Here is a 144,179-nt window from a genome sequence, read left to right as displayed (position 1 = left end):
ACCGACCCCATTTCTTCAGGGCCTGTTGTGCCCCACCGTGCCAGCTTCTTCAGGGCCCGTTGTGCCCCACCGACCCCATTTCTTTAGGGCCCGTTGCGCCCCACCGCCCAGTTTCTTCAGGGCCTGTTGTGCCCCATCGTTCCGGTTTCTTCAGGGCCTGTTGTGCCCCATCGTTCCGGTTACTACAGGGCCCGTTGCGCCCCACCGTCCAGTTTCTTAAGGGCCTGCTGCGCCCCATCGTTCTGGTCTCTTCGGGGCTGGACAAGCACAAGTCCTTCCGGGAAGTCGTGGATTACAAGGCAGCCACATCTGCAACCCCTGAGTGGTCGTGAACTCGAGCGACGCCCGGAAGGCTAAGTGTATTATAGAGAAAATAAGGACCCTTTTTGTTTTTTTTTATGTTGTTTTACGAGTCCCTGCGAGGACAAATAAGTGTTTCCCCTTTTGTCTGATTTAAGCAGTTTTAGCCCTTGCGGCTTTAAAACTTATAAAAGTTTATTTCACCTCACATTCAGTCTCGTGTCTCGTCACTGCATCCTGTGAGCCTGCTCGAACCCTACACACACATCAGGGTCTCCTGTGACAGTTTCCACACTTACCGGAGACACTTACACATGTACACTGTCATGATCCAGGCCGGGGTTTATGCCTTGTTATTCTCTCCCCAGTCTGGTCATGCGGGGTTAACTTTCTTTGCCTCGTTTTGGGATTTGTTTGGCTATTTCAGTCTGCTGCGGCATACAGGCAGCGTCCGTTATAGTTCTGCCCCAGGCTTGAGCGGCTGACACCGTTATACCCTGATTTGTCCTCTGCCTGTTTACTCAGTTCCCGTGCCTTCCCACTCCTGTTTCACCGCTTGTCTCTGTGTTTGGCTCCCCGTGCTGTGACCTTTTGGTATTTGACGCGGCTTGTCCTCTGACCTGTGTTTTTCTCTCATCTCTGGTATCTCTGCTCCTGACTGGCTCTGACTTGTATCTGACCATGTGTTTTGCTGTTTCCTTTGGTACTGTGTTTCCTGACCGTTACTGACTCGGCTCGTCTGACCACTCTCTCGCCACCTAGTGGCACCTTTGCTGCCGCACTGTGGTGCTACACTGTAGTGCAATCTTTCTTTCCTCACCAGCACCCCCTGGTGGAAGTTGGACTATACTGCACATCAGCACCACTACATAGACCTATTCAAAAGAATGAGTCTAACCACATGCCAGTGTTTCCATGGACCGTGGGCAAAACACGCTGACATATCCGTTTTTTTATCAGCAGTACAGGCCGCAAAATGTCTAGCACATGTGCACACTGGTGACATCCTCTAGCTAGCAACTAGGATCTCTTTTAGATTTAAGGGTGTCTGACTTGTGATTTATTTCCTACTCTCTGCTCTAATCTAATATCTATATGATCTGATAGTAGAGATGAGCGGATCGATCAGCGGAAGATCGAGTTTGAGTTGAATTTCCTGAAATTTACGGTTTCAAACATTTTGAAATTTGATTAGTGGTTCACGAAAAAAAAAAAAAAAAAACTTGCCCGGCACCATTTCTAAAACTGATGATGCATTGGAGAGTCAGCTTTATCATTTTGAATTTGTACATGAGCCGCCACATGCTCTGCAGCTATGACAGCTATCATTATATCATACCTTGTGCCGTAATGATCAGTACATGGGCCATCAGAAATCAGCGGTTCCCAGTAGAGCATAGTTTGTAAGTCATTGGGTAAGGTTGGTTTCAGACTAGCGCATTTTACATGCAGCGCATGGCGCCGCTAATCCCCGCCCTGTCCGGTCATTTCCTCCTACTATCGCACACGGCTGCATGCGCTCTGCGCACCCTATCTTTAGCACTGCGCACTTTTGATGGTGCGCCGGTGTGCGCCGAACGCACCATGTTGCATTTTGGTGCGCTCGGCGCACCTTCAAAAGTGCGCAGCGCATGCAAAAATCCTACTAGCGCACGGTCTGTGCACCCTATGCTAAAGATAGGGTGCACAGATTGCATGCAGTCGTGTGCGATAGTAGGAGGAAATGACCAGACGGGGCGGGCAGGAGGTGGGGCTTAGCGGCGTCGTGCGCTGCCTGTAAAATGCGCTAGTCTGAAACCAGCCTAAGTCTCTTGTCGCCTGTAGAGTGTAACAGAATTCTCTCTCTCCTCTCCACCACATGTATTTTCTGAATAATAAGGGTATGTGCACATGTTGCAGGTTCTGCTGCAGATTTTTCCACGCGGATTTTCCTAAATCCGCAAGTAAAATGACCTGCGTTTTACCTGCGGAATTAGTGCAGATTTACTGCAGTTTTTTGTGGATTTCACCTGCATTTTTACACCTGCGGATTCCTATAATGGAATAGGTGTAAAAACGCTGCGGCTCCGCACAAAGAATTGACATGCTCTGGATTCAAACCCGCAGCAAATCTGCACCGAAATATCCACAGCATGTGCACAGCGTTTTTTATTTTACATTGAATATAATGGTATTGTACACCGCAGGAGAATCTGCAGCGGATCCATAGGGCCAAATCCAGAATCTGCAACGTGTGCACAGACCCTTTACAAGCTTTCCAGTATGTAGATTCATGCAAATCACTTTGACACATATTGAATTTTTAGGTAAAATTCGGCAAAGTCGGTGAATTCGAATTTCACAAGATCCGCTCATCTCTATCTGAAGCATTTGGAGGATTTTGATGATTCCCAATTGTTAATCTGCCATGTTGATTTTATTTTACTTGTATCAAACATATGTCACAATGGGTCAATTAAAGTACAATTTAAATATTTTGAATGGGTAGGCTTCTTATTCCATGTTTGTGCTTTGTATGGTTAGGAATGTTTGTATCTAACCAAGTGTGGCCTGGGTTATGTCTTCTGTCTGTAGCAGGTTTACTGTATTCCTGATAGAATATATTTGCAGGGTAGATATGCAGATAACCTTCATGCATATTACAAAGAGAACATAATAGTTTATCAGAATGACATTAAAATATTCTACAATGTTGGGCTGGATTGCATCCTGTCTTCCTGCCATTGATTGTTAGAGTATTCACTAATGCTAATTTTATCATTAATATTTAAAAGCAATGCTGTCCTGGGAGAAAAGTGAAAAAGCGCATGTATAGTGTTTTGGCATAGAGCCCTTTATAATGTCTCATTTTCTTCTGGATCCCAGTGGTCTTGAAAAAAAGTCTGACCTTAGTAAAGTTTAAGCCAACTTAAATATGTAAATATGCTAGAACTAACATCCATGTCTAGAGACAGGCGAACCCAAACAGTAAAGTTTGGCGTCCGCACTGAACACATACTGTTTGGGCATGGACACCGAACAGAGACTTCACCAGGAAGTCCGTGTTAGTGTTCAGGTTCGGCTGTATCACGGGGCAGTAGGGGGAAAACAGGTGACGTGGAACCTGGGCCCCTGAACTGCCCCTCAGGCTAAGGGGGTGATAGTGAGGCCCAAGTCCCCGACCTGTCCCTGTCTCCTGTTTAGCCCTGAACTAAACCCCCAACCCCCTCCCCAGGAGGTGAGACAGGGAATAAAGTGAACTGCACCAATAGCACAAAAGGAAAAGATAAAACAGACACCACAGGGTTAAAGCAACTAAAACCCAAAACTTAGCTTTATGTGCTGCCAAAGCTCCAAGCAGCAGAGTAAGGCACCCGATCAGCTTCCAACAGCAACACCACTGCTCCAGATAAGCTGAACCCCCTCTGCACCAGGTAGGTCCAGTCTTCACCAAGGTTGGTTAGCAAATGACAAGTATTACCAACAGTGAATTGCAGCACCAGGTGACCTTATAACAGGAAGAGGGAGTAGTCACCACCTACTGACTAACTAATTATGTAGTAACACCAGCGGCCACCAGGAGGGGGGGGAAACCCAGCAGCCGACCAACTACAGTTATAGTAACACCAGCGGACACCGTCGGAAAAAACCCATATTAACCCCCGAGGGCCAGAAAGGAAAAAGGTTTATACAAGAGAGTCCAGACTTTGACACAGGTCCAAAAATGGATCATGACAGGCTGCCCAAACACCGGGTGTTTGTCGCGCTATCATGAGCATGGCAGCGCGGCAAACACCGCTTCTGATGGGCGGTGAAATCATCACCGCTGGTCAGAGAGCCTCGGTTCCCACGCTGTCAAAAGACAGAATGGGCCCTCAGCTGTGATTGGAGGTATAAGGTTTATCTTCGGTAACTGGTGTCAGCTGATGGGACTACAGCTCCCATCATCCGACACCTGCTGCCGCTAATTACAGTGAGAGCAGGAGCGGCGGATTGGAGTATTCATTAGCCGCTCCTGTGCTGTAAATTAATAATTTAAAAAAATAAGTATGGTTTAATTAAGATTATTAAAGGAGTCTGTGTCGTTCTTTCAATTAAAGGACTTTTTTCTTGACGTCTGTGTATTCTTACAATGTGACTATAGGATTAATAATGGATAGGGGACTTATAGACGCCTCTCCATTACTAAGCCTTGGGCTTGATGTCACCTGACAATACAAAGGTGACATCAACGCCCCCAACTGTCACCCCACTTGCCACCGCTACAGGGCAAGTGGGAAGAGCCAGGCAAAGCACCAGAATTGGCGCATCTAATAGATGTGCCTATTCTGGGCAGCTGTGGGCTGCTATTTTTAGGCTGGGGGGGCAATATCCATTGCCCCTTATCAGCCTGAGAATACCAGTCCCCAGCTGTCTGCTTTAGCAAGGCTGGTTGTCAAAAATGGGGGGGAACCCACGCCGTTTTTTAAATTCTTTATTTAAATAATTAAAAAAAGCATGGGGACCCCACTATTCTTGATAACTAGCCTTGCTGAAGCTGACAGCTGAGGGTTGCCCCCAGCTGTGAGTTTTGTCTGGCTGGTTAGAAAAAATACATGGGAACCCAGGCCATTTTTTTTTAAATTATTTATTTGCATCGCAAGAGCGGCTAATGAATACTCCCTTCCGCAGCTCCTGCTCTCACTGTAATTAGCGGTGGCAGGTGTCGGATGATGGGATCAGTAGTCCCATCAGTTGACACCAGTGACCGTAGGTAAGCTTTATATCTCCGATCACAGCTGAGTGCTCATGCTGTCTTCTGACAGTGTGGGAACCGCAGCTCTCTGACCAGCGGGGATGATTTCACCACCGATCAGAAGCAGTGTTTGCCGCGCTGTCATGCACATGACAGCGTGGCAAACACTGGATCTTCGGGCCCCCCATTCAAGTGAATGGGGTCCGGGTACTGTTCTGGTACCCAAACTTTTTGTAACTGTTCAGCCGAATCCGCCGGACCCGAACATCCAGGTGTCTGCCCTTCTCTATCCATGTCCCATCTGCTGCACGATGTGAAGGCAATAAGGTGCGGATCCCAAGATAAATGGAATTATTGCGTACAAATATTTCTAAATCCTGTGGCACACAGATGTGATTTGGTAATCCTTTTTTCCAACTTACTAAGTTCCAGAGCTGTACTCAAAACTATGCTGATTTCTGAGCTGAAATCAAATTTCCTGCTGCTATGTCATATACGGTATGATAAATCATATATTTATCAATAGGGCAATCCATTAATTATATACATCAAATACATACCTAATATTTATCAAACATGCCTCTCTCAGGCCGATGGCCTACAAATTTAAAGAGCATTTAGGATTCAGTACTAGTTAAGGCTTAATTCAGGCATCCGTTTTTTGTTACATACGAGAAAAATCGACTGATTATTTTGATCAGACTTTGATTAGAGTGTGCCCCAAGTGTCATCAGTTTTTCTCAAACGTGGTGAAAAGAAAACGTTTTTCCACCTCCTCCTTTCTGACAGGCCGTGAAAATCGGACATCACTCGGGTTTTAGCCAAATGCAGTCCGATTTATTTAACAACCCCATAGAGAGTCAGATCAAAATCTTACATATCTCTGCGTCCTTTCAGTCCATGAAAAATCACGGACATGTGAGTGGCCTCATAGACTATCACATTTACGAAGGGTACATGTGAAAAACATGCATATCCAGTCACATGTGAAAAATTTATGTAATAATAATAATCTTTATATAGTGCTAACATATTCCACAGCACTTTGCACACATTATCATCACTGTCCCCGATGGGGGTCACAATCTAAATTCCCTATCGGTATATGTCTTTTGGAATGTGGGAGGAAACCCACACAAACACAGGGAGAACATAACAAACTCCTTTCAGATGTTGTCATAGGTGGGATTCGAACCCAGGACTCCAGCACTGCAAGGCTGCACTGCTAACCACTGAGCCACTGTGCTACCTGAATGTTCTGTCTGAATGATACCTTAGAGTGTGTGCAGACAAACATATTAAACGTCCGGTGTGCAAACCTCACAGCATACGGATGGTACACTGACCAATGGACATGAACTCCAGCTTGTTTTCTCAAAAAAACAGAACTTAGGTAATTCATCTACGTTAAATTAAAATTAAAACATTTGGATGTCAAAATGTAAAAAAAAAAAAAAAAATCTGATATTTTAAGTAAAGTACCTATCATGGAGAACATCTTGCATGTGGACATGCTGAATGATTTGGATTTGGTGTAGCACCCAGTGTGCAAAAGACAGTATCAGCAATATAGTATTTATGGATATATTTTGTTTCATTCAGGTCCACTTGCATAAATCGCACATCACTGTGTCCCATCTATATCTACAATAAAGTTAGCGCATTACAGGAGGCTAATTGTAAAGTCATGAAGCAATCCTCAACTAAAAAAGTAGTATTGTAATGATCATAATACTGAGCTTATGATGTGATTTTTGGAAATCTTGTAATAAGCATAGAAATGCCTTGACAACAATGCCTTACCCGATTATCACTCTAAGTGGGACCTATGGAACCAAAAATTTTCCTAGTCTAAAGTTACTTACTATTTGAGCTATGGTATTTACTGCTTCTCTGATTGTCTGTTTGCCTTAAAAGTATTGCAGAAAGGTAACAAAGTGTTCACCATTTGTCCTAACTCACTATTCGTCTTATCTAATTTTAATTTATTTTATGTGTGATGTAACACTATAGAGTAGAGTTCTCTACTTTTTATTTTTTTCCTATGTTTACCCTTCCTTCCTTCCCTGTAATATTATTATGAAAATTTAATAAAAATTATATGAACACGAAATGCCTTGACTGCTGGGTCACCCCTGCACCATATTCACACCCTTTGTCTTTATCAGAGCCTGAACCCATTCATTGAACATTTTCTCACATTGATTACCAAAGGGAAAAACGCAGTATGAATAGGACAGGAGCAGATGCCTTCCATCCCCCACTCCTGCCGCACTCCACAGTGTTACAACCTCCCAAAATCTGCTCCTACTAGAGGAAATATCCTTATAAAAACAGTGCAGTGTACATAATTAAGACTGGAGCAAACATAGAGGGAATAGACTAATGAGGTTACAAAGAATAGAACAAATAACAGCACTACAACACACCCATATAAGTAAACAGTAGTGTGTCAAGTAGTGCTGAAGTGGATTCATGCTGCAGTGCTGTGTTTCAGATCATTCTATACAATGATATATAACCAGAGCAGATACAGTGCCGATGTCAGTCCTCGTCAGTCTAGAAGGTGTTCACATGCCATCATCATTTCTCCCCAAGCAGCCTTCAGAATAACCAGCCTTATACATTTTATATGGCAGAATTCCACCATCTTTTATTAAAAACACCAGTAGAAATATAAAGAGAGGCGCTTGACTCGATCATTCCCTGAGCAGGGGTCCGCCTGTCCCCAGCTCCATTACACCAAATTATTGCCGAACCTCCATCCAACCTTTGTGACTGCCCTGGCCAACATCCTGGGGAGTGGCTGTAAATTTTCATCTCCCAAAATGCCAGTCCTCTGCTGTAAGCTATTGCTGATTCGGTCTCACATCAGATAACATAAAATAAGTGAAAAGTGTTCCCTATTTTCCCTCCCAGACCTACCTATAAACTCCTACAGCTCCACCTGCTGCCCCCCTAATTCTCTGGGCCCTATTTCCCACCCCCATTCATGCCAAATCCCATGTGGACCATAGATCTTGCCCACCCACTGTTCACTTGTAGCGTTTGAGGTTTTTTTTTCCAGTCAAAAATTCTGTTTTTGGCATTCTCTTTTTTTGCGTTTGTTGGTACTAAACCATCTGAAGCTCCGTGGGGGGAAACTACTTTAAAAACGCTGAAAGAATTGACATGCTGCATATTTAAAAAAATGTAACCACATGTCAAAAAAATCGCCAAACGAAGAGTGTGAATGAGATTTTAGAAATCTCCTTCATTTTGCTGTCAATGTAAAAATGCTGTGTTTTCCTTGTGTGATTAAGCCCTAAGACCACAAGCATGATCATTAAAAGACCTATGTTGCCATTTATGTATGAGGCTTATTAGAAAATAGGGAGACATATTTTGTGGTAAATTTCATGGAAATATCATTTCATAAAACCTTATATTTCTCCCATAATAATAAAGACATACAGTAATAGGAATTGGGAGTTAATTGAGTATGACATTGACATAGTACAGAGGCTGCTCAGTACTGTGCAGACATTGATTGCTCTGTGGTGCAGACAGTCGGTAGAAAATGCATGTTGTCCTTGAAAAGGTGGAACACAGCAATAGAGGCTTCTCGTCTAAAGTTGTCAGTGACCTTGATACGGCTGCAGGATTCGGTCTTCTCATCTACAGCACTATATATTGTATACACTGTAAGGCAGCGCTTACTGAATGTATTGGGGGACACTCACTTGGCTGCGGTTTTTAAGGCACACAGCAACATTTTTCCACTTAAACAGTCTATGCAGTTTATTATGCCACTCATAAATCACTGTAGGCCATGTTTACACATTACAGACCTCACATAGTCCATAGCACTTCATAGTATACGGCTTTGACTCGCAGTCCCTAAACACACCAGACTTCTTTGTCCAGTTACCGTGTGTGACTGCACGCCGAACAGTTCATTAATGTTCATGGAACACAACATTAGGTTGCAGTCTCTAAACATGCTGGACCTTATTCCTTCCAGTTACTGTGGGTGACCGCACAGTTCATTAACATCCATGGAATATAATAGGTACTAACAGTCTGTTCCAATGGCAGATACTTGTCTGCTCATAACCCCCTTGTCTGGAGTTACCTTACAGGAGCTCCTGCTCCACACGCTGACTCCTTGTCAGTCCTAGCTTCTGGGGAAACTGCCTTACTGGGATCACAGTCCTTGCGACCAGGGCACTCCCAACAATTTCAGACCCTCAGAAGGTCTGTAGCTTCCCCAACGCAGTGCCATCACAGACTCTGCACACACATGGTCTCACCATGTGCTCTTTAGGAATCCAGTCCCCGCGTGGGACCTTCCAACACAGGGAAAATCTGGGTACATGGCCTCTCCATGTGCTATTCAGGAAGTCCGTCCACTCATAGGACCTTCCAACACACAGGCCTTCAGGTCCATAGCCTCACCATGTGCTATTCAGGAAGTCTGTCCACTCATAGGACCTTCCAACACACAGGCCATCCAGGACCTTACACACCGACCACGCGACCCAAACCATGGTCCCATTATGTAGCTGTAACCACCCCCATAGGTGGGAGGTGTGTGTGGTTAGCCAGTCGTGCCCAGCTCTTCGGCTAACCCTGTAAGCCTCCCTTTATAAACAAAAGCAAAGCTCATAGAACTACAAGTCTCAGAGCAACATTACTGGCTTACAGCGCAGAGGACCTCTCTCCTCTGCGACACATACCGACCATTTACAACAATGCCGGTCACAGTCTCAAAACACTGATCACTAGGAGCCTATGAAAAATTCAACTTGCGTAACATTACATCTATGTATCACAAGTATGTTTAGAAAGGAGAGTGCTTGGGTCAGGCTATGTTACCACAATGAGTATTTGGTGAGTTTTTGATGTTGCAGATTTTCTGCACCTATTAAGTTATTTGCATTTTTTTCATTGTGCTTTCACGCTGTGTTTTTTGTCTCATTTTGTCATGTTATAAATAGTTAGTTTGTTTTTTAAACTTCCTGGTATTTGCTTTAACAAAACTTTGACACAGTCATGTGAGGACTGCAGGCATTTTTAGTGCATTTGCCATTTCCACAACAGATTTTCCATATCTAATGTAACAACTCTGCCGACATCATTGCATGGCGTCCCATCTCCCATCTTACTCACCACTCCCGGCAATGTTGTGAGTTCTGTCCTCTACCGACTCCTTGCACTGGGCCTCATGTCCTTGCTGCATACTTCCTGGCTGTTTACTTAGGGGGGCAGCGCCGGCTCTTCCTGACTCTTATAGAGGTAGCGTGCACCTTTCTAAGGTTTCTCCAGCCAATTGTCAAGAGGCCTCAGGTACTTAAGGCATCCCTGCCCAATTGAGGATGCCTGAGCAACTATTTCCCTCAGTCAGTGTCTTGCTACTGAGGTGCCAGGTCCTGTCCTGTCTCCGCCTTCTCTGGGGGCTGCATACCCAGATCTGTCTCTGTGCTTTGAGTGTCTTGTTTCCTGATTTCCTGAGGGCTTCATACTCAGGTTTGTATCCTTGATCCTGTCCATGTTCCTGTACCTGACCTTGTCTGAACTCAGTCCTAACCTGTACCTGTTTGTATCCTTGTCTGTGGCTTCCTTTCCCTTCTGGGTATATCCTGGTGTTTACTCCGTCTGCCCTGTTCTCGCCCCTCGCTCTGCGGTTCTGCTCGTTGCTCCACAATCCTGCGGTTCTGCTCGTTGCTCCACAATCCTGCAGTTCTGCTCTTTGCTCCACAATCCTGCGGTTCTGCTCTTTACTCCGCAATCCTGCGGTTCTGTTCTTTGCTCCGCAATCCTGCGGTTCTGCTGTTTGCTCCGCAATCCTGCAGTTCTGCTCTTTGCTCTGCAATCTTGCAGTCCTGCTCTGCTTCCGTTCTGCATCCTGCGGGTCTTTATCCCTCCTGTTTGAACTGTTTCTTAACAGTTCCTGTCCCTCCTGTCTGAACTGGCTCATAGCTCTTCCCATACACTATTCATACCTGTCTGTGTACCTGTCCTTCCCGAATCAGTTCCAGCTCCTCCGGTCTGAACAGGTCCCTACCTGTTCCCATATACCCTCCAATCTGAACAGGTCCCTACTCATACCTGCTCGTGTTCCTGTCCCTACTGAGTCAGTACTTGTCCCGCCTGTCCTGCCAGAGTGCCAGCTGTGCCTGCCTGTCCTGCCAGAGTGCCAGCCGTGCCCACCTGTCCTGCCAGAGTGCCAGCCGTGCCCGCCAGAGTACCAGTCGTGCCTGTCTGTACTTGCCCGCACCTGCTATCAGTGTTCAGTCCCTCAGTGGAATTAGCTGCTACAGCCAGACACCGTCCTGGAGTGGCACCTGGCAGCTACCTGCCGCACAAGCCTCACCTCACCATCAGAGGCTCCAGTGAACACCAAGGTAGCTGCTTAGTCACGCCCCTTCCAAGGTAGTCTGGTTTGTGGCACAGTGGGACCACAATCCCACGCTCGTGCCAACCAGTCAGGGTGTGAGCATTACATCTAATACAATTTTATGGGGAAAATTTTACCCATTAAACTCGATGCCCTTGAAGTAGGAGAAACTGACAAGTTACGGATTCGAAACACGAACGCGGGTCAATTTATTCTGTGCAAAAAAATCACAATGGGCCTGAAATGTCTATAAATCCCAGCTACTTTGCTGGAACTGTAAAATGCTGTTTTTTGTGCAGTGAAAATACACAGCCTCAAAGAAATTGCTGAAAACTTATCATGGAAAACTAACCTCAAGCAGTTTTTTAAAGTGTTGGTAATGCTTGATTACAATCTGATATGTAGCCCTCGCCAAAGGGTATATGTACATGAGTCTTTTTTTTTTTTATACTTCACACCCTTGTAGAAAAACTTTTCTTGCTGTGATTGGGAAAACTACGAAAAAAAAATACAGATGTATTCAGAGATATTATATACTACTATAATTGACAACTCACTATAAGCAGCAGGAAGTCACATAACAGAGCAGAGAGTATTACACTTAGATCTCTATTCTTTTCTGCAGGCGTTATCTGCATTATATAAGCAACTAGCCGAAGAGCCCGGCGCTACCCGGGCATAGTAACTAACTGTGGTTAGTTATAATTATCCTCCATCCCATAGTCCAGTGCCCATATACCTGTCATACATATCCACGATCCCATAGGCCCGTGCCCATATACCCATCATACATATCCTCCATCCCATAGTCGAGTGCCCATATACCCATCACACATCCTCCATCCCATAGTCCCGTGCCCATATACCCATCATACATATCCTCCATCCCATAGTCGAGTGCCCATATACCCATCACACATCCTCCATCCCATAGTCCCATGCCCATATACCCATCATACATATTCTCCGTCCCATAGTCGCATGCCCATATACCCATCATACATATTCTCCATCCCATAGTCCCATGCCCATATACCCATCATACATATCCTCCATCCCATAGTCCAGTGCCCATATACCCATCATACATATCCGCCATCCCATAATCCCGTGCCCATATACCCATCATACATATTCGCCATCCCATAGTCGAGTGCCCATATACCCATTACACATCCTTCATCTCATAGTCCCATGCCCATATACCCATCATACATATCCTCCATCCCATTGTCCTGTGGCCATATAGCCATCATACATATCCGCCATCCCATAATCCCGTGCCCATATACCCATCATACATATCCTCCATCCCATAGTCCAGTGCCCATATACCCATCACACATCCTCCATCCCATAGTCAACCATTATGACATCATAATGAGCGGCGGGGCTTGCAACCTATGATGACATCAGCGTCGCCATGGCAACCATTATGACATCATAATGAGGGGCGGGGCTTGATGCACAAACACTTTTTCCCCATTATGTAGATAGGGGCAAAATTGTTTGGTGAATTGGAACGCGCGGGGTTAAAATTTTGCCTCACACCATAGCTTAGGATGCTCTCGGGGTCCAGACGTGTGACTGTGCCAAATTTTGTGGCTGTAGCTGTGACGGTGCGAATGCCAATCCCGGACATATACACACATACACACACACACACACACACACACACACACACACACATACATACATACATACATACACACACACATACACACACACACTTGAGCTTTATAATATTAGATTTATAGCAGCCTGTATTTTGTGAATTCGCATTCGCTAATACAATTCCCACCAGGCTTATGCCCAAAATTGCTATTCTCAAAGTAGTGCACGTGGAACCCACACAGGACATCTTGATCTCCCACTCACACAAGCCGAGATACAGACAGAGCAATAATCTGTGGACTCATTTGTGGGCTCTATGTCAAGTACAACATATGAGCATGGCAAGAATAAGAACTGGCAATTATGCAATTGTTGGTCTCCACCATAATTATCTTTATTTATCACAGTTTAGGTTTTACTTTGGATGTACAGTAGACTACGTAAATAGATGGGTTGTTAAATATCAGTGCTATGGGGCATTTACACTAAAAAACAATTGTGAATGAGCATTGTTAAAAGTGCTCTTTCCACAATTATCTTCCTGTGCAAACAGGCTGCCGATCAGCTGATGAACGAGCAAAATGTGCGTTCATCCGGTGAAATGATCTTTTATGCAGCATAAAAGATCATCTTTCTCGGCGATGCATCGTCCACTATATACAGGACTCGCGCTGCCAAGAACAATGGCAGACTAGGCGAACTGTGATCTAGTACAGATGGCTCAGTGTGCATAGTTTGCTTTGGTCTGTCTGTGTAAATAGGTTTTCAAATGACAGCCGATCAGTAAGGGTATGTTCACACGGTGCGGATTTTGCTGCGGATCCGCAGGCATTGTAGAGTACAATGCAAATCAATGGGATTTAAAAACCGCAGTGCACATGCTGTAGATTTGTCCCTGCGGATTTGCTGCGGTTTTAAATCCGCAGCATGTCAATTCTTTCTGCGGATTCTACAGCGGTTTGACACCTGTTCCATTGTCCAGGTGTCAAACCGCAGGCAAATCTGCAGGTAAATCACAGGTCACTGCGGTTTTACCTGCAAATCCGCAGATGATTCCGCACTTTGTGCACTCGCCCTAAAAGGTTACCCATTGGCGGTTGTATCGTGTCGCTGATCTGTCTTTGTAAACAGGCCCTGAGGACACCTGCTCACGTTGAGTGTTAGGGCTCATGCACACATTGAGTATTTGGTGAGTTTTTTTCCCCAGTATTTGTAAGCCAAAACCAGGAGTGGGTGATGAATGCAGAAGTGGTGCAAATGTTTCTATTGTGCTTTTCCTCTGACGTTCCACTCCTGGTTTTGGCTTACAAATACTGGGGTAAAAAACTCACCAAATACTCAATGTGTGCATGAGCCCTTAGGGTATGTGCCCACGTATGCAGAAAATTCCTGACGGAAAACCGGACTCCTTCCCAGAAAACGTGTGTTGTTTTCCGTGCGTAAAAAACGCACGGTTTTTATGCGTTTTTTTCCGGAGCATCCCCAGTCTCATAGAAAATAGCTAGAAATGTGGATTTTTCCGCGAAATTAATGAGCATGCTGCGTTTTTTACCGCGATGCGGTTTTTTTCGCGGAAAAAAACGCATCAATATGCACAAAAAGTGCAGAATTCATTGAAATGAATGGGAAACTTCTTTTGAGCGTTTTTTTAAGCGTTTTATTTGGTAAAAACGTGAAAGAAACGCTTACGTGTGTACATACCCTAAGAGGGTATGTTACCTCAGTATTCATGAGCCAAAACCAGGAGTGGGTAAAAAACTCAGGCTATGTGCACATGCTGCGCATTCACCTGCGGGTTTTTCCGCGTGGATCCGCAGGTAAAACCGCAGGTAAAGTGACCTGCGATTTTCCTGCGGATTAGCCTGCGGTTTTGCCCTGCGGTTTCACACCTATACTATGTTAAAGGTGTGAAACCGCTGCGGAATCTGCACAAACAATTGACATGCTGCGGTTTGTAAAGCACAGCGGATTTGAAATGCCATAGGCTAACACGGTACTGTACCATGTCTGCGGAACTGCTGCGTTTCCGCAGGGCCAAAAACGCTGCTGGAGCGCAGCAGAATCCCCAACATGTGCACATAGCCTCAGAAGTGGTGACGTGTGTCTATTAGGCTACGTTCCCACAATGGGTTTTTGGTACATTTTTAATGTTGCAGAATTTCTACACCTGTTATTCGCGTTTTTTCATTGCAATTTTTTAACATGCGTTTTTATCGTGTTTTTTTGCCGCTGTGGTTTTTTGTCTCCCTTTGGTGTGTTATTCTTTAAATAATGCTGGCTTGTTTTTGACACTTTCTGGCATTTTGATTTCACGGAACTTTTATTGACGTACGTTTACATGTGGAAATGCATGAAAAGTGCATGTATGGTAAGTTTTTTTTTTACCTGCGGATTATACGCATCTAATACAAGTCTATGGGGAAAACTCAAAAGTACCCACATGAGAGATTGACATTCTGGGGACGTAAAACAAGCACCGCACGTTAGTTTACGCTGAATAAAAAAGCACATTGGGCATGGGGTTTTTATAATTCCCATCCAGTTTGGTGGAACTGTAAGACGATGCACAAAAATACAGAACGTTAAAAACTCCCCAAAATCTCAATGTGGGAAAGTGGCCTCAGCTATGTAAATTAGGTTACTAGGTTTTTTTTTACATTTTTGACACTGTGGTTTTTGTGTTGTTGGTATATCCTGCTTTAAAAAGTTGCTTTGTTTTGGATACTTCCTTGTATTTGGCTTTGACGAAAGTTTATTTATGGATTAAATGCGTTTTTGATGCATTTCCTCCATGGAAACGCACTAAAACACATGCACTTTTTCAACGGCTAATGCGAGTTGATGGGAATCCTCTTTCCTGGAACTGTAAGATACTGCGTTTTTGATGCAGTGAAAAAAATGCAGTGTCAAAAACTCACCAAAAACTCATTGTGGGTACACAGCCTTAGGTTGGGGTCACACAGAATGTGTGTAGGATGCATCTGAGGTTTATGTGTCACAGCGCTGAATCTACAGTACTGTGCCCACGATGAGGTTTTGGTGAGTTTTTTTACACCGAAAAGTAACTTATGGTATTTTACTCAATAGGTGCCAAAATGGTGCAGAAAATCTGCTACATCAAAAACTCACCATAAGCTCATCATGAGAATGTAGCCCAAGGCTCGCTCACATAAGCGCATACATCAGATGAGTGCTATCTGATGTTTTATAGGATAGCATTTGGACCAATGTTATTCTATGGAGCAGTGCAGATCAGCATTTTTTCTCTCATGCCGATTCGGTATGAGAAAAATGATTGCAGCATGCGAGGAGTTGCTGTGCAAAAATTGGATCGCAGTCACCCATTCAAGTGTATTGGTTTGTGAAAAGCATCAGACTGCACTCAGATGACATCCAAGTGCAGTCTCATTTCAGTGCACTCACCCAAAAGAAATATAAACACACAGAAAAGTCATTTAATTATAAAAAGAACTCCCTGACAATTACTCTTTTATGCATTTATTAACAAACAAAAAAGTAATCCACACCTGTCCGTTGTAATCCATAATATTAAGGTCCCACGACGATCCCTGTCTTCTTCGTCCATTCTATTGAGCCCTGTTCAGAGAATGAAGCTCCATAAACTAGAGCAGTAGTCACTACCGTTCTTCCGCTGCGCAGGGCTACGGCTACGGTGACAAGCAGTGATGTCAATAACATTACCACAGTTCAGCGGCTGTGAACTGCGACAACCTTACTGACGTAACAACTCGTCACAGCAGCCGGGTTTTCACGCTACACAGAGGGAGTGTAGGTGTGGTAACCGACCGGGGGGTGACCCGCTTCTTGCCACAGACAAACCCGAGACTGAGACAGAATTTGTATTCAACAGGTCCGTTTTTATTGGCCGTCCTCCTGACGACTACAACAATTCACCACAGCAGCTTCACACTTCTCCGTACACAGGCCCGGGTACCTTCACTTTTTTTACTGTTGTCGTGGCGTCCCTCGTGGCTCTTTTCACTGTGGCTGCCCTAGGCCCATCCACCACAGCGCTTCACCAGTCTGAGTACGCCGTGCGTTTGTTACCCCCAGGCTGTCTTCGTCTGCGGCTACTGTCCTTTGGGCCACCCCCAGTGACCGCCTCAACTGTCAGTCCCCTCCGGAGCCTTTCTACTGTCTCTTTCTCCTCAGCAGAACTTCCTCTCTACTGTGCTCCTCTCACTGACTGAACTCTCCAGAACCTTCTCTCAACCTTTTATACTTCCAGTTCTGGTAACTCCGCCCACCATCACCTGACAGTTTCTCGGACCAATGGCAGTTGTTCAGTCCCACTCTTACACTCTCCACTGCCCTCTAATGGTCAAACTACAACACTACACCCTTTCTCTTTATCTCAGCGGTTTCCCACCTACACTGCGCTACACCTCCGCTTTCCCACTACAGACAGGTCTGTCCGTCAGTCCATTGTCGTCCTCGACAATCTTGTACTATTCTACAGGAGTGTACTTCCCACCTTTCTCCTTTTCTGTGGCCCTTTTCCATTCGGCCCACGATGACCGAGGCCCTAACCTATCAGGTCATTGTCAGCGTCCTTCTATTCTTCTGGGGGGTGCGTGGTACTGGGGGCCTGACTTAACAGTGCACTGCAGTCCCGGCAGTCCATTTTAATGGGTACTCCGGGCCACCTCCTGGCGGCCGATGTCTCGCCACAACAGGGGACTCCACAGCCGTGAAGTCTCTGGGATGCTTACAGTATCTCTGGGCCTTGAGTGTCCCTGATGCTCGAGACCCAGGAGTTCTCGTCTCTTTATGGGGGCTCGTACCCCTCAGGGTAGTTGATGACAGCCACCGCATAGCAGCCGCGGGGGCAATACTCTTTATAATAGGATACCAGATCTCCCTCCCATGGAGCCCGTCCATGCTTGATTGACGCTACATTCAGATAAATTTAGTATCTGGTGGCGAGGTCCCGAATAAAGCCGTAGCCCTTGGCGGTATCCATATACACCAGCCGCCCGTACGACCGAGGGGTAGACATGGCGGCCTCCCCTTTCTCTTGAAGCAATGCCTACACCTCCCGCTCTTTGGACTTCTTCGTCTCGATAATCTCCGCAACCCAAGCAGAAGGTCCGGTATAGACCACAGAGTCCGGTGGGCGGGCCGCAACCGAGAGTGGAGCAGAGGTGGCCGCAGACATTGGGGAGCAGGCTGCAACCAGAGTAGTAGACAGGACAGAGGCGGCCACAGGCATCATCGGGTAGGCTGTGGAGTCGGCCACAGCTGGGATCAAGGCGGCTGTAAGCTCCAGTGAGTAGGTCGCAGCCGAGGCCGCGGATGGAACAGCGGCGGCCGCGGATGCTGATAAGTAGGCCGCGGTGGTCTGAAGCGTGCCCAAAGTGACGGTAGGCCCGATGAATAAACCGTGACCAGAAGACGGAGTGCGGCAGGGGCGGCCACAGGTTGATTCCGCACCGGCGCCGCCGGGCGGGGCAGCTCGGGGTAGTTGTCAGGAGCCGTGAAGTCATCCGGGGCAGTGGTCGCTGGAGAGTGGGAGGTCGGCCAAGGGGGCCGAGGGCCAGTGTCAGGGCCCGGGGACCTGTCTGGTGCACTGGGCGTGGGGGCGGGATCTGTCTGCGGTGCCGCCGGCTGAACCGGGGGAACGCTCACCTCCCCCAGCGCCGCAGCTCCCGGCAGGCTTTCCTGCAGCTCCTTTAGTAGCCGTTGATCTTCACCCCGCCGTCCGGCAGGGCCGGCCTCCAGGCACGATGGTTCCACGGGGAGACCTCGTACAGATTCCTCCTGCGGCTGTTCCAGCAAGGTCCGGGGTACCAAAAATGGCTCCCAGGGGCAGGTCTCCTGACGGGATTCAACCTCCTGACGCCATTTCCATTCCAGGCGTCCGAGGCCACGGCAGCTGCAGCGTCGCATCTCGCCTGAGTTCCCGAAGCTCAATGGTGCCAAGCAGCCGCACCCAGTCTCTTCTCCTGGGCCACTTCTGCTCCTGGGTGGGGCGTTGATCGGCCTCTCCACCCATCTTCCAAGGTCCAGCATGGGAGGGTGGCTGTCTCCTGATGTAGGCCGCTCCCCCCAGGGGCGGATGCGACATAGTCCCAGATTGTCCAATATAGCTGCAAACCCCTGTGTTTCTTTTTGATGCTGAAATGCCACAGCCATTCTGATAAAACACTTTTCCGCTCCAGATCCACCAGCAATCCTAAGCACAGTCCCAATTTGTAATCCACAGGGAAAAATAAAAATCTTCACCCCGTACAGCTTGGGGTCCTTTGGTACTTTGAGCCAGGCTTGCCGCTGAAGGTGTTGTATTTGCGGCAATAATCCTGCCAACTACTCCAAATGTAGGTAGGGTAACCGACCGGGGAGTGACCCGCTTCTTGCCGAGACTGAGACAGAATTTGTATTCAACAGGTCCGTTTTTATTGGCCGTCCTCCTGATGACCACAACAATTCACCACAGCAGCTTCACACTTCTCCGTACACAGGCCCGGGTACCTTCACTTTATTACTGTAGTCGTGGTGTCCCTCGTGGATCTTTTCACTGTGGCTGTCCTAGGCCCATCCACCACAGCACTTCACCAGTCTGAGTACGCCATCCGTTTGGTACCCCCAGGCTGTCTTCGTCTGTGGCTACTGTCCTTTGGGCCACCCCCGTGACCGCCTCAACTGTGAGTCCCCTCCGGAGCCTTTCTACTGTCTCTTTCTCCTCAGTAGAACTTCCTCTCTACTGTGCTCCTCTCGCTGACTGAACTCTCCAGAACCTTCTCTCAACCTTTTATACTTCCAGTTCTGGTAACTCCGCCCACCATCACCTGACAGTTTCTCGGACCAATGGCAGTTGTTCAGTCCCACTCTTACACTCTCCACTGCCCTCTAATGGTCAAACTACAATACTACACCCTTTCTCTTTATCTCAGCGGTTTCCCACCTACACTGCTCTACACCTCCCCCTTCCCACTACAGATAGGTCTGTCCGTCAGTCCACCTTCCCTACAGGAGAACCAGCAGTGGCTGCTGTTTCTCCATTCTATGGAGCTGCATTCTCTGAACGGGGCTACATAAACTGGATGGAGACAGGAATCGTTGTGGGACCTCCATATGGACATCGGCCGACCCTATGGATTATTTTTTTATGGTAATAAATGGGTAAGGCTACTTTCACACTTGCTTTTTTTTGCAGCGAGTTTTTCCCGCAAAAAAACGCATGGAAAAAAAGCATACAAGCGCATACAAATCCTGCGTTTTTTTCAAGCATTTTTATGAGCATGCATGAAAAAAACGCAGCGTTTTTATGCGTTTGTATGCGTTTTTAGTGCGTTTTTACCGCTTTTGTGTTTTATCCAAAATTAGTTGGCCCCTCACACTAATCCAAACCATGACTTTACTAACCCTAACCCTAACCCTAACCCTTAACCAAACCATACCCTAACCCTAACCCTGACCCTAACCCTTAACCAAACCATACTAACCCTAACCTTAACCCTAACCCTTAACCAAACCCTACCCAAACCCTAACCCTAACCCTAAACCCTAACTAACCCTAAACCCTAACCCTTAACCAAATCATACTAACCCTAACCCAAACCCTAACCCTAACCCTAAACCCCCTTAACTAACCCTAACTATAACCCAAACCCCTAAATTCCATTGTCTAATTAATGGTCAACAAAAAAACGCATACATGAGCATGGCAATGCGCACATATGCGCACCCATAGACTTATAATGGGTGTCTTGCTGTAAAAAAATGCATTGCGCGCACATGCGTTTTTTTGAGGCAAGTCAGACGCCCAAAAAATGCAACAGGATGCATTTTGTGCGTCCGAGCGCACACCCCAAAAAAACGCATGCGCGGAAAAACGCATACAAACGCATGTGTATGCGCACATAAGCGCATCCCATGCAAAATATAGGGGAAAAAACGCATGCGTTTTTTAGCGCCAAAATCCAGCGCAAAAAAACGCAAGTGTGAAACCAAGAGGGTATTTGTCAGGGAGTGTTTTTTTTTTTTTAAACAAGGGACTTTTGTGTGTGTGTGCTTTCTGTTGACTATGGGGTTAATAATAAGGGTGTCTCCATTACTAACCCCTGGGCTTGATGTTAGCGGACATTACACAGCTAACATCAATCACAAAACCATAACCCCGATTGCCAATGCACCAGGGCAATCGACAAGAGCCAAGGCTAAGCACCAGAATTGGCACATCTAATGGATGTGCCATTTCTGGGGCGGTTGAGGGATGCTCTTAATAGGCTGAGCAGGGACAATTATCCAATGTCTATTATATCAGCATGCAGCTGTCTCCTTGGCCTTTACTATTTATTAAAAATAGGGGGTACCACACATAATTTTTTAGGGTCCCCTCTTTTTAATAACAAGTAAATGCTAAGTAGACAGCTGTGAACAATAGGCTGGGAAGCTCCATGGATATTGACCTCCTTCCCAGACTATTAAGTTCAGGTCACAGCTGTCTGCTTTCCCTTAGCTGGTTATTTTATTTATTAGCTAAATACAAGTACAAAAAACTACACACGCACTATACTAATTATACATCTCACTGACATATTTCTATTTATTTATAGTCAGATGTTCAGTTTTTACTACTCTTCTCTCCTATATATACTTGCCTCTGGCAATCTTGTACTGCTTTTTGTAGAGGCATTTAGAGTGTTGACCTGCATTTGTTGCTTGGCGTTTCTGCTGTGTGCGATTCCTCATCCTCTCCTATTTGTTTACCTCCCTTTTCTCCCCAGTGTTCCTCTCTGTTGTATGTGAGTGCATATTTTTATGTTTGTTATTTTCATTTATCCCTGTATGTCCTTAGTTTGATTTGTGTATATACATACACCATTATTCCCCAATTCCTTAGGTGGGAGAAAGGGACAGATATAGTGCTGATTCAGGAGGTCAGCAAGGAACGTGGCCCTGGCGTCTTCACTATTAGAGGTAATCTGGGGAGAAAGGATAGCTAGGGTACCCCTACCGTTAAGCGCAGGGAAGGAGCCCTTGACCCTGGGTATTCCGACTACAGGGTTGTGATATCTATTCTATCTAATGTATTCTGATGGTTCGGGCTGTGAATTTACTGTACTTGGTGAAATGTCGGGCTTCCTTTGAGTTATGGACGTAAAAATCGGATGGCACATGCATGGTCCATGCGCCATGCAATTTTTTTTTTTCTCGCCCCATTGACTATACGCGTACACTCGCAGCATGCTGATATTTTTTTCTTGTCCAGCTTCAAGATGAGAAAAATATGACAGAATAGCACAGAATCATTGAATAAAATTAGTCAGAGTGCAATCAGATTTTTTACAAGATTGCACTCCCCTGATTTGTATGCAGATGAGAACGAGCCCTTACAGAAATCCTACAGTTTCAACAGAGTGTACATTTACCAGTAATACTATGGAACAAGGCTAGACTGAGGCAAACTAAATATAGGGGATTGATTGTATGTATTAGGCCACGTTCAGACTTTCAATATTTGGTCAATTTTGCTTCAGTATTTGTAAGCCAAAACCAGGAGAAGATCATTTAGAGAAATAGTATAATATAAACATGTGCATCACTTCTGCAATTTTGACCCGCTCATGGTTTTATCTTCCAAATGCTGATGTTGAATACTGACCAAAATACTGCTGTGTGAAAGTGGCTTTAACCTGAGAGGCAAACATGTTTTCATAATCAAATTTGCAATGGCAAGCTTTCCGTATGGATGTCTGGGGGCTGGGCTTCTGTTTTTGGATGGCAGACAGAACAGTTGGAACAGTGGGAGAGGCTCATTCTGAAGCCACTTACAACTAAAGACAAAGGAGAGAATTTTTTTTCTGTGCCCTATAGGCATTCAGAGGAGTGTTATTGCACATGACCATTGCTTCATTCAAACTCCTCAGAAATGCGAACTTGGAACTCTTTAAGACCTGGGTCAGATAAGCTAGGACAATTTTATCTGCATGAGCACAAAGGGATTTTTTTTTATCCAGCCTCAGTTCTCCATGCACAGCAAGTCAGCTGAGAAAATTTATTTATTCTCATGTCAAAGCCCTTCTTCTGAGCTCACAGAGGTTTGTGTGTTTACGATACAATTCCTATGTCAGTAGAGACATAGGCCTTGAGAGTTGTATTCCTTCAGTATGTAGCCTGTCCTGATATATGATTAGAACTGGCTACCAAAAACTGCACTAGAATGGCACATGGGGAAGCATTCATGGAAATTTCAATGATTAACTTTGACTTAGGATCGCAGAATGTTTTACCATATAACAGGTAATCGTAGAGCTAGCAGATATAACTGTGTAATAATTTGGACCGATTCATCAAGACTGGCATAGCACATGCTCTAGCTTCACCAGTCTTGAAGAATTAGAAGTGGCGCCAAATTTATTATTAGGCACATGCCACTTAATGAATTTGGCGCTCCATTTAAATGGCATATGATGCACCTTGCCAGAAATGCTATTTCAGTCAGACAACAGTAGCATTTCGGGTGTAAAAAAGCGCTACCACTTTTCATGAATCAGATGGGTGAGTATGGTCATGTCTCATCCCGTTTCCTCTCCAGCTCTGCCCGTTTTTGGAACAGCTGATCCAAAGTGACTTGAAAGTTGCAGATGTTTTGCACAACTCTGTATTACATAAAAAAATTGCAATTTTAAAAAATGCTTTTATGGCACTTTTGTGGTGAAGAAGCTTTGAAGAATCAGCCCCATTTGCACTGGAAATAACCAGCCAAGTCAACCAACATGTACCATTATAAGTATCTGTAGTTTTCGGAATACCTACCTGATGAAGGCTCTGGTACAGAGCTGAAAACCGGATTTTGTCTATTACCTATACAATAAAAGAATTGCCTTTAAGGGTATGCGTGTCACAACTCTGTTGTCGGGTGTCCCGGGACCAGGTGCTACTTCCCTGTCCCCAACGCTAGGGGCACCTTAGCTCACCCTGTTCCCCAGGTTACTTCTGATTGTGACGATGCCAGGACCACGTACCTTGCCTTAGCTCCTGAATCCACCCTCAGTCTGTACCCTTCCCCCACCCAGAGAAGAGGGAAGTAGTAGTGTACCGTAATACACCAACCAGAATAACAAGGTAATATGAACACGGGTAACGGAAAGTACAAAACATACATACATATAACAGAGGTATGCACTGGGGAGTGGAGGATGGGGTTAAAACCAAAGTAGGAGAAGAAAGGAAATTATAACACACTGAAAACCTAGCAACAGTCACAGATAAATCCACCAACTGCCTACTCAAATAACCACCAACCACCTCCAGCCAGGCAGCAAAAACTACTCTGACAATGAGAGCTAGTCAGGGTCCAAATTATATAGGAGATGGGAGTGACTAACAGTGCCCAACTGAGAGCTTTAATGCAGGAAAACTTCCAGGAGCTTTCAACTGAGCAGATTAACCCCTGCACTGCTAAAAGAAATTTACAGCGTTTAATACGAAGGTGAAATGCTTCTAATCAGTGCAGGAGTAGGAGAAGTCAGACGCTGCGGTCTTCTGGATCCTCTCTGTCATGGTAAACCCGTAACAATGTGCACATGATCAGTAACCGCTGCAGGTTGGACTCTGAGTACTTGTGTGTAGCGTTCAACCCACAGCGGTCAGTTGTTACAGCATAGTGGATGAGATTTCAAGACATACTATGCCCACTATGCCTCCACAGACACCCGCGACTCACCCACAGAGACGGACAATAAGGCACATCTCTCCAGACCTTAGCATGTCAATAGTCTTCGCAAGAGAAATTTCACCAATTCGCATGTTTCAGTGAACACATGCGTATTCACCTGCGTTGAATAGATGACAGCGTTTTGGACACAGCAATCATGTGCTGTGTCCAAACCGCTGCTACTTCTGGATCGTGTGTGGGTCACCCTCCCAGGGCTATGGGGTACTCGGTACCGGGCCGGTGTCAGCGGGATGTGTCACAGCAGCGGTGACCCGGTCCGTGGCCCTGGGTGCACAAGTAATGGGGGGAATTGGTGGAATGTAGTTGATTAAATGAATAGTTCGTGACGCCACCTATGGTGTTCGGCAAGTGAGATGTTAAGTCGACACTGCATGCAGATCCTCTGGGACTGGTGGTGTGTTGCAGCCAAGATGGTGAAGCTCCCCACAGGCGGAGCTGTAGTCTCAGGGCAGTGTAGATGTAGGGGTAGAGGAGAGGCGCAGGCGGTGTAGAAACTGGGAGTCCCAAGATAGTGGTACAGGGTGTGTTAGTGCAGGAATAATTGGAGGACACCAGAGCATGTAGTTCCAAAGCTTTACTCACAGTCCGTAGTGCACACAGGTGCCTGCCTCCGTGCCGTGTCCTCCGGGTCAGGGACTCAGTCAACCTCCAGGTCAGATGGAAGGCTCCCTTCCAACACTCCGCCAACATGTGCCTTTCTGAACGTCTCCTCTTATAGCGCCTTTTGTGTGAAGTACTCCTAGTACTGAGTTACACTGGAGTTCTTCCTGACAGATGTTCCCAAGAACCATACTTGTACGGCAGACAGCTGTAGCCTGCTTCGGGGATTCCTTACTCCTGAGTCCTGGCTCACTATCCAAGTTGCTGTTGTGCCCCCAAGTCTTAGATGGGAGTAGTGCATTTACAGCCCACTACTCCACCGATGTCTGCTGTAGGACCATTAGTATCCATACAACCTCAGGGACCGGGCCCTGGCCTTGCGCTTAGAACTTTTAGGCAGGGTTCTCTTCTAACCCACGTCCTCTGTTCCCTTTTACTCCTACGTTCCGTACTCGTCTTTCCTTCTTATGGAAGATCAGGTTTCAGTTCAATGTCTTCTGCAGCACCTCCTTCCTCCATCCCTCTCCCAGGGGTCTTTTCTCCTCACTCCTTGACCTGAACTGACTGACTGACCCAAATCCTAAACCTTCCCGATCTTTTATGTATTCTAACTCCACCCGCCTCCCAGCACGTTTTGTGTTCCAAGCAGGGAGCCACCAAAGGTGCTCTGCTACACTCCAAGCAGGGAGCCGCAATGTGGCATTGCTGAACTACTGTGTTGTGTGGGATGCAGGAGTTGGAGCGTGGTCAGGAGCCTCCAACTTACCTGGATGGTGGGGTACTGTACCTCTGTGGCAACTGAACCCTCAGGGGCGCCACACTCCCCCCCATTAAACACAGCACATCCGCGGGCTGCAAGATAAACACAGTTAACAGTACAGGAACATACAAAATTTTGTAATGCTGACTAAACATTTCTTATCTAATCTTCTCAATATGAGAGGCACTCATTCTTGAACGTTGCAAACGGTTCTTAGTTAACTATCTAAAGTCTTAATTCAAAAGGGCAAGTTTCATCATCAACCTATTTCTTCATCATCTTTCCTTTTTCACATTTTCTACCTTTCTGTCATTAGCTTAAAGTGATAACTGCTGATACCTGGTTCATCACCTACATTTTCCAAATCTTCATTCTTTATTCAAATCTCTCATCTCTTTATTAAAACATTCCTACATCTTATATGAAAGCTATCAAAAAACACATTATCAAACACTTCACATTAAAACTTTCAATAATTCTTGTAAGTGCTGGACACCGCTCCCAGCCGGGATCTCTTGCAGTGTCCTTTGATTGGAGTCATGCTCCAGATGAGGTAGACGCTATCTTCGCAAAGTGTCCATGTAAAACCAAGAGAGGGCACCTAAAGAGGTGCAAACTATGTACAATAACAGTTCTGGACCATTTAGCGTTCATGATCTCTGCAGTTCAAGTGTGAAAGCTGCCAATACAACTGGGCAACAACTGGAAAAACAAAACTAAACCATGATAACCAAAATGGGAAAAAAAAAGGCTCAACGGTGCAAATACCCTCCTGGGTAACGAGAGTTATTTATTTTTGCTGGAGATTGCTAGTGGTGGTCTCCTCCTGGGATTTCTGGAAACAGGTTACTGGACCTGCTTCCAGGGGAGATACATTGGGTGTCTTCATCCTGTCGCTGGTTGCTTGCCAACTGCATGTACTCTGCCTCCCAAAGGGAGAGATAGGGACTGGTTGGGGTAATTGAAAAGGCCATGGAAATATCAACTGCCTGCGGGGACAGCATGTTTGCTACCACCGATGGCACTTCGGCTACTGTCGGCGACTCAGCCGGCGTTGACGCTGGTACCTCGGGGTCCGATTCCTCTGTGTCCATCGGGACCTCAGCTAACGGCACCGCAGTCTGGAGTTGCCGGCGGAGGTCAATTGGGCCATTCCTATTCGTTGGCTCCGCTCCTAAGGCTAGGGTTATGTCGGGGGCGGTAATTATACCTTGCACTCCCAGGGCAGGCTCCAGTCCCGGTACCTGGTAGTGGACGGCGGCAGCCGCAACTCACGGAGTTGCCGACGGGGCAGATCGCAGCTGGATTCGGGCGGGGGCAAGGCCGGTTGCTGCCGGAGCCGTTGGTGGAGGCCTGTGCAACCGCGCCCGGTCCAGACAGGGTCGTGGCCCCGGCCCTCCATTCTGCTCCGGAACCCTCATATACCTCCTCCGTACGGGGCTCATCCAATGGCAATATCTGCCTTGAGGTAGTGGCGGGCGTTGCAGAGGGTGTCTCAGCGGTCGTATCCTCCGCAGGGGCGGTCTGGGGGCGAGTGGCTTCTCCTCCCCCTGTTCCTTGGACTTCTTTTCTCTTTCCATCATGGCGTTCTGGCATTCTTCTTCCTGTCTGAGCTCTTTTCCCACCACTGGCTTCCGCTCCTCCTTCTTGGGGCGGCGTCTTCTTCCAGCTCCTCCATACCAAGCCAGTATACAAACCCCTCGGGGAGTGGGCCATGTCGCTATCGCATAGTAATTCAGGCAGGGGAGACCCAGAACAGTTCGCGGTCTTTTCTTAGGACCTCCCATGTTGTCACGCCCTTCTTCACCGCGCCAGTGGCCATTTTTAACATTCATTTCACAGTCTATCAAATTGGGTCTTCTGCACATTTTCAAAAACTTTAAGTCTGCAGCAGCAGAGAAGGTGCGTGCTTCAGACCAGCAGGACCTAAAGCATGTGACTGCTGGGGGCGTGGCCTAAACCTTAGAGAGCTAAGAGCTGCAGGAAAACTCCTAGCAGGGTAACTACGAGACAAAGTTACCAAGGGGCATAGACAGGCTGGGGTCAAAGCACAAGATAGCACGACAAAACCAGAGGATAAACAGAACTGGGAGTCAGGACGTAGCCAATGAGTCATACACGGAGATAGCTGTAAAGTAGAAGAGAGGCGAGCAAAGAATAGTCAGGTCACAGGCAAGGAGTCATACATAGAGAGGGTAGCGCAGTACAGAATCAACAGGCAAACTCACAACGGGGGACAGAACCAGGTCAGAACCATATAAGCAAGCTAGAAGACAACGAACAGACACAGGCACACAGGCGTCAACACACTCGGCCAAAGGCAAAAGTATAACTGCCGGGGATTGGAGTTTCTCAGGGCTATCAGAAGCTCTCCCTGAACCAAAGAGAGGCCACAATAATTAACCCCTGACATGCAGGTCAATACCTGCACTGGGATCATGACACCCAGTGTCTGGAGGAAGAGTGGAGAGGCACACAATCCAAGCTGCTTGAGGTTTAGTGTGAAGTTTCCACAATCAGTGATGGTTTGGGGAGCCTTGTCATCTGCTGGTGTAGATCCACTGTGTTTTATCAAGACCAAATTAAGCGTAGCCATCTACCAGGAAATTTCAGAGCACTTCATGCTTCCCTCTGCCGACAAGCTTTTTGGAGATGGAAACTTCATTCTCCAGCAGGACTTGACACCTGTCCACACTGACAAAAGTACCAACACCTGGTTTAAAAACAACAGTATCACTGTGCTTGATTGGCCAGCAAACTCACCTGACCTTAACCCCATAGAGAATCTATGGGATATTCTCAAGAGGAAGATGAGAGACACCAGACCCAACAATGCAGTCGAGCTGAAGGCTGCTATCAATGCAACCTGGGCTTCCATAACACCTCAGCAGTGCCACAGGCTGATCGCCTCGATGTCAGGCGCATTGATGCAGTAATTGATGCCAAAGGAGCCCAGACAAAGTATTGAGTGCATTTACTGAACATGCATTTCAGTAGGCCAACATTGTGGATTTTAAAATCATTTTTCAAGCTGATGTTATAAAGTATTATAATTTGCTGAGATAATGACGTTTGAGTTTTCATTGGCTTTAAGTCATAATCATCAACATTAACAGAAATAAACACTTGAAATCGATCCCTCTGTAATGACTCTATATAATATAGGAGTTTCACTTTTTGTATTGAAGAACTGAAATAAATTAACTTTTTGATGATATTTCAATTTTGTGAGATGTACCTGTACGTTGTAAACAGAAACCTCTTTAACAATGTGAGAATTGCCGTTTCATCGCACTTTGTATTTTATTCCTGTTTTCCAGTACATTATGTGGTAAAATGAATGATGTCATTCAAAAGTACAACTCGTCATGCAAGAAGAAGCCCCAATGTGGGCAGAAAAATAAAACAGATATTGTTTTGAAAGAAGGGGAGGTAAAACCAAAAATGCTGAAACAGAAATTGGCCATGCCAGGAAGGGGTTAAATATTAATATCGCAAAGGCCAGGTTCACAAGGCATTTTATAGAGAAATCATTGTAATTAATGAAATGATACCAGGGAGGGGATCAGCCCACTCTGTCCTTTACTCTTCCATGTGGTTAGGTCAGTGTCCTTGGCCTGGGACACCATCATGATGCGAAGATCCCTTTAATTGTTGGGAATGAGCTCATATTTACAAGGTGCCTGTGAATGTGTTTCTAGCAAGTTTGCCTGCAAATATTCTGAGTGATTCATCATGTCATTTGTTCCATTCCTCTATGTAAAGAGACTTTCACTTCCCCTTTAGAAATACGCAATATGGAAAGTAAAACGTCCTTAGAAACTGCCCAGACTTACTGCCCATGATCTTCCCGAATGAGACAATCTCTTTTTGTGTTACTTCTGTTATGTTGCTACAGAAATAGTCGGGAAAACACAAGAAGCTCAGCTTCGCTTAAACCAAGTGCAGTGATAGGAAACTTGATTTTAACCTTGTCCCTACTATGTCTGCACCGCTAAAGCCCCCGTTACACACTGCGATATCGCTAGCAATATCGCTGTAAAGTCACCGATTTTGTGACGTTGCAGCGATATTGCTAGCGATATCGCTGCATGTGATACTTACCTCCGACCGGCTCCCCCGCTGGTTATCGCTGATCGCGCGAGAAGCTCCTGGACCATTCCTCGTCGGTCACTTCCTGCGGCGCTTCCTGTGGCGCCGACGAGCGACGCGTGGAGCCGGGCGGGAGGACGCAGGATCGCCGCGTCTGACAGGTAAGTAGCGACCCCCGTCCCCAGTGATGTCGCTGGTGAGATCTGCCTGTGTGGCAGCTCACTAGCGACCACTTAGCGATGCACCAGCGATCCTGACCGCGTCATATCACTGGTCGGGATCGCTGGTGCATCGCTAGGTGTAACGGTACCCTTAGGCTGTGTGCACACGCTGCGGATTAGGTGCGGATTCTGTAAAATCCGCAGGTGAAACCGCAGGTCAAAAGACCTGCGGTTTTACCTGCGGATTGCTCTGCGGTTTTGCCCTGCGGTTTTTCACCTCCTCAATGGAGGAGATGGCAAACCGCAGCAGAATCCGCAGAAAGAATTGACATGTCAATTCTTTCTGCGGATTGAAAACCGCAGATAATCCGCGCGGAAAATTCCGCACCATCTGCATTGCGGATTTTGATTCCCATAGGGAATCATGGTACTGTACACCGCAGCAAAAACTGCTGCGAGTCCGCTGCAGCCAAAACCGCTGCGGAACCGCAGCAAAATCCGCAGCGTGTGCACACAGCCTTAGTGTAGGTGTGAATGTACAGATATGGTATACCAAGCTAGGCATGGAGAGGATCTTCTATATGTTACTGATTACTCTGCAAACGTAAAAGGGACATGTAGTGGGTCTATAGAGGGCTTGTACTTACACAGCTGTCAATCTAAAAAACATGAGCTGCAGTATAAAGCATGGCACCCTCTGAGTCTCTTAAAGAAGACCTATTGCTCAAAAAATGCCAAGAGTCAAATGCCCTGTGAAAATCATTGAACTCCACTGATTAGGACACCGTTTTCCTTTTCGCGATTACTGTAACTCTCCATTGTGGAGCTATTCGCATTTGTTGGTTTGGCAGACGTCATGTAGGATTTCTGTTTGCAATCCAGTTGGGCGTTTGCCAAGAATGCTCTGTGGTAACGTGTGCTTTCACCCGTCCCAGACTCTGCCAATCACTACAGTGCCTTTAAAAAGTGTTCATACCCTCTGAACTTTTCCACATTTTTTCACGTTACACCCTGTAGTGGAAATATGTATTTGAAGGCGATGTATGGCCGGCAGTAAATTAGCATCTGTCCTTAGCCTGCAGATCTTCACAAAGGTCTCAGACCCCAAGGTGCCTTCCTGAGAATGCACAGAATTGGACACCTCATTTCACACCTCTGATTCCTTTGAAGGAAGATGCCAAATGGGACCTAGCGTAGTGACGGATGAAACGTGCGGCCATCTGTTGCAATCCGTCGCTAATACAAGTCTATGAGAAAAAAACGGATCCAGCATAAATAAACACTGGATACGTTTTTTTCACAAAACGACGGATTGTAACTGATGGCAAAAAATTGATGTGTGAAAGAGGCCTTAGGATTCAGCTAGTCAGTTTACAATCATGCAATGTCATAGACCTAATGGAAAAGAGAAGAGTTAGCTGGGAAGAAGGACAGTATGAGCAATTGTAAGGCCTGTTTCACACTTCCGTTTTTAGGCATCAGTCACAATCCGCCGTTTGAGTAAAAAAAGGATCTGACGGATTTGCCTGGCGAACCCTAAAAGCCGTTCTGGCACAGAATCTCTCTTGCTCGCGCTTTCTCTCTCTCTTTCTCCCTCTTGAGAACCGTGTCCCTTTCAATTCCAAAATCTGCAATTTAGATGGATCCGTTAGAAAGACGGAATAAACGGATGAAAAAACGGATGCAACTGATTAAACAGATCCTTTTTTGGGCGGATCCGCTAGACGGATCAGTCGAAAAAACAGATCAGTTGCATCCGTTATTCACTATTTTCGAAGCGTCATTCCGTCAAAATGGCGGATTTTGACTGACGCAGATAACTGAAGAGTGAAACAGGCCTAAGTACACAGTGCTATATAATATGATGATTTCAATGTATTAAGAGGATCAAATTTTTTATGGCAGGAGTGCTTCTTTAAATATTATATTAACGATTTTATGTGATATATGAACACAAAGTAGTAAGTATTTGTGAAGTGTAAAGGAAATGATACATGTTTTCGAATTATTTTAAAAATATAAAATGTTAAAATTGTGACATGCATTTGTATACAGTTCCCCAATTAAATACTTTGTAGGACCACCATTCGCTGCAAGTCTTTTGGGGTATATCTCTACCAGGTTTACACATCTGAAATTTTTGCCCATTCTTCTTTGCCAACTAGTGGGGATCTGGCTAATACCAATATTACTGCCATATGGTGACCAAATAGTGGTTGATTCTAGCTCAGCAGAATACACTGCGTGCAGAATTATTAGGCAAGTTGTATTTGAGAGGATTCTTTTTATTATTGAACAAAAACTATGTTCTCAATCAACCCAAAAGACTCACAGATATCAAAGCTTAATATTTTTGGAAGTTGGAGTGGGTTTTTTTTTTTTAGATTTGGCTACTTAGGAGGATATCTGTTTTTTTCAGTTAACTATTACTGTGCAGAATTATTAGGCAACTTAATAAAAACCAAATATATACAAATCTTACTTGTTTATTTACACCAGGTAAACCAATATAACACAAAATTTAGAAATAAGGCTGTGTGCACAAGCTGCGGATTAGGTGCGGATTCATCCGCGCGGATTTTGTAAAATCCGCAGGTGAAACCGCAGGTCAAAAGACCTGTGGTTTTACCTGCGGATTGCTCTGTGGTTTTGCCCTGCGGTTTTCCATCTCCTCAAATGGAGGAGATAGCAAACCGTAGGAGAATCCGCAGAAAGAATTGACATGTCAATTCTTTCTGCGGATTGAAAACCGCAGATAATCTGCGCGGAAAATTCCGCACCGTCTGCACTGCGGTTTTTGATTCCCATAGGGAATCATGGTACTGTACACCGCAGCAAAAACTGCTGCGGGTCCGCAGCGGCCAAAACCGCTGCGGAACCGCAGCAAAATCCGCAGCGTGTGCACACAGCCTAAACATTTCTGACATTCAAAAGCAAAACAAAAAAAAATCAGTGACCAATATAGCCACCTTTCTTTACGATGACACTCAAAAGCCTTCCATCCATAGATTCTGTCAGTTGCTTGATCTGTTTACGATCAACATTGCGTGCTGCCGCCACCACAGCCTCCCAGACAATGTTCCGAGAGGTGTACTGTTTTCCCTCCTTGTAGATCTCACATTTTATGAGTGACCACAGATTCTCTATGGGGTTCAGATCAGGTGAACAAGGGGGCCATGTCATTATTTTTTCTTCTTTAAGACCTTTACTGGCCAGCCACGCTGTGGAGTATTTGTGTCAGGGTCCTGACAGCGCCGGCGTACAGCCTCCGCTAAGCAGGGACTTGCACAGTAGGGACCCCTGGGGACAAGAACAGCTGGAAAATAAAGATGCACAGGACCTGAATGTAGATGTTTAGCAACTTCATGTGAACAGTCATGTGACTGCATGGGGCGGGGCTTAGCGTCCTGCTTTCAAAGAAGATAGAAAACTCAAAGTCGGGCAAAGCGGGGGTCATGCACAGTACAGGCAAGCGAGGTACAGGAGGGATAAACAGACGGGAGGTCAGACAAAGCCAAAGGTCATACACAAGATATCAGTAAAGTACCAGGGATGAGACAGAATGGATAGTCAGGGCCAAGCAGAGATCAAAACCAAACAGACGTAGAAGGTACCAGGCAGAATCCAAAGCAATATCCAGAGAACAGACCGAGTCATACACAGAGAATCATGCAACCAGAACACAGCACTAACACACTCAGGGGTCACCACACAATGCCAAGGGTGAAAGTATAACTGACAGGGGATGGGAGCTTCCTGAGGCTATAAGAAGCCTCCCCAGATCCAATGAGAGGCCACCATAATAGGTCCCAGGTGTGCAGGTGAGAGTCTGCACTGAGGTCAGAAGATTAATCCCAGCAGTGCCGATCACCCAGCACTGATATCATGACAATTTGGATGCATGTGATGGAGCATTGTCCTGCATTAAAATCATATTTTTCTTGAACGATACCGACTTCTTCCTGTACCATTGCTTGAAGAAGGGGTCTTCCAGAAACTGGCAGTAGGTCTGGGAGTTGAGCTTCACTCCATCCTCAACCCGAAAAGGTCCCACAAGTTCATCTTTGATGATACCAGCCCATACCAGTACCCCACCTCTACCTTGCTGGTGTCTGAGTCGGAGTGGAGCTCTCTGCCCTTTACTGATCCAGCCTCGGGCCCATCCATCTGGCCCATCAATAGTCACTCTCATTTCATAAGTCCATAAAACCTTAGAAAAATCAGTTTTCAGATATTTCTTGGCCCAGTCTTGACATTTTATCTTATGTTACTTGTTCAAATGTGGTCGTTTTCCAGCCTTCCTTACCTTGGCCATGTCCCTGAGTATGGCACACCTTGTGCTTTTTGATTTTCCAGTAACGTTGCAGCTCTGAAATATGGCAAAACTGGTGGCAAATGGCATCTTGGCAGCTTCACGCTTTATTTTCCTCAATTCATGGGCAGTTATTTTGCGCCTTTTTTTTATCAACACGCTTATTGCGACCCTGTTGACTATTTGCCATGAAACGCTTGATTGTTCGGTGATCATGCTTCAAAAGTTTGGCAATTTCAAGACTGCTGCATCCCGCTGCAAGACATCTCACAATTTTTGACTTTTCAGAGTCCGTCAAGTCTTTCTTCTGACCCATTTTGCCAAAGGAAAGGAAGTTGCCTAATAATTAAGCACACCTTATATAGGGTGTTGATGTCATTAGACCACACCCCTCCTCATTACAGAGATGTAAATCACCTGATTTACATAATTGGCAGTTGGCTTTCAAGCCTATTCAGCTTGCAGTAGGAAAACATGTATAAAAAGGATGATGCGATCAAAATACTCATTTGCCTAATAATTCTGCACACAGAGGTGGGCCATTTATATGGATACACCTAAATAAAATGGGAATGGTTGGTGATATCAACTTCCTGTTTGTGACACATTAGTATATGGGAGGGGGGAAGCTTTTCAAGATGGGTGGTGACCATGGTGGCCATTTTGAAGTCAGCCATTTTGGATCCAACTTTATTTTTTCAATGGGAAGAGGGTCATGTGACACATCAAATTTATTGAGAATATCACAAGAAAAACAATGGTGTGCTTTGTTTTAATGTAACTTTATTATTTCATGAGTTATTTAAAAGTTTCTCTTTGTTTACAGCCATTGACATGTCGCAGAGGTAACACATGAGGAGCGGATAGAAATTGTGTTGATGTCTGGTGAATGCAGTACCCGGGTCCTTGCAGCAGATTTCAATGCAAGACACCCTACGCAAGAAAACTGTCACCATTCCAATTTTATTTAGGTGTATCCATATAAATGGCCCACCCAAAAAAGTTTGCCTCATCACTGAACATAATGTTCTGTGTAAATTGAGGGTCCTGTTCCAATTTTTGTTTTGCCCATTCTGCAAATTCAGCACGCCGATCTGGGACACCAACCATTCCCATTTTATTTAGGTGTATCCATATAAATGGCCCACCCTCTAGTTTAGAGTACAGACAAGACAGACCACCATGATGACGTTTCAGAATTTACAACAAAGACACATTTAACTTCACACATTTCCAGCACCATTCCCATCTATTCCCAGCACCCCCCATCTTGCTGATACCCCAATGCTGAGCTGCTGGTGCCATATTTCTCCCTAGTACGGGACCTGCTGTTTGGCATGGCAACAGTGCTCATCTTTGAGCCCCACAGAATAATGGCCACCACTGTGCTTCATACAAAGTAAAATGCGCCTTACATTAGTGCCCTCAGTGAATGTCCTCAAAAGTACTACAGCTACAATACCCTGAGAGCCCCTAAAATGTAACAATGCCACTTAAGTGCCCCTTTAATATTAAGTATTGTCATGTGTGAGTCTAAAAGATTCCCTGATGCCTCCAAAGCCCCCCACATGGTAAGATAACCCTAAAGCCCCACCCCCACACACAATATGATGGCCCCAGCTCACAATGTGATCCCCCACAGCCTCCCACACACAGTATGATGGCTCTCATGGCATTCTACACAGTATGACGATTTGTACAGCCCCTTGACACAATATGATGATCCCACAGTTCTCCACACAACAAGTATGATGGCCACCACAGCTCCCCACACACAGTATGATGGTCCCACAGCCTCCTGTACACAGTCTGACAATTTGTACAGCTTCCCACACACAATATGATGGCCCCTGCAGCCTCCTGTATACAGTATAATGTCCTCCACACACAGTATGAAGAGGCATGTATCACTTATCCACTGGACTGCCATTGCACCCTTGCTGAAAACATGCCCTGAAGATCCATCTAAAGTCTATGGCACTGACAAAATCAGCCAAGCCCTTTTCTTGCTGGTTTTCATAAGTGCAAGATGCTTTGAATGGTGCAGCCAGGCATATGCTTGACTGTTGCTCAATTCAAACTCTTTGGGTTTGGAGGTCCTCACTGATGTAGTATTTATCACCTAACTATTGGTATGAAGGAGGTGAATACTTACTCAAGAAGCATTTTTAAATTATTACTGGTTTACTGCCTGGATTTATTTGGTCAACTGTGTAGGACTGTAAAATTCTGCATTGTACAGCTGCAAATCAAAGGCATTTATCACATTGAAAGGTTGCTGTCTGCTCGATGTGTCAATAATTGGGCTATGTTTCTTGCTTCATCTGTTGCTGCCTTTTTCCAGGTAATGGATACAAGTAATTAGATGAAATCTTTTTACTGTATGATCAGGAGTAGTACCTAATGGAAAGCTTCCTTTGATCAAAAAATTAGCAGATACCTAAGCCTCCTCTAATCTGGCCTCTCTCTGCAGATCACTTTAAAAGAAGCCACTAAATTCCAGGAATGCTTCCTAGCAATGTAATTGTTTTATGTACAGATCAATAATTTGTGAGACCGTTTTCATCACGTTAACTAACTGCATATGTAAACCAGAATACAAGAACAAAGTATTTCTAACAGCGTATTAGGGGCCATAAGCATAGAAAATGCCTTGTTCAGAAGCCCCATCTGGCAGCACAGTGTTGATATGCCTAAGGCTACGGTCAGATGACGTAGGTTCTCAACCAAAAGAATCGGGCCAATTATACTAATGACACTCTGATCAAACTCTGATCAGACTGTCGGCATAGTGTAAACCGATTCTCTCAGACTGTATGGAGAAGACGGATAACAGAATTTCTCCATCTTCTCCATTCTGTAAGTCCATGAAGTCCGATGTTTTCTGAGCATCTATAGACTTGAATGGGTGAGTGGCATATCATTTCAAAGTGAAATCTTATTTTCACTGATAGTTTCTCGCAGCAATCAAAGCAATCAAAAAATGTCATGTGCTTGAAAATGGTACCAATAAAAATGTCAACTCATCCCCCTAAAAACAACAGCAACAAAACATAAAAAAAAATCTAAATCTGGTATCGCTATAATCGCACCGAACCGAAGAATAACGTTGTGTGGTCACTTATGACGCACAAGGAATGGCGTGAAAAATAAATAAAACCAATTCTGCACTTACTATTATTTTTTTTCATACTGCCTTCCAAAGATCACAGTAAGGGTCGGCTCAAATTTATCCTGCACTCTGCGTTGAGCGCTTACACCGGGGTTATCGTGTAAATATCTGAAATGCGTGATTCAGATGAAATCCCAGATGGAAGATTCCCTATGAGGCAGATGGGAACACTAGGCGCAGTCTGACCTGTGATCCAGCGGTGTCTGTCTTTTTAAGTGTGCATAAAAGTGCAGTCGGCCACAGTTTTGTCCAATCTAAAAAGGACACTACTGAAAAGAGGCCAGACGGATTCCAGAGTTCCACTGCTGCCTCATTATAGTGAATGGATCCGTCGGGGGTTTCAGCACTCAGCATAGAATGCATGATAAAAGTGATCCCAAATGTTATGTAAAACGTTCCCAACAAAATCTTGAACTCTATAAAAAAAAAAAGAAATACCCACTCAGGTCCACCATCTGTCAATGGAACGATACTGGTAACACAAAGCGTCTGGAAAAGCAAAATGGCTCCTCTCCCCCCAAGAGAACTCCAGTGAATTCTGTGCTCCTATATTCCCACCTCCACTCTGAGCCCCTCTTGAGCCCCACAGTGTACTTAAACCACAGTTATCATCCATGTTTAGCATTTCTATAGTGATAAGAGCCCGCTTAATTTAATGCGCCCATGTCTGCAGAAGCACGAGCTGGGCACAATTTATGGGTACTACAATGTATGGACACTACATGGGCAGATTTGTTATTTTCACTCAGCAACATTCACTGATGCTTGTTTCGGGCAAACACCCATGGAGTCAAAATAATCACTGCACCTGTAGATAAATTCTCAGAGGGGTGTAATTTCCAAAATGGGGTCACTTGAGGGGGGATTCTGCACTTCTGGCAATTAGGGGCTCTGTATATACAGTGGGTAGGGAAAGTGTTCAGACCCCTTTAAATTTTACACTCTTTGTTTCATTGCAGCCATTTGGTGAATTCAAAAAAGTTCATTTTTTTCTCATTAATGTACACTCTTCACCCCATCATGACTGAAAAAAAAACAGAAATGTAGAAAATTTTGCAAATTTATTAAAAAAGAAAAACTGAAATATCACATGGTCATAAGTAATCAGACCCTTTGCTCAGTATTGAGTAGAAGCACCCTTTTGAGCCAGTACAGCCGTGAGTCTTCTTGGGAATGATGCAACAAGTTTTTCACAACTGGATATGGGGTTCCTCTGCCATTCATCCTTGCAGATCCTCGCCAGTTCCATCAGGTTGGATGGTAAACATTGGTGGACAGCCATTTTCAGGTCACTCCAGAGAATGCTCAATTGAGTTTAGGCCAGGGTTCTGGCTGGGCCAGTCAAGAATGGTCACAGAGTTGTTCTGTAGGCACTTCTTTGTTGTTTTAGCTGTGTGCTTAGGGTCATTGTCTCGTTGGAAGGTGAACCTTTGGCCAAGTCTGAGGTCCAGAACACTCTGGAAGAGGTTTTCATCCAGGATAGCTCTGTACTTGGCCGCATTCATGTTTCGTTCAATTGCAACAAGTCGTCCTGTCCCTGCAACTGGAAAACAGCCCCATAGCATGATGCTGCCACCACCATGTTTCTCTGTTGGGATTGTATTGGGCAGGTGATGCAGTGCCTGGTTTTCTCCACGCTTAGAATTATCACTAAAAAGTTCTATATTCGTCTCATCAGACCAGAGAATCTTATTTCTCATGGTCTAAGAGTCCTTCAAGTGTTTTTTTTAGCAATCTCTATGCGGGCTTTCATATGTCTTGCACTAAGGAGAGGCTTCCGTTGGGCCACTCTGCCATAAAGGCCCGACTGGTGGAGGACTGCAGTGATAGTTGACTTTGTGGAACTTTCTCCCATCTCCCCCCACTGCATCTGTGGAGCTCAGCCACAGTGATCTTGGGGTTTCCTTTACCTCTCTCACCAAGAAGGCTCTTCTCCCACGATTGCTCAGTTTGGCTGGATGGCCAGGTCTATGAAGACTTCTGGTGGTCCCAAACTTCTTCCATTTAAGGATTATAGAGGCCACTGTGCTCTTAGGAACCTTGAGTGCTGCAGAAATTCTATTGTAACCTTGGCCAGATCTGTGCCTTGCCACAATTCTGTCTGTCTCTGAGCTCCTTGGCCAGTTCCTTTCACCTCATGATTCTCATTTGGTCTGACATGCACTGTGAGCTAATACCACTAATCCTATAACAATATATACAGGAAGACGAAGAGGTCCCAATTAAAAAAGCAATTTTATTCGTAACATAGTTAAAAATACATAAAAAGCCAAAATGCCATGGGGGACTCCACAGAAACACCAAAATGAAATAGAGAGGAGGGAATAAATAGTAAACACATTCAATAAGGAAAAGTGAGGCTAACAAGAAGTAATATACTATGTATCTGCATAATACACATCAATAGGCATGAATATCATGATTAATGAATATCAATATGTTAGCCAAAAAAGCCCTCCAACAATAAAGAATCCTATGTATACAATAATACAATCAGTTTAATGTTTTTCATATAGTACCCTGAGGATAAGGAATATAAAAGGGACAGCACCGCGCAGGATCTAAGTGCAATATTAAAAATGTCCCAAATAAAAATACAAAAATGATGCACTCACCAAGTTGAGGTTGAAGGAACAGCGTATTGGCCCTGGGGGAATGTCCCAAACCAAGGTCCCAATTAATCGGTTTGCTGCACGGCTCCTGGTCAACGGGCCGATCCTCAGTCGTCCGCAGGTACAAGATAAAAGGAAAAAAAAAATCCAGTCTGATGCCGGCGCTCCCGAAAAAAGTGAAATGTGAGAGATCGGTTTACTTAAAAAAAAATTTTTTAAAAGATTTTTATTCTGAAGTGTAACAGTAAAAACAAACAGCACGTTTCGGCTTAAAAAAAAGCCTTCATCAGGTAAAATATACATCTATACCAAAACAATGACCATGTCTTTATAAACCGTTTTTACAACTGGAAAGGGAGGGGTGTTTGTTACTAGCACCAATCCTTCACTTAATTTGCATACTCCTCTTAATTGATTTAACTTTTTAGCAGGGGTAAGTCAAAGATATAATTCACATTCCTTAAGAGGTTAAACTGTAGTGGAAAAAAATATAAAAATAAATGAATAAAAAGAAAACAAAAAACCTAAAAACCTAATCACTATATCAATAGGCATAGCATCTCTAAACTTTCTCAATCACATCATTCAGACCATTTGGGTACAAGGTTTGTAACCAAAAGATCCAAAAAGATTCCTTTTTGTTTAATGTTTGATTGCGATTAGAACTCTGCAAAGGAATACGTGGATTTCGTCCGCGCTGCCCAAACGATGAAATTCCAGAAGGTTGATAAAGTCTGACAGTGGTTTATTCTACGCGTTTCAAGGTTTTTTGCAACCTCTTGTTCAGGAATACCAGTATTTCCTGAACAAGAGGTTGCAAAAAACCTTGAAACGCGTAGAATAAACCACTGTCAGACTTTATCAACCTTCTGGAATTTCATCATTTGGGCAGCGCGGACGAAATCCACGTATTCCTTTGCAGAGTTCTGTTTCAGATAGTCGGTGACCGACTTGTGGATCTCCAGCAGGCCTTATCTATATATGCTTTGAATACCTACTACCAGGTGAGCAGTTTTTTGTCAAACCGCTTACTTTATTTGTGGGATAAGACCCTATATTGCGCTTGTGTCTCCCTCTTTCCTCACAATACTGATTGCGATTAAGCACTCCAGAAGGTATCATTTCTACTGTTGTAACTGTATATGACATGTGACGCGATAAACTATGCTGAAAGAAACTTTCATAATACTAAAATCGGTTTCTTTCAGCATAGTTTATCGCGTCACATGTTACTAAAGCACAGCAAAAAATTCCAAATAACAGTTACACCAGTAGAAATGATACCTTCTAGAGTGCTTAATCGCAATCAAACATTAAACAAAAAGGAATCTTTTTGGATTTTTCGGTTACAAACCTTGTACCCGAATGGTCTGAATGATGTGATTGAGAAAGTTTAGAGATGCTATAACTATTGATATAGTGATTAGGTTTTTTTATTTTTTATTTATTCATTTATTTTTATATTTTTTCCACTAGAGTTTAACCTCTTAAGGAATGTGAATTATATCTCTGACTTACCCCTGCTAAAGAGTTAAATCAATTAAGTGGAGTATGCAAATTAAGTGAAGGATTGGTGCTAGTAACAAACACCCCTCCCTTTCCAGTTGTAAAAAGGGTGTTAGGGACGGCGGAACGCACTAAATATAAATAATAGGAAGTGCGTTCGCCTCCTGGGGTCCACCGTGCAGTAGGTGTAACAACCGCTGCTGAGTAATGGCAGACTCGCTATATGGCGGTATACTGCGCTCAGGTTAAACGTCACCCGAGGAGCGCAGAGCGGACTCTGTTAGACTCACAGAGGCTCTTTAGTATAAATAAAGCATAAACGCTGAGCCTGTTAGCTTCACAGGTCTCAGCTAACTTGCACACAAGGTATATGGTCACAGGACAATGAGAAAAAACTTTGACCAGCTCCACGATGTAGTGAAAAATATTCTTTATTCACTCAGTAGAAATGAGGTTTAAAAGCCAGCATGAGTTACAAGGCATGCGATCGATCTACGCGTTTCGAGTGGCTAGGCACTCTTAATCATGATACCAAATACCGTATCATGATTAAGAGTGCCTAGCCACTCGAAACGCGTAGATCGATCGCATGCCTTGTAACTCATGCTGGTGTTGTGAGTTCATTTTCCCCTTCACTACTGAGGCCCGAGGAACTCCCTCTTCTGGTGGAGAAAGGTAGTTAGCCTGATTGTCAAACACCTGGGGCTGATGATGATGACTGGCTGAGTGGAGTTAGTGACTGGATATAAGGCTGCCGACGCCCTTCTGGCCTGCGGGTGATTTCTCTGTGGACTTCTAGGAAACCAGTCTGATTCCTGCTCATCTAAAGCTAAGATTTCTGCTTTGCCTTTTTGCATTAGTGTTTTGTTTTCCTTGCTTTTCTGGATTCTGCCATTCCCTGCTGGGGTGAGCTGAATCTCCTTTTGCCTGTTGCTCTGTCTTCAGAATATTCCTGAGTACTGACATAGCCTTTTTTGAAGACTAGCGTCTTCAGGGCCTTTTTTACTGTCAGTTTGTTGGCTCTCATTTTCATTGGGTTTTTTCACGGATTGCAGACAGCTGTCTTCCTGTCCTTTCCTATCTAAGCTAGCTTGGGCCCCATCTTTGCTCAGTCTATCTTTCTGTCTGTGTTTTGTTCTTTCTTCTTGCTTCACCGTCATTATATGTGGGGGGCTGCGTTTTGCTTTGGGGTCTGCTCTGGGGCAGTTTAGATTTCCCTTTTTGTCTTTAGGCTATGTAGTCCTCCGGCTGTGATCGAGGGGCCTAGGGCATCGTAGGAGCTCCCCACGGCTACTGCTAGTTGTGTTGATAGGTTCAGGGGTCTGCAATCCGATAGCTGCCAACTTCTCTGGTTTTCTGGACTTAGCTAGCATTTCTATTTTTGCCTCCTACAGTGACTCAATCATAACAGAATCACCCGCCATACCGCAGATCCTAGGGTACTCAATTGCAGGAAAGAATTGTATATAAAAAAAAAAAAAAAGTGTGTATATTTTTTCCTCTATATCTCTGAGGCCGTAGGGGGAATTTTTTTTTCTCTCAATGGAGATAAAACAATTGTCTGATCGTGTGGAGCAGCTAGCTGCGGAAGTGCGGGGAATTTCCGCCTACCTTGCTCATTCACATGCTGCTGAACCAAAGATTCCTACACCTGATGTATTTTTTGGGGATCGGTCTAAATTTTTGAATTTCAAAAATAATTGTAAATTATTTTTTGCCTTGAAGCCTAACTCGTCAGGGAGCTCCGCGCAGCAGGTTAAAATTGTCATCTCTTTGCTGCGTGGCGATCCCCAGGATTGGGCGTTTTCTTTGAAACCAGATGATCCTATTCTGACTAATGTGAACGCATTCTTTCAGGCCTTGGGGTTGTTGTATGGCGAACCTAATGCCATTGATCAGGCTGAAAAGACCCTGCTGGCATTGAACCAGGGTCGTGATTCTGCAGAATTGTACTGTCAAAAATTCCGAAAGTGGGCAGTACTTACTACCTGGAATGATAATGCCTTGGCTGCTCTCTTTCGGAAGGGGTTGTCAGAAGCCGTAAAATATACTATGGTGGGATTTCCTGTTCCCTCTGGTCTTGACGATTCTATGTCTTTAGCTATTCAGGTTGATCGGCGTTTGCGCGAACGCAGAGCTGCACGAGAGGTGTTGCCACCTGTTGAACAGATGTCTGAACCTATGCAATGTGATAGAGTTTTTTCCAGAGAGCAGCGTCAGGAGTTCAGAAGGCGTAATAAGTTGTATTTTTTCTGTGGAGATGCCTCGCATATTATTTCTGTCTGTCCTAAACGCGAGAAACGCCTTGCACACACGTTTTCTGTTGGTGGTGTTCAACCTAAGTTTCATCTGGCTATTACTCTGATCTGCTCCCTGTCCACATTTTCCGCCAAGGCTTTTGTGGATTCGGGAGCAGCTCTAAACCTAATGGACTTGGATTTTGCTAAACGTTGTGGATTTCCGATGACACCTCTGCAGACGCCTATCCCTTTGAGGGGGATTGATGCTACTCCTTTGGCTAAAAATAAACCTCAGTTTTTGACCCAGGTGGTCATGCGGGTCGCCCCAGACCATCAAGAAAATTGCAGGTTTTTGGTGTTACATAATCTGCATGATACTTTTGATCTGGGGTTTCCCTGGTTACAAATTCATAATCCAGTTTTGGATTGGAAATCTGTGTCTGTGGTGAGTTGGGGTTGTCGGTGTGCCTTTAGTGAGGCTCCGGTGTTTTCCACCTCTCCTCAGTCGCATGATGTTCCTGATTATTTGGTAGACTTTTATGATGTATTTAGTGAGAATGAGTCTGCGTCTCTGCCTCCTCATAGGAGTTATGACTGTGCAATTGAACTGAGCCCGAGGTGTAAATTTCCCAAGGGTCTGCTCTTCAATTTATCTGTACCCGAGCACGAGGCTATGCGATCCTATATTAAGGAGGCGTTGGAGAAGGGTCATATTAGACCATCCTCGTCACCCTTAGGTGCCGTTTTTTTTTTTGTAGCCAAAAAGGATGGATCATTAAGACCTTGTATTGCTTATCGTGCTCTCAACAAAATTACTGTTAAATATCAGTATCCGTTACCCCTGATTTCTGATCTATTCTCCAGAGTTAAAGGTGCTTGCTGGTTTACCAAGCTTGACCTCAGGGGGGCGTATAATCTTATTCGCATTAAGCATGGGGATGAATGGAAGACGGCGTTTAATACTCCGGAGGGACATTTTGAGTACCTGGTGATGCCTTTTGGGCTCACTAATGCCCCTTCTGTCTTCCAGTGCTTCATGAACGATATTTTCCAAGATTTTGTCGATAAATTTTTGATTATCTATCTGGATGATATTTTGATCTTCTCCAAGGATTGGGATTCTCATGTGGAACATATTCGGACTGTGTTCCGGCTCTTGAGGGAGAATTCCCTGTATGTCAAAGGATCTAAATGCCTTTTTGGAGTACAGAGGATTTCTTTTTTGGGATTTCTTTTGTCCCCGTCAACTATTGAAATGGACCCGGCCAAGGTACAGGCCATTTACGATTGGGTTCAGCCCACATCTTTGAAGACCCTCCAGAAGTTTTTGCTAATTTTTATCGGAAATTTATAGCAAAATTTTCTAGTATTGCCAAGCCATTGACTGATTTGACTAAGAAGGGTGCTGATGTGTTAAATTGGTCTCCGGAGGCTGTTTCTTCCTTTCAGGAGCTGAAGCGAAGATTCACCTCCGCCCCGGTTTTGCGGAAACCTGATGTCTCCCTTCCGTTCCAGGTAGAGGTGGATGCTTCTGAGATTGGTGCAGGAGCTGTTTTGTCCCAAAAGGATCCTGTAACATCTAAAATGAATCCCTGTGCTTTCTTTTCCCGAAAGTTCTCTCCATCTGAACGTAACTATGATGTGGGGAATCGGGAACTGTTAGCCATGAAATGGGCATTTGAGGAGTGGAGACATTGGTTGGAGGGAGCTAAGCATCAAGTCGTGGTCCTCACTGACCACAAGAATTTGATTTACCTAGAGTCGGCTAAGCGCTTGAACCCTAGTCAGGCTAGGTGGGCCTTGTTTTTTACACGTTTTGATTTTGTGGTTTCTTTTCTTCCTGGAACTAAGAATGTCAAGGCTGACGCCCTCTCTAGGAGCTTCTTTGCTGATTCTCCTGTGGTGACCAAGCCTGCTACCATCTTAGGCGAAGGGGTAGTTCTTTCTGCCATTTCGCCCGATTTGAGACGTGCTCTGGAAGAGTTCCAGGAGGACAAACCTGAGCGTTGTCCCAGTGGAAAGTTGTATGTTCCTGACCAGTGGAAGAAGAGAGTGATGTCTGAAGTTCATTGTTCTGCTTTGGCTGGTCATCCAGGTATTTTTGGTACTAGAGATCTGGTGAGTCGGTCTTTTTGGTGGCCCTCCTTATCTCGTGATGTCAGGAATTTTGTGCAGTCCTGTGGGACGTGCTCCCGGTCTAAATCGTGTTCTCGCTCTAGTGGGTTGTTGATGCCTTTGCCTGTCCCCAAGAGGTCATGGACCCATATTTCAATGGATTTCATCTCTGATATGCCTGTCTCTCAAAGGATGACTGTTATTTGGGTGATTTGTGATAGGTTCTCTAAGATGGTTCATCTTGTACCACTCCCTAAGTTGCCGTCTTCCTCTGAATTGGTGCCCCTGTTTTTACAACAGGTGGTTCGCTTGCACGGGATTCCTGAGAACATTGTATGTGACAGAGGAGTCCAGTTTGTGTCTAGATTTTGGAGAACTTTCTGTTCCAAGCTGGGAATTTAGTTGTCCTTCTCCTCTGCTTTTCACCCTCAGACCAATGGGCAGACAGAGAGAACAAACCAGACCTTGGAGTCATATTTGAGATGTTTTATTTCTTCTGATCAGGATGATTGGGTTTCATTTTTGCCCTTGGCCGAATTTGCTTTAAATAATAGAGCTAGTTCTGCCACTTTGATTTCACCTTTTTTTTTGTAACTTTGGGTTTCATCCTCGATTTTCTTCAGGGCAGGTGGAGCCCTCTGCCTGCCCAGGTGTTGACACTGTGGTGGAGAGAATGCACCAGATCTGGGACCAAGTGGTGGATAAGTTATCTCTCTCCCAGGAAAAGGCCCAGCGGTTTTCCAACCGACATAGGACCATTGGTCCCCAGTTTAAGGTTGGTGATATGGTGTGGTTATCATCAAAAAATATTGCTATGAAGGTGGCTTCTCCTAAGTTTAAGCCTAGATTTATTGGACCTTACAAGATTTTGGAGATTATTAATCCGGTCTCTTTTCGTTTGGCTCTTCCTGTCACATTTAAAATCCATAATGTGTTCCATAAATCTTTGTTGAAGAGGTTTGTTGAACCTGTTGTTCCGGGGGTTGCACCTCCAGACCCTGTATTGGTTGAAGGTAACATGGAATATGAGGTAGAGAAAGTACTGGATTCCCGTCTGGCTAGACGGAGACTCCAGTATTTGGTTAAGTGGAAGGGTTATGGTCAGGAGGATAATTCCTGGGTCTCTGCCTCTGATATTCATGCCGAAAGATTGGTGCGTGCCTTTCATCGGGCTCACCCTGATCGCCCTGGTGGCGTGGTTGAGGGTTCGGTGACCCCTCCTCAAGGGGGAGGTACTGTTGTGAGTTCATTTTCCCCTTCACTACTGAGGCCCGAGGAACTCCCTCTTCTGGTGGAGAAAGGTAGTGAGCCTGATTGTCAAACACCTGGGGCTGATGATGATGACTGGCTGAGTGGAGTTAGTGACTGGATATAAGGCTGCCGACGCCCTTCTGGCCTGCGGGTGATTTCTCTGTGGACTTCTAGGAAACCAGTCTGATTCTTGCTCATCTAAAGCTAAGATTTCTGCTTTGCCTTTTTGCATTAGTGTATTGTTTTCCTTGCTTTTCTGGATTCTGCCATTCCCTGCTGGGGTGAGCTGAATCTCCTTTTGCCTGTTGCTCTGTCTTCAGAATATTCCTGAGTACTGACATAGCCTTTTTTGAAGCCTAGCGTCTTCAGGGCCTTTTTTACTGTCAGTTTGTTGGCTCTTATTTTCATAGGGTTTTTTCACGGATTGCAAGACAGCTGTCTTCCTGTCCTTTCCTATCTAAGCTAGCTTGGGCCCCATCTTTGCTCAGTCTATCTTTCTGTCTGTGTTTTGTTCTTTCTTCTTGCTTCACCGTCATTATATGTGGGGGGCTGCCTTTTGCTTTGGGGTCTGCTCTGGGGCAGTTTAGATTTCCCTTTCTGTCTTTAGGCTATGTAGTCCTCTGGCTGTGATCGAGGGGCCTAGGGCATCGTAGGAGCCCCCCACGGCTACTTCTAGTTGTGTTGATAGGTTCAGGGGTCTGCAATCCGATAGCTGCCAACTTCTCTGGTTTTCTGGACTTAGCTAGCATTTCTATTTTTGCCTCCTACGGTGACTCAATCATAACATGCTGGCTTTTAAACCTCATTTCTACTGAGTGAATAAAGAATATTTTTCACTACATCGTGGAGCTGGACAAAGTTTTTTCTCATTGTTTTGGATTGTGCGCTTTGACACAGCGGTCTCGTGCTCCGATGTTGGAATGCTATGTATGGTGAGCAGGATTTGTATCCTGATATATGGTCACAGGACATGGCCCAAGGCAGAGGTCGGTGTCCGTCTTGACCTACCGTGCCTGCGGCATCGCTACCGCGGACGCCGGTAAGTGCTGCTAACTGCAGCACGGCGGTAACTACTGCCGCTGTACGACAGTGCCGTGAGGCATAACACTATCGGACGCTAGTGTAGCGGTGCGGTATGCACTGTGGCGTATGGTTTGCCAGTGACTGGCGCTGACTATAACTCTAATTCCCTAACCACATATGTAATATCAGAGGGAAGGGGTTTCAAATGAGTCAGTCACCAGAATCATACATCCGTCACCATTCACACATAGCAAGTATAGTCTATACTAGCGCATGGCGGAGTGGCCATGCGGGCCTTTTATAGCCATGCGCTTCTGGGACCTTCCAAACCTCTGAGGTGAGCCAATCAGATCAGGAAAAGGACTTGAGCACGTGACCACCGATCTCCACTGGGAGATCGTCTCGTGGACATGCCCAGTAGCTCGGCGAGAGGACTTAGCCTCTGGAGTGATTTCCTGCAAAGCAGGTTGTGCTACCATTGCTGGTCCAGAGGTGGCAGCAACATCCAGACCCAGAGAGTTAGTCTGAGCAGGGAGCCTGGATCGCCGAGATTGCTGTGCAGGTCCCCGAGCGGTCAGAAAGGAATGGGAGACAGCTGCATGTATGGCTCCGGATTCCTGCTGTACAGCTGCAGGAACCTGATGCCTAACAAAGGGTTTATAAAGACATGGTCATTGTTTTGGTATAGATGTATATTTTACCTGATGAAGGCTTTTTTTAAGCCGAAACGTGTTGTTTGTTTTTACTGTTCCACTTCAGAATAAAAATCTTTTAAAAAAATTTTTTTTAAGTAAACCGATCTCTCACATTTCACTTTTTTCGTGAGCGCTGGCATCAGACTGGATTTTTTTTTCTTTTAATGAGTGGAATGTACCATTCTAAACAATGTAACACACATATAACTCTGAGCAAAATAACCCATGAAGGCAGAGAGGATAAATTAATACATAACCTCTCCTTACTAAGAAAATGTATCCAATAGAATAGGTGCACTTTACCACAAGCCCACTGATCCTAGCACAAGGTAAATTACCATATGAAAGAAGGATTTATTACCTGAATGACAGTGGTGGTTTGCGTGGTGTCCCCTCACCCCGACGCGCGTTTTGCTACCTTCTTCCGGGGGCATGTCAGGGTGAGGGGTGGCCGTGTTCTTATAGGAGTGCTCTAATAATGATAACGCGATGCCAGCTCGTATTGACGGCGCATCACGCATCACTCCACCCCCTCTATGACGCACTTCCCTCCGACGCTCCGTGGCACGCAAGCTCAAAGGCTTGCGTGTCAGTGAAGGAGCGTCATCGGAAGCGACAGAGGACCGGGTGCACCGCGCATGCGCACTTACCAAGCGGCCAGTCCGATGCCAGTGGATCGTAAATTTTGGTGGTAAAAATGAATTTTTTTTTCTTCGACCACTGGTGTAAAATTCTGACACACCTGTGGTGTCAATATGTTCACTGCACCCCTTGAATTCATTGAGAGGTGTAGTTTGTAAAATTAGGTCTGGAGAGTTCTGCTGTTCTGGCACCTCAGGGGCTCTTCCAGTGAATCATGGCACCTCCAAACCATAACAGTAAAATAGTAAAATCTGCATTACAATATGGCGCTCCTTCCCTTCTGAAATTTACACTGTGCATGAAAAATATTTCCTGATTCCATGTAGGGTTTTGGCGTACTTAGAAGAAATTGCATAACATTTTGTGGTCCATTTTCTCCTATTATTGCTTTTAAAAATTGAAAACTTGAGACCAAAGTAACATTTTAGAGAAAACAATGGAAATTTTACATTGACTCTTCCCAGTATTATACAGTCTCTTCTGATTTATTCACACCACGGAGCGGGATCTTGGGCCGCATGTCCACGCAGGCGCGAGAAGGAAGACATGTGATGTTAGTGGACGGGCAGCGCTAACTGCGCATGCCCAAGAAACAAGATTACAGACACCGGGTAAATAACTGAACGCTGAGAAGGCGGCGCCCAGAAGAATGGAGGAAATGACTGATGGCTGAGAGGCGTCTGTGTTCGGGGAAAGAACTGCCCCCCGGACAAACTAGAGGTATGAGTGACAAATTATAAAAACTATTCTTTCAGCGGTGGAAGAGACTCCAACTAAAAGAGCCACCTTGACAGAATGCAGCATTAGTGCTGCACAAGGTGGCTTTTAGTTAAAAACGCTTGGGGGGGGGTGACAGATTCCCTTTAATAGGCTCCTCTGTCCTCCACTCATTACCTGTAGTACTGGCACCCGTTTGAACTTGTTATCAGTATAAAAGACACCTGTCTACAACCTCAAACAGTCACACTCCAAACTCCACTATGGTGAAGACCAAAGAGCTGTCGAAGGACACCAGAAAAGAAAATGTAGCCCTGCACCAGGCTAGGAAGACTGAATCTGCAATAGGCAAGCAGCTTGGTGTGATGAAATCAAATGTAGGAGCAATAATAAGAAAATGGAAGACCTACAAGACCACCGATAATCTCCCTTGATGTGGGGCTCTGCGAGATCTCATCCCATGGGTTTAAAATGATCACTAGAACGGTGAGCAAAAATCCCAGAACCACACCGGGGACCTAGTGATTGACCTGCAAAAGCTGGAACGACCATAACAAAGGCTACAATCAGTAACACACTACACCGCCAGGGACTCAGATCCTGCAGTGCCAGACATGTCCCCCTGCTTAAGCCAGTACATGTCTGGGCCCGTCTGAAGTTTGCTAGAGAGCATTTGGATTATTCAGAAGAGTATTGGGAGAATGTCATATGGTCTGATGAAACCAAAGTAGAACTGTTTCGTAGAAACAAAACTCGTCGTGTTTGGAGGAGACAGAATGCTGAGTTGCATCCAATGAACACCATACCTACTGTGAAGCATGGCAACTTCATGCTTTGGGGCTGTTTCTCTGCAAAGGGACCAGAACGACTAATCCGTGTATATGAAAGAATGAATAGGGCCGTGTATTGTGAGATTTTGAATGCAAACCTCCTTCCATCAGCAAGGGCATTGAAGATAAAATATGGATGGGTCTTTCAGCATGATAATGATCCCAAGCACACCGCCAGGGAAACGAAGGAGTGGCTTCATAAGAAGCATATGAAGGTCCTGGAGTTGCCTACCCCTTTGATACGAAGCCTGTTTTCACCTAAATGATCGGGCCAATTTTTAGAATTCTGACCACTGTCAATTTATGAGGTAATACCTCTAGAATTCTTCAATGAATCCCGGTGATTCTGAGAATGTTTTCTCGTGACATATTGTACTTTATGATAGCGGTAAAATTTCTTTGATATGACTTGCATTTATTTGTGTTAAAAATAGAAATTTGGTGAAAATTTCGAAAATTTCAAACTTTGAATTTTTATGCCCTTACATCAGAGAGTCATATTATACAATATAGTTAATAAATAACATTTCCCACATGTCTACTTTACATCAGCACAATTTTGGAACCAAAATTTTTTTTTAAGTCACTTTGAGGGGCCTATATGATATAATATACCCAGAAGTGAAACCATTCTAAAAACTGCACCCGTCAAGGTACTCAAAAACACATTCAAGATGACAAAGACTCACGTCAAAACGCGTTGATCTGTCCTACATGGAGCTGCATCTGACTGCATAAACATATGGAAATTGTCTTTCCTTTTTAAGTAACTAGTCAATAAAGAATTTTTATCATTCCACCCTATGCTGGATTTTCTTCCCCCTTTTTTCTGCACTTTCTGGTTGCTCTGCCTGGATCCATGCGAAAAGTTGGTTTGGATATAATCTACAGAGACTTGGTGTTAGATGTCGGGTTTCTCCCTCTGCAAAGGAGAAATCCCGAGCCTTGCCTTCAGCGGTCTCCCATTCAGTCCTGGCCACAGAGGAGCCTGCTCAGCAAAGATGTCGTTCCCAGCATCTTGATCAAGCTAGTGCTGTCAGGTTGGTTGCTGCTGCCATCCCTAGTTCAGCTATAGCAGGCTGCACTAGCCAGCGGTGAGCAGCTCCTGGGACTAAGTCCCTTTTTCGCTCCACTGAGCATGCCCGTGGCTCAACCTCCCATTAGAGTTCAGGGGTCACAAGCTCAGGTCCTGTGCCTGTTCCGATTGGACCATCAGAAAGGTCCCGGAAGGACGCTGCTATAAAAGGTTTGCATGGCCGCTCAGCCATGCGCTAGTATAGACTAATATTGTCAGTGATATGTGTGATGATGGATACATGAGACTGGTGACTGACTCCTTATGACTCCCTCCCTCTGGTTGTACTTGTTATAGGGTTTATTGTTAGAGTCAGCGTCAACAGGTGGCTATGCTCTCGCCATCGTGCTCCTAAGCATCAGCACACACTAGTGTCCGGTGGTGTCGTCCTGCATGTGGCAATACCGTACCGTGCCAAGTCACAGCACCCGCCAGTGCAGCGCCATACGCAAGTTGTGCGCTGGTTAGTCCAACCCTGAGCGATTAGTGGTGCATGCCAGAGTGGCGCCGTGCACACTTGCACGTTACTTGTATATCTACATTGCTTCCTTGCTGGCACTGCAACCGCGGTGCCGAGTGCTGGTGGTCTTGAGGGACCCTATCCCTTGTCTCTGGGGCAGGGTCCTGTGACCGTTTAGTAGTGCTCCCCATGCCGAGTACTGTGAGGTTAACAGGCTCCGGCATTAGTTCCAGCGGCTCTGTGAAGTAACAGAGTTCGCTCCTTTACACACTGGGTCAGTGGTTAACCCGCCGGTGTTCAGTAGTACTCCGCCATTACCGAGCAGCAGTTTACCATCTCTGCACGGTGGACCCCGGGTTGCGATCGCACTCTCTTATATTTAATATTTAGTGCGATCCGCAACCCTAAGGCTGGAGCCACACTAGCGAATAAATCGGACGAATGCAATGCGATAAAAAATCGCATTGCTTTCGTCCCAATATTATTCTATGGTTTAGCTCCCATCATCCTATTTTTTTTCGGAACGTTTCCTTGGACCGAGACAATCGCAGCATGCTGCGATTGTCACCGATTTTCGGATCGGACTCGCCAATGCAAGTCTATGGGTGCGATTAAAAATCGGATTACAAACGGACCAGATGTGTGACTTGCGATAAAATCGCAAGACTTCTCCAGGTCAACAGGAAAGAGCATCAGGCATTGGCATCGGATGTCAATTGGATGCGTAGGTGCGAATAAAATCAGTTAATCGCCGGAAATTCGGATGACAGACGGATCCCTGGACAAGAAATCTTTGTGCGATTTCGTACTGTAAAAATCCGACCGACTTTTTTAATGGTTGTGTGTGACTCCAGCCTAACACTTGGGTAAGCTGACTAGCCTTTTTTTTCTCTTTAATGAAAATTTTAAAAAAATCAAATTTTAGCAATGATTTTTTTTATTTTCACAAGTGTAAAAGGAAAAAATAGACGAAAAAGATGTTCAATTTCTCCTGAGTACGCCGATACCCCATATATGGGGAAAAACCACTGTTTGGGCTCAGAATAGAAGGAATGACGTTTTGGATTGCAGACTTTGATGGAATGGTCTGCGGGCGTCTTGTTTCATTTGCAGAGCCCCTGATGTGCCTAAACATTGGAAATCGCCCACAAGTTACCCCATTTTGGAAACTGGACATCCCAAGGAATTTATTTAGATATGTGGTGAGCACTGTGAACCTCCAGGTGCCTCACAGAAAATTATAATGTTGAGTCGTGATAAAAATAAAACACATTTTTTCCACAAAAATGATCTTTTAGCCACGATTTATTTTCCCAAGGGTAATAGGAGAAAATAGACAGAAAAAGGTGTTGTGCAATTTCTCCCGAGTACGCAGATACCCCAGTATGTGGGGAAAAACCACTGACTGGGTGCACAGCGGGGCTCGGAATGGAATAAGTGACGTTTTGGATTGCAGAGTTTGATGGAATTGTCTTCGCATGTCATGTTGCATTTGCAGACCCCCTGATGTGTCTAAACAGTGGAAATCCTCCACAAGTGATCCCATTTTGAAAAGTACACCCCTGAAGGAATATATCTAGAGCAGACCTGGGCAAAGTGTGGCCCGCGGGTGAGGTGACGTGGTGATCACCCCACCCACTGTGACTGCTGTGATAGGAGCTGGGTCACACAGCATGGATCACAGCATGTCAAATGGTTTGTTTGTTTTTTTTACTTTATTGTGACAGTGCTGGGATTGGCTGGTCAGAATGTGCAACGTGCTGGGATGGTCTGCTGTCAGGGATAGCAGCCATTGGAACCCGATCACCGTGCGATGTCGCGTGGTGACCGGAAAATGGCAGCGCCGTACTAGTACTGCAGCTGGCACAAATGCAGTTCGCGCAGCGCAGTACTAGTACGGCGCATGTCGCAAAGGGGTTAAAATACCTTTATTTAGCTCAAAAAATCATTCATTACTGTACAAAAATGCATGCAAAAACATATACAAAAAACGCATACAAAAACGCAGGTTTTTCCTGCCAAGAGATGCAGAAATTTCTGCAAGCAAATACTCAACATGCGCACATAGCCTTAGTGTAGAATTGCCCCAGTGGTAATTGTGAAAATTGGAATATTTTTATGGGTAGGTGAGCTCGGTCAGTAATTGGCAGTGTTTTGGACGCAGCACATATCCACTGTGGCCAAAGCGCACGTTTCTCAACGCAGTGATTCTAGAGCAATGCCCCCATCCCTTATGGGAAATATGTAAAACATGCAAAACAGAAGCCGCGGATACACCATCACGTTTCTCAATGCAAGCAATGACTAGCCAGGTCTTTCCCCAGGAAGGAACAACCACGGGAAAGGCAGTCTCCAATGACGGAAACCACCTATGCCAAAACATGGTATCCATCCACAGACAGCTTTTTCGGGGTATTGCCCCTCATCAGTGTGGAGTAGGAAACTGGTGTCTCCGCAGTGTTGGATGTTGATCTCCATGACTTCATTCATTCTCCTTTTTCACAGTCTTCTGCTAGGCATTGCTCCTGCTGGCCAGTTTCCTACTGAGAAATACATCAAGTTTGACTCCGGTAATTTACAATGAAAGGTTATTGTGAATGACCATTCTTCACAGCTTTAGGACCGGTCCACCTCCAACTCTGCAGTGACGTTCTAAAATGTCAGCGAGAAGTAGTTCAGCCGCACGCGATTGTGAAACAGCCGGAGCCCCCATCCAGAGTTGGGTTATTACCGTCTGATCGCTGAATACACCCCAGTACAGAGGCGCTGAGCATCCCGGGCACCACGCAGGCTATGCCGCTCGCCTTTCTAGTCACGTGCCGCCACTACACATTATTATTTTTATAGCGCCATTTATTCCATGGCGCTTTACATGTGAGGAGGGGTATACATAATACACCCAATTTTCCGTTACAAGCCCTGCCCCAGCAAAGCATTGCTGACAGAATGGGGAGCCTATTTGTAAATGTATTTTTATTAATTCTTTGTGCTTATTAAAAAAATAGTTAAAGAAACTGAAACCCCCGACGTGCTCTGTCTGCCGACCCTGTGCTGCCCCTCATTACCACGTGACCCCCCCTCTCTGCCGGCGATGACAGAACGGGACCGGCGTCTGGTGCAGGCTCAGGGAGTCTTCTACAATCCCGCCCAAGCCACGAGGCCTCCGACACGCCCACTTAATTCTCCAATAGCAGCGTTAGCATTCAGTAGCCCACGCCCATTATGTAGATGAGGGAGGCTTCCGGTCACAGTTGGACGCTGGGCAGCCAGTCATAGAGCGCGGTGTCCGTGCGGGGTAACAGACGTGGCCGGTATCGCTCCTGTGCCGCTCTTCTTATACGTGTCACAGCGGCCCCTGCTCGTTCATTGTTGGGTCATAAGCACCGGGCTCTGGAAGTTCCCGACCGCGCCCCGTTCTGTCTCTAGGGCTCAACGTGCTGTGTCCGCTCCGAGGATGGAGGCTCAGCCGGTGCCGGAGGATGGGGACAGCAAGGTAGGTGACCGTGGAGACGAGGGTGTGGGCTGAGAAGAAACGTGGGGAGCCGGCACGTCTGTGATGTGTGGTGCGGGCACTGAACGGCGGGTCTGAGAGCTCCACCGGCGTGTGGCCGCTGCGGGGACCTTACAGTGTCCGGAGCGTGGGATGGCCGGTATCATGCGGATCCACGGCCGTCAGGTGGGGCTCACGGTGGGTGTGATGTGCGTGTCTGTGGGTGACCGCGGATCCCACTGACCGATCCACTGCTGTCATCACCGTCCATTGGGGCTCATGTAAGTTCCCCATTGGTCTGTGCAGGCGCGGTGTGTGTAATAGAGAATATCTCTCCTGCTGTATATGGCCGGTGGTCCCTTTCTGGTCCGGTTGCACAGGGCGATGAATGATCTGACGGATGCTCCTCCGATCACCTCACCTGGGGACTCACATTTCTCCATCTTTAAATCTTTTTTTACCAGCAGGTGTAAAATCTTATATTTTTTTTTTTTTTTTCTTAAAGAGCCCCTTCACATTGTGGTACCGTTTGAGCAAGAAATAAAAACAAAAATCAAACTCTACACTTACAAACCGCTGTAATGACAGTACCTTGTTTAGGTTCTGGTAACTGATTTGGCTCCGGTGACGGGTGCTGACGCCGCAGTGTGCATGTGATGGGCATGGCTCGCCAAAATCCCAGCCTGTTGGGCCCGCAAGTCACCCGCTGCTTTGCCGCCCGCCCCAGACTGCAGTGTGTGAAATGGGCACTTCCTTGTGACCGGTTTGAATTTTTAAAATTTTTTTCTTGTTGTGTGTTTTTTTTTTTTTTTTTTAAGCTGCATGGTCCATTGCGGTGCACAAATCATGTAGAGAATATATATATATATATATATAAATTTTTTATTTTTTTTTTCTGTGGCCTGGGTAAGACTTGATCTCGCGACTATGGCTTGCTTCTCGTGATCCCTATTACTGAGCAATGTATAATCAGGAGGGTGCTCTGCACACTGGGGTGGTCCTCAGTTATTTGTGCTGTGGCCCCATGATTAGACTCATTTTTCGCTCTCGGGCATCCTCAGCGTTAGTAGCACCTGTACGGCCTCACCCATACATCTACTGTTAGTCATGGCCACTTTGCACCATCATCATCAGTCTGCAGCAAAACAAGGCGTCTCCTGGTCCCAGCGGCTCCTCAGCTGTCAATTATACACCAACCCAGTTCATGTCCAGTCTCGGCCCTGCTGCATCATTGCTGGGAGTGGAGCCGTCTCTGGAGAGCTCTGCCATGGTCTCAGCTCTCAGTATTTCTTTGGCTCCTGTCTAGGTCTGTATTTTGGGTCACTAATATGGCGCCCTTGGGCCCGCACCTCTGTGCCTTCCGGATTTATAGAAGTTTCAGATTTGCTTGCTTTATTATACAGTTACTAATCCATTCTAAAGATTCCCACCAGAGGAGACTGGTGTCTGATATAGGGTCCATGTATGCACAACTGCTGTCTACAATAAACCTAAATAAGGTTTTAGGCTTTTTTTTTTTTTTTGGTAGAATTTTTGAACCTGAACATCAGTTCCAGTAAGCACACGGGATTTTGCAGGACGAGCCAGGCTTCACAGTTGCACAAACCTCAAACCTGCTGCGTTATATCCTAAAGAACACTTTTACTGCAGAGGAGAAATCACATCCAGTATTCCCAATTCAGGATTTGTGGGGTGTATCTTTTGGTTTTGCTGTACTATTTGCATTTTTTTTTTAAATTTTTTTAAAGTCTTCAGAAGGTGCACATGATTCATGATTTTAGTGGAAAGTGACACTTTTGTTTTAAGCCCTTAACCTCCGGAGCTTTTTTTGGTTTTGCGGCTTCTATTTTTGCTCCCCTCCTTCCCAGAGCTAGAATTTTTTTTTTTCCCTTCAACATGACAGGTCTGTGTCGCTTCTGGGCCCCTATTCTTCAATGGAATATGTAAAAGAGGTTGGACAAGAAATGACATCACAACTTTTTTTTTTTTTAAATAGTTCTTTGTGCGGATTCTGCTGCATTTTTACACCTCTTCCATTATAGGAATTCGCAGGTGTAAAAACGCAGGGGAAATCTGCAGTTAATCTGCATTAAATTCGCAGATAAAACACAGGTAATTTTACCTCCGTATTTAGCAAAATCCGCGCGGAAATATCCGCAGCAGAATCCGCAATGTGTGCGCACACCCTTATTTAGCTTACAAAAACGCATTAAAAAACTTATCCAGTCCGTGTGGATTTTTACCTGCGTTTTCTGGCAAGAGAAGATGAATCTACACAGAAAATTCCACAGGCAAATCTGCACAGTGTGCACATGGCGTTAAAGTTAACCTGACACATGCCAATCCACAGGCAGAATGCATCAGGCACGGTCTGTATGATCTCAGCCAGACTTCACCCAGGCCGCTGCCCTGGACTAACAATTCTCTGCCTATATGCTTACACAAGGATAGACCTGTCAATCCAGGGCAGTAGCAAGGAGAAGCCTGGCCAACTAGTCTCAGCACATCTTGGTCCTCAGGTTTTAGGCTATGTGCCCACGTTGCAGTTATGTCCACAGCATTTCCGCAACTCTCTGCCGCGGGTAAAACGCATGTGGAACTCGCATTCATTTTTCCTCAAAACACAAGTGTTTTTAGCTTGCAGAATGCTAGCGCTTTCCAAGCGATTTAAAGCATCGCTTGAAAAAGTGACAGGTTGGTCACACTTGTCAGGCATAGTACTTGACAAGTGTGGTCAACTTTTTACTATTGATGCTGCCTATGCAGCATCAATAGAAAAGGAATGATAAAAATAATTAAAAAAAAAAAAAAAAAGATATGGTTATTCTCACCATCTGACTGCCCCCCCGGAGTCGTCCCGCCCCTCCGACACTGCCGGCAAGTTCCGTTCGCAGGCGTGCTTTGCGCAAAGGACCTTTGATGTAGCAGTTGCGTGACAGCTACGTTATCTGGGGTGATTCTTGCAAAGCACGCCTGAGAACAGAAGATGCCGGCAGCGTAGCTGAGAGGCGGGAAGGACTCCGGGGGCCGCCAGAAAATGAGTATATCCTGATTTTTGTTCTATTTTTTTTTTTTTTTACATTGATATGGTACCCAGGGCATGGAGGAAAGTCTCCTCTCCTCCTGACCCTGGGTACCATCCGCAAATGATGCGCTCACTTTACGCATGGTGAGCATAGCCACATGCGTAAAGTGAGCGTTTCAATGCAATCCTATGGTGGCGAAATCGCCGTGATTCCGCAGAATTAATGGACATGCTGTGGATTTTACCGCTATTCGATTCCGCAGCTATAAAATCCGCAGCATTGACACAGCAACTGCGGAATCCCAGAGGATTGCATGGGGGTGCGTTTTATTAGCGTTAATGCTTTTCCGCTGTGGGAAAAAAAGCAGCAAAAACGCAACATGGGCACACAACCTTAAAGTGTGGTTTAACTCTGAAACTCCGCAGCATTTCAGACTCGCATACATGGCTTAGTGCCTGATGCACGCTGTCCAGTCTGCTGTCAGGTTCCCTTTAAGTGATTGGCCCCGTCATATGAACCTGGTTTTTAGTCATTCTGTGATGACAATCCCTTTAGGCTATGTGCACACACAGATTTAGGTCCTGCGGATTTCGAAAAATCCGCAGGTAAATCCACAGGTCAAAAGACCTGCAGTTTAACCCTGCGGTTTCACACCTCTACAATGGAGAAGGTGTGAAACCGCTGCAGATTCCACACAAAGAATTGACATGCTGCGGATTTGAACCCACAGCAAATCCGCAGCATGTGCACAGCGTTTTTCAGTTTACCATTGAAAACAATGGTACTGTACGATGCACCTAAACCTGCTGCGGACTCACAGAGCCTGAAACGCTGCGGATCTGCAGCAGAATCCACAACGTGTGCACATAGCCTTAAGCTATGAAATCCCATCTCTGTGCAGCTCCAGTAACAGGACTGTTATATATAACTTGAAGGCTTGGATTGGCTTTGATGTGAAGCTTTCTATAAGGAGTCTCCGTAGCAGGGAATGTGATTCTGCACTTTTGGCTCTTTGTTTTCACCAGTAATGATGGCTGATTATTGCAATACATGTCTGGAGGAGCTGCAGATGCCGCCTGCAGAGATGAGCATGGCTTGCTCTACACCGTGTGCTCCTCTTACTACTTTTCCCACGGAAATCTGGAATTGGCACACAACTCCCCTTCCAAATGATTAACTGCAGACCGCTTTCTCCTAATTCGCTCAGCTGCATTGTAATTCTCTGTAAGCTGTGTGATTAAAGGGGACAGATCCTCGTCCTGTGGCCACCAAATGTCATCTACACAGACTGAGGTGGTTTCTGGTGCATACAACCAAGATATTTGGTTCAGTAGATAAGTTAACAAAATACGGTAATTAATCAACTTTGAAGCCAAGCTATAAGGCAGGCTATAAAGGGGTCATCTCACACCAAATGTGTGATATATTGTACAGATTATTCCCCCCCCCCCCCCAACATCCACACCTATCTCTACATGGTGGTCCTGGAAGTGGGACTTGCTGTATATCACAGGGCTGTGAAGTCAGTAAGGCAAACATCCGACTAATGTACTGAGCATGTACAGTACATAAAGTGCAGCACAGATTCATCTCATCTACTACTCCACAGCACTGCCTCACTACTGAGCATGTACATAAAGGGCAGCACAGATTCATCTCATCTACTACTCCACAGCACTGCTCACTACTGAGCATGTACATAAAGTGCAGCACAGATTCATCTCATCTACTACTACACAGCACTGCTCACTACTGAGCATGTACATAAAGGGCAGCACAGATTCATCTCATCTACTACTCCACAGCACTGCTCACTACTGAGCATGTACATAAAGTGCAGCACAGATTCATCTCATCTACTACTACACAGCACTGCCTCACTACTGAGCATGTACATAAAGTGCAGCACAGATTCATCTCAACGAAAAACCGACATCCTTAGATCAGGAACAGGGCAGACATTTATAGGACATTTCACAACTTTCCCAAATTCTTATGAAAACATTTACAGCACATCCTGTATTGTACTACTCTACTCAATGTATTTAAAAAAAGTTAAGAGTCGGTCCACTTTATTGCGACTCCACAGCCCTGAGTGTAAGGCAGGGGAACCTTTTTTTTTTTTTTTTTTTAAATCACGTGCTCCGTCTTGATGAATTTGGTGCTCATAATGGCATCTGGTACCATAAGACAAAAAAGGAAAGTGAAGAAGGTAGAGCTGCAGATGCTCTTGCTTCCTCCGGGGGTCTTGGTTAGCCTGAAAGATGAGGGTGAAGTGAGCACTGGTTGCAGGAATCGTTCCCCAGGAGAGCCAGAGGTGAGTATAGATGTTATTACTTTACTGGAGGAAAACATGGGGATTAATGAACAAAAATTGTAAATGACGAACCTTGGGCATTAAGATCCAATTTAGTATTTGTAAACTTCCGAGTATTTGTATTATGTAATGCTTGCCTTTTGGGTAGAGACCCTTTTAAGTGTTTTGGATATAGTCTAAACAATATAAGGATAAATTCTGAAAATGGGTAAAAATGAATAATTGTATATATGGAGTGGATTTTTTTTCTTCCTACTGCTTCACATAATTTGCCATCTTTCCCTAACTAGATACAGTATATTGCATTATGAAAAGGTGATTTATCATTTTAACTTTTTTCTTTTTTTTTATTCCCCCCCCCCCCCCCCCCCCCCCCCTTCTCCAGGTCACCATCAAAAACATTGAGCGTGAGCTTCTATGTCCTGCTTGTAAGGAGTTATACACACATCCACTGATTTTACCATGTCAGCACAGCATCTGTCACAAGTGTGTGAAGGAGCTGCTCTTCATGTCTCTGGAGGACTCCACAGATGTGAGCTCCGAAACGTCAACACCTGGAAGTCCCCGCATCCGCATGCAGTCACCAAGCATAGAAAGAATCGACAGACTTCTTAGATCAGGTTTGTTATATATTGCCAAGTTCTATCCTGCCTCCTCATCTCTTGCAAATTGTTGTCATTGGGGCTATGTTCTATAAGCGCATGTACTCTTCTCCTAGGACATATACATACCTTGTCTATCTTATCGCCTCTTGTGTATAGGTGAGGGCTACTAAATTGTAGGGGGTACAGCCACGTTTAGTCGCTTCCTGTTATCTACAGGTTGCAGTAGTATTCACCTTTTATTTATGGTGGATTATTAACATTAGAAGCGGTGACTGTAGCAATCATTGGGTAGCCATCTTTGCTTTTGGAGACCACCCATTCACCATTTATTTTTAAAGTATTAATGGGAACCTAAATGGACAAAATCCACCCTGAAGCACTGCTAGAGCCTTCTAATGTTTAAGATAAATTTTCTAAACCTGTCCCCGTACCTCTTTTGAAATTGTCTTCACCCCATGCTGATTAATTAAAGTAGTGCATCTCGCCTGGTTGGGTCATTCGCTTGTTTGGCCCACGTGGCAGGATACTCCGGCAACTTGTACATGGGCTGTAAAGCGAAGTGTACCTACCTCCAACTTTTTGAGAGAGCCACTGTGTACTGTATCTATATGTAAAGTACCAGTTTGGACATGCCTATTTATACTTTTTTTTTTTTTTTTTGTGTTCTTATTGGACTGTGCATGTTGTAAATGCAGAATAAAGGCAGCAAAACCTCAGTTACACTCATGAAAATGAGTAAAGAAACGCATGTTAAACCTTATGTTCCTCAATGTACTCCCTTTTACTCTGACAGCTTTGCACGCTTGTGGCGTTCTTTCAAGCAGCTTCACCAGCTAGTCACCTGGAATGGCTTCCAAGTTCCAACAGACTTAAAGGAGTTCCCAGAGGTGGCATAGCACTTGACTGCTTTGCCATCAGTCTGCTGTCCTTCTCGTCCAACACAATCTCTGTTTTGGTTGAGGTTGGATAACTGTAAAGGTATCAAACAAAATAATCCAAGGAAATCCAAATTCATATAGTGAACATATATTCCCTCTAAAAACAAACTTTAATTTTATCATTAAACACTTACCCAGTGGAAAAATGGTAATATACCAAATGATGCAACACCAATTACATTAGACCAAACAAACTTGCCTGTCAAGACCCTACAATAAGCCTATTCTCAACCCCTTCCTGACTGTGGAGGTTGGCACCCTAAGAATCGATTGTTTGGCACCCCCACTCAACGTGGACTGTACCTCTCATCTCTGATGATCCTATGAAATATAGGTGGGAAAATAATATAATGAGGGGTAGAAATGAAACAGATCCTTATCACTCTATACGGCTCTAAAATGAATCCTGCAGCGCAAGAAAAAACCAAAAACTTCCCCAACAACATGCATAGATATAGTTTTCAAAGAGTGGCATATTCCACCTGCCCGATAACCACCTGGCAGAACATCATATAGCAATAATATGTAACAATATTAATGATGACTTAGCAGGAGTTAGACACCCCGACACGTTGTCACTGTTCGTCAGGAGGTAGACAGGATAATACTGTTCACTTCATTTCATAAAGACAAGGTGGTTGGTAGGAAATTTTGACTCGTAGACTACATTACAGATTTCTACTGATCTCCTTTCTAATCTTGTGTTGCTTGACCCCTAATTTGCAGTCCAAAATGGTGGCTTCTTTGGATCAAGTTGACCTTAAAGGTCGCTTCTCGCCATGTTCTCTGGACAGGTGATATTTTTTTTTTTTTTTTTTTTTTGTCTGTGCATTTATGAGGGTTGTTATCTGAGGTCTTGTTAAGTTGTGTTTTTCTGAGGCTGGTAACTCATTAACTTATTCTCTGCAGAAGTGATTATTGGTCTTCCTTTTCTGGGGCAGTTCTCATGAGCCAATTTCATCAAAACTATTGATGGTTTCCATGACTGCATTTCAGTATACCTTCAAGCTTATAGAAATTATCCAGGTTTAGTTTACTTAAAGGGGATCTGTCACCCTTTTTTTCCCAATATTAGCTGCCGGCATAGACATCGGGGGCTTATCTACAGCATTCTGTAATGCATTGGATAAGCCCCTGATGTAACCTGAAAGAGAAGAAAAACACATTATATTATACTTACTGAGGTGGGCGGTCTGGTCCGATGGGTGTTGCGGTCCGGTCCGGCGCCTCCCTTCTTCATGCGATGACGTCCTCTTCTCCCGTCCTGAAATGGCTTCGGCGCAGGTGCGTAAGATGCACCAATTTTTTTTTTTTTTTTTGAGGAAATTAGAAAAAATGAAGCAAAAAATGTGTTCAGTTCTGTACTAATATCCCCCATCCTGGTAGGCATGGGCCCCCATCAGAAAAACATAAACCATTATACATACTTTCCTGCGCTCCCTCACAGCGTCTTGTTCCGATTCCAACAGCTGCTTTATGCTTGTAAGCAGCGCATTGACGTCAGGCACTGTTTACAAGCAGAGGACAGCTTCCAGAATACTCGCTGCTCTCCACGCCGGGACTGTGTGGAGAGCTGTGAATATTCATTGCTGTTTAATAGCAGGTAGTGTTGGCTGTAGCCACCGGCGTTCACATGTGCTGCTACTAAAGGGAATGAATATTCACTGCATTCCATGCATATGGGAGTGGAGAGCAGTGTATATTCATTCCTTTAGGTAGCGGGAACACGTGAAAGCCCAGTAACTGCAGGAAGCCAGCTGCTTCTAACAGCGTGTCCACTATTAAAGAGAAATGAATACTCGCTGCTTTCCACACTCATGGGCATGGATTGCAGTGAATATTCATTTCTCTTTAGCAGCGGGCACCTGAGTTAGCCGTAGCAGAAGTCTCCTGCCTCTTGTGATCCGCTGCCCCACCACCTCAAAAACCAGAGCAGTAACATCCGGACTAAGATGGCCCCCCCCCCCCCCCCCATTTTCCTCCTAGTTTTGGAGTAAAGTGCATCTTGGTCCTAAAAATACGGAAACTTGATGCTGTTTCTGGTGACAACAGAATGAAGCATCTTGAGAGAATGCCAAGGGTAAGTGGAGCAGTCATCAGAGTGAAAAGGGGCTACTTTTGAAGAATCTGATTTTGGTTCATATTCTGGCTTGTATCATGCGTTTCTTTACGCCTTGTTTCCTTGTGTGCCTTTGTTTTCTGCTGTCAGTTTCCTTCCCCAATTTGCACATTCCAAGAACAAGGAAAACCATTGCAAATTTTTTTTTTTTTTTTTTTCTACCAGTTCTGTACATGTTAAGAAAATGAGTCCTTTTCAGCATAAATTAGTGAAATTTAGGGCATGAATTTTCCTTACAGGTTCCCATTAACGGAGGAAACCTGTCGGGCGATGTAGCCCAAATAGCAGGCAACACTAATGGAACCTTGCCTGCACTAGAACGACCTGGTATACACTTGGAAATGCTTCGGTGTTTCAGATAAAATGTATGAGGAAACACCGGTCAACTGCCTATGGGCTCAGCCGGTTCGGGCAGCATGATCCGCCTGACAGGTTCCCTTCAACATCTTAGATGTGTGATTGGTTTGGACTTTAACTACTGCTATGTTTCACTTTACACATGTTAATATTTTTCAGCATCACATCGGAGCTCTTTTGTACTGAGAAGTAGAGGTGACTTGTTCTGTGCTTCTTTGTGTATTGGCTTCACTCCTGTTTCTGCTGTTTTGTGTCGTAGGTTTCATTCTGTTGGAGAGGTGGACTACAATGGGCAATACCAGCACTGTATGTGCCAATGTCATTAAAAAAAAAAAAAAAAAACTTGACCAATTTAGTCGTGGAGTCTAAATACTAATTCTTCCCACTTTCAACTGTATATGTATATACATTTAGTTTTTGACTACTACGCCAGTTTCTTGTTTCCTGAATGCTCATACAATTGGTTGTATGTCGCTACTCTTAGAGAAGGCATATCCATTCATAATCTTCACTATAGTGACTTCACTATATCTAACTCCAGCGGGTAGCTTCACGGGGTGGCTATTCAAATGGTCAGCTATGGCCGGATGAAGTCTTTCAGAGCAGCTCTCCTTTCTAGCTTATAAGGGGAAGTTCCCAAATGGGACCTCTGACAAAACGGGGGGGGCGCAATATAAGGGGGTGCTCAGACTTAATATGTCAGGGATATATGATGTAACAAAGTTTGAATTAGAGGGTCACCTTAGGATTGTGTTCCCTAGAAGTGATGGGGACTCAATGGTGAACTGGAGAAAGTGTTAGCTCGTTTTCGATGACACCTGAGTGTAACCTGCATTGCCTCTGTTTACGTGTCATAGAATCATAGAATCGTAGAGTTGGAAGGGACCTCCTGGGCCATCTGGTCCAACCCCCTGCTCAAAGCAGGATTCGCTAAATCATCCCAGTCAGATGTCTGTCCAGCCTCTGTTTGAAGACTTCCAATGAAGGAGAACTCACCACTTCTCGTGGCAGCCTGTTCCACTCATTGATCACTCTAACTGTCAAAAAGTTTTTTCTAATATCTAATCTGTGTCTCTTCCCATTCAGTTTCATCCCATTGCTTCTAGTCTTTCCTTGTGCAAATGAGAATAAAGTTGATCCTTCTACAATGTGACAGCCCTTTAGATATTTGTAGACAGCTATTAAGTCTCCTCTCAGTCTTCTCTTTTGCAAACTAAACATTCCCAAATCCTGCAACCTTTCCTCATAAGACAGGGTTTGCAGACCGGTCACCATTCTGGTCGCTCTTTTCTGAACTTGCTCCAGTTTGTTGATGTCTTTTTTAAAATGTGGTGCCCAAAACTGGACACAATATTCCAGATGAGGTCTGACCAAAGAGGAGTAGAGGGAAATAATGACTTCACGTGATCTAGACTGTATGCTTCTGTTAATACATCCTAGAATTGCATTTGCCTTTTTTGCTGCTGCATCACACTGTTGACTCATATTCAGTCTGTGATCTATTAGTATACCCAAGTCTTTTTCACATGTGCTGTCACTTAGCCCTAGTCCTCCCATTCTATATATGCTTTTTTCATTTTTATTGCCCAGATGTAGTACTTTGCATTTCTCCCTGTTAAAAACCATTCTGTTAGTTGCTGCCCACTTCTCCAGTTTATTTAAATCTTTTTGAATCCTCTCTCTCTTCTCTAGTATTAGCTATCCCTCCTAGCTTTGTGTCATCAGCAAATTTAATCAGTTTACCCTCAATTCCTTCATCTAAATCGTTGATAAAGATGTTGAACAATACAGGGCCCAGGACAGAGCCCTGTGGTACCCCACTTGAGACATTCTTCCAACTGGATGTGCAGCCATTTACGACCACTCTTTGGGTCCGATCACTAAGCCAGTTATGAATCCACCTAACAGTTGCCTTGTCCATTCCATACTTAGTCATTTTTTCAATAAGGATTGTATGAGAGACTTTGTCAAATGCTTTGCTGAAGTCAAGATATACTATATCTACAGCATTTCCTTGATCCACCCAATCAGTGATACCGTCATAGAAGGAAATTAAGTTAGTCTGACATGACTTATTAGTTAGAAACACATGCTGACTGTTTAATCACTTCATTCTTATCCAGGTATTGACATACATGTTGTTTAATAATTTGTTCAAAGATCTTTCCTGGTATAGAAGTCAGACTCACCGGCCTATAGTTGCCTGGGTCCACCTTCTTCCCCTTTTTGAAGATATGAACAACATTTGCTCTTCTCCAGTCTTCTGGCACTTCTCCTGTTCTCCAAGAATTTTCAAAGTTTATGGAGAGGGGTTCAAAAATTTCTTCTGCTATCTCCTTCAGTACTCTGGGGTGTAATTCATCTGGACCTGGAGACTTGAATTCATTTAGGTTAGCTAAGTGTTTCCTCACTATCTTTCTGTTTATAGATATCCTGGATTCTTCTATTCCCTTAATAGGACAGTGAATAACAGTTGATGTTGCATTTCCTTTCTGAGAGAAAACAGATGCAAAATAGGAATTTAAAAGTTCAGCCTTCTCAACATCCTGTCTTACCATTTCATCATTTTCATCCTGTAAAAATCCTATAGCATCTTTGACTTTTCTTTTACTTTTGACATATCCCCAAAATCCTTTATTATTGCTTTTGACATCTCTTGCAAGCCTCAGTTCATTTTCAGCTTTGGATAATCTGATTTGTGCCCTGCAGGTTCTGCAGACAGCATGTGTCTGTTTAGTATACACCATACAAAAGTGTCATTTACAGGCCTCAGACCTTAAGGGAGATATGTGGGCCTACGCATAGCCAGGCATGTAGCTGCTAACAGGCAACTGACTGTCGGTCACTGTGTATGTTGATAGGGGCAGTTAGGGAGAGGGCGAGACAGCTGCCAATGAGCGGGGGTGCTGTTGCACAGGATTGAGGGTGCACACTTTATTAGCGTATTAAAGTTAAGTTTTATTAGGTGGTATCTATCATTTTGGTGTAATTCGGTGAATTTGGTAGGACTCTGTATTAAAGGGATAATCATTCATCGTTTAAAAAAAAAAAAATTGGCAGTTTTTATTTTTATAAATCACAGAACATTGCAACCGAAGTTAACCATTATCGTAAAAAAGTGTCACAAAGTCTCCAAATCGGTTGGATATGTTGAAGAACTCTAGTTATTGCTTCATGAAGTGACAGTGGTCAGATTTGAAAAATTTGGCCCATCATTAGGGGGTTAAAAGGGTTTGCGGTTTCTTTAAAGGGACCCTGTCAATCATGCAAAATCCCTCAGGAGCCTTTGGGGACCAGCATACGTGATTTGTTGCTTGTCACTTTATCCCTGGTTCCGTGTTCCAGTGATTCAGAGTAAGGCTATGTGCACACTTTGTGTATTTGCCAAGGTTTCTGCATCTCTTGGCAAAAAACCCTCCCGAAAAATATGCCGTGTTTTTGGTGCATTTTTGCATGGTTTTTTTTTTTTTTTTTTTTTTTTCCCCTGTGCATTCAATGGGTCAAAAATGCAAAAACTGACATGCTGCAGAAAACGCCGCACTGCAGATACGGATAGAAACTTACTGATCATGTGCACGACACTTCAGGATTGTCATTGAATAAGCTTGCAGAAGGATTCCATTGTGTTTTTCTTCTTGAACCATTTACCTGCGGGGGAAAAAAGCTGCAGAAACAAATTGTGTGCACATAGCCTAAAACTAATGTGTGTTTTTTTTTTTCTTTTTTTTTTTTTTTCGGGCAGCATGAATCTGACACCGGCCCCCCATTGCAGTCGTGACTAGTTCTCTTTAACCCCTTAGTGACATGACAATGTAACATTATATCAGCTCCATATGTTCCACCATCATCTGCTTCTAACAGCTGAGTGAAGCACTAACTTATCTGTTAACCCCTTCAGTGCTGCTGACCATCTCTGATGGCACCATTTCTAGCACGCGCCTGGTGAAGTACTCCGTTCTAACCTCCAATCAGAGCCCCCTCTACGCTATCGTGTGGGTCCGCTCAATTGCCGTAATGACTGGGGATCTGCTGAAGACCCCTGTGCCAGTCATGTTACTGGCGATCATAGACAATGATTTTTCATTTATACTGCAATATTGTGGCCTTTCTGTATATAATACAAACAATCCCCTAAAAGGACTGCAGGTTACAATTTAAAATGTGAAGGTAATTTTTACTGAGGTAAAAAGATTCAAATAAAAAAAAAAAAAAAAATGCTCACTGCATCTCTACATTTATAAGTCTGCTCTAACCCAATTAAACCCTGATATGAGAATCTGAACTCCAGAATTCCATATTTTGGCGATCAAAACCTGCCACAAAATGAGTCTATAAAAGCTTTGTGCCAGGGAGCAAAACAAGCAATCACCAAGCCTCATCCACAGAAAATGTAAAGTTACTGGTCTGGGAAAATGGGTATACAAGCAAAATAATATATTATAATAGAATATTATTATAATTTTATTAAGTTTTATTATATTTATAAAAAAAAAATATTTATACATTTTTAAAAACATTTTTTCTCACCACTTAAATAACCTTGCATGAGAGAGGATGGTGTCATTTAAAAGTATCTCATCCTACAATAAGAAAAAAGCCTCATGGCTGTCACCAAAAATTAAGTGGCTCCTTGGAAGAAGAGCGAAACATCACAGCAGAACAAAAAAGGAATTGCCCAGTTGCGAAGGGTTGAAAGTATAAAATGCTGTAGAGATTAGGGTATTCTGTCCTTATAAAATTGTATATTTGCTGTTGTACAGTGAGTGAACGTTATCATGGAATCCATTGCCCTTCATTTACTAACACTGTCATTGCATGAACTTTATATCATTTACGAAAATATTTCATCCACATTTTCTCATGACTCATTGTTTCCAACAGAATGAAAGTTTTTGGCTGTATTGCACTGGTGAATTATTACTTTGTGCCTCGCCTTTCCTTTTGTTGTATGCATGCATTTCATGTGTTTGAAGTTAAATGCACATTGGGGCAGTTTTACTTTTTGGAAGTTAATCTCTACTTGGGTTAAAAAAAAAAAAAAAATCAGATTAAGTTTGTGGCAAAATGTTTCTGCATTTTTCTTCTATTTGTGACACTGCATAAGATAAGCCACCATGAACCTAAAATTAGGTGGGGGGGGGGGGGGGCCCAAGACTGTTATCCATCTAATGCATCTCGTCTTGCTTTGTCATTTATCATCCAGCAGGAAGACTGTTTAGGGTACGGTAAGTCTCCATTGTCTGAGAGAGGATTAGTAAATCTGCCTCATTGGCGAGTGCCTTTTTGTTTTTGCAATTACACAAACCATTGATGATGATTTTTACCTTTACCCAAAAAATGCTCTCTATCTTTCTGAATAATTCTAAATCTCCTACCTAGAAAATGTCATACATTTTTCAATCTTACAATCGTTGTGACAAGTCTTTCCTCTTAGAAGAAAGTAGTCAGTAACTGTAGCAGCTGTAGGGTCACACAGAATTACAGGTAGTGCAAGGGTGGAAAACTGCACTAGTCGTGTTATAATGGCTTATGACGGTATGGCCATTAATTTCTTTCCAGCATACCCCTTTAAGAGCAGGAAACCAATAAGGATACAGTGCCTTGCAAAAAGTATTTGGCCCTCTGGAACTTTTCAACCTTTTCCCACATATCATGCTTCAAACATGATACCAAATGTAAATTTTCCCTTCACCCATGACAGCACACCTGAGAGGGATCCGCCCCGCCAGGACAGGAACCTACTGAAATATAAGGGGCGGGACCTCTCCCCCGCTTCAGTTGGGTTCCTGTCCTAGGAAGGGAATCCCAGACTGACAGCGGCGGTGCCTGTCATGGATGAATAGACCCTGGGCCGTCCCGGCGCGGGAAGAACAGGTCACCTTACCTGTAGCGCTGGCCGTCTGTTTCCTGGTAGCGCAGTCCCCAGGGGCTCTGGGTTCGTGCGGGTGCGGCTTGCGCCCTCTATGCTCGGGGGCGCTCCACCGTGCCTTCCTCCCCTCGTGTGCCCCCGGGCCGTCTCCATCACGACGCATAGCGTGGGAGAGCCGGGGCGTTTTTTGGCCACTGACGTCAGTGGCGCAGGGCATCCTAGGAGCGTGCCGGCTGACGTCTCAAGTGCGACGGCAATATGGCGACTGTTGCGACACTGGCCGCATGGAAAAGGATAGCGCTTGGCCGGCGGTCGCAGGGGGAGGGGAAAAAAACGCTCGCTGGACCTACTTAAAGGAGGAGGACGTCAGTGCGGCCAGGCAAACTATGGGGTCAGAGCAGGAAAGGTCGCCGTCTCTGCCTCCATCACAAACCTCGGCTCACAAGCATGGCAGCCGTTCAAGCGGCAAAAGCAGCAGTCGCCCGAGCCACAGGTTGGGAAACTCCTCGATGTCCAGAGAGCACAGGTCACGTGCTCCACCACAGTCCGGTACCCTACATTACGGGTGGTGAGTGATCTCCGTGAATGTTAGCATGGTGTTAATAGGTTCCTTCTTGTGTTAAATTCCTTAGGATAAGCCCAAAAAAGCAGGGAGCAAGAGGAACAATAGAGATTGTGCCATATGTAGAAGCCTCCTTAGCGAGAGATTGGCAGAAGGACCTTTGTGCCAACTGCATCTGACGAACCATGGCGGAGGAGACGACGAGCTTTGCAACCAACCTCAGATCGGTCATCAGGTCAGAGGTGGAAGGCTCACTTAAAGTATTGTTAAAGAGTAGGAAAGACTCCCCTAGCTCTTTCTCAGACTCTTCCTCGGCCCTATCTCAGGCCAAACACCCATCCTCCTCCTCGGATAGCGACACGGATGGCAAGCCGTGTTTTCCAGTAGAGAATACGGATGCTCTCCTCATGGCCATCAGAGTAACGGTGGGCCTACAGGAGGAAAAAATAGCTAAGTCCCTGGAAGATGTCATGTTCGGGGGGGTCTACAGGAAAGGAAGAAACGTGCCTTTCCAGTCAATGAGAAAGTCCAAGCACTCATTGAAAGAGAATGGAAGAAGCCTGAGAGATCAGGAGCACTTCCTTCTCCTCTAAAAGGAGGTACCCCTTTGAACATAAGGACACGGAGATATGGTCATCCAAAAAAATCGGCCCTGCCCCTGGAAGACTCAGGAGTACTTAGTGACCCGCTAGATAAAGCGTATTCCTACTTAACGCATACGTGTGAAGCGGCAGGAGGACTAAAACTGGCAATAGCTGGCACCTGCACAGCACGTTCCTTAATGATTTGGCTACAGCAGCTGGAAGAGAAACTTGCTTCAAAGGTCTCAAGGATAATTCTGGCGGACATGTACCTTCTGCACGAAGTGGCAGCTTTTTTAGCCAACACCTCCTCTGATTCCATGACACTGACGGCTAGAGCAGCAGGGTTATCAAACGCCGCAAGGCACGCATTATGGCTTAAAGGCTGTCCAGGGGATCTACAGTCTAAAGCCAAGTTGTGCTCTCTCCCTTGTGATGGTCATTTTTTATTTGGGAAAAATCTGGATGACATCTTGGAAAAAGCAAGTGCCAGAAAGAAGGGCTTCCCCAGGTTTCCAGCGGATCAGAGAAGGCCGTCCTTTCGGAGAGGAAAATTCAACAGAGGCCGTCGTCTGGGGGATAGGAGAAAATGGGAGGACAAAAGGAAGGAGTCTGGATTCATGTTCGGAGGAGCCACCTCATCCTCCAAAAAATCCCCACAATGACGCCAGCATTCCAGTAGGAGGAAGACTGATGCTTCTTTTCCCAGGTCTGGGAAGGTATCTCTTCCAATGCCTGGATCTTAAACTTCATAAGAGAAGGCCTCAAAATCCCGTTTTTATTTTTTTTATTTTTTTTCAGCGTCCGAGAGCATCATTTGTCGTGACCCCTGTCAGGAAGGGGATAGAAGAACAATTGGCCCTGGAGTCAGAAATCTTGTCTGCTAGACAAGCACGTTCTGTCTGAGGTCCCGAGCGGACAAGAGAGAACAGGATTCTAGTCACCCCCTCTTGCTGATTTAAAAAGAAGGAAAAAAAAAAAAAACCTGGACCAGTCATTCAGGACAGTCATAAACCTCAGAGGCCTCAATCAGTGGATAAAAAAATCAGACCTTCAAAATGGAGTCTGTAACTACAGCCATAAAACTGCTACACCACAATTGTTTTATGGCCGTAGTCTATCTGAAGGATGCATACTGTCACATCCCGATTCACCCAGGTTATCAAAGATACTTAAGAGTGGCTCTCTACATCCAGGGCAATCTCAGACACTTTCAATTCAGAGCCCTTCCATTCGGCATATCCATAGCCCCGAGAGTGTTTACCAAAGTCGTAGCGGAGATGACAGCCTTCCTCCGAATCCACAGCACGGTCATAATACCCTATTTGGACGACTTCCTAATCGTTGGCAGCTCAGAAGACCATTGCACAGCGCAGGTGGAAAGAGTAACAGACACCCTACAAAGACTAGGGTGGATGGTAAACCTCAAAAAAATCAAAGCTACAACCCCCAAAGACAGACTTTTCTAGGGTTCATCCTGGACTCAGAACAACAAACTTGTCTGTTGCCAGAGGCCAAGATGGAAAAGGTGAGAAATATGACATTGGCGGCCCTAGCCCAACCTCACATGACCCTGAGAAGCGCAATGTCCTTGCTAGGCACCCTGACAGTGTGTATCCCAGCGGTCAGGTGGGCACAATTCCACACCCGACAGCTTCAGGGAGAAATTCTGTCAGCACAAAAAACTGAGAGGGTGTTTAGAAGGAAGGCTGGAGCTTTCCTTTGAAGTCTAAAACTCTCTCAGATGGTGGTTAGACAGGACAAACCTGACGTCAGGGATACTATGGGACAGACCAGTGACCGACATAATTCTGACAGATGCGAGTTCCGCAGGCTGGGGAGCGCACATAAGGGGTCAGGCGGCCCAGGGACCCTGGGGGCCTCAAGAACAAAATGCATCCTCCAACTTGAGAGAACTATGGGCAGTAAACAAAGCCTTTAAACTTTATCCCAATTCTAAATGGCCGCAATGTTCAGATCATGTCGGACAACAGAGTAATAGTGGCGTACATCAATCACCAGGGGGGAACAAGGTCACACTCCCTAATGAAGGCGGCCAGCGACATTTGTCACAGAGCAGAGCAACACCTACACTCCCTGACGACACTACATATAAGAGGGTTAGAAAATGTAGACGCAGACTTCCTGAGCCGCAATATACTAAAGCAAGAAGAATGGACCCTAAATCAGTTAGTTTTTCAGAAGATAGTACAACTTTGGGGGGAGCTGGTAGTAGACCTCTATGCCAACAAAAGCAACAGACAAGTAGAGAGGTTTTGTTCATTAAACCCAAAAGGAAAACCATGGGCGGTGGAATTTCAAACTAGCTTATGCATTTCCCCCAGTTGCTCTGATCCCAACAGTTGTGAGGAAAATCAGGGAAGATCAAGCCAGAGTGATCTTGATAGCCCCGTTCTGGCCAAAAAGGCCCTGTTTCTCGCTGCTGCAAATGATGTCCCTCTCTGATCCATGGGTACTACGAGAGATCCCAGACCTGCTAACTTGGGGTCCAATATTCCACGCGCTGCTCAAGGGATTCCATCTGATGGCGTGGAATTTGAAAGGTCACTTTTAATGGATAGAGGGTTCTCTCTGGGGTTGGTGGCTACACTGTTGAAAAGTAGAATGCCAGTAACGACTAACCTATATGGCAGAACATGGAATAAGTTCCTACAGTTCCTGGGGAAGCAGTTAGACCAAAAGCCCCCGATTAAGGCAATCTTGGAATTCTTACAAGCAGGATTACAGCTGGGACTAGCGGTAAATACCCTTAAAGTTCAGGTGTCCGCACTGGGCGCACTATACAACTGCAACTTAGCAGCAAACAGATGGATAGCTAGATTCATTAAATCCTGCCATAAGTCCAGACCTATCCCATTACCAAGAATAGCCCCGTGGGATTTAAACCTGGTGTTAGAAGCCCTTACAAAAGAGCCATTTAAACAGATTCAACAACTGCCTATAAAATATCTTACCCTAAAGACCATTATATTAGTGGCCCTTACATCGGCCTGTAGAGTAAGTGACTTGCAGGCCCTCTCAGTGAATCCACCTTATACCCAGGTGTACCAGGACAGGGTTTTGTTAAAAACAGACCCGCATATCTACTTAAAGTAGTATCAGATTTCCATCAGAGCCAGGAAATTGTCCTCCCCTCCTTCTGTGAGAATCCAAAAAACCCAGGGGAGGAGAAATTCCACAAATTGGATGGTAAAAGGGCCCTGCTAGAATATGTCGGTGACTAGCCAGTGGAGGAGGTCCCAGTCCCTATTTGTAGCCTTCCAGGGTGCCAGAAAAGGTTACTGAGTGTCAAAGGGGACCATTGCCAGATGGATTAGGGAGGCCATTAGTGTAGCCTACTCAACTAGTGGCATTCCGATTCCTGAAGGCATCAAGGCTCATTCCACTAGAGCCATGGCGACCTCATGGGCCGAAAAGGCAGAGGTATCAATAGACCAAATTTGTAAGGCCGCTACCTGGGCCTCACCATCAACCACCTTTAGACACTATAGATTAAACCTATCCTCTGCTGACTTAGCCTTTGGTAGAAGGGTGCTGCAAGCGGTGGTCCCTCCCTAAGGTGTTTTGAAGTCTCCTAAAATCTCTCAGGTGTGCTGTCATGGGTGAAGGGAAAATCACCATGGTTACTGACCGGTAACCAGTTTTTCCGGAACCCATGACAGCACCTGTACATTCCCCCCCGCCCCCCCTTTTCACCATATGGGTGTGCACGTTAGTAGGGTGTATTTGTGTGATGTGGTGTTGGATAAACATGTAACCGGGAAGTCCTCTCATGCTCTGTAACCATCGTGGGGGAGAGGTGCCGCCCCTTATATTTCAGTAGGTTCCTGTCCTGATGGGGCAGATCCCTCTCTCAGGTGTGCTGTCATGGGTTCTGGAAAAACCGGCTACAGGTAAGTAACCATGGTGGTTTTTGGTGAAGAATCAACAAGTGGGACACAATTGTGAAGTTACAATAAATATATGTGTATACCAATGGCGCTCAAGCGTACACCCACAGAACACAAAGCAGCAAGTAATAAGACAACACACCACTCAAGTTGTCTCCATAAAATAATAATAATAAATAAACCTGATAGAAACTTGCGCTAATTAAATGTGTCTTGGTTAAATAAAGATATCTTATGAAGAAATCTATTACCTTTACTGAAGCTAAAAACTGGCGAGGCAGGGAAAAAGGTCTTCAGAATGCAGGGTGGATTTCCAGGTCCTTTCCCAATAATACTCCCCGACACAGGTATATAAAAACTTACTGGAGCTAAAGGGTGCTACCTCCTAGCATGCCGCCGTCCCGGCCAGTGACTGGCGCGCAGCTGGAGGTGTATATCGGCAGGCTGTAAGAGTACCAGCCGCCGCTTGCAAAAGCAGGCCTGCAAGGTCCAAAAAAGCTGAAGGACCTTGCGTGACGTCACAGTCACGTGATAGATCACGTGACAGGCAAGAAAGCCCTATGGGGCGCTGATGGGGCCAGAAAGCAATGGCAAACCTACGCGTTGCGGAATTCACTGATTCTTTCTGAAGAAAGAATCAGTGAATTCCGCAACGCGTAGGTTTGCCATTGCTTTCTGGCCCCATCAGCGCCCCATAGGGCTTTCTTGCCTATCACGTGATCACGTGACTGTGACGTCACGCAAGGTCCTTCAGCTTTTTTGGACCTTGCAGGCCTGCTTTTGCAAGCGGCGGCTGGTACTCTTACAGCCTGCCGATATACACTCACTGGCCACTTTATTAGGTACACCATGCTAGTAACGGGTTGGACCCCCTTTTGCCTTCAGAACTGCCTCAATTCTTCGTGGCAGAGATTCAACAAGGTGCTGGAAGCATTCCTCAGAGATTTTGGACCATATTGACATGATGGCATCACACAGTTGGCGCAGATTTGTCGGCTGCACATCCCTGATGCGAATCTCCCGTTCCACCACATCCCAAAGATGCTCTATTGGATTGAGATCTGGTGACTGAGGAGGCCATTTGAGTACAGTGAACTCATTGTCATGTTCAAGAAACCAATCTGAGATGATTCGAGCTTTATGACATGGCGCATTATCCTGCTGAAAGTAGCCATCAGATGTTGGGTACATTGTGGTCATAAAGGGATGGACATGGTCAGCAACAATACTCAGGTAGGCTGTGGCGTTGCAACGATGCTCAACTGGTACCAAGGGGCCCAAAGAGTGCCAAGAAAAAATTCCCCACACCATGACACCACCACCACCAGCCTGAACCGTTGATACAAGGCAGGATGGATCCATGCTTTCATGTTGTTTACGCCAAATTCTGACCCTACCATCCGAATGTCGCAGCAGAAATCGAGACTCATCAGACCAGGCAACGTTTTTCCAATCTTCTACTGTCCAATTTCGATGAGCTTGTGCAAATTGTAGCCTCAGTTTCCTGTTCTTAGCTGAGAGGAGTGGTACCCGGTGTGGTCTTCTGCTGCTGTAGCCCATCTGCCTCAAAGTTCGACGCACTGTGCGTTCAGAGATGCTCTTCTGCCTACCTTGGTTGTAACGGGTGGCAATTTGAGTCACTGTTGCCTTTCTATCAGCTCGAACCAGTCTGCCCATTCTCCTCTGACCTCTGGCATCAACAAGGCATTTCCGGCCACAGAACTGCCGCTCACTGGATTTTTTTTCTTTTTCGGACAATTCTCTGTAAACCCTAGAGATGGTTGTGCGTGAAAATCCCACTAGATCAGCAGTTTCTGAAATACTCAGACCAGCCCTTCTGGCACCAACAATCATGCCACGTTCAAAGGCACTCAAATCACCTTTCTTCCCCATACTGATGCTCGGTTTGAACTGCAGGAGATTATCTTGACCATGTCTACATGCCTAAATGCACTGAGTTGCCGCCATGTGATTGGCAGATTAGAAATTAAGTCTTAACACACAGTTGGACAGGTGTACCTAATAAAGTGGCCAGTGAGTGTACACCTCCAGCTGCGCGCCAGTCACTGGCCGGGACGGCGGCATGCTAGGAGGTAGCTCCCTTTAGCTCCAGTAAGTTTTTATATACCTGTGTCGGGGAGTATTATTGGGAAAGGACCTGGAAATCCACCCTGCATTCTGAAGACCTTTTTCCCTGCCTCGCCAGTTTTTAGCTTCAGTAAAGGTAATAGATTTCTTCATAAGATATCTTTATTTAAGCAAGACACATTTAATTAGCGCAAGTTTCTATCAGGTTTATTTACAATTGTGAAGTTGAATGAAATTTATTGGATATTTTACATTTTTGTGGAAATTCCAAAACTGAAAAGTGGGGCGTGCAATATTAGGCCCCTTTAACTTAATACTTTGCTGCGCCACCTTTTGCTGCGATTACAGCTGCAAGTCGCTTGGGGTATGTCTATCAGTTTTGTACATCGAGAGACTGAAATTCTTGCCCATTCTTCCTTGGCAAACAGATTGCGCTCAGTGAGGTTTGATGGAGATAGCTGAAAACTGCTGTTCAAACTCTTTCCACAGATTCTCGATTTGGATTCAGGTCTGGACTTTGACTTGGCCATTCTAACACCTGGATACGTTTATTTGTGAACCAACCATTCCATTGTAGATTTTGCTTTGTTTGGGATCATTGTCTTGTTGGAAGACAAATATCCATCCCAGTCTCGGGTCTTTTGCAGACTCCAGCAGGTTTTCTTCAACAATGGTCCTGTATTTGGCTCCATCCATCTTCCCATGAATTTTAACCATTTTCCCTGTCCCTACTGAAGAAAAGCGGGCCCAAACCATGATGCTGCCACCACCATGTTTGACAGTGGGGATGGTGTGTTCAGGGGATGAACTGTGTTGCCTTTACGCCAAACATATCGTTTGGCATTGTTGCCAAAAAGTTCGATTTTTGGTTTCATCTGACCAGAGCACCTTCTTCCACATGTTTGTGTCTCCCAGGTGGCTTGTTGCAAACTTTAAACAGCACTTTTTATGGAAATCTTTGAGAAATGGGTTTCTTCTTGCCACTCTTCTATAAAGGCCAGATTTGTGCGGTGTACAACTGATTGTTGTCCTATGGACAGACTGTCCCACCTCAGTTGTAGATCTCTGCAGTTCATCCAGTGTGATCATGGGCCTCTTGGCTGCATCTCTGATCAGTCTTCTCCTTGTTTGAGATGAAAGTTTAGAGGGAAGGCCGGGTCTTGGTAGATTTGCAGTGGTATGATACTCCTTCCATTTCATTATGATTGCTTGCACAGTGCTCCTTGGGATGTTTAAAGTTTTGGAAATCATTTTGTAGCCAAATCTGGCTTTAAACTTCTCCAACAGTATCACGGTGCTGCCTGTTGTGTTCCTTGGTCTTCATGATGCTCTCTGTGCTTCAAACAGAACCCTGAGGCTATGTGCACACAGTGCGGATCCTCCTGCAGATTTTTCCATGCAGATTTTACTAAATCCGCAGGTCAAATGACCTGCATTTTTCCTGCGGATTTCTTCCCCCCCTTTTTTTTTTTTTTTTGGTGCGGTTTTCCACCTGTGGATTTGTAGAATGGAGCAGGTGGGAAAACTGCAGCAAAACCGCACAAGTCACATGCTGCTTTTTTCCGCGGAAAAATCCGCAGCATGTGCAGCTTTTTTTTTTTTTTTTTTCATGGGCTATAATGGTACTGTACATCACCTGCAGTTCTGCTGTGGATCCGCAGTAGAAACCGCACCGTGTGCACAGACCCTGAGACTATCAGAGCAGGTGCATTTATACAGAGACTTGATTACACACAGGTGGATTATATTATCATTAGTCATTTAGGACAGCATTGGATCATTCAGAGATCCACAATGAACTTCTGGAGTGAGTTTGCTGCACTGAAAGTAAAGGGGCCGAATAATATTGCACTCCCCACTTGTCAGTTTTTGAATTTCCACAAAAATTTAAAATAACCAATAAATTTTGGTTCAACTTCAAAATTGTGTTCCACTTGTTTTTTGATTCTTCCCCAAATTTTACATTTGGTATCTTTGTTTTGAAGCATGATATGTGGCAAAAGGTTGAAAAGTTCAAGGGGGCTGAATACTTTGGCAAGGCACTGTATATGGTAGAACATGGATAAAGTTCCTGACAAGTTAGGCTCCTCAGATTTTTCCCCTTATCGAATTTCTCAAAAAAAGGGGTTTAAGCTTAGATTATCCACTAGCACTCTTCTTAAAGTAGAAGTCTCTGCTTTAGTACCGTTGTGTAACTTAATCAGTTAATGCTCCTTTTGTGCAAATTTTGAAGATGGTTATTCTAAAACCAGATCCATAACTTCCAAAAGTAGCCACAAAATTCCATAGTAATTCCTTTTGCACAAACCCCAGGAACGCAAAGAATTAAAAATTTTTACGCCCTGGATATTAGGAGACTTTGTCAAATTGCATATTGGCAACAAAATCCTAGAAGTAGAGCCAGTTTTATTTTATTTTTTTTTTTTTTTTTCCTTCTATTGCTCTAAGAAAGGCCTAAGGGTCTCGAGAGGTTGCTTAGGGAGATGGATTAGGGAGGCCATTAACTAACTTGGTCTACTCATCTAGTGGTAGTTCAGTCCCTGGGAACATAAAGGCCCTTTCTACCTGAGCTGGTATGACTTCCTGGCAAGTTCTCAGATATGTAAGGTGGCAACATGGTCCTCTACAACCCTCTGTAAGCCCTATAGGCTTGATTTGACCTCTTTTGATCTGTCCTTGGGAAGTAGCTGTCTATAGTACCCTTCTCCCAAAGGTGGATTTGTTTCTCTGTAAATATCACGTGTGGTGCTGTCGTGAGGAAAATGCAAAATTATTTGCCTATAAATGGATTCTGAACAGCCCAGGACAGCACTCTTAGAACAAAATAGAAAAGGTGCAGCCAGCAGCACTCAACTCTCAGAATGCAGGTTCAAAAGTCCAATGACCCAATTGGAGAGCAAACCATCGTAAGAAAAAAATGACCCTTATGGGTCGAAACGTTGCGTTTGGCAGAATAAAGGTGTCATAAGATACTTTATCTTCACCCGGATGGAATGCTGTTCCTTTTTTCTTATGATGACACTCTTGGAACACTCCCTCCCAGTCTCCCACCCCCTCGTCACTGATGATGAATGTGTATTAATCGACTTTAGGGCGTTATTCAGATGGTGTATGTAGATTATAGGTTGAAGGGAAGTAGCGTGTGTTTTTTTTTTTTTTTTTTTTTTTTTAAGGTGCCATCAAAAAAAACTTTTCAGGAATTGAAAAAATGTAAAGAGTTAATGTTAAAATTTTCTTAAATACTATCACTTGTTCATAATTTAGTAAAATGAAAAATTTTAAAGTTTAGTATTTCCACTTTTAAACACTAGGGGGAGCTGCAACTGAAATTTGACAAAAACCTAGTGTACAACTAGCTCACATTACTGCACTGCTGTAATTATGGGCTGAATCTGCTCACTTGTGTGATGTCACTCCTCTCCTCCCCTTCTGGGTGCTTGCTAAGGGATAAGAGGATGACCTTTAATAGTGCGGAGCCATTTTGTTGGTGTCAAGTAGACGGTCACCGAGGATGGCAGGCAACAATGATTCTGTTGGTGCTTCTCACTGTATCTTGCTTGCACACACGCTGGCCGGTAAGTGAACACAAACACGCAAACCTACGCACACATTGATGTCAGCCTATCTAGGAGTGTTAACTGAACGAACGTACATGGGCTGTAACCAGACAGCAACTGTTAATTTTAGAAGAAAATTGTGTGGGCTCCCGCGTAATTTTAATAACCTGCAAATGGAAAGCTGAGGGCAGGTGTTTATAGCCTGGGAAGGGGGTAATACCCATGGATCTTCCCAGGCTATTAGCTCACAGCTGTATACTTAGCCTTTACTGGCTATTAAAATGGGGGGGGGGGGGGCACACCCAAAAAAAAGTGGGGTGCACACCCAAAAAAACATGGTGTACCCCTATAATAAACAGCAAAGGTTATGCAGACTGCTGCGGGTTGATAGTAATAGCCTAGGAAGGGGCCATAGATACTGCCCCCCCCTTTCCTGAAACTGTTCTTCTGTCACCCTGCTCCTTCCACAATATATCCTACTGTGACACCCCCCCCATAGAGCAGTGCACTGCTCTCCTGAAATACTGTGCTGCTGTAGATCAGCTCAATCCTCTCCTGAAATATTCTGTGCTGCTCACTCTACTTGAATTACTGTGGATCAGTTTAGTCCTCCTTGAAATACTCTGTGCTGCTGTTACCATTCTTCCTCCATTCTCCCTTTGTGGCCCCCCTATAGACCAGCACATTGCTCTCCTGAAATTCTGTGCTTCTGTGGACCCTGCCCCATCCATCAAATCTCCCTCGGTGACCTCTCATAGAGCAGCACACTGCTCTCCTGAAATATTCTGTGCTTCTGTGACCCTTCTGCTTCTACCATTCTTCGTCTGTGATTCTCCCACTGTGACCACACTGCTGTCCTGAAATACTTTGTGCTGCTGTCACCCTTCTTTCCCCATAGATCTCCCTCTGTGACACCCCCCCCCCCCCCCCCAATTCCAGCACACTGCTCTCCCGAAATATTCCGTGCTGCTGTAGATCAGCACATTCATCTCCCAAGAAGTGCTGCATCTTCAGGGCACAGCAGTGTGACATCTTCCTGTTGTGCTCTGACCAGGTTGGCAGTGAGCAGTGATTGCAGCCTGTACTGTAATACGAATTACAGGCTGCCCCGAGATCCCCGCTGCAGATTCTCCCCTGCAGCTCCTGTCATTGCACACACTGAGCAGTGTGCAATGATGGGGGGAGAGAATAAAGCCCACAGCATACTATGTGGGGTACAACAAAATGGCTGCAATCTGCTCCCACAGCTGTGACCTGGACAGCCCTGGAGGTTTGCCCAGGTCACAGCTAAGAGGCAGGAGGAGCGACCTTAATATAAGATGCGGTCGATGTCAGACTGCTGTCCCTTATGCTCATGACGGCCATAAGTGAGGTGTGCAAGACACTCCCCCACTAATGAAAATGGCAGCCTCCAGTGGCAAGAGTAAAAGTTAATAAACTATTAAAGTAGTTCACTTAACTTTGTATTAATAGTTGATCAATTATTAATACAAAAATTAAGATCACGGCACCTTCCCTTTAAATGAACCCTTCAAGACACAAAACAGTGCCCAAACAGTGTTTTACCCCCAAATATGGGGTATCGGCCTACTCAGGACAAATTGCAAAACAACTTTTGGGGTCCAATTTCTCCTATTACCCTTAGGAAAATAAAAAATTGGGGGCAAAAATATCACTTTTGTGGAAAAAATTATTTTTTTTTTTTATTTTCATGCCCGGGAGTTATAAACTTCTGTGAATCACTTGGGGGTTCAAAGTGCTCACCACACATCTAGATAAGTTCCGTGGGGGGGTCTAGTTTCCAAAATGGGGTCACTTGTGGGGAGTTTCAATAGTTTAGGTACATCAGGGGCTCTCCAAACGCACATGACACCCGCAGACCATTCCATCAAAGTCTGCATTCCAAAACGTCACTACTTCCCCGACGTGTGCCCATACAGTAGTTTTCTCCCACACGTGAGGTATCAGCGTACTCAGGACAAATTGGACAACTTTTGGGGTCCAATTTCTCCTTGTACCCTTGGGAAAATGAAAAAATTGGTGACTAAAGATCATGTTTGTGGAAAAAATACGATTTTTTTTTTTTTTTTTTTTTTTTTTATTTTCACGCCCAGGCATTATAAACTTCTGTGAAGCACTGGGGGGTTCAAAGTTCTCACCACACATCTAGATTAGTTCCTTGGGAGGTCTAGTTTCCAAAATGGTGTCATTTGTGGGGGGTTTCCACTGTTTAGGTTTCCACTGTTTAGGTACATCAGGGGCTTTCCAAACATGACCCTTAAGGAGTGCAGTTTTTAAAATGATGTCACTTTTGGGTATTTTCTGGGTATTTTCTATCATATAGACCCCTCAAAGTGACTTCAAATGTGATGTGGTCCGTAAAAATAAAATGGTGTTGTAAAAATGAGAAATCACTGGTCAACTTTTAACCCTTATAACTTCCTAACAAAAACAAATTTTGGTTCCAAAATTGTGCTAATGTAAAGTAAGCATGTGGTTAATGTTACTTATCAAGTTTTTTGTGTGCCGTATCTGTGAGATTTAAGGGCATAAAAATTCAAAGTTGGAAAATTGCGAAATTTTGAAAACTTTTGCCAAATTTCTGTTTTTTTTTTCACAAATAAACGCAAGTTATTTGAATGAAATTTTACCACTAACATGAAGTGAAATATGTCACGAGAAAACAATGTCAGTCACCAGGATCCATGGAAGGGTTTCAGAGTTATTACCTCATAAAGGGACAGTGGTCAGAAATGTAAAAATTGGCCCGGTCATGAATGTGCAAACCACCCTTGGGGCTTAAGGGGTTAATGTAGGCTTGCTAGTTTAATCAGCCATCACATGACTTGAAAAGCTGTGGGCCTAGTAGAGCTCCACCCATGGCTGTTAACCTGCTAAATGCGGCTGTCATTATGATCCTCCTGTGAAAGCCAGCCTGTAGCTGGCATTCGGAGAATTTGTGCTAAACACACTGATGCACTGCTTAGTAAAGTGAACACCACGATCAGATGATCGCAGTTTCAAATCCTTGAAGACTATTAAATACAGTGAAAAAATATAATAAAAGCTGTCATTCAACCCCCCCCCCCCCTTTTGCCCCATTAAAAAATAAAACCATTAATATGCTCTGTCGCGCGCTCCCCAAATTTATTTTAAGCATCATATCTACCCCAAAATGGTATCGGCAAAAATTGTTTGAATTGCAGTTTCAATGCACTTTGAAATCTTTTTTTTTTTTTTTTTTTTTTTTTTTTTTTTTTCTCCCCCCTCTTTATCACATGATAATGAATGGTGTCATTAAAGTACAAATCGGCCCACAAAAACAATCCCTCGTGCAGCTGTAGTGACTGCAAAAAAAAAAAAGAAGGTTGGCTCTAGGAAGGTGAGGTGGAAAAAAAATGTGATAGGGTTAACATACAGAGTGCCATTTAAATGACTTGTATATTTCCAGTCTGTCTACCACCTTTTCTGGCATGGTGACTCTTGAGCACTCGATTACCGCTCTGATGACTATTGGTGAGCGGCTCGCGCTGTTCTAGAACGCCACTTTGAGTGACACTTTCACACGGTATTGACAAGTAACCTGCGCAGTGCTGTTTTAGGTATAATGAGTCTTTTATTGTGGGTTGAACTAGGGCCACAAGGTACACTGACAAGAGACATATCCCGATCCTGGGTTTGGTTTTGACACGAATACTTGATGGCAGCTTTGAGTCCTGTGTACTTCTGACCTCTCGGGAAGTCTTTTGAAGATGGCTAAGTTTTTGTCTCTTTATAAATCAGGGTGGTGACAGCAGCAGAACACCATGGGATGAGATTATTTGCCAGTTTGCTGCAGTTGCCCTGGATATTGTAGCCCATCAGCATGAAGAATCCAAGGAATTCTAGACGTTTGGCTGACATGGACCGTTCTCTGAGACAAATTGGATTTGTCTGGGATTGTCCTGTTTAGGGATAACTTATTGATATGACATTGACTCATTGCACCAAGCAGTATGAATTGAACAAGAACTGGTGATTTGTGCACTTTTGGTGTGGCCAATCAGAGCACTGAACTGTCTCACCAACTTCTTTTATATCCATCTCATAGCCTTCTTTTTTGGCAGCCCGAACTCTACAGGAGCAAATTGGGGAAAACAAGTGGTTGGGAAGATATCTATCTATATCTTTCTAACCCTTCATTTATTAAGCTTCTAAAAGTCCCCAAAAACATGCAGATCCTCATTTCTGCCTTGAGCCTTTTGCTCTCACACACACAGAATCTCATGGCTCAGTTTTGCTGCTCTTGAAAGAATCTCTTTATTATATCCATAATAATAATGCAGATGCCTTAATCTAAAGGCAGTTTATACCTGGGGTCAAATAAAGGATTCTCCCATGGTGTAGATTTGGGGCACCTGTCTTGACACTGGGGGCCTGAGCGTTTTTGCATTCACTGAGGTGGTCTGAATGCCAGTACGCAAGGGCCCTGTTATTTTGGACCTGCCTCTACAATAAATCTAGGTAGTTGATGACAGGCATTAGTCTGCTAGAGGAGTTGTGCCAATATTTCAATATAGATAACCCAATTATGGGCAAAAATATATATACGCGATATGTAACCTCTATGTATAAGCAGGACTAGGTGAGGACAGATCGTCAACTGTTACAAGGGGGAGGGGAGACCAAAAAAACAAACCCCCGATCTTAAAGTTCATCATACAGTGAAAAACAAAATGGCTTTATTGAATAATTTTAACAGGTGTGGGTAGGGAATATCCTGTGACATTGCCATAAAGGTACAAGATGGAATTTTTTTTAAACAATCCCTGAAAACATCATGCATGAATATAGATCTTTTTCACCTCTGAAATGTAAAATTTTGCTGTGCAGTTCTTGGCTCTTTGTGTGTTTTGGTTTTCATCTCCTTCTTTAGTTCTCTAAACTAACTAAATATATTATCTTTTCTAGGGTCTAAGCGCAATTCTTTAACCCCTAGAATTACTTCATTGTCGTGTCCCGGCTGTTTGCGTGATGTGGACCTTGGAGAGCGAGGAATGAATGGCCTTTTTCGGAACTTTACTTTGGAATCTATAGTAGAACGCTACAGACAGGCGGCTCGAGCTGCTACTGCCATCATGTGTGACTTCTGCAAACCTCCAGTCCAAGAATCCACAAAGAGCTGCTTGGATTGCAGTGCCAGCTTCTGCAATGAGTGCTTCAAGATCAACCATCCCTGGGGGACCATCAAAGCCCAGCATGAATATGGTGCACCTACAACCAGCTTCAGACCTAAAGTGAGTTATTTTGGGGCATGGATGTGGTCAAGCATGAGTTGGCCTTGGAGAAACCAGTGTGTGGTCTATAGAGCTTAGACGGATGCAGTCACCTCCAGGACGACACTGTTTTTGTATAAAATCTGGTCAAACATGTAAAATTAAAGCCCTGTATATTTCTGGGTGTTGTATTACATATATCGGTAATATGACAGTTTTCTCCTATAGTTCAGCTCCTGTTGGCATGAGTAGAAGCTGAGCTGCATTACTTGAGAACGGCCACTACATGGTGTTCTGAGCTGTTTTATCTCTGTACCTCTGATCGATGGGGCTGCCTATCTGACACTGATGTTCTGTCCTAAGGATAAGTAATTATGATCAGAGTCCTGGTCAAGCCCTATTAAGATCGACAAGAAGCATGTATTTGGAACGCTTACAAGGAAATGGTGAAGGCCAAATCATAGAATATGCGCTATGTGTCCAGCCTGGAGCTGGAGTGAGCATGTAGATGAAAGGTGGCGAGGAGCACAATGCTCTGCACACATTCTGAGAAGTATTTGTGGTATCTCTGCTGACTGTTTCCTGGCAACATAACATAATAAGCCTGGATATAAAATGGAGACAGTTGTCCGGAAGGGCAAAGGAGGCTCTGTTAAGAGTGGTTGTCTCCTGTTCATTATGACATTTCATGACATTTAAAATGTGCATGCAGTACGGTAGGAAATGTAATACATAGCAATCAGTCTGTCTTGCTAGTACTTTCTCACATTTTTTAGTACAGATTATATATATATATATATATATATATATATATATATATATATATATATATATATATATATATATATATATAATTTTTTAATCAACACCCATTGAAAACAAGCAAAAGATCAATGAAACAAATTAAATGTATCTCAATACGAGCAATAAGCTGCTTCTCCAAATGTGCTTTCACTGACTGTAGGGCCACGTGCACACGGTGAGTAACTGGTTAGCGTGTTCTTAATCTTTCACCTACTCCTGGTTTTGGTTTACAAATAATGAATTAAATTGCTCACCAAATACTCAACGTGTGCATGTGTCCTTGCAGTCTCTGATGTAACTCCTTGATGACCAGTGTCTTTAGTACTTGGCTGAGCCTCTTGGCTGTTATGACCTGCTGCAAACGATACCCAGACACCAGCTTCTAGCTGCGTTCCTGAGACGTCTTGGCCAATTTGTCTTCAGCAAAGTTCTTTAGCTCACTAATAATCTTGAGTTGTCAAGAGGGTGATTGTTTTTCCTTGTTAAATGGAACCTGTCAGCAGGAATGTGCACAGTAACCTACAGTGTCATGTTGGCACTGTTATACTGATTTAAAATGATATCTTGGTTGATGAAATCCGTCGTGTGGTTGTTGTGTAATCTTTATTTTCTGTTTTGAGTTAATGATATGCTTGTGCTCTGGGGTGGCCTATGGGGGTCTACATGTGGTGCTCTGCTTAGGTATTCATAAGACTGCTGACTGGTCACTGATCCCTCACTGACCTGCCCCCTAGTTTAAATCAATATTCTATACTAGATGGTGGCATGATTCTAATGCATCGGGTATTCTAGAATATGGCCAGCGGGAGACAAAAAAATTAAGTTATTCTTACCTTCTGACAGCCCCCGATCTCCTCTCCACACTCCCAGCATCTTCCGGTCCCAGTAATGCTTAGCGTGAAGGACCGGAGATGATGTCACTCGCGCAAAGCATTACTGGGACCGGAAGATGCCGGGCGTGTGGTGAGAGGAGGGAAAGAGTCTGAGGGCTGTCGGAAGGTGAGTATATCACTGTTTTTTATTTTAATTCTATTTTTTTACAGGTTTATGGTACCCAGGGCCTGGAGGAGAGTCTCCTCTCCTCTGAACCCTGGGTACCATCCGCACATTGAGCTCTGTGCCGGTCATCCGTGTGGCAGGAGATGACCCGCGGCAACTGTCGGGAGATCAGAGGCCAGCGCCGCAGATCTCCCGACGGTGGCGTGCGTCATTTGAATGCCGCGCCAATTCGAGGCCGGACTGCGCCTATTGCTGATCTGCTGGGCGCAACCTATCGGCAACGCGGGATTTCCGTTACAGACACAGAATTAGACTATTATATAGTAGATATTGATAAAAATAACTACTTCAGCAGACAGATGGCGGCGCCTGCTCTGCAGCATGATCCACATGTAAAATGTGCATATAATTCACTAAATTGCTGCTATATAAGATCTTTTAAAAAGAAAAAAAAAAAGAAAATTAAAAAAGCCTCTTCCAAGATGGCGCCTGCGCAGTAGCAGCTATCGGATTTTTTTCTTATTTATAGCACCAATTACTCCACAGGCCGCCCCAGAGCATGAGAATCTCTATCACAAAACTGAAAATAAGGATAAAAATGATACCTTGGTTCATGAAATCTGTCTTGTGGTTGTTTAATCAGTATAACTGTGCTAACCTGACACTGTCTGTAGGTTACTCAGCACAATCCTGCTGACAGATTCACTTTAATGCAAGGTAATCAACTTTCTGGACCAAACAGATTGAAAAGGCAGTGAAAGTTAATATAGATGCACCTGGAAGCAGAGTTCACAAGTTTAAAGTTATTGGAATACTGGCTATATAGGTTCCTATCTGCCTTGTCCAGGTAAGATATCACTGGTTTCCTCCAGATTCCTGAGGTAGGTTGTTAAAGGCTTGAGTGACTAAAAAAAATCGGCATCAAGATATGTTGCCAGCATACTCTGAAGATTCAGCTTGCACTTTAAACACTTGAAGTCTCCATGCTCCGTCTCCAAGACGTACACTCTACTAATCCAAAACTATAAAATGTCATCTCCAATATGCTGAAATCAATATATATAAGCCACACAAGTTCAGGCGTTCACGTTTGTTTCATCGTTTCACAGAACAGAACTTTTCAGGCTTGTGGATCAGTATGTCTGGAGGAGGAAGAATGACGCATATGCTGAAGACAGCACTCAGCCTACAATGAAGCATGGCAGTGGCTCTGCAATGCTCTTGAGCTGCATTGCTTCCTCTTGCACTGGAAAACCTAAAAGGGCAAGATGGATCAGTCCACTTGGGAAATCCTAGACAAAAACATACCATCTGTGAGGAAGCTGAAGCTTGGGAGTCACTGGACCTTCCAAGAGGAAAGGGATCCCAAGCATCAGTCCCATTCTATAAATTAACTTTATCAGACTACTTTTTTTTTTTTTTTTCTGTCTGTTCCAATAAAACGGTTCAGTGTTTTATCAGCAGCATGGGAGCAAAGTTCCAATGAGCTACATGAACAGACAGCGCTTGCCAACTTGATTACAAATCATTAGGACTGTCCAGTGCATGTACGCAGGTGAGGAAATGCAGAGCAGACTCTGTCCTACGTGTCCACCAGTGTACGTGCACTGAATAGGGAGCTGGGTGATTTGAAATAAAGTTGGTGAGTACCGTGTCTATTAATTTAATACTTTGGAACTTTTACCTCGAACTCCACCTTGGTCTTGGAAGTCCTGGAAGATTCTTGAGTGGCTGTCAGTGTCAGTCTGATTAGAAACCCAGAGAGAATATCATAGAATCGTAGAGTTGGAAGGGACCTCCTGGGCCATCTGGTCCAACCCCCTGCTCAAAGCAGGATTCGCTAAATCATCCCAGTCAGATGTCTGTCCAGCCTCTGTTTGAAGACTTCCATTGAAGGAGAACTCACCACTTCTCGTGGCAGCCTGTTCCACTCATTGATCACTCTAACTGTCAAAAAGTTTTTTCTAATATCTAATCTGTGTCTCCTCCCATTCAGTTTCATCCCATTGCTTCTAGTCTTTCCTTGTGCAAATGAGAATAAAGTTGATCCTTCTACAATGTGACAGCCCTTTAGATATTTGTAGACAGCTATTAAGTCTCCTCTCAGTCTTCTCTTTTGCAAACTAAACATTCCCAAATCCTGCAACCTTTCCTCATAAGACAGGGTTTGCAGACCGGTCACCATTCTGGTCGCTCTTTTCTGAACTTGCTCCAGTTTGTTGTCTTTTTTTAAAATGTGGTGCCCAAAACTGGACACAATATTCCAGATGAGGTCTGACCAAAGAGGAGTAGAGGGAAATAATGACTTAACGTGATCTAGACTGTATGCTTCTGTTAATACATCCTAGAATTGCATTTGCCTTTTTTGCTGCTGCATCACACTGTTGACTCATATTCAGTCTGTGATCTATTAGTATACCCAAGTCTTTTTCACATGTGCTGTCACTTAGCCCTATTCCTCCCATTCTATATATGCTTTTTCCATTTTTATTGCCCAGATGTAGTACTTTGCATTTCTCCCTGTTAAAAACCATTCTGTTAGTTGCTGCCCACTTCTCCAGTTTATTTAAATCTTTTTGAATCCTCTCTCTCTCTTCTCTAGTATTAGCTATCCCTCCTAGCTTTGTGTCATCAGCAAATTTAATCAGTTTACCCTCAATTCCTTCATCTAAATCGTTGATAAAGATGTTGAACAATACAGGGCCCAGGACAGAGCCCTGTGGTACCCCACTTGAGACATTCTTCCAACTGGATGTACAGCCATTTACGACCACTCTTTGGGTCCGATCACTAAGCCAGTTATGAATCCACCTAACAGTTGCCTTGTCCATTCCATACTTAATCATTTTTTCAATAAGGATTGTATGAGAGACTTTGTCAAATGCTTTGCTGAAGTCAAGATATACTATATCTACAGCATTTCCTTGATCCACCCAATCAGTGATACCGTCATAGAAGGAAATTAAGTTAGTCTGACATGACTTATTAGTTACAAACCCATGCTGACTCTGTTTAATCACTTCATTCTTATCCAGGTATTGACATACATGTTGTTTAATAATTTGTTCAAAGATCTTTCCTGGTATAGAAGTCAGACTCACTGGCCTATAGTTACCTGGGTCCACCTTCTTCCCCTTTTTGAAGATAGGAACAACATTTGCTCTTCTCCAGTCTTCTGGCACTTCTCCTGTTCTCCAAGAATTTTCAAAGATTATAGAGAGGGGTTCAAAAATTTCTTCTGCTATCTCCTTCAGTACTCTGGGGTGTAATTCATCTGGACCTGGAGACTTGAATTCATTTAGGCTAGCTAAGTGTTTCCTCACTATCTTTCTGTTTATAGATATCCTGGATTCTTCCATTCCCTTAATAGGACAGTGAATAACAGTTGATGTTACATTTCCTTTCTGAGAGAAAACAGATGCAAAATAGGAATTTAAAAGTTCAGCCTTCTCAACATCCTGTCTTACCATTTCATCATTTTCATCCTGTAAAAATCCTATAGCATCTTTGACTTTTCTTTTACTTTTGACATATCCCCAAAATCCTTTATTATTGCTTTTGACATCTCTTGCAAGCCTCAATTCATTTTCAGCTTTAGTTAATCTGATTTGTGCCCTGCAGGTTCTGCAGACAGCATTATATTCTCCTTTAGATATGCCTCCCTCTTTCCATTTTATAAACATTTTTTTCTTCCTTTTTAGCATGTGCTTAAGTTCTGTGTTCATCCATCCTGGTTTCCTTAACTGCTTCCTATTCTTCCCTCCTTTTTGGAATTGTTAACAACTGTGCTTTGAGAATTTCATTTTTCAAGATTTCCCATCCTTCCTGGACATTTTTGTCTTTAAGGATATCCAGCCATTGGATCCCTCCAATTCTCTTTCTGAATCCCTTAAAATCTGCCTTTCTGAAATCTAACCTTGACGCCTGAGTCTTCACAGGTCTTCCGCCTCTAGTTATCCAAAATTCTAAAATAGCATGGTCGCTACCTCCTAGGGTCCCAGCCACTTTTACCTCCTCAACCATTTCCTCCCTGTTTATAAGGATTAGATCCAAGGTAGCAGTTCCCCTTGTTTTCTCCCTTACCTTTTGGAAGATAAAGTTGTCAGCAAGAGAGGATAAGAATTTCCTTGACCTGTTAGTTTTGCCTGAGAGAGATTCCCAACAAATGTCTGGATAGTTGAAATCTCCCATGACAACTATGTCATATTTTTTGGAGAACTTGGCCATTTGATGCATAAAGAGTTCATCCATAGCTTCAGCTTGCACAGGCGGCCTGTAGTAAATGCCTACAATGGTGTCCTTTCCATTGTTCTGTCCTTGTATTCTTACCCAAACAGTTTCCACAGAACTCCCAGTCTCTGAAGCTTCAATCTCTGTGCAGATATACGCGTTTCTAACATACAATGCGACACCCCCTCCTCGTTTATCAAGTCTGTTTCTTGCAAATAAGTTGTATCCTTCTAGTCTTGTATTCCAATCATGTGTATTGTCCCACCAAGTTTCAGTGATTCCAATGACATCATATTTCTTTTCCTGTGTTAGTAGTTCCAATTCTCCTTGTTTGTTGCCCATGCTTTGTGCATTAGTATAGAAACATTTTAGTTTGTGATTGGTTTCTCTTTCTCCAATATTTTTATTAATTAGATTCTTTCGTCTTTGTTCTTCCTTTCCAATTCTAATAGCAGAGTTCTCAATAGCATTTGTCAGGTGTATGGCTTTTTCTGGTCTTTTGCTTCCCTTCCCATGTTGTTCTAGTTTAAAGCTCTCCTTACAAGTGTAGCAAGGCGACTTCCAAATACATGCTTACCAGTCTTCGTAAGGTGCACCCCATCTCTAGCAAGTAGTCCATCGTATAAGTAGTTCACTCCGTGATCCAGAAATCCAAATCGTTGCTGACGGCACCATCGACGTAGCCAGTTGTTCACCTGCAGAATCTTATTCCACCTCCTTGTTCCATGGCCATCCACTGGGAGGATGGAAGAGAAGACCACCTGCGCTCCCAGTTCTTTCACTTTCTTGCCTAAGTCTTCAAAGTCTCTGCAGATGGTTTCCAGGTCGTTTCTTGCAGTGTCATTTGTCCCCACATGTAGTAGCAGGAATGGGTAGTCATCTGTAGGTCTGAAGAGTCCTGATATCCTGTCAGACACATCTTTAATTTTTGCACCTGGAAGACAACACATTTCTCTTGAAGTTATATCCGGTCTGCAGATAGCGGCCTCAGTTCCTCTCAACAGGGAATCCCCCATGACCACCACTCTCCGTTTCTTCACAACATTTTTCTTTCTCCATCCAGGAGGACTCTGAAGGCGTACAAGGTTGCTGCTTGTTGGCAAAGTCTTATCCTGATGTATTTCTTTGTTTTCCTGCGTGAGAGCCTGGTACTGGTTTCTGAGCAGTATGGGTGCTGACTGCCTCCTGATCCTCCTGCTTCTCTGGGTCACATGTCTCCATTCCTCTGTTTCTTCAGGTGCACTTCGAATTTCTTCTCTTTCTGTAACATGAAGAGATAATTCTGCTCTGTCCAAGAACTCTTCACCTTCCTTAATGATCTTCAACGTAGCTAACCTCTCTTCGAGATTTTGCAACTTTTCCTCCAACAGGGACACAAGCTTGCATTTGCGGCATGTGAAGTTTGGCTTTTCCACTGGTAAGTCTGTGAACATGTAGCAAGAAATGCAGCTCACTAAATGGCTCCTGGCCTCTTCCATCTTGAGATTTCTTAAAAACGATGAAAGATGAGCCCAAATTTGCGCGCCGATAGGCGCGCGGTTTTTCCGATTTCCTCTTTTCAGCTGCAACGGCCAAAACCCAGTGATCGTTGAGCTCGCGGAGACTCTTCACTTATCCCAGAAGGCACTGGGAATATGCAAATGATCTCCTGAAGACTCTTCCCCTGGTTTTCCGATTTCCTCTTTTCAGCTGCAACGGCCAAAACCCAGTGATCGTTGAGCTCGCGGAGACTCTTCACTTATCCCAGAAGGCACTGGGAATATGCAAATGATCTCAAGACTCTTCCCCTGGTTTTCCGATTTCCTCTTTTCAGCTGCAACGGCCAAAACCCAGTGATCGTTGAGCTCGCGGAGACTCTTCACTTATCCCAGAAGGCACTGGGAATATGCAAATGATCTCCTGAAGACTCTTCCCCTGGTTTTCCGATTTCCTCTTTTCAGCTGCAACGGCCAAAACCCAGTGATCGTTGAGCTCGCGGAGACTCTTCACTTATCCCAGAAGGCACTGGGAATATGCAAATGATCTCCTGAAGACTCTTCCCCTGGTTTTCCGATTTCCTCTTTTCAGCTGCAACGGCCAAAACCCAGTGATCGTTGAGCTCGCGGAGACTCTTCACTTATCCCAGATGCACTGGGAATATGCAAATGATCTCCTCAAGACTCTTCCCCTGGTTTTCCGATTTCCTCTTTTCAGCTGCAACGGCCAAAACCCAGTGATCGTTGAGCTCGCGGAGACTCTTCACTTATCCCAGAAGGCACTGGGAATATGCAAATGATCTCCTCAAGACTCTTCCCCTGGTTATTTAGGATTTGAAAGAGGGGTTTGCAGCACACAAACCCAAGCACTTTTGGAGGTGTTTTTTTTTTTTTTTTTTTTTTTCCTCCCCATGACAAATGGGCTACAATTCCTCAGGAACGCTGAGGTGTCTAGCTAAGCATCCGGTTTGTTGAAGGTCATAGTAGCCAAAAGAGCTATACTAAAGATGCTTGTCATGAAGGGAATGAATAATTGAGACTGAGGTCCGTATAAGTGACATGTGGTGAAGCCACTTGTTGTTAATTCTGTACAAACTGTTTCCAACCGAAAACAGGAATAATTTGGTTAAATCCTAATTGTCAATGGCAGTTAAATTGATTGCAATTGTACACTTGGTAAACTTTAATATCCGACTCGAGTTAGTTGTTTACCTTTTTAGGCATCTTTCTAACTTTGCAAATCTGTCAAAGGGAAGCAAAGCGAGAACCAGTGTATGTATGTATGTATGATGATGCATCACCTGACACTTGGGCTATGTACCCACGTTGCAGAAATTCTGCGGAAATTTCCACAACTCCGCCACAGGTAAAACGCATGCGAATTCACATGCGTTTTTCCTGTGAAAAACAAGCGTTTTGCAAGCGTTTTTAGCTTGCAGAATGCTTGCGCATTCCAAGCGATATGAAGCATCACTTGGAAATGTGATTGACAGACTGGTCACACTTGTCAGGCATAGTGCTTGACAAGTGTGACCAACTTTTTACTATTGATGCTGCCTATGCAGCATCAATAGTAAAAGATAGGATGTTAAAAATAATAAAAATAAATAAATAGTGATATTCTCACCTTCGGTCCCTGGCGCTCTCTCGTGTGGCGGACAGGCAGGAAAGTGCCGTCAGAAGGTGAGTATCACTTTTTATTTTAATTCTATATGGTACCCAGGGCATGGAGGAGAGTCTCCTCCAGACCCTGGGTACCATCCGCACATGAAACGCTCACTTTACGCATGGTGGGCATTGCCACATGCGTAAAATGAGCGTTTCAGTGCAATCGCTGCGATTCCGCAAAAATGAGCCTGCTGCGTATTTTTCCACTGTGATTCCGCAGTGGAAAAATCCCCAGCATTAGCACAGCTTTGCGGAATCCCATAGGATTGCATGCAATGCATTTTTCCCTTCACCCATGACAGCACCACCTGAGAGAGAGGGATCCGCCCTGCCCGGACAGGAACCTACTGAGACATATGGGGCGGCACCTCTCCCCGGCTTCAGTTGGGTTCCTGTCCTGCAAGGAACCCCACTGTCGGCGGTACCTGTCATGGGCGAAGAAAAGAAATGGACCCAGCCCCATCCCGGCTCAGGAAGAACAGGTGTCTCACCTGCAGCGCCGGCCGTCGGGTGCTGGATGCGCAGTCCCCGGTCCCTCCAGGGTTCCGGGTTCGTGCGGGTGTCGGTGGGATCCCTGGGGTCTGCGGGAAGCCCCCACCGCGCCGCCCTCCCCTCGCGCACGCCGCATCTCGATCCCCATAGCAGGGGAGAGACGCTGGCTTCTTCCGGCCGCTGACTTCAGCGGCGCGTTGCATGATGGGTGCGCCGGCTGACGTCAGAGAAGGGCGACGGTTTAATGGCGCCGGGTGCAACGCCGGCCGGCTTTTCTGAAGCGGTCGGCCGGCGGTCGCAGGGGGGAGGGGAGAGACGCTCACCTGAGCGGAGGCGCGGTATTTAAAAAGAGAAAGCGGCAGCAGAGGGCGGTGCAACATGGAGTCAGAGCAGGAACGTTCAGCTTCCCTGCCTCCCTCTCAGCCCTCTGGCATAAAGCATGGAAGCCATTCCAGCAGCAGTCGCCCCAGCCGCAGGTCGGGGGACTCCTCAAGATCCAAAGAGCGCAGGTCACGTGCCCCGACGCAGCCTCCGAGTCCGGTACCATTGATTTCGGGTGGTGAGTGATCTTCGTGAATGTTAGCATTATGTTAATAGGGCTTCTGTTGTATGCTTCACCCTGTAGGAAAGGCCTAGAAAAGCGGGAAGCAAGAAGAACAATAGGGATTGTGCTATATGTAAATCTCCCCTAGCAAGAGATTGGCAAAAAGATCTCTGTGCTGCGTGCATTCAGTGGACTATGGCGGAGGAAGCGCCTAGTTTCGCAGTCAATCTGATATCTGCCCTAAGGTCAGAAATGGAAGGCTCAATTAAGTCCCTACTGAAAAAAGGGAAAAAAAAACAGGAAGGTTCCCCCTCGGATTCCGCGTCAATGTCATCTCAGGCGGAAAAATCCTCCTCCTCAGACAGCGACATGGGGGTAAACCATGTTTCCCTGTAGAAGACACAGACGCCCTCCTAAAGGCCATTAGAGCTACAATGGGCCTACAGGAAGAAAAGGCGGCTAAAACCCTAGAGGATGTTATGTTTGGGGGGGCTTCAGGAGAGGAAAAAAACGAACCTTTCCAGTAAACGAGAAAATCCAGGCACTTATTGAGAGAGTGGAAAAAGCCCGAAAAATCAGGGGGCCCTTCCATCCACTTCTAAGAGACGATATCCCTTTGCGCATAAGGATGCAGAGATATGGGACAAAATCCCCAAAATAGATGCAGCAGTGTCCAGGTCCTCCAAAAGGTCGGCCCTGCCCCTGGAAGACGCAGGTGTTCTTAGAGACCCGCTAGACAAGGCGGACTCATATTTGAGGCACACATGGGAGGCGACAGCAGGAGGACTAAAACCGGCGATAGCGGGCACTTGCATGGCACGCTCCCTCATGATCTGGCTGCAGCAGTTAGAAGAAAAGCTGGCTTCAAGGGTCCCAAGAGAGAAAATCTTATCGGAGATGCATCTCTTGCACGGGGCAGCAGCTTTTTTGGCCGATACCTCGGCGGACTCTATGCGGGTGACAGCCAGGGCAGCGTCACTATCAAATGCTGCTAGATGCGTGTTATGGCTTAAGGGCTGTCCGGGTGACCTTCAGTCCAAGTCCAAATTATGCTCTCTCTCCTGCGACGGTCGATTCTTGTTCGGCAAGAACCTGGACAATATACTGGAGAAAGCAGGCGATAAGAAAAAAGGCTTCCCCAGATTCCCTATGGATCAGAGGAGACAGCCCTTTCGGAGGGGGAGATTCAATATGGGGCGCCCTCCCGCTGACAGGAGAAGATGGGAGGATAAAAGAAAAAAAGAATCGGGATTTATGTTTGGTGGAGGCACCTCCACCTCAAAGAAGTCGCCACAGTGACGCCAGTATTCCAGTGGGGGGGGAGATTGGCACTCTTTTTTCCAAACCTGGGAGAAGATCTCCTCCAATTCCTGGATCCTAACCATCCTAACAGAAGGCCTGAAAATTCCCTTCATTCGTCAGCCAAAATCCGTGGTCGTCATCACACCCATCAGGAAGGTGACCGAAGAGCAGGTGGCCTTAGAAACAGAGATCCTGAGCCTGAAAGACAGCGGGTACTCTCCGAGGTACCACGCCTACAGGAAGGGAAGGGGTTCTATTCACCCCTTTTTCTGATAAAAAAAACATGATCAAACATTCAGGACAATCATAAATCTCAAACGGCTCAATCTATGGATAAGGAACTCGACCTTCAAGATGGAATCCGTAACTACGGCGGTGAAGCTGCTACACCAAGATTGCTTCATGGCCGTAGTCTATTTAAAGGATGCGTATTATCACATCCCTATCCACCCAGATTACCAGAAATACTTGAGGGTAGCACTTTATATTCAAGGCACACTAAGGCACTTTCAGTTCAGGGCTCTTCCGTTTGGCATATCTATAGCCCAGAGAGTTTTTACCAAGGTCATAGCGGAAGTGACTGCCTTTCTCCGGATTCACGACACGGTCATAATACCATACCTGGACGATTTTCTCATAGTAGGCAGCTCAGAGGAGCACTGTACAGCGCAGTTGACCCGGGTGATCAACACCTTGCAGGAATTAGGGTGGATAGTCAATTTCAAAAAATCAAAATTGCAACTCCTAAAAAAAGACCTTCCTAGGATTTGTACTAGACTCAGAAAGGCAAGAGTGTCTGCTCCCAGAGTCCAAAATAGAAAAGGTGCAAAATCTGGCCTTGACGGGCCAAAACCAACCACGTATGACTTTAAGAAGAGCAATGTCCCTGCTAGGTACCCTAACATCCTGTATTCCAGCGGTCAGGTGGGCTCAGTTTCACACCTGGCAACTCCAGTGGGAGATACTAACAGCACAAAGATCGCTAAGAGGGCGTTTAGAAGGAAAGCTGGAGCTTTCCTTAAAAACCAGAGACTCTCTCAATTGGTGGCTGGACAAGAGAAATCTGACCATGGGAATACCGTGGGACAATATAATCTTAACAGATGCAAGCTCCTCGGGGTGGGGGGCACACCTAAGGGGCATGATAGGTCAGGGTTCCTGGACGCGTCAAGAAAGGGAAGCATCCTCCAACCTGAGAGAACTGTGGGCAGTGAGCAAGGCCCTAAGTCACTTCATTCCGCTACTCCAGGGTCGAAATGTACGCATCATGTCAGACAACAAGGTAGTAGTGGCATACATCAACCACCAAGGAGGGACAAGATCACACTCAATGGAAGCGGCGACAGACATTCTGAGCAGAGCAGAAGAACACCTACACTCCTTGACAGCCTTACATATAAAAGGGGCAGAAAACATAGAGGCTGACTTCTTGAGTCGCAATACCCTGAAGCAGGGGGAATGGGCGCTAAACTGGTCCATTTTTCAAAAAAATAACTCAGCTTTGGGGGAAACCGGTGATAGACCTCTTTGCCAACAAACACAACAGGCAAACAAAGGTTCTGCTCTCTAAACCCGAGAGAAAAACCATGGGCAGTGGACTCGCTGCACATCCAGTGGAACTTCAGGCTAGCTTATGCGTTCCCCCCCCCAGTGGCTCTGATCCCAACAGTTGTCAGAAAAATCAGAAACTATCAAGCCAGGGTGATTCTAATGGCTCCATTTTGGCCAAAAAGGCCCTGGTTTGCTCTGCTACGAAGGATGTCCCTCTACGATCCATGGGTTCTGCCAGAAATCCCGGACCTACTAGCTCAAGGTCCAATATTCCATGCTCAGGTCAAAGGATTCCATCTGACGGCGTGGAATTTGAAAGGTCGCTTTTAACGGATAGAGGGTTCTCCCCCGGGTTGGTGGCCACCCTGCTAAAGAGTAGGAAACCAGTGACGACTAACATCTATGGCAGAACATGGAATAAGTTCCTGCAGTTCTTAGGTAGGCCGTTAGGAAAAGATCCCCCGATTAATACCATCCTGGAGTTCTTACAATCGGGGTTGCAGATGTGGTTAGCAGTGAACACACTTAAAGTTCAGGTGTCTGCACTAGGGGCGCTCTACAACTGCAAACTGGCATCAAATAGATGGGTAGCCCGATTTATTAAATCCTGCCATAGAGCTAGGCCTATCCCAATACCCCGGATAGCCCCCTGGGATTTAAACCTAGTGCTAGAAGCCCTTACAAAAGATCTGTATGAGCCATTACATCAGCTACCCCTAAAGCTTCTGACCCTAAAAACAATCCTGTTAGTGGCCCTCACGTCAGCCCGCAGGATAAGCGATTTACAGGCTCTCAGTAAATCCACCTTATACGCAAGTCTTTCAGGATAGGGTAGTGTTAAGAACAGACCCCGCTTATCTGCCCAAAGTAGCATCAGATTTCCATCAGGGCCAGGAAATTGTCCTTCCATCTTTCTGCGAGAACCCAAAAAATCTGGGGGAGGAAAAGTTCCATAATCTGGATGTTAAGAGGGCGCTCGTAGAATACATATCTATGACTAGCCAGTGGAGGAGGTCCCAGTCCCTATTCGTAGCTTTTCAGGGTGCCAGGAAAGGCTATGGGGTTTCAAAAGGGACTATTGCTAGATGGATTAGGGAGGCCATTAGTGTAGCTTACACAGCTAGTGGTATCCCGATTCCTGACGGCATCAAGGCTCATTCCACCAGAGCCGTGGCGACCTCCTGGGCCGAAAAAGCAGAGGTATCGATTGAACAGATTTGTAAGGCTGCTACCTGGGCCTCACCTTCAACCACCTTTAAGCACTATAGGTTGAATCTATCCTCCTCTGCTGACTTAACCTTCGGTAGAAGGGTGCTGCAAGCGGTGGTCCCTCCCTAAGGTGTTTCAAATCTCCAAAAATCTCTCAGGTGGTGCTGTCATGGGTGAAAGGAAAACCACCATGGTTACTTACCGGTAGCGGGTTTTTCCAGAACCCATGACAGCACCCGTATATTCCCCCCCCCCCCCCCCCCCCTTTTCACCATATGGGTGTGCACAATTAGTAGGGTGTTTTTTGTGTTGTGGTGTTGGATTAACCTCTTCGCGACCGCCCACAGTAGATAAACGTTGGCGCTTGCTGGGCTTTGTGCAGCGCCGACGTTTATCTACTGTCGGCGGTTTTGTGCCCCCTGGGACCCCCTCATACCTTATAACGCGGGGATCCCGGTGCACAATGCATGCTGGGACCCCCGACGTCATCGAGACCTGATTGGTTCAGGTCCTGATGACGTCGCGTCACAGCAGCCAATGAGAGAGCTCGCTGGGAAAGCTGCTTGTTTCCCGGCGATCTCTCTCATTATAACGCGACTTCTCCTCTGAGCTCATGCTGACAGATGAGCAGAGGTGAAGCGGCGTTAGTGTGACTAGATCGCTGCCTGGCACAGCTGATCGCTGCCTGGCACAGCTGTGTCAGGCAGCGATCTTGTCACATAGTAACGCTGCTTCTCCTCTGATCATCTGCCAGTGTGAGATCAGAGGAGAAGTGGCGTTACTATGAGTCAAAAATAAAAAACACAAATAAAAAAAAAAAAGTAAAGAAAAAAAAAAAGCAGGTAGGCAGGTTAGGGTTAGGGCTAGGGTTGGAATTCGAATTGGGGGTTTCCACTGTTTAGGTACATCAGGGGCTCTGTAAACGCGACATGACACCCGCAGACCATTCCATCAAAGTCTGCATTCCAAAACGTCACTACTTCCCTTCCGATCCCCACCGTGTGCCCAAACAGTAGTTTTCTTCCACATATGGGGTACCAGTGTACTCAGGACAAATTGGACAACAACTTTTGGGGTCCAATTTCTCCTGTTACCCTTGTGAAAATAAAAAATTGGGGGCTAAAAGATCATGTTTGTGGAACAAAAATGATTTTTTATTTTCATGGCTCTACGTTATAAACTTCTGTGAAGCACTTGGGGGTTCAAAGTGCTCACGACACATCTAGATAAGTTCTTTAAGGGGTCTAGTTTCCAAAATGGGGTCACTTGTGGGGGTTTCCACTGTTTAGGCACATTAGGGGCTCTCCAAATGCGACATGGCGTCCTATCTCAATTTCAGCCAATTCTGCATTGAAAAAGTCAAACGGCACTCCTTCCTTTCTGAGATCTGCCGTGTGCTCAAACAGTGGTTTAGCCCCACATACGGGGTATCGGCGTATTTGGGAGAAATTGCACAAAAAATTTTGTGGTTCATTTTCTGTTTTTACACTTGTGAAAATAAAAAAAAAATGGTTCTGAAGTAAAATGTTTGTGAAAAAAAGTTAAATGTATATTTTTTCCTTCCACATTCCATTCATTCATGTGAAGCACCTGAAGGGTTAATAAACTTCTTGAATGTGGTTTTGAGTACATTGAGAGGTGCAGTTTTTAGAATGGTGTCACTTTTGGGTATTTTCTGTCATATTGACCCCCCAAACTCACTTCAAATGTGAGGTGGTCCCTAAAAAAAAAATGGTGTTGTAAATTTTGTTGTAAAAATGAGAAATCGCTGGTCAACTTTTAACCCTTATAACTTCCAAAAAAAAAAAAAAATGGTTTCCAAAATTGTGCAGATGTAAAGTAGACATGTGGGAAATGTTATTTATTAACTATTTTGTGCGATATCACTCTCTGATTTAAGGGCATAAAAATTAAAAGTTTGAAAATTGCAAAATTTTCTAAATTTTTGCCAAATTTCGTTGTTTTTTTTTTTTTTCATATAAGCGCAGTTCATATCTAAGAAATTTTACCACTATCCTGAAGTACAATATGTCATGAGAAAACAATGTCAGAATCAGCAGGATCCGTTGAAGCGTTCTAGAGTTATGGCCTCATAAAGTGACACTGGTCAGAATTGAAAAAATTGGCCTGGTCACGAAGGCAAAAACAGGCTCAGGCACGAAAGGGTTAAACATGTAACTAACCGGGAAGTCCTCTCAGTGCTCTGTAACCCAACTGAAGCGGGGGAGAGGTGCCGCCCCTTATGTCTCAGTAGGTTCCTGTCCTGGCGGGGCGGATCCCTCTCTCTCAGGTGGTGCTGTCATGGGTTCCAGAAAAACCGGCTACCGGTAAGTAACCATGGTGGTTTCTTTGCGTTTTCGCAGCGATTCTGCAGCAGAAAAGCGCTGCGAAAATGCAAAAAAGCATCATGCGCACACAGCCTTAAAGGTCCACATCAACGTCTTGCGACCATAGGCTGCTTACCCATGTGATCATGGGCCCCCAATCGATGATCTCAGCGTTCCTGTCATGCAACACGGAGGCCAGTGATTGGCTGTAGCAGTCATGTGAAATGACTATCTGGTTACTGCAGGCAAGCAGACTAATGCTAAAATATCAAATTAAATTGTATAGAAATTAACATTTTTCCCCAGGAGATCTGGCAATGCAACCAATTTACACGCTGCTGACACATGACCATTCCAATCCTTCACAGGCCTCAGTGGTGCCATGTTGTACTGATGGCACCGTGGCTCCCATTATAAAGTGCCCTACAGCATTTGACTGCTGAGGCCAGTGTTTAACAGCGACTAGTGATGAGCGAGTATACTCATTGCTTGGGTTTTCCTGAGCATGTCCGGGTGATCTCCGAGTATTTGGATGTGCTCTGAGACTTGGTGTTTGTCGACACAGCTGTGTGATTTGCGGCTGCTAGACAGCCTGAATACATGTGGGAATTCCTGACAGACAATCCTTACATGTTCAGGCTGTCCAGCATCTGCAAGTCATGCAGCTGAGACGACGAAAATGAAATCTCCGAGCACGCCTAAATACTCGGACACCTGAGCACCGAGTATACTCCCTCATCACTAATAGCGACCAGTGTTTGGGCTTCTCCTGCCAAGCACTAGTATGTCTGCTGAGCCAGCTGTGTGGGATCTCCGGGGAATTGCCACTTCTCATGCTTGCTTGGTTTCCTCATATCTTCTCCTTTTATGATCTTTGTCTTCTCTACCATATTTCCCCCCAAACTCTTATATTCTGCTTCCTCCTCCCCCAATAAAATTACCATGTTACCAGTCTATAGGATGGAGACTCTATTCCTGACCGTACAATATACTAGCCATAGCTGATGGTAGTTCTAAAATACTGATTTATACGCTAGCATTAAAAAGCCGAGTCTGTCCTGCTCCAGCATATGGCACATTATCTTTCCATTAACGTGGCTGTGATCTGATGCCGCAGTGAGGTCATGGCCAGTTGTTGAGATATTGGGTTTCTTACGTGTCTGACGCACCATCTGCCCGCTGCTGCGTTTGTAAAATACAGTAGGATTAATGTGTGTTTTTAATCAGCCCTGTGGCTGTGCTGGTGATTCTGCAGGTCACGTACAGCTTGTACAGATATACTTTTACTATGCAGATTCAGTTCCTCACGCTTTTATTGTAATCTACTGATCTTGTAATTACTCCTCGGGGAGCGTCTGGAAGTCACCAGAGTACAGGAGACTGTCTGCTATACATCTGCAGAACCGGGGCAGTTATGCCTGTATCTAGGGATTTCTTCTTACATGTATCTATGGTGTTAAAATACATGTAACCTCTATAGACACAGGAGTAGCAATGTCATTGTTCCCTTGTTTGGCTTTTATGTGACTTTGTCCTCTGCTGAGATGTAAGATTTATACATTCAGACATGGGGACGGGAGCAATACTTCCACCTATCCCCCCCCCCCCACACACACACACCCCCACCCCCCTTTGCAGACCGGTACATACAGTGCTCCTAATTTTAGAAAGCTTTCCGCTAAGGCTTGAGATGTGGATGATGTAGTGAAGTGTTGCTGAACCAGATCTGGGTTCTGTAATCCGCGACGACCTGGGAAGCCATCCACCGTCCGTTATTAGTACTGCACCTCGCTCCACTGTTTCTGTAGAACTGTGCTATATGAAATTGATGTAGCGTTAGTGGATTTTTTTTTTTTTTTTCCCAGTGTTATTTATTTTCACACCTTCATGTTAATATTTGTTGCTACAAGTTTCTGGGGCCAAATCGTAAGAGCGGAGATCCCAACAAGTGTTGCTATCCTGTGCAGGAGCTTCATAAAAGTTGTAATGGCTCTCCGCTATCATTTAGGAATTTATTGCAAATTGCTTCCTTTTTGTTAATGGCTTGTATGTTTCTGGAGACCTGTGACCAATAAGCCTAATCCCAACCTCAGACATGTAAGGGGCATTGAGGACGCAGTAAGACGGCCATATAAATCAGAGGTGGATCGGATCACTGCGCACGGACTGGCCAGCGGCTCTCCTGCGCATGACATCTGCATAGAAATACATGCACGAAGCTGTCATTGGGTGGTAGAGAGACCCGCCAGCCAGTGCGAGCCTTGCATTCCGATCTGCGTCCGCTTTATACAGCCGTCTGACTCTTCCCTTACACTGCAAGATAATCGGGAATGAACGTGGACGCTCCTTTCATGATTAACTTTACCAGCAAACAGGCTGCCATTCGCTCGCTTTATTGGGTAAAATGATCTTTTTTGCTGAATAAAAAAAATCTGTCCTCGTCGGTATGTCGTCCTGTGCAGACGGCTCTCGCACTGCCTCGGACTAGAGCGGCCTAAGTGCGCTTCGCGATCTAGTCATTTACTTTGGTCTGCAAGGCATTTTAAGCCGCCGAACGTTAAGTCTACTGTTCAGCAGTTGTATCATTCAGACGGTCTGTCTAAAAGGACCCTTGGAGTACCGAGCACCAAATGGAGGTTGTCCTTTTATAACTTTCAGAGGGCAGACCCAGACTTGAGATTTTTCTAGCTATCGCATATTTCCAACACACTGCTCAGAAGTATGCCATCCCCCCCCCGCTTCCATCCTAACAGGCCCTTTGTACACTAATATATATTCGTAGTAAATGGAAAGATCAACTTTATAAATCAGTTTGCGCTATGCTAATGTCAGACTAGTCGAGGGGGCATTGGTTTCCCCAGACTGCTCGTCTCGCTAATAGTGACCCTATGGAACACTACCACTTGCTCTATACAAGAAGAAATGTGTAGAGCAAGACAGGGAGGGAGGAGCAGGCGAATAAGCCCCGCCCATCGGACTGGACAGCGGCAGTTTACATACATCTGAACCGATATAAACAAGGTATTTATGCATGAAAGGTTCGGGGTCAGGGGGAAGCAAAAGTACTAAGAATCCTTATGTGACACACAATTGAATGATATCATTATATGATATCTCAAAAAAGGGGTGACAGATTCCCTTTAACGTTGTTTCAACAAAATCAGTATCTTTCAGTAGGAGATATCTAGAGGATTAATTGTCTTGTGCCATGTAGTCCTTCTGCTTTGTAATCACTCCCCCATCACTGATGGGCAGCTTTCTGTCTAAACTAGTAGTTTTCTGTCTATGCACAGTGGTGGCCTCCTGCTAAGTGATTCTATCGAAACTACAGCAAGCTGCCCAGTAAGTTACTCATCACTGGAATCGAGGTCTGTCCCAACCTTGTGGTGATTTCAGGTTACATGTCAAAACTTGGTGTCAGTATCCATTTAATGAGTATGAGGTCATCAGGGCAAGAATCCCAGTGCTGAGGGGAGCTGGGACCGCTCTACATGCACCATTGACTATGGAGTTATCTACTGTGTAGGCTGTCAAGGTCCTCCACTGTGTGCTGAGGTATGAGCCTAGTAACTGCTTGAACAGTGGTAAATTTCCAACTTGTACAATATCGCGATCTATTAAATGTGCTGAGACCTAAAGATGGCTGAATAGATGAACTGATCGAACAGTAATCGCTAAGTATATGAAGAATCAAGGTAAAACTGCTCTGTAGCCAGCGTTGTATATCCTGATCCTATGCTGTATTTTCAGGTGCTCATGTGTCCGGAACACGAGTCTGAGAGGGTGAACATGTATTGTGAAATCTGCAGAAGACCGGTCTGTCATCTGTGTAAACTCTCAGGTTCCCATGCAAACCACAGGGTGACCACCATGAGTAACGCCTACAAAACGCTGAAGGTAAACTTGGCTTTGACTATAAAGCCATGGAGAATTTTTATGCCCTAATAAAGTTATAATCCACATTCAGAGAGGACTTGTTAAAAGTAAATCACAAACACATCAGTTCTCAAGGTGTGGATGGCTTTCCTACAATCGACGGACTCCAAAGAAGGCCGATTATGTAGAGTGCAGTGCTCCATGGTTTGGAGGTGCAAATTCTTTCTCAGAAGTACTAGTGCTGCTATGTAGTACCACAAGTCCATATCTGACCCTTCAAAGAGTTTTCCAACCCGACGTGGTGAATTGGCCAAGCAAATCATGTATATACATGATGATATACACCCCAACTACTGGGGTGTTTGGTCTTGATTAGTGTATAGCATCTTTGAGTCGCCCAAACCCTTCTCTGCACCGATGTCCACCCTCTGAAATGCCTGTCTGCCATGGCTGTGATCCCTTTGGGTCAGATAGTGACTTGCAGGATAGATGCACTATATGGCTTTACAACATTTTGTAACAGAATGGCTTTCTAAAGCGTTCTCTGAATGGCATGTGGTCTTGTAATAGGATGGCACCGTTGGAATAGCGGGTAGAAAGCCAACAGAAAATGTGCCACAAAAAAAGGAACTGGAAAGACTGCAAAAACTATGCTTTAGGGGAAAAAGTCATTTTTTCATAAAGTGTCTTCCTCTTCAAATATTGTGGGTACTCTGACGCTGTGTGCGCATACCCTTAAAGGGAGTGTGGAACGTAGATACACATACGTGGACCCACTGACTTATTCCAGAGAGCCACGATTCATATATGTAAATGAGCTGTTAAGACCTATGGGCTGGACACCACCTCTAGAGGCAGATTCTCATGCAGCTGTACAATAAATGGGAGCCAGTGTAAAGCTGGAGTCACACATAGCGACTTACCAGCGATACCGACACCGATATCAAGGTGTCAGGATCGCTGGTAAGTCGCTATGTGATCGCTGGTGAGCTGTCAAACAGACAGCTTCACCAGCGATCAGCACAGCGACGCCGAGCGCCCAGCATTGCTTGCCATCCCTGTAAAAAACAATTAAAATAAAAAATATTGTTCTCACCTTTCGACGTCCCGCGCAGCCTTCCTCTCTCCACACTCCGGTCCCAGTAATCCTTTGCGAGAATGACTGAGAGTCATGGGAGCGCGAAGTCTCGCGGTCATTCATGCAAAGGATCACTGGGACCGGAGCGTGGAGAGAGGAATGCTGCGCGGGATGTCGGAAGGTGAGAATAACAATATTTTTTATTTTAATTCTATTTTTTACAGCTGATCACTGGTCTCCCGCCTGTTGCACGCAGCAATGCGTGCTGGCCAGCGGGAGACCAACGACCAAAAAAAGTCCAGAGGTTTCTTTCAGTGATACCGGCAGGGGGGCCGCTCGCTGATCGCTGTTACACACAGCGATCTCGCTGGTGAGATTGCTGTTACGTCACAAAAGTTGTGACTCAGCAGCGATCTCGCTACCGAGATTGCTATGTGTGACTCCAGCTGAAGACTTATAATGACTATAATCTGCTCTCATAATCGCACACAGCCCTGCAGTGAGTGCAGAGCTAACAAGATACAATAGAGCTGAATGTTCTCATTGTTATACGCTTGCATCTATAGTTGTGCCTCATTACAAACGCCATATTTGCAGTTGCCTTCTTACAGTGATGTCAGCTGTACTGCCCTCTCCCCACATTGGCTGCCTGTGAGATGGAAGCTTAAGCATTCTGAGGATGTTGTGATTGTATTGAGATAAGGTTCAACTCTGCTTTATCTTTGGTTATGATCAGGCACATGTTAAGATATCACTTTATTCAGCTTCCTATGCCCTGCATACCTATGTAGATGGCTTAGGGAGTAGATCCTACTGACAGATACCCTTTAATATGCAGTTTGTCCATGCTTTGATGTGGGAAAAAAAACAGGTTAATGACCATGGGTTTAAAATGGGATGTCATAAAAGCTCCTATAGGTGTAACATCTAGCTCTCCTAATACCTTTAGCAATGTAGTGTACCTCTGACTATGCACCAGTAGTGCCACCAAAGAACAAGACAATAGATAAATGTCCTTGTGAAGAAATAAAACAAGTGGTTATATGGCAGTAACTTAAATCGAATTGACCATTATTATTTATATAGCGCCATTTATTCCATGGCGCTTTACATGTGAAAAAGGGAAATATAGACAAGTATAATAAACGTCTAAGACAAGGGACACACAAGTACATAAGGAGAGGGGACCCTGCCTGCGAGGGCTCAGTCTACAGGGGTGGGTGAGGATATTAGGAGAGGGTAGAGCAGGTTGTTCGGTGGCTCAGTAGACCAAGGATCATTGCAGGTTGTAGGCTTGTCGGAACAGGTGGGTCTTCAGGTTCTTCTTGAAGGTTTCCGTTGATGGCGAGTCTGTGTTGTGGCAGAGTTCCAGAGTATGGGGGAAGCACTCGAGAAGTCTTGTATGTGGTTGTGGGAAGGAGACCATGTCAGATGTATGGAGGAGACAGGTTGTGGATGGCTGTGTATGTATATTTACATTGATGGATCGGTCTGGTGGAGGGGTAGAGTGAGATGGGGGAAAGATGATTAATTCTGTTTTGTCCATGTTCAGTTTGAGAAAGCGAGCAGAGAAGAAGGCTGAGGTAGCAGACAGGCATTGTGGGATTTCAGTCAGTAAGGAGGCGAGGTTGAGTCCAGATAGGTAGATCTACGTGTCATCGGCATAGAGGTGATACTGCAAACCGTGGGATTCTATGAGCTGTCCCAAGCCGAAGGTGTAGATGGAGAATAGTAGGGGTCCTAGGACAGAGCCTTGAGGAACACCGACTGGGTGAGGTGAGGAGGTGGTGTGTGAGGGAGACACTAAATGTTTGGTTTGTTAGGTATGATGAGATCCAGGATAGGGCCAAGTCTGTGATGCCAAGAGATGAGTCTGTAGCAGAAGGGAATTGTCTACGGTGTTGAAGGCAGAGGACAGGTCCAGGAGAAGGACAGAGTAGTGTCGCTTGCTCTTGGCGGGGTTAGTAAGTCGTTAGTGACTTTAGTTGGGGCAGTTTCAGTTTAGTACGGTCGGAAGCCAGATTATAACCGGAAGAGAGGTGGGAGGACAGTTCAAGATATACATGCTGTTCCAGTAGTTTTGAGGCGTAAGGGAGAAGAGCTATTGGACGATAGACACAGAGGATGGGTCAAGCAAGTGAGGGCTTTGAGGATGGGTGTGATTGAGGCATGTTTGAAGGATGAGGGAAAGACACCATTTGTAAGTGAAAGGTTGAAGAGGTGTGTTAGAGATGGGATGAAGACTGTGGCCAAGTTAAGGCCCCGTCTCGCTAAGCAATCTCGGTAGCGAGATCGCTGCTGAGTCACAACTTTTGTGACGTAACAGCGATCTCACCAGCGAGATTGCTGTGTGTGACAGCGATCAGCGAGCGGCCCCCCTGCCGGTATCGCTGATCGCTGCAAGAAACCTCTGGACATTTCTTTGGTCGCTGGTCTCCCGCTGGCCAGCACACATCGCTGTGTGTGACAGCGGGAGACCAGCGATCAGGTGTAAAAAAAAAAAAAAAATAGTTATTCTCACCTTCCGATGTCCCGTTCAGCCATCCCGCCTCTCTCCACGCTCCGGTCCCAGTGATCCTTTGCACGAATGACCGCGAGACTTTGTTATCCCGCGAGACCGTGACATCTCGCGGTCATTCATGCAAAGGATCACTGGGACCGGAGCGTGGAGAGAGGCAGGAAGACTGCACGGGACATCGGATGGTGAGAATAACTATATTTTTTATTTTGATTCTATTTTTTACAGGATGGCCAGCGATGCCGGGCGCTCGGCATCGCTGTGCTGATCGCTGGTGAAGCTGTCTGTGTGACAGCTCACCAGCGATCACATAGCGACCTACTAGCGATCCTGACACCTTGATATCAGTGTCGGGATCGCTGGTAAGTCGCTTAGTGAGACGGGGCCTTTAGAAATGAGGTGAGATGGGAGTGGGTCAAGGGCACAAGTGGTGAGGTGTGATCTTGACAGAAGGGTGGAGAGCTGATCTTCTGTCATGGTAGAGAAGCTAGCTTTTGCAGAACAGGGCTGAGCGGCTAAGGCTAGTTTCACACTAGTGTTTATGAGCGCAGCGACGGCCTGCGCACGGCCGCCGCTAAGCCCCGCCCCTCCGCCGGTAGCTCCGCCTACCAGCGCATGCGCCCTGCGTCCCCTATCTTTATCACTGGGGGCGCAGGCCGTGCGCAGTATGCGTTTGGCGGCGCATGCGTCCTTTTGACGGTGTGCCGACCTGCGCCAAACGCAACCTGCTGCAGATTGGTTGCGCCGGCGCACCGTCAAAAAGGCGCATGCGCCGCCAAACGCATACTGCGCACGGCCTGCGCCCCCAGTGATAAAGATAGGGGACGCAGGGCGCATGCGCAGGTAGGCGGAGCTACCGGCGGAGGCGCGGCAGGGGCGGGGCTTAGCGGCGGCCGTGCGCAGGCCGTCGCTGCGCTCATAAACGCTAGTGTGAAACTAGCCTAAGAGGGGCATTGGGGGCTGCGGGCCAAAGTTTTGTCTGATCGTGTCGATTTTCTGCTTAAAGAAGGAGGCAACGTCTTCACCAGAAATGAGGAGGGGGAGGAGGTGCTGTGGGACGGAGTAGAGAATTGAAAGTGTTGACGAGCTGTTTAGGGTTGCGAGTCGGGGAGGATATATTATGGGCAAAACTACAAAATTACCACAGTGATTCCTCATCCTAAATTGGGGAGATTAGGTTTAAATTAAAGGCTGGGTTTTTTTTTTTGTTTAATTCTCTGGGCTGATAAGCTGGTGCTAGTTATCTTGAGAGATGGGTCTCTGGCAGTGACTCTTGTCCTCCCCATTGAGAACATATTATAACAAACCATACATATTAGATGGCTGATTGTTGGGACCATGTGTGCTCTATGCAAACCTCAGCCAGCAGCTTGCCTCTGGAAGAGCAACGGAATCGGTTAAAATTTGACTTGCCTGATCAGCCTCTTCCCCCTATTGGTGGCCCCATACGCATTAGACTAATGTTGACCCAACCAGTCAATAGTCTGCTGTACTCAAATCAGGGCAAGACACAGCTCTACCACCCAGTTACGAGTATCCAATTAATGCAGCGATGTTCATGGTCCAAATTTGCTAAAGGCATTTTTTCTTTAGAAGACATTTGTTATAAGGCTCAATGATCAACAATAATGGCCTTTTTTGTTTTTTCTTTGTTGGGTCTTACAGGAAAAGCTTACAAAGGGTATTGGTTATCTCATCAGCAAAGAGATTCAAGTGAAGACCCAGATAACGGAGCTGGAGATTTTAATCAGAAGAACGGAGGTATGCGGTGTAGTTGATTTGGACTTTTAAGATTCTTAGCTGGCTACCTATTAGTCCCTATTTAAATTATTTCCACACTTTTTCTTAACCCTTCAGAGCAATGGAGATCGAGCCGTTGAAGAGGCTACCTACAACTTTGATAAGCTATTTAATATTTTGGAAGATAGGAAAGCGTTTGTGCTGCAGTCTATAAAGAGCTCCCAGTCTTCTAGATTGGAGAAACTACAGAGTCAGCTGGAGGAATATCAGGGCCTCCTGGAGAATAATGGGCTGGTGGGATATGCGCAAGAAGTCTTGAAGGAAACTGATCACTCCTGCTTTGTCCAAACTGCAAAGCAGCTACAAACCAGGTATGTACATAACAGGTCAGGGATGTATAATATAATGCACACACTTGGGGTAGAAATACTAATCTAATACTAGAATGGAACAGTAAATCTGTGGTGGTTTTTTGAGATGGCAGCTGCCCAGCATCAATATATTCCTAATTTAAAAAAATAAACTATTTTGCTAGTTACTGACAAACTAATGAAAATGTAAACTAGGCATTATTTTAGCTGTTTGGTTTTTTTTTCTATTTGGTGCTTTTTTGGTGTTGATGGGGAGAAATTTTAACATTTTCAACCTTTCCTCTAACAGCTGGAGAGCTTTTTTTCATTAAAGCCATTTATACATGCATGTTCTGTCATTGTGATCTGTGGTCGGAATTGTTTTTCAGAATTCAGAAAGCTTCAGAATCGTTGAAAACTTTCCACCCAGCTGCAGATTCCAGCTTTGAAGACTATTTGGTTGATATTTCTAAGGAAGAAGGCTTACTGAATGACTTATCTTTCTCCAAAGGTAAATGTAACACTTATGTGCCATTATATGTACAGCATACATGTTCTAGGAGTGTAAAGAGTCCACTACTTGCATGGCCGAGGGCAGCTGTGATAGATGCTGTGGTCACTGACGTGACAGTTTGGATGTTAGCCTTCCATAAACCAGCTGTGCAAGTAGTTAGACAGCCTTTATCGGAGCTCATTATCTGCACAGTATAGTGCAAAGCAACCAAGGAAGCTGTAGTGCCAAATGGTAAAAAACTCAAGATATTAAAAACAAACTTCAAAGATTAATCCTCTTATTTTGTTGCATAAAAAAGTTAGGATCACCCATTTTTAAGCCACCTACATGACTTTCAGTTGATGACTGTTTCACTCTACAGTCATGGCCAAAAGTTTTGAGAATGACACAAATATTATATTTTCACATGATCTGCTGGCCTCTGGTTTTTGTGTTTCAGATGTTTTTATCACATACAGAAATATAATTGCAATCATATTATGAGTAACAAAAGGTTATATTGACATTTAGAATGAGTTAATGCAGCAAGTCAATATTTGCAGTGTTGACCCTTCTTCTTCAGGACCTCTGCAATTCTCCCTGGCATGCTCTCAATCAACTTCTGGATCAAATCCTGACTGATAGCAGTCCATTCTTGCAAAATCAATGCTTTTATTTTGTCTGAATTTGAAGGTTTTTGTTTGTCCACCTGTCTCTTGATGATTGACCACAAGTTCTCAATGGGATTAAGATCTGGGGAGTTTCCAGGCCATGGTCCCAAAATCTGTTTTGTTCCCTGAGCCATTTAGTTATCACCTTTGCTTTATGGCAAGGTGCTTCATCATGTTGAAAAAGGCATTGTTGATCGCCAAACTGCTCTTGGACGGTTGGGAGAAGTTGCTCTTGGAGGACATTCTGGTATCATTCTTTATTCATGGCTGTGTTTTTAGGCAAGACTGAGAGAGCCCATTCCCTTGGCTGAGAAGCAACCCCACTCATGGTTTCAGGATGCTTGACAGTTGGCATGAGACAAGACTGGTGGTAGCGCTCACCTGGTCTTCTCCCAATAAGCCGTTTTCCAGATGTCCCAAACAATCGAAAAGGGGATTCATCAGAGAAAATGACTTTACCCCAGTCCTCAGCAGTCCACTCCCTGTACCTCTTGCAGAATATCAGTCTGTCCATGATGTTTTTCCTGGAGAGAAGTGGCTTCTTTGCTGCCCTCCTTGAGACCAGGCCTTGCTCCAAGAGTCTCCGCCTCACAGTGCGTGCAGATGCACTCACACCTGCCTGCTGCCATTCCTGAGCAAGCTCTGCACTGCTGGTAGCCGATCCCGCAGCTGAACCACTTTTAAGAGACGGTCGCTTGCTGGTCTTTCTTGGGCGCCCTGGAGCCTTTTTGGCAACAAGGGAACCTCTCTCTTTGAAGTTCTTGATGATGCGATAAATTGTTGACTGAGGTGCAATCTTTCTAGCTGCGATACTCTTCCCTGTTAGGCCATTTTTGTGCAGTGCAATGATGACTGCACGTGTTTCTTTAGAGATAACCATGGTTAACAGAAGAGAAACAATGATGCCAAGCACCAGCCTCCTTTTAAAGTGTCCAGTGGTGTCATTCTTAATCATGACAGATTGATCTCCAGCCCTTATTTTGCCACAAAAAACTGGGAAAGCTTATTGATTCACGTATAAGCCTAGGGTGGAAAATGCAGCAGCTACTGGTAAATTTCAAAAAATTAAATAGGTACCAATAAAAGTAAAATTAATTGAAACATCAGTAGGTTAAATGGTTTTTGAATATTCATATTGAATCAGGAGCCCCATATAATGCTCCATACAGTTCATGATGGGCCCCATAAAATGCTCCATACAAAATACACCCCATATAATGCTGCACAAAGGTTAATACCCCCATAAGCTGCTCCATAGAATAATATGCCCCATAAAGGTTATGGCCCCATAAGATGCTCCATAGGTTATGCCCCCAGAAGATGCTGCTGCGTGAAAATAAAAAATGCCATACTTGCCTCTCCTTCTCAGCACCCGGCACCTGAAATATTCACCTGTCTGGGGTCCATCGCAGCGCGCACTAACCATATCATCGCGCCCCCTGCTGCCTAAATGTCACTAACACAGGTCGCAGCAAGACAGAGGTGAGCAGCGATGGACCCAGGACAAGTGAATACCGCTATACTTACCCCCTCCTGGCGCGGTCTCTGCATATTCATGAGTTTAATGAGCGGTACCACGTGACCGCTGAAGGCAGGAAGGGAGACCGTGGAGAAGCGGGGGGGGGGGGGGGGCTGCAGAGACTGCAGCAGGAGGGGGCAAGTATGATTTGTGACACCCCCGCTGACCCTCAGGTATATGACTCGTGTATAAGCTGAGAGGGGGACTTTCCGGCCCAAAAAATAGGCTGAAAATCTCGTCTTATACATGAGTGTATACACATGTTTAAGATCCTACAAATTCCCTGAATTTGCACAAGTGTACCTAGAAGAATTGATGCTGTTCTGAAGGCACCCCAAATATTAGATTTAGATTTCTCTTTTGTGCAAGTGTACCTAGAAGATTTGATTGGTGTGACCATACTTTGCCTTCAAAACGGCACATTTTGATTTAGATTTTTCACTTTTTTTTAATTTTGTTAATAAACTAACACTTTATTTATATTTTTTTTTTTTTAAGATTCTTACTTTGCAGCATTTTTTTTATACCTGCCTAAAACTTTTGCACGGTACTGTTGTGACATTGAGCTGTAGATCTGATGCAGTCAAGAGACACTAGAACTCCTTAATTTGTCTTCCTCATGCAATCCTTTTACAGCAGACTTGCAGGCTCATCACATCCTCTTTAGGCTATGTGCACACGATGCATTTTTCCTGCGGATCCGCAGTGGATTTTACCGCGCAGAAACGCTGCAAATCCGCAAAGTGATTTACAGTACAATGTAAATCAATGTAAAAAAAAACCCGCTGTGCACACGCTGCGGTTTTTGTGCGGTACAAAAAAAGCAGCATGTCACTACTTTTGTGCGGTTTTTCACCTGCTCCATTCTCCAAATCCGCAGGGGGAAAACCGCACAAAAACCGCTGGAAAACCGCAATAAAAAAGAAATCCGCAGGAAAAATGCAGGTCATTTGACCTGCGGATTTCTTGAAATCTTCGCGGAAAAATCCGCAGGACGAAAATCTACGTGTGCACTTAGCCTTAAGCCATTTTGAAGAAATCTTGCCTTAATACTGTTTTTCGGACTATAGTACGCACCCAGGCTTGGATAAGGGAAACTGGGAAAACATCTCATAGTAATTAAAGCTCAATAAATGATCTCTTAATTAGTAATATGCTGAGGTAACACTTGGCGTATGAGCACACATTTGTATTTGCAGCAGATTTTTCTACACTAAATACCAGAATCTTTGCAGGGAAAACTGTAAAATACATGTATTTTTACTTGTCCCCCCTCCATTCATTTGTATCTGTGAAAAATGCTGCAAAAACTGCTGAAAGAATTGACTTATTGCAGATTGGGAATAAATGATTCCAATCTGCAAGGAAAAATTAAGCGGCGGCACATGCTCATTCAGTTTGCTGGTATTTTATAAAATGTTTATCTGAGCAAAAACATTGTGTGAACAAGCCCTAAATAACTTTTAGAATTGCATTTAAAATTGCAGACTTATCTATGAATGGAAGTTGAAAAATGGGTTAATTTAATGTCACAATCAATCCTGTAATGCAGAGGTCCCCAACCTTTCTGACCTTGAGAGCCACATTCAGCTCAGAGATGGTCGCATGCCACATTCAGCTCCTGCCCCCTCACAATAGTGGAAACCAAAGCCCCCATTACAGGCATAATGGTATCCAAACATTTTCCACTGAAATCACTCCAAAGCAGTATATCAAGATCCAGGGGTTCCCACAATGCCCCCATTCAATTTACTCTCATCAAGCACTCCCAACACACTGTCACATCAAGCTTCAAGCAACTCCTCTGACAGGTGGTATCATCTTGTCTCCAGCATACCATACTTAAATTATCTCAAACCCCCTAAGTCCAGTATATGTGCATCCAGGTCTGCTCTTCTGTGCAGGGCTGCTCACAAAATTCAACATTTTCAGATGCGTTCTTCATACAGTTTGCTAGACCAGGAGCTAATGCGCCTAGTTGGCAGACAGCTGCGAGCCACATGCGGCTCCCGAACTACAGGTTGGGGACCCCTGCTTTAATGCATCAGCCAGTATCCTATTCCTCTCCAACTGCTACACTGATTTCTCCACCCTGTGCCAGCCATTGCACTGGATGCCCATCCACTACAGAGTGCAATATAAACTTATCACTCAACCACAATACACTCCACAGTTCAGCACCACCCTACTTGTCCTTCCTCAGCTATCACCCTCTGTCGTGCCCTCCATTCCGCTAATGACCTAAGGTTAACATCCTCTTTTTAATTTGAACCTCTCATTCCGGTCTCCTACATTTCTTGTTTGCTGCGCGGTTCTCTTGAATGCACTACTCAATACAATTCGATTAATTCCCATTACCCACAGCTTTAAGCAAGACCTAAAAATACATTTCTTTAGACTGGCCTATTGCCTCACCTCACTTATGTAACTTCTCTATTTTGCTCTTCCCAAATTTTCTTCGAAATATTGTCCCTTGTAGCATGTGTTCACACCCCCTCCATGTACTTTGTACTATAAACCTACTGGTTGGTGACCAGATCATGCCGAATCCCCTATTATATTCATGGCAGAACCTTACAGTACAAGTGTTTTGTGGTTTGTTTTTTTTTTTTTTTTAAACTTCTGTTCCACTCCCGGTTTTGGCTTACAAATACAATCAGAGGAAAAGTATAATAGAAGCACGTCACCACTTCTGTATTTTTCACCCACTCCTGATTTTGGCTTACAAATAATGATTTAAAAAAATCACCAAATACTCACCGGGTGCCTTATAGTCCAAAAATGATGGTGCAAACTTGTAGGACCTTGAAATAAAGATGTTCTTCATAGTAGTAATTGGTATGGGTTAATGGGAAGATCACAATTTTATATATTTGTAATTATCAATTAAAAAATTCCTTGTTTAACTTTTTTGTATCCTTTTGTATATGCTTAGCTCTAGAGGTACCTCAAATCAACATGGATGAGAGCAGAGTATACAACAACGCAAAGATCTGCTGGACTCAGCCGAACGATTCGGGCTTCACGGACGGCTATATTCTGGAGTACCGGAAACTTGATAAAGATAAAGATCCTTCATGGAATGAAATTGAAGCATCAAGTACAAGTAAAGTTGTCTCTGATCTAGACCTAAACAGCTCCTACTGCTTCCGCGTGCAGGGCCTTAGGGGCTCCACGTGCAGCACCCACAGCAAAGAGGTCATCCTCCAGACGCCGCCTGCCCCAGGTAAAACATGGGTTTGTATTCTAAAGCTTTGTAACCCTCGATCACTGATCCGTAGCCTTGTGAGTGTGAAACACAGGCGCCATTTGAATAGCCAGTGCTTAGTCAGTGGCCCAAACATATTTTTCCTTGACATATTCCCTTTAATTTGAAAGCCCTAGTGACCAGCTGATCATATTGACTGTTTTTTGCTATGTAATCTGAAAGCTACATGTAGCAGATGACAGCAATGTCACTTACTGGGCTGCTTGCTGTCATTTTTGATAGGATCACTGTTTTCTCTACTGCAGATCTAGCAGTTCTCGGAATGCTGAGCTCTGTATAACCTCGCCCACACCACAGATTGGCAGTTTTCCAAGTAACTTTTTTCTTTCTATACAGTTTATTCTGTGGTGGGGACGAAATTAGTTGACTAGGAGGCACAAGACACCCAGTCCTGTGGTGATCTCTTGCTGAGTTAAAACTGTTTTTTATTGAAATAGCTGCATACAGCCCAGTAAGTCATACATCACTGGAATCAGGGTCTCTGCCCCTACATCATGGTGCTGTCAGATTACATGGCAAAAATTTACTGACAAATTCTTCTTAATGAAATGATTAATTCCTAGATTTTTTTATTTAATTTTTTTTCCTTCCTTAATTCTCCTAAATCAATTAACTTGATTTCTGTTTTTTCACCCGTTAGTGTTCAGCTTTCTTTTTGATGATAAATGTGGATTCAACAAGGAGCATCTGATGCTTAATGACAAAAGGAACACCGTGGAAAGTGTCGCCGGTCATCCCCTCCTACTCGGAGCTGAACGCGTACAAGTAGGATGTTACATGTGCCTTGATTACATCATTGGCGATGCTGGCATCACTAAGGGCAAGCATTTTTGGGCCTTCTCGGTCGAGCCTTACTCGTACATGGTGAAAGTCGGAGTTGCATCGGATATCAAGCTGCAAGAATGGCTCCATAACCCTCGTGACATTAGTAGTCCCAGGTAATGTAGAGGGAAAAATGGGGGGGGGAACTAACGAAACTGCTTCTATTAGCGAAAACCATAAGTCTCTTGTGAGAGATCGCTGATCTAATCCAAACAGCGGCTGAAAAATTTAACTTTATCACATTCAATCACAAATGGAGGAATGTCAGAATACGAGCTCCGCTTCTAGCAATAACCATTAATTTGTGTAAACTGAAGCCATGTCCCTAGCTGCAGATCTCATTAGTCTCTCTCTGCTGTGTGAGTCAGTCCCACCCTGGAGGGTATTCCAGTGTTGACGCCAACTAGTTGTCTAAAGTCTAAAAAGAGAAATTGCTGAGAAATTAGTTTTGATGAACGTTTTGCCTGGAAGAAAACCCTGAACGTACCGAGATTTGTACTGCGTGCTTTCCTAATTCACCCTAATGGTGCAGCCTTCACAATGGGTCCACTGTATATAATCTGTACTTTATTAGAGTCTCTGGAAAATTGGCCCCTAGTCTGTGTATGGTGGGGGGGGTGCACTCTTTATTATTATGCTTTGCTTATATAGTGCCATCATATTCCACAGCGCTTTACAGATCTTATCATTGCTATACCCATTGGGGCTCACAATCTAAATTCCCCATCAGTACCGTATTTTTCGGATTATAAGATGCACTTTTGTTCCCCCAAATTTTGGGGGAAAGTGGGGGGTGCGTCTCATAATACGAATGTGTGCTGTAGAGGAGGGTGGGGCAGCTCTGGAGTGGTGTCATGGGGCTGAGGTGGGCTGGCTGCAGAGACAGCAGGTGGTCAGTGCTCCCGCTCATTAGGCTCATGTAATCATTGCACCCGCTGTCCATCTTGGTGCTAAAGCTGCGCCGAGATGGTAGGCAGGGGAGCAGCGCATATTGCATGTGCCTGCACTCCCCCCTCCCCATCACTATAGTCACCTTCTGAGGATTGCTCCATGCTCTCAGCTCTCCCCTTGCTCTTCCTGTGTCTGTGCCAATAGGACCTGCGGTCATGTGACTCCCAGTGTGCGGCACTGCTGGTTATGTGATGGAAGGTCCTGCAGCTACAATGAAATGCTTGTATGAGCAGCTCCTGGTTGTCGGCGCACACACAGGAAGAACCACGGAGGAGCTGGGAGCACGGAGCCATCATCGGAAGGTGAGGTAACTGTTTTATCATGTGCGTGCCAGCAGGGGGGCATATCCACGATAAGATGGGGGGAACCATGTGCGTGCCAGCAGCACGGGGGGGGGCGCATATCCAGGATGGGATGGGGGGGAGCCATGTGCGTGCCAGCAGCACAGGTGGGCATATCCAGGATGGGATGGGGGGCCATATGCGTGCCAGCAGCACAGGGGGCATATCCAGGATGGGATGGGGGGAGCCATGTGTGTGCCAGCAGCACAGGGGGCATATCCAGGATGGGATGGGGGGCCATATGCGTGCAAGCAGCACAGGGGGTATATCAAGGATGGGATGGGGGAGCCATGTGCGTGCCAGCAGCACAGGTGGGCATATCCAGGATGGGATGGGGGGCCATATGCGTGCCAGCAGCACAGGGGGCATATCCAGGATGGGATGGGGGGCCATATGCGTGCCAGCAGCACAGGGGGCATATCCAGGATGGGATGGGGGAGCCATGTGTGTGCCAGCAGCACAGGTGGGCATATCCAGGATGGGGGGCCATATGCGTGCCAGCAGCACAGGGGGCATATCCAGGATGGGATGGGGGAGCCATGTGTGTGCCAGCAGCACAGGGGGCATATCCAGGATGGGATGGGTGGCCATATGCGTGCAAGCAGCACAGGGGGTATATCAAGGATGGGATGGGGGAACCATGTGCGTGCCAGCAGCACAGGTGGGCATATCCAGGATGGGATGGGGGGCCATATGCGTGCCAGCAGCACAGGGGGCATATCCAGGATGGGATGGGGGGGCCATATGCGTGCCAGCAGCACAGGGGGCATATCCAGGATGGGATGGGGGAGCCATGTGTGTGCCAGCAGCACAGGGGGCATATCCAGGATGTGATGTGGGGGGGGCATGTGCATGCTAGCAGCACAGGGGGACAATGTGCCAGTGTAGCAGCACAAGGGGGCCATGTGCCAGCAAAAGGGGGGCCATGTGCCAGGATGGGGGTTTAATAATAGATACCAGGATGAAGGCAAGGACGGGTATATGATTTGTAAGACGGACACTGGCATTATAAGACAGACCCCCATTTAACATAGAATTTCTTTTTCTTCAACAAATTTGGGGGTTCGTCTTGTAAAGCGAAAAATACGGTATGTCTCTGGAGTGCAAGAGGTAGCCCATGCAAACATGGTGAGAACATCCAAATTCATACCACAAGATATGGCCTTCCCAAAACCCTGTCTGATGACAAATGCACTTATAGCAGGATGCAGCAGGCCTCCACTAATAAAGGCAAGGGGCAGCACAGGCAGCTAACCCCTCCATAGTCTGGTAGGTGTGGGGTGGTTGTTTTATCAGTAGTTTGCACCTGTGCTGCCCCTTGCCTTTATTAGTGGAGGCCTGCTGCATCCAGCTATATGTGCATTTGTCATCAGACAGGGTTTTGGGAAGGCCATATCTTGTGGTATGAGTTTTGAATTTTTTTCAATGTTAGCTGAACATCCAAACTCCTTCCATATGATGTTCTTGGTGGGTTTTGAAACCAGGACCCCAGCTCTGCAGTGCTAACCACTGAGCCACCATGCTGTCATGCAGGATAAGTCTCTACTCTTCCCCTCACAGGTGATGCCCAGGGGTGTAAGATTGTGCCTTGTGTTTTGAGGGGGGAGTCTGAAGAGATGGCGGTTAGCCATGTAATGTGCATTTAGTTTAGGCCATCATGGTTTGATAGGGGGCCTAAAACAGCTGTTTAAGGATAAAAGCACTTTGTCCTCTATTGTTTACTGGGCACAACTCTGGTTTTGTGGTAAGCTTTAATACCGGGCACTACTTTTTTTTTCATCCCATACAAATGAATGGATCTGAGCTGCAATACAAAGCACAAGCGCTACTAAAGTATGAAGTGCATGTGGCAGTCGCCCAAGCCCATTGCAGTGTTTGATCAGGGTGAATTCTAACAGTTAATAATCTTAATGGGCAGTGTTGAGGGTGAACAGTTGTAAAAGGAACCTGTCACATTAGGTAGGATCAATTTGCAGTTAAATGGCATTGGAAAGGTGCCCAACTGTCGAACTGAAAACTTGGCAACCTTGAAAAATTAACTTTATTCCTTCCAGGAACTGCCGGCTTTCAGTCAGACCTGCCGAGAGCAATTTGTCACCGCTGACTGCTCATAGCTAGAGTTGAGCGACTTTGGTCGGATCGGGTTTTCGTGAAACCCGAATGAAACAAAATTTGAGTCGGATGAAACTGGTCCGACTAGGGTAAAAAAAGTCGAGTTTCGTCCTAAACCCAACCCCAATGCAAGTCAATGGGGAATAAGTCGGCATTGAGAGGATGACATTCATCCACTCAATGCCGACTTTTATTTCCCATTGACTTGCATTGGGGTCAGGTTTCAGATGAAACTTTTTTTTTTTTTTTTTTTTTTTTTTTTTTTGCCCTAGTCGGACCAGTTTCATTCGGGTTTCACGAAACCCGATCCGACCAAAGTCGCTCAACTCTACTCATAGTGGCTGCATGCACACCCTGGTACTTGACAGCCACCTCTGCTGTGCTCCAGTACAGAGCCTGCAGGCAAAGTTAAAGGGTGTGCCTACAGCCATTACTCACGGTATAGTGAGCGATGACTAGCCATACCGGCAACTCTGTGTGACTGAAAGCCGGCAGCTCCCAGGAGGAATACAGTAAATTTTCCCCTGGATGCAGCACTTGCAGTTCTTCAGTCAGGCACCTTTCTAATACTATTAACCTGCAGATTGGTACTCTGTCTGCAGGTGTATGGCTTTATCCAGTGTGACTGTTTCCCTGTAAAGAACCAATGACCCATTTCAGGCGCTCGTGGGGATGTAATGTATGTAATATTTAAAAAGAACTCCTAACCTAGTTCTTACTTTTCTCCCCCCCCCCCCCCCCCCAGATATGATCAGGATAGTGGTCACGACAGTGGCAGTGAAGATGTTGCCTTCGACTCATCGCAGCCTTTCACCTTGGCTACAATAGGCATGAGGAAGCTCTTTATCCCCAAAGCGTCTAATGTTTCCACCGCTTATGGAGAGCGCGTTCTCCCTCTGCCTGTCCGACTAGGGGTCTGTCTGGACTATGAAAAGGGAAAAGTAGGGTTCTATGATGCCACCAACATGAAATGTCTGTATGAAAGAGAAGTGGACTGCATTGGAACAATGTATCCTGCGTTTGCCTTGATGGGCGGTGGAGCAATTCATTTGGAGGAAGTAATTACCGAAAAACACTTGGATTATTCTCAAGAACTGTAACAGTAACAACCAAGCATTGGATTGTCATTCTCTGGAATACATATGTAATGCTGTCCTCCATGCTTTATCGTCATTTTAAATGTCATTCCACTGTCTGTTTTAGCTGAAGGCCACTGGAACAAGCCTTCATATCCGATGTGTGTGAACGTCTGTCCCTTAAAATGACTCTTTAAAAGGGCTTCTTTTTTTAAGAATGAAATATCAGATTTTATTGTCTATAATTGTTTAGTTCTGGATTATTTTAGGTGGATCTATGAATTGCTGAGACAATGCTCTTGGTGGGAGCCATTTTCACGTTTCATTGATCTGTATCCAATATAGCATATTGATTTTTCTTTAGTGCCTTTATGTAGCAGTGGCCTCATTGATGACCCGTCTTCCATGTGCTCATTGATGAGGCCTTGGCGGTACAATGAATGTTTTGTATTTATTTAATTTGTTAGTTTTTCCTGTGTAGTTTTATTATTGCCTTTACTATTCACTACGATGTTTCCTAATAACACATTGTCATTGTATGTACTATTTATGATGCGTGAATGTCTTTTATCAAGTCACTAGACACAGCGGACACTATTGTACTGCTGTACTGACACAGCAGGATGTATTTTTATGTATCCGGTTAGATCCACAACTGTCTGAGTTAAAGGGCTATTGCTTGTTTACATTGGAAACGTACCCCATTTTTTTTCAAATTGCATTTTGTCAAATGGAAAACATTGAGGGTTAATGTGAATAATCTATAGTTGGTTGCTGGAGGTTGTAGTACTGTTGTTCAGCAGGAGATTACGTGAAGACTACTGAAGATTGACGTTTTCAATTGTGGTTCAGGTAAAACCATTCATAACTAATGTAAGAGATCGATCTCTGCTGCACACAGTGCCACTCTTGGCTCTGGCTGTGTCCGGTATTGCAGAGCCTCCCCATCCAGGTGGATTGAATGCAGATGCTACCCTTTTCACAACTCATGGGCAGAATCCCAGAAGCAAAGATGTTTCTAATCTTGTACTACGCTTCGCACGTAAATGAAGCTTTTCATTTTCCAGATTGCATGGCTTTGAGAAGTATAGACATGACACAGCAGGTTTTTCACATTTTTTTTCTTTAGGGCTTTTTTTTTTTTTCTAACTGTTGGTACAATGGGGAACATGTCCAGCCAGTTTGACTCTCTTACCCAACATTTAAAGTATGAGGCAGTGTTCATATTGTTGCCATTTTTCCAAAACACTGCAAAAAAAATAATTGCAAACCCATTATGTCAATATGTCCTAATGGTTGGTTATTGGGTCGCTCTGGACCACTAGTCCATTCTTCCTTTGCACTAGGTTTGCCTTAATATATCTTAATGGATGCCTTGATATAGTCTGAGACCTCAATGTCCACTATAAGGGGCATATAGAACACTAACCACCAGGGCCTTTATACATAAGCTTCTATTCTACACATCTTCATTTTTGTGCACTGATCTAAACTCCTGTTTCATAGATTACTGTGTATTACTGGGATTAAAGTAATGAATGCATTTAACTGTTGGGGACACATACGTACATACACACGACATGCCACACCCCCACCTAATACCTTGGTTCCCTGCATTGCTGACTAATGGTTAAAAGCACCTCGTAGTGGTTTTCCTTGGTTAAAGGCACTTTATGGCATAGACTCTTGTGTGCTATGCAATACTAGAAATGTGCAATTATGCTGCTAGACTGATGAACATTTGAGTACTACTGTATGGAAATATATATACATTATGCAGTTCTTGATTTCCTCAAGAAAGCTTTACTGTTAAGATATCTGTGAGCAAAAAACTAAATGTTTCTTTTTTGTGTTTTTAAGTAAAGTATTAAAATTGCTTTTTTAAGTGTATTGTCTTGCTCATTTATAGCGACCTTGTACCGGGCTTGTGCGCCACAGAGGATATCATTTTAATAAAGTTTGAGAGCAGTGCTCCATGGATTTTTTTTGGAATCCTATTGACATCCTGCTAATTGTAGGGCTGTACAACATTACTGACATGTGATTCTCAGATTTCACTCCAGGCATAAGTATTTTTATGGAAAAAAAAAGTACACGTTTGGTATCGCCACTTCTGGAAACGACCAGACTATACCAGTTATAGTGACCCGCTAGTTAACCCCTTCAGTGAAAACCGTAAAAAACAATGTTTATCGGTCGTCCATGACAGCACCACCTGAGAGAGGGGATCCGCCCTTCAGGAACAGGAAACCTACAGATACAAAAAGGGCGGCACCTCTCCCACGCATCAGTTGGTTTCCTGTTCCTAGAGGACGGGACTTCCTTCAGATCATCCATCATGGAGTTGCCAAGGGATTCCCAGGCCGGCTGACTGACCCAGGTAGCGAGGGGGTCTCCTACCTCGGTCAAGCTCGGGTCCCTGGAAGCGCCACGGTGGGGCCGGGTAGGTCGCCACGACGGTGGTAAGAGCAGGTGCAGCCAAGGGTCCGGTAGACAGCCGCCTCCATAATGCCGGCACCAGGAGGTATGTATGTCCTGGGCCCCTCCTGGTGCGCTCTCCCCGTGGTCCAGTCTCTCTTCCTGTCTGTAACCAGGAGATTAGCGTGCACTCAAGTCCATATTAGATTATTATTTCTCTTCCTGTCCGGGCCGGCGGTGGCGGGCGCAGGTCGGCGCGCGTGGGGGCTGTGGCCTTGTCTGAGCCGGGGGCGCCGTGTCGGCTCCCTCTGCGCGCTCCCCGCAGGCCTCAGACGGGCGGCGGAAGTGACGTGGCGGGGCCGCCGAGACCGGAAGTCGGGTGCCGGCTTTCAGCGTGCGCCGCGTGTGCACGGTGGTACTGGGCGGCGCTGGGGGGGGGGGGGGGATGACCGGAGCATGCGGGGGGGTCCCGAGTGGGAGGTGCCGCGCCAGAACCCTGCTGATCCGGCCAAGGAGGCCTTAAAAGGCAGGAGGTGACGCTGCTGGGGTGCTTCTGAAGGCCCAGCGATGGATACGACAGAAGCCCCCATAGAGCAGCTGGATGAGGTGCAGGAGCACCAACAGAAACAGGCCACAGTGAAACCGCATGCGAGTGGCCAGCAGAAGAAGAAATGGACGGGCGAACAAAGCCACAGAAGTTCCTCCAGGCTAAAGGACCCTCCTGCCTCCCTGCATGGGTAAGAGATCTCTGTGAATGTACCCTGATGCAGTGTTCCCTTATGTTTTTTTCGCAGGGGAGGAAAGCTACGGGAAAACAGAAGCACAGGTAATGTGCTCTCTGTAGTTGCCCCTTGCCGGACGGCCACCCTAAAAAGTTGTCAGCCATGCGTGAGACAAACGGTAGGGGTGGAAGGGGACGTTGGCCCAGGGGTAGATTGACAGGCCCTTACACTCCTTCCCCCCCCCCCCCCGTCCATACAGGTAGCGGAAGAAACGCCGGACTTCACCACAAGCCTGAGGGAGATAATCAGGACAGAGATAAAGGCCCTATCTAAAAAGGATTCTTCTAGGGGAAGAGAACTTAGTTTCTCAGGTTCAGAGTCCTCGACCGCCCTAAACATTGATGACTCCTCAGATTCACCGGCCTCCACTTCGTCGTCTTCGGAGGAAGACTTGAGTCGATTCTGCTTCCCCTTAGACCAGATGGATAAGCTAGTTAAAGCAATAAGGTCCACCATGGGGGTAGCAGACACAAAGCCGGAACTTTCAGCTCGGGACGTGATGTTCGGGGGTCTAGATCCCAGGAAGCAGAAGGCCTTTCCATTAAATAAGGTCCAGAGCCTAATAGATAGGGAATGGAAGAGACCTGATAAAAGGGGCTCCTTACCTCCTGCCTTCAAGCGGAGGTACCGTTTGACGACCCAGTGGTAAACAGATGGGATAAGGCCCCTAAACTGGATGCGGAAGTAGCCAAAGCCTTCAAAAAATCCTCCATACCCTTCGACGACATGGCCTCCTTAACCCCTTCATGACCCAGCCTATTTTGACCTTAATGACCTGGCCATTTTTTGCATTTCTGACCAGTGTCCCTTTATGAGGTAATAACTCAGGAACGCTTCAACGCATCTTAGCGATTCTGAGATTGTTTTTTCGTGACATATTGGGCTTCATGTTAGTGGTAAATTTAGGTTGAAAATTTTTGCGTTTATTTGTGAAAAAAATGGAAATTTAGCGAAAATTTTGAAAATTTTGCAATTTTCAATTTTTTAACTTTTATTCTGTTAAACCAGAGAGTTATGTGACACAAACTAGTTAATAAATAACATTTCCAACATGTCTACTTTACATCAGCACAATTTTGGAAACAACATTTTTTTTTTGTTAGGAAGTTATAAGGGTTAAAAATTAACCAGTGATTTCTCATTTTTACAACAAAATTTACAAAACCATTTTTTTTAGGGACCACCTCACATTTAAAGTCACTTTGAGGGGTCTATATGACAGAAAATACCCAAAAGTGACACCATTCTAAAAACTGCACCCCTCAAGCTACTCAAAACTACATTTAAGAAGATTATTAACCCTTCAGGTGCTTCACAGGAACTAAAGCAACGTGGAAGGAAAAAAAGGACATTTTAATTTTTCCAACAAAATTTTTTTTTTAGCATCAATGTTTTCATTTTCACCTGGGCAACAGGTTAAAATGGATCCTAAAATTTGTTGAGCAATTTCTCCTGAGTACACTGATACCTCATATGTAGTCATAAACCACTGTTTGGGCGCACGGCACGGCCCTGAAGGGAAGGAGCGCCATTTGACTTTTGGAATGGAAAATTAGCTCCAATAGTTAGCGGACACCATGTCGTGTTTGGACTGCCCCTGTGTGCCTAAACAATGGAGTACCACCACAAGTGACCCCATTTTGGAAACTAGACACCCAAAGGAACTTATCTAGATACATAGTGAGCACTTTGAACCCCCAGGTACTTCACAAATTGATCTGTAAAAATGAAAGTCCTTTTTTCACCAAAAATTTCTTTTTGCCTACATTTTTTCATGGGCAACAGGATTAAATGGATCCTAAAATTTGTTGGGCAATTTCTCCTGAGTACACTGATACCTCATATGTAGTCATAAACTACTGTTTGGGCGCACGGCAGGGCCCTGGAGGGAAGGAGCGCCATTTGACTTTTGGAATGGAAAATTAGCTCCAATAGTTAGCGGACACCATGTCTTGTTTGGACTGCCCCTGTGTGCCTAAACATTGGAGTACCCCCACAAGTGACCCCATTTTGGAAACTAGACACCCCAACGAACTTATCTAGATGCATAGTGAGCACTTTGAACCCCCAGGTAATTCACAAATTGATCTGTAAAAATGAAAAAGTACTTTTTTTTTTTCACAAAAAAATTCTTTTTGCCTACATTTTTTCATGGGCAACAGGATTAAATGGATCCTAAAATTTGTTGGGCAATTTCTCCTGAGTACACTGATACCTCATATGTAGTCATAAACCACTGTTTGGGCGCATGGCAGGGCCCTAGAGGGAAGGAGCGCCATTTGACTTTTTGAATGGAAAGTTAGCTCCAATCATTAGCGGACTCCAGGTCGCTTATGGAAAGTATGTAGTGTACGTCAGGTTGGTGTGTGTGGTAGGGTATGCACCACACACCCACCAACCTGACGTACACTACGCCACACACACACCAACCTGACGTACACTTCGCCACACATACCAACCTGACACTACATCAGGTTGGTGTGTGTGGCGTAGTGTACGTCTGGTTCGTGTGTGGTGTAGTGTACGTCAGGTTGGTGTGTAGTGTAGTGTACGTCAGGTTATTGTGTGTTATAGTATACACCACACACACCCCAACCTGACGTACACTACGCCACACACACCAACCTGACGTACACTTCGCCACACATACCAACCTGACACTACATCAGGTTGGTGTGTGTGGCGTAGTGTACGTCAGGTTCGTGTGTGGTGTAGTGTACGTCAGGTTGGGGTGTGTGTGTGTGTGGTGTAGTACACACCACACACACACACCAACCTGACGTACACTACGCCACACATACCAACCTGACACTACATCAGGTTGGTGTGTGTGGCGTAGTGTACGTCAGGTTGGTGTGTGGTGTAGTGTACGTCAGGTTGGTGTGTGTGGTATAGTATACACCACACACCAACCTGACGTACACTATGCCACACACACAGAACAACCTGACGTACACTACCCCACACATACCAACCTGACACTACATCAGGTTGGTGTGTGTGGCGTAGTGTACATCAGGTTGGTGTGTGGTGTGGTGTACGTCAGGTTGGTGTGTGGTATAGTATACACCACACAAACAAACTGACGTACACTATGCCACACACACCAACCTGCCGTACACTACGCCACACATACCAATCTGATACATCAGGTTGGTGTGTGTGGCGTAGTGTACGTCAGGTTGGTGTGTGGTGTAGTGTACGTCAGGTTGGTGTGTGTGTGGTGTAGTACACACCACACACACACACCAACCTGATGTACACTACGCCACACACACACACCAACCTGACGTACACTACGCCACACATACCAACCTGATACTACATCAGGTTGGTGTGTGTGGCGTAGTGTACGTCAGGTTGGTGTGTAGTGTATGTCAGGTTGCTGTGTGTGGTATAGTATACACCACACACACCAACCTGAAGTACACAATGCCACACACACACACCAACCCGACGTACACTACGCCACACATACCAACCTGATACTACATCATGGGTGAGTTCTGTAGTGGAGTGTCAGGATGTGTTTAGTCCATGGACGTGTGATGAATTCTGAAGCATTCATTCAAACACAGTCCAGGTTTGTCGGGACACGTTTCACATTGGAAACGAGTTTCCCTTCTTGTCCCCCTTTTATAGCATACCCGGCACCGTTTTTTTTTTCTCTCCTCACGGGGAAAATGTTGCCCTGGTACCATACGGGAAACTTGAGTTCCAGGGGTGCTGGGGCGCGCTCCGTCCTCCTCTCCAAAAATCATGGCCTTTATCACCGCCTCCTGGAAATCAAGGAAGGAGTGGTTCTGGCCTGCACATCGTGATAGCACGCATGCGTTATACAGTGCCATTTGTACGAGGTACACAGCCAGTTTTTTGTACCACACCTTCGTTTTCTGCATGGCACTATAGGGCTGGAGGACTTGATCAGAAAGATCAACCCCCCCCATGTGATGGTTGTACGCCAGGACACAGTCCGGTTTGTGGACCGGTACTGGGGTACCTCGAATGGTGGTGGCCGTGGTGCCGGGACCATGGATTGTGGTCAAGACAAAGACATCTCTTTTGTCTTTGAACTTGACCACAAGCATGTTGCCGCTACATTGGGCTCGAGTCTCACCCTTTCGGAGAGGCTGCTCAATTAGCGGCAAAGGGAGACCCCTCTGGTTTCTGCGCACGGTACCACAAGCGACGGTAGCTCTGGCAGAGAGGGATTGAAATAGTGTGATGCTTGTATAAAAGTTATCAACGTACAGATGGTAACCTTTATCAAGCAGAGGGTGGACCAAATCCCACACTATTTTCCCACTCACCCCCCCAAAGCAAGTGGACATTCTGGGGGCTGGATCCTACTGTCCTTTCCTTGGTAAACTCTAAAGCTGAGAGTGTACCCTGAGGTACTCTCACACAGCTTGTAGAGTTTCATCCCGTACCTTGCCCTTTTGCTGGGCAGGTACTGACGGAACTGAAGCCTCCCTTTGAAGTGGATGAGGGATTCATCCACACAAATTTCCCTTTCGGGAATGTACACTTCAGCAAACTTGTTGTTGAAGTGTTCGACGACTGGCCGAATTTTGAACAGTCTATCAAAATTCGGGTCATAGCGGGGAAGGATTTCAGTGTTGTCCCTGAAATGAAGAAATTTATGAATAGCCTCAAACCGTTTCCGAGTCATCACCATGCCAAATACTGGAGTTTGATATAAAATATCAGTACTCCAGTATTGGCGAATTTCTGGTTTCTTCACAATCCCCATGTGAAGGACCAGTCCCCAATATTTAATCATTTCTACAGAGTCCACAGGACTCCAAGTAGAGAATGAAGAAATTGGGTGTTCCGCCAAAAATTGTTGGGCATACAAGTTTGTTTGCTCCACCATGAGACTGACGATTGACTCCGAGAAAAAGACTTTGAAAAAGTCTATTTCCCTGAAGTTGGCAGTCTCAAACTGGATTCCTGATTGGGGAACAAAATCAGGAATCCGTGGAGCAAAATTTTCAGGGACGGGGGTCCAGGAGGGAGCACTAGTGCTAGGTTGGGCGTCACTAGCACCAGGTTGGGGGAAACTCACACTTGGCTGTGAGACTTCCTCCAAGATACCCGACTCTTCCTCTAAGGCCTCCGACTCTTCCTCCCTGGGCTCCGGCCGATTTCTCGTCCTGCGACATCTCGGTGGTGGCAAGTCTGTGTCGCTGGAAGAGGAAGCGTGGGAGGAATAGAGAAAGGTGGGGTCATCTCTCACTATCAGTATCAGAGGCAATAATTTCATATGCCTCCTCAACTGAGTAGACCCTTTGGGACTGGGATGAGCGGGACATTGTGCGTGTGTAAAAATCCTTTATTATAGTGTGCGTGCGTGCGTGTGTGTGTGTATGTGCGAGTGTTTGGTGAAACTTTACTGGAGAATGGGCTGTCAGGAGGGGACTGTCAGGCGCGCAGGGGGCAGGAGGGGACTGTCAGGCGCGCGGGGGGCAGGAGGGGACTGTCAGGCGTGCGGGGGGCAGGAGGGGACTGTCAGGTGCAGGAGGGCGCTGAGGAGAATTAGGTGGAGACGGAACCAGCGGCGGCAGCAATGGTGGGGGTGATCAGGGGTGCTGGGGGGTGATGAGGGGTGATCAGGGGCAGAGGGGGGCTGTCAGGCACCGGGGGGCAGGAGGTGGCTGAGGAGATAAGGAAATAAAAAAAACCTGCAGCAACAGGGGATAATCAGGGGTTAATCAAGGGGGCAGGGGTTAATCGGGGGGGGCAGAGGTTAATGAGGGTGATCACTGGGACACAGGAGGGGGCTCTCAGACACAGGAGGCAGTAGGCGGCTGAGGAGCTCGCAGATGTGGATCAGCAGGTGGATGATCGGGGGTGCTGGGGGAGGATCAAGGGTGCTGGGGGAGGATCAAGGGTGCTGGGGGATGATCAGGGGTGCTGGGGGATCACCAGGGGCAGAGGGGGGCTGTCAGGCACCGGGGGGGGCAGAAGGTGGCGGAGGAGATAAAGAAATAAAAGAACCTGCAGCAACAGGGGTTAATCTGGGGGGCAGGGGTTAATCGGGGGGCAGGGGTTAATGAGGGTGATTACTGGGGCTCTCAGTCACAGGAGGCAGTAGGCGGCTGAGGAGCGCAGAAGAAGTAACAGCAGGTGGATGATCGGGGGGTGCTGGGGGAGGATCAGGGGTGCTGGGGGATGATCAGGGGTGCTGGGGGATCACCAGGGGCAGAGGGGGGCTGTCAGGCACCGGGGGGCAGGAGGTGGCGGAGGAGATAAAGAAATAAAAGAACCTGCAGCAGCAGGGGTTAATCGGGGGGGCAGGGGTTAATGAGGGTGATTACTGGGGCTCTCAGTCACAGGAGGCAGTAGGCGGCTGAGGAGCGCAGAAGAGGTAACAGCAGGTGGATGATCGGGGGTGCTGGGGGGAGATCGGGGGTGCTGGGGGGAGATCGGGGGGCAGGGGTGAGTGAGCGGAGGTGGGAGGGGCTGGAATTAGGCGGTGGAGGGGAAGTTATACTACTGGAAGGCAGTGGTGGCAGCGGCAGCGGCGATGACGGCGGCGGCGATCGCAGGTCAGGGCGGCAGTCTGGCACCTCGTTCCTCAGCTTCCACGGACAGGATGAAGTTGAGGAACGAGGCAGCCATGATTTTACCCCGCCCCTCCACATCTGATTGGAGGGCTAGCGTCACATGGACGCTAGCTCCAATCAGATGCGAGGGGGGTGACAAAAAGGTCACTGGGAGTGATCGTATCCCCGGGGGGGTGAAGCCACCCCCCCTGGGGTCAAGTCTAGGTCCCCCTGTACCGGCGGGTCGGGTGAACTTTCATTGAACCCGCTCACCCAACCCGCAGGAGGGAGATCTTTTCATGACGCTGCATAGGCGTCATGGGTCGTTTTGCCACGACTTTTCATGACGCCTACGTGGCGTCAAAGGTCGTGAAGGGGTTAAAAGACCCGCTAGATAAGAAAGCGGATTCTTTTTTGACGGGAACATAGTAGATGTCAGCAGGTGCTCTAAGACCAGCGATAGCTGCCACATGTACGGCCAAATCCATGATGGTCTGGCTAGACCAATTGGATTCCCAACTAAAGGACGGAGTCTCAAGAGCATCTATCTGGAAAACGCTGCCAATCATCCAAAGTGCAGCAGCTTTTTTGGCTGATGCTTCAGTGGACTCTGCGAGGATGGCAGCTAGAACTGCGAGTTTATCCAACGCAGCTCGAAGGGCCCTTTGGTTAAAATGCTGGCCGGGAGATGGCCAGATCACGACTCTGCTCCATTCCATGTGAGGGTGAATATCTATCTGTTTGGCCCCGTCTTGGATGAACTTTTAGAGAAAGCCGGGGATGATAAAAAGAAGTTCCCCAGTCTACCGAATCCTTCTTACAGACATCCCTTTACCAGGAAAGGCTATTTCCGTAGAAGGCCGTCCAGAGATCAGGGCAGATGGGATGACAAAAGGAGAGGTAGAGGTTTCATGTTTGGAGGAGGGGGGCGCCAAGAAGGTCCAGCACGTAACACTAAAAAACCGCCCCAATGACTAGTTGCTCCGGTAGGGGGGAGACTAGCTGCCTTCTACCCAGCCTGGTCCATGATTTCCAATAGTAAATGGATACAGGGGGTGATAGCTGCGGGTCTACGCCTAGAATTCGCCCGGGTTCCCCAAGATCGATTTAAGGTCACCCCGCTCAGGTCTTCCACATCAGAACAAGCTGCCCTGGAGGCCGAGGTGCATGATCTTTGCCGCAAGAGGGTCCTAAAGGTGGTCCCAGAGGGAGAAACGGGGAAAGGGTTTTACTCCCCCCTGTTCCTGGTCCATAAACCAGACGGGTCCTTTAGGACTATAATAAATCTTAAATCCCTCAACGAATTCCTGGTCATACGCCCGTTTAAGATGGAGACAATTAAATCAACAATAAAATTGCTGTTTCAAAACTGTTTTATGGTGGTGTTAGATTTAAAGGACGCTTACTACCATATTCCCGTTCATGCAGCTCATCAGCGGTTTCTCAGAGTGGCGGTTCAGCTGGATGGGTCAGTCCAACATTTCCAATATGCAGCCCTCCCCTTTGGGGTGGCAGTCGCTCCCTGTGTGTTTACCAAAGTAGCGGAAGTTATGGCCCATCTACGTGAATCAGACATTCCTGTGATCCCCTACTTAGATGACTTCCTGATCGTAGGGAAAACAGCAAAACATTGTTTGGAACAGCTACAAAGGGCAATGTCTGCCCTAGAGGGGTTAGGATATCTGCTTAACATTAAAAAGTCTCGGTTACAGCCGGTGAGAGTCCAACAATTCTTGGGCCTGATCCTAGATTCTGAGAAACAGGAATGCCGTCTGCCCCCGGAGAAGCTTGTTTGCCTACACTATCAGGTCCTGAACGCTTGCAATAATCCCACCATGTCCCTCAGGAAAGCCATGTCCCTTCTGGGTTCCCTCTTGTCCTGTATCCCGGCAGTCCAGTGGGCACAGTTTCATACAAGAAAACTACAGGGCAAGGTCTTAAGGCATCAAAGAATCCTTGAGGGTTACTTAGAGGGCCAGCTAACCTTGTCCCGAAACACAAGGGAGTCCCTAGAGTGGTGGCTAGACAAGGATAATTTATCCAAAGGGGTCCCCTGGGAGTATGACATATCCCGCATAATCACCACGGATGCTAGCCCTACTGGTTGGGGGGCTCATATGGGGGAGATCCTAGTCCAGGGCCTATGGGAGCATAATCAGATAGAAATGTCATCTAACCTGAAAGAGTTGACAGCAGTAGAGCAGGCAGCTAAGGAGCTACTTGTGTATCTACAGGGCCATCATGTGCGAGTGTTCTCCGACAATCAGGTCACCGTGGCTTATATCAACCACCAAGGCGGGACTCGTTCCAAACCCCTGATGAATGTGGCAGAACGGTTGTTCCGGCTAACAGAGCAGCATTTTGAATCTTTAACAGCTCTACATATAAAAGGGAAGGAAAATATCACAGCAGCTTTCCTAAGCCGCAATCCACTAAGACAAGGAGAATGGTCCCTAAGCACCTCCATCTTTGACCTGATTGTACAAAAATGGGGACAACCAGAGGTAGACCTCTTCGCTACCAGGGAAAATAGAAAATTAAAACAATTTTGCTCCCTAAATCCCAGAGAGAACCCCCTGGCGGTAGATGCCTTTCTGATAAAGTGGGACTTCAGACTAGCATACGCCTTCCCTCCCCTATCGCTACTACCCCTGGTGATGAAGAAAATCAGGAGAGACAGAGCAAGGGTGATAGTTATCGCTCCATTTTGGCCCAGGAGGGCTTGGTTTTCTTGCCTCAGGACCATGTCTGTGTCCGACCCTTGGATCCTTCCGGACATCCCGGATCTCCTATCCCAGGGCCCAGTGTTCCATCCTCCGGTGGCTGGCCTACATCTGATGGCGTGGAGTTTGAATGGACACTGCTGAGAGAAAAAGGCTTCTCCCCAGACCTGATTAACACCCTACTTAAAAGTAGAAAAGTCATCACTACCAAAATCTGTCAGAATTTGGAAAAAAAATCCTGCAGAACTCTGGAGTGGTCGCTGGCGGTTCGGCACCTGTAAACCAAATCTTAGTTTCTTCAGAAAGGTCTGGATATGGGGCTTTCCACTAATACCCTTAAAGTACAAGTATCAGCCTTGGGGGCCCTCTTTAGCTGCAACATCGCGGGTAATTACTGGATCAGTAGATCAGTGGATCAGTAGATTCATTAAGGCAGCAGGTAGATCCAGGCCAATAACGAAAGATTCATGCCGTGGGACTTGAACATAGTCCTCACGGCTATGACAGAAGCCCCATTCGAACCTATCTCATCAGCTTCCATAAAAAACCTGTCCGTTAAAGTAGCCTTCCTGGTAGCTCTAACCTCAGCTCGTAGGGTAAGCGACATCCAGGCATTATCTAGACGTCCTCCTTATATACAGTTCAAGGACGATAGGGTAATACTCAGACCTGATCCGGCGTATTTACCTAAGGTAGTTTCCAGCTTTCATAGGACACAGGAGATAGTCCTTCCATCTTTCCTCCCTAATCCAGCTAATGAGAAGGAAGAGAAACTTCACACCTTGGATGTTAGGAAATGCCTCATAGAATATCTGGCAGTTACCGATCCCTGGAAAAAAGATAATGCCCTGTTTGTCTCCCATCAAGGCCCTAGGAAAGGTTGTAGAGCGTCAAAAAGTACACTAGCCAGGTGGATTAGAGAAGCGATCTCAATAGCATACACCTCAAAAGGCAGGTCGCCACCCCAGAAGCTGAGGGCACATTCCACCAGAGCCATGGCGACATCGTGGGCTGAGAGATCAGAAGTTTCCATTGACAGATATGTAAGGCGGCTACTTGGTCCTCTCCGAGCACCTTTTATAGTCATTATAGGCTAGACTTGGGTGCTTCCACAGACCTCTCCTTTGGTATAAGGGTGCTGCAGGCTGTAGTCCCTCCCTAAATAGTTTTACTCTCTGTAATTCTCTCAGGTGGTGCTGTCATGGACGACCGATAAAGTCTTAGTTACTCACCGGTTAACGGTGTTTTTCGGAGTCCATGACAGCACCCGTATATTCCCTCCCTTTAGTTTGGGTGTGCACTTCTTCCTCTTGAATGTACACTGGTAAGGAATAGTTGTGTAAAAGTATTGTATATAAATTATGCTATTAACCATTGTGGTCCTCTTGTGCTCTGTAATCCAACTGATGCGTGGGAGAGGTGCCGCCCTTTTTGATCCGTATTTTTCCTGTTCCTGAAGGGCGGATCCCCTCTCTCAGGTGGTGCTGTCATGGACTCCGAAAAACACTGTTAACCGGTGAGTAACTAAGACTTTTTCATCATACTGCCAAACAAAGTGAAAGAACGTGATCCAAGACCAATGTACATACTGTAAAGGTACTGTCACACTTAGCGATGTACCAGCGATCCCGACCAGCGATATGACGCGGTCAGAATCGCTGGTACATCGCTAAGTGGTCGCTAGTGAGCTGCCACACAGGCAGATCTCACCAGCAACATCGCTGGGGACGGGGGTTGCTACTTACCTGTCAAACTAGGCGATCCTGTGTCCTCCCGCCCGCGTCGCTCGTCTCGCCACAGGAGGCTGACGACGAGAAGCGGTTCTGAACGTTCTCGCGCGATCAGCGATAACCAGCGGGGGAGCGGTCGTAGGTAAGTATCAGACACAGCGATGTCGCTAGCAATATTGCTATAACGTCACAAGTTATAGCGATATTGCTAGCGATATCGCTTAGTGTGACAGGCCCTTTAAAATGGTACTGCTGAAGACATCTTGTCCTGCCAAAAACAAGCTGCCATACAGGTCAATCAGCAGCAAAATAAGAGTGCTCAGAATGAAGTGGTGACAAATTTTTTTCAATAAAATAGATTTTTTACTGTGTAAAAGGGCCAAAGCACAAAATATATATGCAGTAAATGTGATATTGCTGTAATACTGACCCACAGCATAAAGCTGGTTTATCAATTTACCACACATGGAATGGTATAAAAAAAAAAAAAAAAAAACCTTATATAAAAAAAGGCTAAAACAAAACTTTAGCAGTAAAAAATGTAACTTTTTTTTTCCCACCACCCAATGGTATAAAATTCTGTGAAGCACATAGTGTTCTGCTGTTTTGGCTCCTCAGGGGCTCTGCCGATGTGACATGGCACCCTTAAACCCCTCCAGCAAAATCTAAACTCAAATATGGTGCTTTGCCTCGAAAGTAGTTCTTGACCATATCTGGGGTATCTGTGTACTCAGGAGAAACTACACCATAATATGCAATTTCTCCTGTTACCTTTGTGTAGAATGATTTTTTTTTAACGCTTCGTAATAAACTTCTGTGAAATGTCCCATTGTTCAGGGCTTTTGTGTCCTCGAAGGCAACATTTCATGTAATCTATTACAGACTGTACCATGAGGTGTTACAAACCGAAATATCATGAGGTTTGTTAGGACACTGCCTTCAAGGCTGTTATTTTTTTTTTTCCTCTTACCGTTAATACTAAAAAGATGGATATGGACTAATTTCTGGGATACACAACCGATTCATTAGCCAGACCTTTAGGCAGCACTTTTATTTTGGGTGACGGTTCACCTCTATTCTAACAATGTGTATGCAGATTGAGAAGCTGGGTCAGCGTGCTAAATTTACAGGTGATCAACCTTTTTGATTTGGAATAAAACATGACAACATTAATCACAAGTGCTGTATTTTTGGACTATAACATGCATCGGACCATAAGACAAGGATAATGGAAAAGTTTTTTTTTCTAAAGATTGGGGGTGGGGAAGGTCTGTCTTATAATTCAAGTTTAACCCCCTAACGTCCAATGACGGGCATAGCCCATCATTGGATGTCTCCCCCACTTTGATGAGGGCTCTGGCGGTGAGCCCACATCAAAGCCGGGACAGTCAGCTGTTTTCAACAGCTGATGTGCCAACAATAGACACAGGTGGAATCTCGATCCACCTGCGACTATTAACTAGTTAAATCCTGCTGACAAACACTGACCGGCGCTTCCGGCCGGAAATGCGTGCATTGCTGACCCCCGTCACGTGATTGTGAAAATGTTTTTTTTTTTTTAACAAAGTTTAGAAATTTTTTTTTCACCACTTAGATAAAAAGAACCTAGACATGTTTGGTGTCTATGAAATCGTAATGACCTGGAGAATCATAATGGCAGGTCAGTTTTAGCATTTAGTGAACCTAGCAAAAAATCCAAGCAAAAAAGTGTGGGATTGTACTTTTTTTTTTTTTTTTTGCAATTTCACCGCACTTGGAATTTTTTCCCTCTTTGTAGTATATACAACATGGTAAAACCAATGGTGTCGTTCGAAAGTACAACTCATCCCGCAAAAAAACAAGCCCTCACATGGCCGTGTTGACGGAAAAATAAAAAAAAGTTATGGCTCTGGAAAGAAGGGGAGGGGAAAAATGAAAATGCAAAGCCAAAAATACCCCTGCTCATTAAGGGGTTAAGTATCTTAATAGGGGGCAGGCAGAGCGGGGTAACAGGAGCCATGGTCCCTTCTGGAGGAAGCCAGCAGCAGAAATGGAGCAAGTGTGGCTGCCGCAGTGGTGTGATGCTGTGGGCCCGGTGTCAGTGGCGTGCATTACTTTCCCAGCTGCCATTTTCTTGAAACCATAGGCGACTGAGATCTTGGCTGGGCCGAGAAGCCAATCTGCGCAAGTGCTGCCTCTGGAGACAAGCTTCCTGTGGGCTTCAGGGAAATGGCTGCTGGGTGTGGCGCTTGGCCAGATTGAGAACTCGGCTGGGAACCCAGTGTGCAAATGCGTCACGGCTGCAGGAAAATGGCTACCAGCATAGCAATGCACTCCGCTCTGCTCCACTGCCGCCACCAGGCCTGGAGCATCACACTGCTTCTGCTGCTGCTGGCTTCCTGAGGAAGGGACCGTGCTTCCTCTGCTCTGCCACAACCCTACCTATAAGCTACATTTGGACTATAAGATGCATTGCCCACTTAACCCCCCCCCAAAAAAAAAAATGGGGGAGAGAGTCTTATAGTCTGAAATATATGCTAATGGTTAAGTTTTGGGCGGAAGCACCAGCTCCGGCAGAGCAGGGCAACAGAATATACTGTGCCACAGCGGTAAACACAGCAGGATAGGGGCATAAAAAGACAGGTTTTCACACAGCAATCGGTAATGTCTTTCCATAGCGCTGGTTGGGTTTTAAAATATGGAGGTAGGTACATTCTGTTTTGGTTTGAGACCTCTCCATCAAAAGGGAGCGGAGCATGCTCTGATGATACATTTCTATTTAGGCTTCTCATGAGACTTGGAGGGAGGAAAGAATTGCTTGTCCCAAATGACAGAAATTGAATAAAAAACAAAAAGCAAAACCCAGTTCAGGATCTGGCTACCCTTTGAGTCAGGGTGGAGGAGTACGCTGAGAAAGTAGCTGCTGGAAAATTGCAAACTAATGGTCAGATGTGTACAAATTGATGTATGCAGTTGCCATGTAAAATATTTTTTTTCCTGTGTAACACAAATATTTCTTACAAATGACAAACATTTTACTTATAAGTAAGCATGGGTACATCTTGTTTTCTAATATGAGAAAGATATGTGTATATCAGGGGTGCACAATAAGGGGCCACATACAGCTCTCGATGCTGTTCCTCTGTGTCCAGTAACTCTCAAACTATGGGGGATCGGTGCGTTCATTGTATAATCATCATGTTGTTTTTTTCTGTCTGCATTAACAATAGTTCAAGTTCTAGAAATCGTATTAGAATTTCAGATATATGTTCGTCCACTTACGGGCGACGACTAACGGGGGTCCCGCTTCCACCAAAACGCGACGGACAGCGGACCCTGTGTCACCACTATGTCACAATCCCACCACTGACACCGGTGTATCAGCGGACGGAGGGACGTGACACAATGCCGGCACACGGCTATCACAGGCGCAGTGGGGCTTATCTTAGTTATCCCACCACTGGCACCATGTGACAAAAATATCCAGCAAGCTAATCTCGCTCTACAATTTGCCGCAGGGGGAGTTTAATTTGGATGCCCCACCACTGCTATCAATCTTCCAAGTACTGCGGGGATTTATGTATATCCCACTTTCTCAGTTCCACTTTGGAACTCGCAGCTCTCCGGCGCCCCCCTTACCCTCAGGTCAGTCAGGGAACTGCACCTAGGATAATTAGTCGCCGGACGGGCTGCCTGTTGTGAACCGGCAATTAGGCTTCTGCAGTAAGGGAATTATCAATGCTGTGGCTGAAGCCCCTTACTCAGCAATATAAGACCCTTCTAGACTGCCAGCAAGCCGTAATAGCCGTACACAACGCGCTGCCACCAGTCACGGTTACTTAATTCACAGTGTTAAATTAAGAGGGTCCGTGGCAAACCCCTTGAATTAGTAGCGATTATCTATCAAAGGCGTATAGTTCGAGTCTTAGAGCATGGAGACAGATCTAAATAATTATTTCATTTATTTTCCGAAAGAGGACAGTGATTACAGATAAAAGTTGCTATAAAATTGAGACATAAAATATGTACAGTACAGGTATAAAATAAAAGTGGAGAAAACAAAGAGATTACACTCACAGTTCCATATTGTTCCTTAGGCAGACCATGCGGCTAAGGTGGGTGGAGGCGGAGCTGCACTTCTCCGCTCATCTGGGTCTTTCTAGCACGACGACTTGAGCTGTTCTGAGCTGGTTTGCCCAGGAAATGCCTTATAGACTTTCCTATGTGACATCACAGAGAGGTGCATTCTGGGTTGATCCCACCTCTCTTATCCAAGTTATGTTTTGGCTACAAAACTTAGATTAGCTATAACTTTATGGGAGAAGCTGGTATGGACTCATCAGTGGTATCATGTTTCCCAGCGTAATGAGCCCATCAAGAAAACATCAAACATCTATGCGATATGACCGTCCATTTGGGCACAAATCATATCTCAGGTTCTGGACATCCGAGAGTTTTGCAACAGGCACCACAGCGAAGCTGGGTCTGCTCGGATCCCTTCCTTCCTTTGAGGTGCACTCTGTGCGCACCTACTCCCCCTCCAACCTCCAACTGGCTGTCATCTACCGCCCCCCAGGGCCAGCCACCACCTTCTTTGACCACTTCACCACCTGGTTACTTCATTTCCTTTCCGCGGACATCCCTACTATCATCATGGGCGACTTCAACATCCCCATTGACACTTCCCTCTCAGCTGCCACTAAACTTCTATCTCTCACTTCCTCCTTCGGCCTCACTCAATGGTCTTCTGCAGCCACTCACAAAGATGGCCACACACTAGACCTCATCTTCACCCGCCTCTGCGCCCTATCTAGCCTCTCTAACTCACCTCTTCCTCTCTCTGACCACAACCTGCTCACATTCTCTTCCCTCTTCACTCCATGTCTACAATCCCCACCCCACAAACTTTCACACCCTCGCAGGAATCTTAAACA

At 45.4% G+C, this 144,179-nt stretch overlaps 1 protein-coding gene across 1 annotated transcript; it reads left to right on the top strand.

Annotated features, from left to right (window-relative positions):
* Positions 1 to 56,215: 56,215 nt before the first annotated feature.
* TRIM36 (tripartite motif containing 36) lies at positions 56,216 to 126,953 on the top strand. The gene is made up of 10 exons (XM_073552423.1): positions 56,216 to 56,467; positions 62,193 to 62,427; positions 87,345 to 87,670; positions 108,001 to 108,147; positions 113,388 to 113,483; positions 113,580 to 113,833; positions 114,202 to 114,323; positions 119,431 to 119,721; positions 120,404 to 120,701; positions 124,735 to 126,953. The coding sequence occupies exons 1-10, from the start codon at positions 56,429 to 56,431 to the stop codon at positions 125,087 to 125,089; spliced, it is 2,163 nt and encodes a 720-aa protein (XP_073408524.1). The 5' UTR covers positions 56,216 to 56,428; the 3' UTR covers positions 125,090 to 126,953.
* Positions 126,954 to 144,179: the final 17,226 nt, after the last annotated feature.

This window comes from Dendrobates tinctorius, unplaced genomic scaffold (genome assembly GCF_039654945.1).
Source record: "Dendrobates tinctorius isolate UK_male_01 unplaced genomic scaffold, ASM3965494v1 ptg000003l, whole genome shotgun sequence".
Taxonomy (NCBI): domain Eukaryota; kingdom Metazoa; phylum Chordata; class Amphibia; order Anura; family Dendrobatidae; genus Dendrobates; species Dendrobates tinctorius.
Note: the sequence above shows the minus strand (reverse complement) of the source record. Positions and strands in the feature narration are given on the sequence as shown.

Bases quoted from the DNA above. Each gene is read 5' to 3' on its own strand.
- TRIM36 (XM_073552423.1), top strand. From the start codon at position 56,429: ATGGAGGCTCAGCCGGTGCCGGAGGATGGGGACAGCAAG. The intron at 62,428-87,344 runs GTTTGTTATATA...TATCTTTTCTAG, and splicing joins CGACAGACTTCTTAGATCAG to GGTCTAAGCGCAATTCTTTA. The intron at 113,834-114,201 runs GTATGTACATAA...ATTGTTTTTCAG, and splicing joins GCAAAGCAGCTACAAACCAG to AATTCAGAAAGCTTCAGAAT.